Here is a 144,179-nt window from a genome sequence, read left to right on the forward strand (position 1 = left end):
ATAAAAGTGCTTTTATAAAAATAGTTTTATAAAAGTGCTTTCATAAAAGTATTTTTATAAAAGTGTTTTTGTAAAAATACTTTTGTGAATGTTCTTTCGCAAAAGTAAACATATATGACAACAGTTTTATAAGTAGAGTTTCCTCAAAGAATGAAATGAACAACATGACATAATTATTTTTCATGCTGCAAGCTAGTCAATTTTTATACTATGGGACTGATTTTTCATTCTAAAAAAAATATGGCCATTGGCATGAATTTTATAATCAAACACTCTAATGTTATTCATTCTTGCATAAAATGAGCAACGATTAAGAGAATGAGGCCCAGAGCAATGAACCAAACATGACCTTAGCATCAGGTCTCGAATTAGTGCATTGAGGCCGTATTGATAATCCAGCAATGAAATCTTTCATAATGATAGAAGGTCCATTCCATATCCTGATGTAATTACAACGCACCTTTTTTATAAGCCAAACTAAAAACCAATTATAGAACCTAAGCATATGAATTGCCTCAATTATTAGTTTTGATTCTTTATAGAGTTTTATCTTTTTGTTGGTTGACAAGCTTGGGCTCAAATAAAGTTAAGTCCGTAATGTAATCACAGCTCCATGTACAAATAGATGCTACTATGTAAATGGTTCATATATCCTATCCGCACAAGATAAAGTTTATCATCATTATCATCATTTTACACACAAGAATTGTTTAGCAAGATTGCACAGGCATCCTAAATACGTGAGAGTTGAGACCAGGGGCGGAGCTAGCGGGGGGAGAGTGGTGCATGCATCTTCTCCCCTCTTTTATGGTCCATCCATAAATTTTAGCCCTACGGTCCAGAAATTTACACATTCAATGCAGTTTTTACCCAATGGTTGCCCCTCTTCTTTATGGTCCATCCATAAGTTTTGGCCTTCCTCATAAAATATTCCTAACTCCGGCCTTAGTTGAGACTAAGTAAGGAATACAACTAATTGGGTTAAGACAACCGGAATCCAACCTAACCCAAGTCCATGAAAATAGAGAGGAAATTCAAATCAACAATATACGGACTGATGAGAGATATCTCTAATCTTTGGCAATGAATTCATGGAGCAGAGAGTGGTGCAAATGTATAAATGAAAATACGAGCGGGTGATCGTTTAATAGGGATAAAAATGAACTTTGCTTTTGGTTATTAGAATATTAGCAGCCTAACAAAAATCCAGGACAAAAAATCTTGAATTAATAGTTGAGCCATCGCTCTATTGTACTGTTCTCCTTTATTTCTACGACTTTGAGTTATTAGTCTTGGCCAAAGTATTATCAATGGGCAAAATTGGATTTAAAAAAAAAATTGACAACATGTGATAATGGAATTTGAGGATTGTCAACTGTGGAGAGGTTTCGATATTAAAAAAGAAATTTCAAGGGAGCTTTAAGTCTTTTACCATTATCAGAGGCAAGTCTAGTAGGATTTTTGTTGTTATTATTGTTGCATTTTTATTAGAGGCAAGACTAGTAGGATGTGCCCAAATCAGTTTTCTATTTTCAGAACAAGCCATATCCATACTCTTTGAGTTTAGAAAACCGCTTATTTTTTGCCTTCAAACCAAAAAGACACCTTATTTGAACACACTTTAGATGTAAATTAGGATTGTTCATCAAAAACCAAAAAATCGAATTATATCAAAAAATTTGGTTAACCAAACTAAGATATATATATATATATATATATATATATATATATATGTATATGCATTATATGTGTGTGTGTGTTTATTTATAAATATAAAAAATTGAAAAACCAAATCAGCCAACCATAGTATTGGTTTGGTTTCAAAAGAAAGAATAATTTGGTAATATGGTTCGATTAACCAAACTGTAAACACCCTACACAAAACTACTATAATTAAATAATATAAGATATTGTAATCATTTTAAAATTAGGTTTAATCTTTTTATATTTATTATGATGCACAATATATACAAACATCATCAAGTTAAAATGCAAACTTCGGGGGATTAGCATTTTGTCTAGATGGACCGATCTAATGACAATAAGTTCAACAGGGTGGTTTAACAAGTTGAAATAACTGGTTGGCTTTGGTAACATGCCGGCTGAACCAATTGACTGAAACTAGTTATTCTTGGCAACGGGCTAGTGAACTGGCTGTTGCTAATGTAGGGTGCCATTTAATTTGTTTATTAAAAATAATATGGATAAAAAATATTTTTATCTTAAATTTTGTATTTCATTATTTAATTATGATATCAAAGGTTACGTTGACTCTTTTAACTTGAATAGTTCGTATTATTTATATGCAACTCGTTCGATACATAAAACACAACCCAGCCTAGTGCATTTAAGTTGACCCAATGAGTGACTCGATCCATTAAGGTGGTGTTTGATAATATGATTGGTTTAATCTAATATTTAAAGCATTGATACACCCTAATATGCTAATAGGGGTGTATTGATATTTTTTGTCCCATGCATGCTTTTTATTTTATTTTTTATTTTTTTAATTTCTATTTAATGTTTAAAGCAACATACACCCTGATATGCCAGCAGGGGTGTATTGATACTTTTTATCCCATGCATAAGGGTGTTAATTGGTTTGGATTTGGTTCAATCCAGTCTAGTCCAATGTGAATCCATTATAAATGGACTAGGTCCAATTCAATTCAATAAATGTTTTAGACTAATTTGTACCAGTCCAATTCAATGTTTGGACCATCCAATTTGTTCAAATTCATTTTGATTTAGATTGGTTTCAACCCAAATCCGGTCCATTGACACATATATTCTTATTTAATATCAATGGACCAGATATTGACTTAACCCACCAATTCAATATAAATTTGTTATGGATGGACGAGGTCCAACCCAATCTAGGAACCGTTTAGCAAGTCTTTTTGAGAAATTCTTGTAGTTCTGATAGTCAAAAGACACATTGAGCTTTTGACATAAGATCTGGGCAGCCCGAAGACTGTTTGGCATATACGCATCTTTCCATGTATAGTTTTGGGTCTTTCCACACAAGAAGCTTCATTTGGAGCTTCTTGAAATCAGCCCAAAATGGGCTTTTTGTGTCTTTTTAGCGTCCTGTCTTTTGGCGATTAAATCTTTCGCGTGCCAAACAAAAATAGACCATTTTTTGTCTTCTTGTCTTATATACAGCCAAAAGACCATGTAAAAAGATGTGCCAAACGAGCCCCTAATAAATATTTTGGACCGAATTAGTCCAATCCAATATGTCTTATTAGTCGGTACAAATTGATTTTGGACTGGACGGGGTCCAATCCAAAACCGGTCCATTGACACCCTTACCCATGCATTTTTTTTCAATTTCTGTTTTATGCATATTTTTATATTGTTTAATAAATAAAAGCATCAATTTCCTACAAACACCCTTTGAAAACAGAAAAAAAAGTACCATATCATTATCAGTAAAAGCAATATAATTGTGCTGATGTGTCAGTTGTTTTGTTTTCAAAAACAAAAACAACCATGTTGTTTTTATGTAAATGGATGAGGTTTGGGTGAATTAAATGGGTTGGTTGGGGACTTGGGGTTGAAATTGCCATCCCTACTTTCACATTATCAAGTATCAACTATCTCCTTATATGTCTCTCTGTTCAAGTTTATCTTTTGTGGATTCTTCGAAGTATTTCAGCTAAAAACAACTTAACCGAAGTTTAAACCTACTCAAAGAAGTTAAATCTACTAAATGTGCTTTACGATGGGAACTAGCTAGTAGGGATAGGCTAGGCTAGGTTTAAGCTCAACCTATGTTCAAGCCTAGGAATGGGCCTAAGGCTTGAGCCTGAATCAAGCCCAAGATCAAGTCCAAACTGCTAAACCTAGGCCCAACCTACACTGAAATTTAAGGCATTTGGGTTGGGATTAGGCCCAAGCCAGGCTTAGGTTGGTCAATTAGTTCATACTAAAAAATAATATAGCTATATGTGTGTGTATATATATATATATATATATATATATGTTTAGTTTACCATGGATATATACTTCTATGCATGCAAAATATGTCACTATATATGCTTACATACATGCATGTATATAGTTGGGTCTAGATTGGGTTGGGATAAGGTTGGGCCAAGCTTGAGTTGGGTTTGGGCTACTTAGGGGTTAGGCTCAAGCCCAACTAAAAAAATTTAAAACACACACACACACAACTTGGACCCAAGCCCAACCCAAGGTGTCACACCCCCAACCAAGGTTAGACACATGACAATGCCATATGCTTGCTAGCATGTAGGGCTTTACTTTTTTACTATCAAATCTAAATATATGATAATAGCCTTTTAAATAAAATAAAAAAAAAATCCTAACTTCAATGTAATATCATACATTTCTAATAAACCAAATTCCATCAAAACGAATGAGACTTTAGTGATAATTCTCATCTCCAATAACATAATAAATCCAAAATTCAACTAATAAAGTCTACTACAAAATTTTAATGTAAAGAAATTTGTAATAGTGCTCTCTCTCTCTCTATCTAAGCAATCCCGTAGAAAAGTTATTCTTCTTCAGCATTTGAAAAGTAAAATGGAATTAAGAATATTGAATACAATCCTCAGTAAATAACGTTTAATCCCTTAGTGTGGACCAATCATGCTATAAAAAAATAGTTTATATAACCCACATATTTCCCAAAATTCACAAAATATGTTTCAAAGTAAAATAATTTATTCCAAAGAAGGACAATCACATAACTCCAAAAAAAAAAAATCAAAATTTCCAACAAATCTATCGTTTTGAAGATCTCATTAAGAACTATACTTTAGAACCAATTTTTGGTTATAAATGTTGTCAGAAGGCCAGTTTTTGGTGGCCTAAAATTGGCTCACGTACTATGTTTCAATCCAAATTTTAATATAACTTTCATTTTAAAAATCTAAAAGACACAATGTTGGATTCATTGAAACCCAAATGATGTAGGGTTTCTACATGTATGATGGAAAACCTTAATTCTAAGTGTAATAAGCAAGAAAACAAAAAACAAAAAATTAAATGAGGAAAAGACTTACCTTAAAGAATGACTTCGTGCCAAAGAATCAATGAGATTAAACCCCACCTTGGTTCTTGAAAGTTGGATTGTCTTCACCTAATCTAACGTTTGAAAAGAGAGAAGATAAAAGTAAAAAAAAAAAAAGTTCCTTTGATTAGCTTCCACCCTAGGGTGGACTGAACTATAAAATATTAGGTTTTTTTGTCCCTTATTAACACTTTTTTATTTCTATTAAGGCCATGTTTGATGATTAAGTACTTGTTAAAAGTATTTATACTTCTTAGAAGTACTTGTTTTAACAACCCTTTAGGCTGTTTGGTAACCCACTTTTTCAAATCACTTATTATGTTTTTAATTACTTATTGGGGTGGGAATGTTTGGGAAGCTACTTTTCCCATAAGTGCTTATATATATTCAAATGACAATTTTATCCCTCACTTCTCTTATATATATACAATACTTTTCAATAATAATAATAATAATAATAATACTAATACTAATAATAATAATAATAATAATAATATAAATAATAACTAATATTAACAATAATCATAATCCCTCCCTCCCTCTCTCTCTCTCTCTCTCTCTCTCTCTCTCTCTCTCTCTCTCTCTCTCCTTTTCTTCTTCTTCTCCTCCTTTGTTTTTGTTCTTCTATAACCACTGAACCATGAACAAGACATTGTTCATCTTCCTCTCCAAAAGAGAACCAACAGCGGCTGACGTCTCTCTTTCGGTTCTTCGACACCCGAACGGCGGCAGCAACTAGATCGAGCTCTGTTTCAGAGATCTAAGATCGCGCTACGAGCTATGTTTTAGAGATCTAACTTCATAGAGAAAAGAGGCCAAACGACAGGTCCACCGGCCACGGTTCCTCACTACCGATCGTCGCCGGTGGACCTGCAACTGGTACGCTGCTGCTACTAGGGTTTGAGGATTGAAAGAGTGGAGAAGGGGGAGGTATAACCTCGTGGGGGTATTTTAGTCATTATACAAATTTGTCAAGGACTAGTTTGTCCTAATATTCTAGAGGAGTACTTCTTCAAGAAGTACTTAAAAAAAAGCCAACTTGAAGTCACTTTTTCAAAGAAAAATAAGTACTTTTTCCCCACTTTTTTACCAAACACCCATAAGTACTTAAAAACCACTTAATGTGTGGTCCCATGTCTTAAAAGAAGTACTTATTAACAGTGTTCTCAAACAGGGCCTAAATAGTCCCCTAATAAAACAATTACAAACAACCCCCTCCTATAACCATGTCACTACCCACTTCTCCTATTACTATCCTTGGTTGCTTTTTTTTCTTTTCTATTTTATGGGTATTACAAAGGGATTAGAAATCTAAGCTTAGCCTAAGTAAAAATGTAGGCTAAGTTGGTTCGGGTTTGGGTTGGACTCACCCAAGTTGCACATAGGGGTGTCAATTGACCGATTTTGGGTTGCATCCAATCCAATCCAAACCTTATCAAATCGGATTTGAACGGTCTGTATAATTATTGGGTTGGGCCAATCCAAAATATATTGGTCCATATTCTTATAGGTCTGAATTAGGCCTAAACCAAATTTCTAATAATCCAATCATAAGGCCAAACCCTTGTCCAATTTGAAACCGATCAAAACTGAAGTTGCCATAAAATCACTTTTATGAAAGTACTTTTATAAAAGTAATTTTATGACAAAAGTACTTTTACGAAAGCATTTTCATAAAAGTGCTTTTATAAAAGCACTTTTACAGAAGCAATTTTGTAAAAGCACTTTTGTGGAAGTACTTTTGTAAAAACATTTTGATAAAAGCACTTTTATGAAAGTACTTTTATAAAAGCACTTGTAAAAAAGCACTTTTATAAAAGTACTTTTACAAAAGGCACTTTTATGGAAGAACTTTTATAAAAGCATTTATACAAAAGTACTTTTACGAAAGTATTTTTACAAAAGCACTTCTACTAAGTACTTAAGTACTTTTACAAAAGCACTTATGCAAAAGTATTTTTACAAAAGCACTTATGCGAAAGTACTTTTATAAAAGCATATGAAAGTACTTTTATCAAAGTATTTTTATGAAAGCACTTTTACAAAAGTACTTTTTCAATGCCAAAAGAGTATTTTTGTAATTTTCAAATTTCTTTATTTTAATATATTTTTATAATTTTTATATGTTCTATTTTTTTATATATATAATTTTTTATATTTCATTTGGTTTGGATTGAATTTACATTTTAATGAATTGGATTGGATTTGGTTTATATTAAATTTGGACTGGATTGGATTTGGTTTATATTAAATTTGGACTGGATTGGATCCAACCCATTTGTAAGTGAACTCACATTAGATTGGGTCGGGTTGGACGAAATCCAACCAATTGACACCTCTAGTTGCACATCCCTACTATCTAGCTTTTTTGAACTAGCTAATTGGAAAGGCTTGTTTTAGACAATATAACATATAAGGGATATAGCCAATAGGGATGCTAGTGGGTTAAGTGGTAAATATGCATGGAAAGGGTTAGGCCAGCCTTGATTTGGTTTTAGGTCAAGTTTGAGTTAAAGTGGGCCTATGCTAAACCTAAACCAATGACACTGCAACATTATATTATCTACGTATATAGGCTAATTTTTTACTCTCTATTTAGACAAGTTTAATTTTTTACTCTCTATATAAAAGGTGCTATTGTGGCTACAAAATGTGTGGTGTGTTTTAAATTATTGGGCCCTTTGGTGTATTTGAAATGGTAGGTTTTGAAATTCATCATAATTTTTTATAATATTGTGTATTGTTGTGATGTGGTGTGTTCCATAATATTGTGTATTGAGTGTCTCAAACTGTGCTGTGTTTTGGAACCAATTTTCCAAATATCAATAAATATTTTGACCCACATTTTTTTTTGTTTTTTTTTTCAAAATCTAGTCACAAGGTTGTTTCTAAGTTTTGTCTACCCCTAAAATGGGTCAAACCCCAAAATTTTGCATATCAGTGACCCATCGATATGATACTGGTCGCTAAGTTGCCACATTGCAAAATGGGTCGTCAAACCCCAAAGTTTTGGTTTGTTCCAATATCTATAATATTTTGTGTTCCATAACCAAAGTCAACCAATTTCAGAACATGCCACGACTTAAAAGAATACATATTTGTTGTGATGCATCTTAATACAAGAAATTGGAAAGTAGTTGCAGTACCAAACACCGTCTTAATAGGGTTTTGTTCAAGTTTAGATTTAGCCTGGGTTAAAAATATCAGTACGTATGGGGGCCTTCCCAATACGCCCCTAGAAGAGGTGTATCAGGTCAGGCTATGGTTTAACCAGAACTTAAACTGATTTTGGAAAAAAATAAATAAAACATACAAAAATCACCACTACATGCCGATACCTGTATCTAGGGACTCTTACACCGGTTTTGTTGGGGTTTAGATTAAGTGAATCCTACACCAAACCAAATACATTGACATCCCTATGTATGCTTTGGCTTTTTAAAATAAAAAGCAACTATCACATCATCAAAATCAAATTCTCCTTTTATATTACTGTTGTATAAGCAAAACCATATTATTGTTTTTTTGGTTACGGATAAACCATATTGTTAGTACAAGGTTTTTGCTTTGTAAAAAATTTGTGGAAGATCCTTTCTTAGATGTTAGATAACTTTAATCCAACTATGTTCGATGTTCACGTGGCTATTTTTAGCTGTAAGGTAAACAAGACAGAAAAAGAAATTTGAGTGCTAGACCACATAATCCGGCTCATCCGGTCTGATCCGGGTTTTCGCCTGCAAGAAATAAAAGCATAGTCCACTTGCGGGCTGCGTGAGTTATGGGTGAAAGGAAAGCTCTCAATGATGATGAATCATATCAAGTTTCCACGGTCTTTGGTAAAATATTCCATTATTTTTAGTCTAAAAGAAGCCACGTGTATTTTTTACTGGAGCCCACCTAACACCGAGCCCCAATCTGAAGTAGATCGATCAGACGCTCGACAGTTTTTCACAAATTACCCTGCCTCTGCAAGTGTTACTACGAACATTGCTCGAAAACTTGTACGACCGTTCTCGCCGTTCTTGGTTTAGGGTTCGGGGTATTCTGGCATATGTCCATTTTACACTCCTTCGGTAAATAGATTTGTGACGGACGACAACTGTACTTAAATCCCTGCTTTTGGAATTTTTTATTTCGGTAATGATGCAATACACCAGTAATTACATTTCCTATTGTAGTCCATCGATGTCAAACAAACTGTTGCATCATTATGCATCAGCTTCAATGATCGGACGGTCAAAATATTCCAACCAAGCTGCTTTTCTGGCATGAAACAGAGATGTACCCATTGCTTCGCTCTGCGTGACACGTACAAGAACTTCTTTATACCCGTCAACTATGCGGTGACTCCGGCGCGAGCTTAACCTATAATAAGACTCCGAACTCCTAAACTTATCTGTGAAATGACACCAATGTCCTTTTCCCTTTATCTACAGTCTATCTAAAGATTATAGCTAATTTCGTCAATTCAAATCGGCAGGGCAATTCATGTAAATGGTTATAGAAGAAGGGATTTTATGGTAACTTTATCTCCTATTTATTGCATAGATAAAAAGGATAAACAATTCAAGAAATAATAAATTAACGGAAACCAAATTATCTATTTTAGACGGGGAAATTTTTAACGGCGACCGGATAGTTTTTCCGTCCGGCCAGTTGGGTTCGATATTTCCTATATAAACTCGTCACTAGCCTCCTCTCCTCGCATATTTGCACTCATTCTCTCCGTCCGCTTGCTCCCTCGTCCGCTTGGTCTCTCTAATCTCTCTTTCTAGATCCGGAGCTCCTCAGTGGTAAGATTCCGTCTATTTATTGGAATCTTTTATTTATTTTTTATTTTTTTGTTTCCTTTTTACAAGATATTTCTTGGTTGAGGAGAGCTTTAAGATCGGTAGCGCAGAAACAGATCGAAATAGTATTATTAATTTTTTATTTTCCTTTGCTCATAATTCAACGGATTGGATAACTTGTATATGTGATGAATTCGTTGATTGATTTGAGGATTTGCACTTTTTGAAGAAGGATTAGCGACTGAATAGAGTATTATTACTTAATATTCCCTTCCATGGAACCCTATGAAAATGCTGTTTCACCTTTAGAATGGTCACGGGGAGGTGTTTAGAATCTTTATTTTGTGAGGCCCTCGGGTTTGATCTGTTCGGAATCATTGGATGGCTTTCTTAGGTTAATTGAAGATGCTAGTTTATTTACCGTCAAGTGTTAGTCAGTCCTGCGTCGACGCCAATGAGGACGTCCATACATGATGCAGTTTATCTTTGGGCCTAGTTTGGTGATCCGTTGTTCCTTCTAATCTGAATGCAAATAATACAATGTTGTTTCTGCTGAAGTCATGTGTTTGGGGTTATTTATACATGATTTCTTTTTACGTTATTAGGTTTGTTCATTAGGTAGATTGCATGGGGATGTGAAGTTCTAGGCCGATTCTGTTCCTATTTTAGGTTTGTTAATATGCAATTTTGTTTAATTATCCATTCCCTGTGTTTTGTTAGGGTATTTGCTCCATCTAGGAATGACTTCAAACTTTTCTTATGGGCTGGTTTGGTTCCTTGAGTCTTTGTCATTGAGGCGGTGACACAATTTTGTGATAGGAAATCATCTTCACTGAAGTATAGTATCTAATGGTAAAAGATAGAGTTTGCCATTGTGTCCTGCATCCATATTTTTTTGGCTTAAAATATGCTTTGATCTGCTGGTGTTTATCGGTACCATTGTTCTTTAAGCCTATAACATTGTTATTTTATTCTAAATATTTGTTTTATTCTATAACTTTCCAATCATATAAAATTTTAAATTTAACAATCTCTATGATTAGGCATTTTTTGATTTATTCTCCAATGCTTCTTAATTCATCTGCATGTTGTAGATGAAGGAAGATGCTTGATTTTAGTCTGATAGTATAGCTCTATGTTACAATATTATTTCATATGCATTTGGAATGCTCTGTCATTTATCTGTATACCTTAAGAAGCTATCTACTTATGCAAATACAAGAATATGATGAACTGGCGTGGTTAAATGAACTTTTTACTACTTGTTCCATCCCTTGTAAAAAATAGCGTCTTAACTATGATTATTTCTCACCATTACAGATTTCTAATAAGTTAAAGGCTTTATAGTTCCCTTAAAATGTTGTTTCCTTGGATAAAGGAAATTTGATGAAAGCTATTCGGCTAAGTAACCTATTATGGATGCTGGGTTGTCTTACAAGTATGCACTGGTAATGCTGATTACTGCCATCCGATATGATATAATTTTCTGTAATAGTTTTTGTTGATATCCTTAAGCTTAATTATATATATTTTTTGAATTTAATATGCAGAGTCCATCACACTTCTGGAAGTCATTTGGAGATTTTACAATTCTGAATACTAGTCTTAATTTATCTGCACTTTTGGCATGTCATGTGCATTACTCTCTAAAAGAAAATCTGCAAGAGCACCACATAGCGCTGTTTGGAAATACAGTTTAATTTGTATGCATTTACATATGAGATGGGGTGTCGAGGAAGACCATTCTTTGATCTTAACGAACCCCCTGCTGAAGAGGACGAAGAGAATGATGGTGTCCTCTGCTTACAGCCTCAAAAGGCACTTCCATCTTCAAATCCTAGAAAGCCTGATTTGTTTGCATCATCGGAAGGTTCTCAAAGAATAATAAATAACCATGCGTTCTCGCATGCATCTTCTCTTTCAGGCTTCCAGCCCTTTGTTAGGCCTAAAGATGTGCATAGTACTGAGGAGTGTGTTAAACAGAAGAAAGATGATTTGGAATCCAAAGCTTCTTCATCCTCTAAGGTGTGTCATATTGAGGAAAATAAAGCAGCACCACCACAGCCTCTTGGCCTTCCAGCAGATGCTCCAGCCGTTGAAAGAGAGGAAGGGGAATGGTCGGATGCTGAGGGTTCTGCTGAGGCACTTCGAAGTAATACAAACAGCGGTAAGCATGATCAATCAATTAATGATAATGGATTAGCTGCACAAAAGCAAGAAATGGCTGAGAGAGATGCTTTTTCTACTTCTGCAAAGACTGCTGAAAATATCTCTAATGATGTTAGAGTTGCTGGGGGTACCAAGGATGATGTTGCGGACAATACCAAGGATGGGAGTCGTGGTCAGGCTTCTTTAGGGTTGGAACCAGAGCCATCTGATGGGACGTGCAACAATAGCCGACAGTCTGAGGGCAATTCAAAAGCAGATGTAGCAATGGATGGACAGGAGGAATCTTCAGTTGTGAATAAAAGAGAAGTTAAAGGAGTTGAAGCAAGTCATGCACTAAGATGTGCAAATAATCCTGGAAAGAGAAATAAGCTTGACCAACAAAAGGAGGCAATGCTAGGAAAGAAGCGTAACAGACAGACAGTGTTTCTTAATTTGGAGGATGTCAAACAAGCTGGCCCTATTAAAACTTCCACTCCAAGAAGGCAAACCTTTTCAGCACCCATAACTACTCGGACAGTGAAGGAAATTCGTAATATTCCTTCCCCAGCTGAACGCAGTGGAGATAGACAGGGCCTAGCAAAAGATCCAAAACAGGGAGATACATCATGTAATGAAGGTGGCACTCCAATGGAATACAATGATCATAAATTTGAATCTAATGGTGATATAAATCCAGGACCTAAGTTTAAGAGGTTAAACAGTGGCAATGACACCCCTGCAGATATATACCCACCATCCGTTCCTAGACAGGGTTCATGGAAACAGTCCATGGATTCCAGACTAATCAAGAATCCACAAGTCTCAAGTAGGAAACAGCCAATGGTCAATCAAGTATCAGTGGATCAAAAATTAAGCAACAAGAAACATCTTCCTGTCAAAAAACAAACTACAAACAGTACACAGTATCAAGATACATCTGTTGAACGCCTTTTGCGTGAGGTTACCAATGATAAATTCTGGCATAATCCAGGTTTGATATTTCTAGTCCTTTGCATGTTGAAACTGCTAGCTATTGACTGTTTCACTTATTTTATCCTAGATCTTGCTTGTATCCTTTTTGGTCTCTTTTTTGGATTAACATGCACTTTGGTGTTTGGTTTGTTAATTTGAGAAACAGAATTTTACTCTCCATGCTGATCTTTTTCTTTTGGAGCCTTGTGCAGTTATGTAAAGCTTTAAATTGCAACCACCTCTATGATATTATCCTGCTCTTCTTTTGTCCTGGCTATGTGAGACAACCAAAACTGCCTTATCTGCAATTTTGATAAAAAAAAGCCTTTTTTGCAATTTTGATAAAAAAATGCCTTCTCTGCACGAGTTCTGCCAACTAATTTTGTGAAAGATGGAAAGACAAAAGTGGGGTTCCTTTGGATGAGAGTAAATGTAAAAGTAAATTTTACTTGGAAGTTGAAGATGGTTACACTATCCATTCGTCTTCTTTCTGTATTTTCCTCTTGGCTAATATTCCCTTACTACTCTGGTGAAAAGGTTTAACTCAGTTATTAAAGGGTTGCATGGGTAGATATATTGACATATTGTTAACATCACATCCATCTGCTTCTAGTATAGTTTAAATGATTGAGATGATTTGGGAGCGTCCAAATCCAACAAACAATTTACAAATTCATACCACTTAATGAACTACTGTTGTGATTGCCAAAAGCTGTTAGAGCAGGTCCTGAAATTTATTTTGTATTTTGGATCATAAGTTTGTGAGAAATGAGGTGTGGATAACTCTCCATCATGCATGGCAAAAGGATCTTCTGCAGCTTTATTTGGTGGTAGTCTAATTATTTTCTTTTGATTGTAAACTGTTGACCTTTATTACATGATAAGAAGAATGAATAAATTACAAGCATGCCAAGCATCCCTTAAATAGGCTGGGCTGGCACAAACCATCTAAGCTTTTCTTTACTGTTTACATTTACAGTCTAAAGATGTTACCCAAACAGTTTGCTGATCTGTGGTCCAAAAAGAAACTGGCTCCATTTCCCTAACACTCCTATATCCTTCATAATGTTCCAATGTTGCCACTAACATTGACTGCTGTTTACATTACAGTCTCTAAAGATGTTACCCAAACAGTTTGCTGATCTATGGTCCAAAAAGTAACTGGCTCCATTTCCCCAACACTCTTATATCCTTCATAATGTTCCAATGTTGCCACCAACATTGGTTGCTGTTTACATTACAGTCTCTAAAGATGTTACCCAAACAGTTTGCTGATCTGTGGTCCAAAAAGAAACTGGCTCCATTTCCCTAACACTCTTATATCCTTCATAATGTTCCAACGTTGCAACTAACATTGATTGCTGTTCTTTAGCCAACCAATGACCACTCTAGAATCCTATTCTATCATTATGTTCCCAACATTTAGTGACCTTCCCAACCTTAATCCTAGTAATACTTCTATCAACTTGGTCTTTGTGGGGTCACCATTGGCATGCAGGTCTCTATGAGATTTTAAAATTTCGGGTTTCCCATCCCATGTTTCTATCAATAATATTTAATTAGACTGGTCAACAATTGATGGGCCACCATTCCAATGAGACTGAAGACCTGAATGTTGAGAACGAACCACCTAATTTCTTTAGCCAACCAATGACCACTCTAGAATTCCTATTCTATCATTATGTTTCCAACATTTAGTGACCTTCCCAACCTTAATCCTAGTAATACTTCTATCAACTTGGTGTTTGTAGGGTCACCATTGGCATGCAGGTCTCTATGAGATTTTAAAATTTAGGGTTTCCCATCCCATGTTTCTATCAATAATATTTAATTAGACTGATCAACAATTGATGGGCCACCATTCCAATGAGACTGAAGACTTGAATGTTGAGAACGAACCACCTAATTTCTTCCTTGAAGGATGTCATCCATGGTGAAAGGATCAACCATATTTAATGTTTCGACCAATGCATCACTTTCACTAAGATGTTTTCAATGATTGCTTTAGAGTGTGCCTTTCCATTGAAAATTCATTTATTCTTTTCTTCCCATATTGTCCAATAACTGCTGTCATAATACATCCCAACAAAGAGACCTTAAATAAGGATTCCACATCAGTTGGAGGGCTACAATTGAACTCAAAAGGATACAAGCCATTCCCAAAACTTCATCAGTTGTAGGTGGTCCTCCAATTATTTTAAGTGTCTGCGTTGACTGCTGAATTAAAGGTTTCATATAACTTCTCAGATTTTTTTGATTGTTCATTACTTCTTTAGGATTCCTAAGGAAAAAAGTAACTCAAAAAGCAATAATTCAGTTTCAATAATAACACTTGCAAAATTGCGTTTTTCTGGAATCTTGTTATGAGCATCAGTCACATGTATTTCAAATTTCTATGTGTGTATCTGTTTTGAACTATCCCATTAAAAGAAAAACTTCATGAGGATTTTTTTAGATGATCTATAAATGTGCTTTGACTTGAAGTGCAATGAAATATTGATAACAAGAGGTCCTGCAATAGTGGCATATGAGGCTCCCATATTACACTCTTTAATCCTTATCTGAGATTTCTATTGCTTCCTCTAGATTTCCCCTTTTTATTGGGTTATTGTTTGTTTTCATTTATGGTGTCATTTTATGTTGTCCATCTCTCTCGGTATATAATGACAATGTTGTTTGTTAATCAGAGGAAACAGAACTTCAGTGTGTTCCTGGACGGTTTGAATCTGTAGAAGAGTATGTTCGAGTTTTTGAACCTTTGCTTTTTGAGGAATGTCGAGCACAACTGTACAGCACTTGGGAGGAATTTACTGAAACAGTTTCAAGAGATGCACACATAATGGTCCGCATCAAAAACATGGAAAGGCGTGAAAGAGGTATTTAATGTTTACTGGTATCAGGGCCTTGATCTTTCCATGTTTGCATTACCAATCTATTTTATGGGATTTATATCTTATCTTTGTCATCTCCATCACTTCTGTTGATGTCTTATCTTACTGTCTGAATTAGATCAAATGATAAGTACATGGTAGCTTTTCTTTTACAGGGTATAGTGTTTTGAGAGCACCGTAATTGATTTTTATAAAATTGATTCAATCCATTTCTTCTTTGTTTAACAAGCTTCAAATTTCATTATTGATTATTGACAACTTTGCACAAGCACTCTGTTTTAACAGAACTGGTTTTTAAATTATCTTCTTTATAGGTTGTGGTCAATAAGCCAGGTGATAGTTAAGTGGGCTAAAGTACTCATATAAATCCTGTTTTGAAAACCAAGTCTACTTTTATGATGCTTTATGGATGTACTTGGTTATTAATTATTGGCTTATTGCTATAACTGTCTGTTAAGCTGTTTATAATTGAGATTTTTGAATATCATTCTCCTAGTTTTGTTAAATGTAACTATTATATTTTTGGGTTTTAGGATGGTATGATGTAATAGTTCTTCCTATGCATGAGACAAAGTGGACATTTAAGGAGGGCGATGTTGCTGTTCTTTCATCACCCAGGCCTGGAACAGGTTTGATATGAGTTCTAATCTTTTCCCCTGGCCATATGCTTGCTTTATGTAGTATTTATATTTGATATTTGAATGTTAATTTGGACATCATCAAGCAGCCAGATCTAAGAGAAACAGTTCTGGAGTAAGTGAGGATGATATGGAACCTGAGGTCAATGGGCGTGTTGCTGGTACCGTTAGGCGATATATACCCATTGATACTCGTGATCCTTCAGGAGCCATTCTTCACTTTTATGTTGGGGATACATATGATACTAGCAGGTCACTTTCAGATCCTCAGTTCAAATTGTGTGGTTATTCTTCCTCTGAAATTATTTCTCACTTAATTATCTGAGGACAATATGCCTCCCGTCAATTAGTTGCAAGATTTTGTTTAACATCTTCTAACAGTAGTTCTTTCTCTGGTTTCAGCAAGGTTGATGATGATCATATTCTGAGGAAGTTACAGCCAAAAGGCATCTGGTTTCTTACTGTTCTTGGTCCTCTTGCAACTACCCAGCGTGAATATATTGCTCTACATGCATTTCGGCGTCTCAATTTACAGGTATTTATGAAATCCAATTTACTGCACGATGGGTTTTTATTGTAAGTTTGTAATGTCTTGAGTGAACAATACCCTTTTGAAACTTTATGTTATGGTCTTTGCACAGATGCAAACTGCAATCCTCAAGCCTAGTCCAGAACACTTTCCAAAGTATGAAGAACAGCCACCTGCCATGCCTGACTGCTTCACACAGAACTTTGTAGAATACCTACACAGGACCTTCAATGGTCCTCAATTGGCTGCCATTCAATGGGCTGCAATGCATACAGCTGCTGGTACCAGTAGTGGGATGACAAAGAGGCAAGATCCTTGGCCTTTTACGCTTGTTCAAGGGCCTCCAGGAACAGGGAAAACACACACTGTGTGGGGAATGTTGAATGTTATACATCTTGTTCAGTATCAGCATTATTACACTGCATTGCTCAAGAAACTGGCTCCAGAAAGCTATAAGCAAATTAATGAGAGCAATTCTGAAAGTGTCAGCACGGGATCCATTGATGAAGTTCTTCAAAGCATGGATCAGAACCTACTCCGTACTCTGCCAAAACTCTGTCCAAAACCCAGAATGCTTGTATGTGCTCCTTCAAATGCAGCAACTGATGAATTGCTAGCACGTGTCCTAGACCGTGGATTCATTGATGGTGAGATGAAAGTCTATCGACCCGATGTGGCCCGAGTTGGTGTTGATTCACAGACTCGTGCTGCACAGGCAGTTTCTGTTGAGCGAAGGACTGAACAGCTTTTAGTGAAGGGCCGCGAGGAAATTATTGGATGGATGCACCAGTTGAAGGCTCGTGAAGCTCAATTATCACAGCAGATTGCTTGTCTTCAGAGAGAGCTTAATGTTGCAGCTGCAGCAGGTCGTTCTCAGGGATCTGTTGGTGTTGACCCTGATGTTCTTGTTGCTCGTGACCATAATCGTGATACATTACTCCAAAATCTTGCAGCAGTTGTGGAGGGAAGGGACAAAATTTTGGTTGAGATGTCCCGCCTTCTCATCTTGGAAGGCAGGTTTCGTGCAGGTAGCAGTTTCAACATGGAAGAAGCTCGTGCAAACCTTGAAGCTAGTTTTGCCAATGAAGCCGAGATTGTTTTTACTACAGTCTCAAGTAGTGGTCGCAAGTTGTTCTCTCGTCTCACTCATGGTTTTGATATGGTTGTTATTGATGAAGCAGCCCAGGCTAGTGAAGTAGCAGTTCTTCCTCCTCTTTCTCTTGGTGCAGCTCGCTGTGTTCTTGTAGGAGATCCTCAGCAGCTTCCAGCAACAGTTATAAGCAAGGCTGCTGGGACCTTGTTATACAGTAGAAGTCTCTTTGAAAGGTTCCAGCAAGCTGGTTGTCCAACAATGTTATTATCTGTACAGTACAGGATGCATCCTCAAATCCGTGATTTTCCTTCTAGGTATTTCTACCAAGGCCGTCTGACTGACAGTGAAAGTGTCTCCAATCTACCTGATGAGATTTACTATAAAGATCCTTTATTGAGACCTTACTTGTTCTATGATATTACACATGGACGTGAATCCCATAGAGGTGGATCAGTCTCTTACCAAAACATCCATGAAGCACAGTTCTGTCTCCGCTTATATGAGCATCTTCAGAAGACACTGAAGTCTTTAGGTGTTGGCAAGGTTTCTGTTGGTATAATAACTCCATACAAGCTGCAGCTGAAATGCCTTCAACGCGAGTTTGAAGAGGTTTTGAATTCAGAAGAAGGGAAGGACCTGTATATCAACACCGTGGATGCATTCCAAGGTCAAGAGCGTGATGTCATAATCATGTCTTGTGTCCGTGCCTCAAATCATGGTGTGGGCTTTGTTGCTGATATCCGTCGAATGAATGTTGCCTTAACTCGTGCAAGAAGAGCACTATGGGTATGGCCTTTCTTCTATTTTACTGGCACACACACAAACACAAGCATGAACTATGAATTGGTGTATGTTCACTCTTTAAATTTGCTGTTCTAACAGGTCATGGGCAATGCCAATGCTCTGATGCAATCTGATGATTGGGCTGCGTTGATCACGGATGCGAGGGTGAGGAGCTGTTACGTTGATATGGATTCTCTTCCAAAGGAGTTTCTGGTCACAAAAGGCCCTACATACACTCCATTACCGGGGAAGGCTTCTTCTAACACGAGGAATTTGAGAGCATCTGGACCAAGGCATAGACACATTGACTTGCATCCTGAGTCCAAGTCAGTCACCCCTTCAGAGGAAGATGAGAAGTTGAACAATTTACCAATAACAAGGAATGGTGGTTACCGAAACTTCAAGCTGTCAGTAGAGAATTCCTTAGATGATTTAGATCAATCAGGAGATAAATCTCGAGATGCTTGGCAATATGGCATCCAGAAGAGACAAAGTTCTGCTGGGGTAGTCAGCAAGAGAGATTCGTAATAGGCAGTCAACGATGTCTGCATGTTTTTATGGCGCCCAGGGGAGATTTGAGCGAGGTTAATTGATCTCTATTTTTTGTTAATGCTCCTTCCCAGGGCTGGATGGACAAATTCAGGAGAATAATCTCCTCTTCTGCTTTGTCCAGAAGAAAGCGTGATTAAGTCAAGATCAAGCACAGATCCTGCTAAACTCTGGTGACTTGAGTTACTCAATCAGCTCAGGTGGATCAAATGGAAAGTTGGAGTTTGAGGAATGAGAACTACATTGATGAGTACTTCGGACTAAAAAGGATGCATATATCGCTAATTGGACTGACTCGACATCGAAAATGGTGTTGCAAGAAACTGATTGCTTTCCAAGTTATCATCAGGCTTAGCATGGGGATTTTGTTAAGTTTTTTTTTCGGTCTTCTTTCCTGATGACGTTCATAGAACTTGGGAATATTGTGCATTACACACAGACAAGCAAGTTGGCCTCAGAAGATCAGCAAGCTTCTCATCTTTCGAACAAGAATCAAGCATTTTGTTGGCTCTTGTTCCTGGGAATATGACAGCAAGCTTAGCATGGGGATTTTGATAAGTTTTTTTTTCGCTCTTCTTTCCTGATGACGTTCAGAGAACTTGGGAATATTGTGCATTACACACAGCCAAGCAAGTTGGCCTCAGAAGATCAGCAAGCTTCTCATCTTTCGAACAAGAATCAAGCATTTTGTTGGCTCTTGTTCCTGGGAATATGAGAGCCAGATTTTTTGCTCTCTTGCTTAATAGCCTGTTGACTGCATGGAACACGGTAAACTGGATTTCCGAGTATCCTTTCGATTGCCCATGTCCGGGTGCATGAGGCGATGTTATATTCAAGATTTTATATGGTTATAGGTTTTATGTTTCTTCTGTCTCCAGTTGTTTGAAGAGGAAACTGCGGATGGCAGCCCCAACAGGTATATTGAGGTTAGACAATTCTGTATAGAAGATGGATTACAAGATCTGTCATGTACAAGAAAAATCATACTAGAAGTAGTTGGGATGTCACTTATTAATCATTTAACTGTACATTATCAACTTTTCTAATAACACAATTCTTTCTTTATTTTTCCCCATGGTATCTGTGCGATTTGTCCGTTACGCTTAAATGTGGTTGCTTCTTGCTTTATTAGTCTGAGCTGAGGAAAGCATTGCTGTCACTTCCTTTCAGCCCATGACTTAAGTTTTTCAATTGAAATGCCAAAATCACCCATCAGAGAAAAAAAAAAGAAGTACCAAATCCCATGGATATTTATAAAACCCTGTTTTAGAACATAAAAATGGAAATAGAGATGAGCATGATTCGAAGAGATAAGGAGGACTGTATTTTTTAGCATGAGAAGCTGAGCCAGTGAGCTAGAATGGGGCCATGTAAATCAGAATTTGGTAGAGTTTACTGTTTACCCCCGAAATATAAGATACTAAGGTTGACGATCTGTGAAACACGGGCTATGGAACCAATCAAGAGACGAATGAAAAAAAAAAAGTTGGAGGTAGTCGTTCTAGCCCTTTTCACTTGATTCCGAGATGGAATAACTGATTTGTAGTTTTGCAAGGAACTTAGGCTCAGTTTGGAAGGAGTACAGAGTGCAAAATCTTATGTTTTGTATTATTTTTGTATTTTTTTCATACTGAGCCTTAAAGGCTCGAAGGAGTACAAATATATTGTATTGTTTTGTATAGATTTGCACACATACTTGTATTTGTATTCCTTCCAAACTGAGCTTAAAGTACTGATGGAAGAAAGAAAATGCCGACGATTGAGATTGTGAGAATATGAAGATTGTGTTTCCCACGTAAAATGAACATTTCCTAAATAAAAAAGAGAATTTTTGAGACAGTGGGGTTGGGGGTGGGGGATAGGGATAGGTGATTTCAAAGGGGTCGGGGATCTACTGCACTTGGACACGTGGTGCAGCGTTCTATTCAGTCTGTGACAAGCATCTCATTGCACGTGCATAAATACCCATGTATATCAGACCATACATCATACATGCAATGGGACTCGTGTGTAAATACAGTTGTATACTTATATTAGGTAGGCTAGATTCACGTGACAAGGAGAATCACATAATTCAACCTCTTGTGACATTTACATAATGCCATGAACGAGGTTCATCCTCTCTACATTTCATCTCTTCTCTCCACTACCCTATCCCTATGTGACCAGCAGGCACGGGTGTTGACACTCGACGGTCCAAAACCAGCCCGAAGGTGTATTCCTTCTGCGTACCAGGCCGAAATGGAGCATATATGCATTTGGTAAAAGCCCCCTAGATTAGTTATAGGCTTTACCAGCAAACCAGCTGGTACCTTCTATCCCCATCTCTCAAGTCTCATCTGCCTTAAAATTTCTCCTTGAAGCTCATTCCCCTTTGAAATAAGACCAGATGAGCTGCATTTGATGGCTGTGTCGGAGGCTGTTTTACCAATAATAACGCCCCATAGTGAGCCACTCAGAGAAATTGGAGTGGTTGTGGGGCATGTACACTTACGGCTATGGTGGGACATTATTATGGTTAAACAGTCTCAAAACACAGCCATCAAAGTAGTGCATCTCCTCCGGACTCAGAAGTCAGAAGAGAACAAACTCTCTTACTCCCTCCCCACCTCCCCCTCAGGCACACACGCAGAGCCCAGGTAATAAGAAGAGAACTCAGAGTCACAGTTTCACACTAACACCATGAAAAACGTGACCAGCTATATAGTTCCGCAAGACTCTATCAAATTCTACTTCATCCACTCTTGGTCTGATTTTGTTCGAGATAGAGAGACTTTGGCCTTGGCAAACGGAGATACTTCGATTCAACACAACTTTTTGTACATTCATCAATCATTTTCTTGTCACTAATTGCTTAAAGTTTACCATACAGGACGATCAAATTGACACATGCTGGACAACCTAAAGAATATATATGGTAATGGCAACTTCATCTCTATCTACTGGGAGAATTTGACTTGCTGGAAAAACTACTAATCCTCCGGCCAAAAAGTCTCTCTAGTACAGAATCTGATTTTGTAGATTTGAAAGACTAAAAGTTCCCAGAAACCTATCTTATTTATTAATCTTGAAATCTGGACCCACCAGAAGCAATTCTCTCAGATGTCTTCAGAATTCAGGTCATCTACTGCTCTATCATCTTGATTGTTAACTTTGAGCCATTCTCAAGTATTTTTGCTGCTTCCAGCAAGTTTCTGTTTAAGCTTAATCTCTGACATCTGATGCTTCTTTTCATTTCCATGATGTGCCAGCTCCCCTTGAAAACATGTTCATTTGAGAGGGGCCCGAAATCCAGAAAATTACCAGGCTGTAATTTCTAGGTGTTAAACTACACATTGGAATGCAATCTGCAAACAGAGAGTTCTAGACAATTCAAAGCCTCAGCTGTTCATAGAGGAGATGAGTCCGAAGTTCCAACTCAAGGGATTGCCTCATTCTTAACTAAAGCAAAAGCTATAAGGCTATAAACCCATTGGTCAAGGGTCAGAGCTCCGATACTTGCTCCAATATTTGGAGGCTTAAAATATTGATAGGTAGTGGGGTATCCAGTGGAAGCAACTCTGTTTGAACTTTGAACCATACTCATCAGAAGCAATTCTGAGAGCCATCTGTATGTATCCAATTAAGACTGATAGCATCCAGACATCCGTTTTCCAGTTTGATCAATTAGGTGACCTCTCAAATCTATCCATGCCTCTGTTGTTGGTTCACTGTTAGTTTCAATGAAGCTCAAACCTGGTAGCTTTCTTATTCCCCCCTCTTCCATCTTTCTTCTTATCCTCTCCACATTGTCCCACCTCCCTTGGGAAGCATAAATATTTGAGAGGAGCACATAGTCTCCGCAGTGATCACATTGCAATTTGAAAAGATTCTCAATGGCAACCTCTGCGAACTTGATACTCAAATGCAACCTGCAAGCACTGAGAAGTGCTCTCCAGATGATTGCATTAGGTTGCATCTCCATTCTAAGAATGAGATCATATGCCTCTTCAAGCCGGCCTGCCCGGCCAAGGAGGTCTATCATGCATCCGTAATGCTCAATTTTTGGAGAAATGTGGTACTTGTTTCTCATGGCTTCAAAGTAGTGGATTCCTTGGTCAACCAATCCTGCATGACTACAAGCATATAGAACACCTATGAAGGTGATTCCATCAGGCATTGGACCCGAATCTAACATTAACAAGAAGAGATCAAGTGCGTCCATCGCGTGCCCATGAATAGCAAGCCCCCAAATCATGGACGTCCATGCCATAACATCACGTAGATGCATCCTGTTGAAGACTTCCCGTGCCTTAGTGATGCACCCGCATTTTGAATACATATCAATTAGTGCAGTACCTAAAGTTGTGTTGAACATGAACCGCTTCTCTTTCTCTTTGGCATATGAATGAATCCTCTCCCCGATGTCCAATGCCCCAAGATGCGCACATGCACGCAGTGTGCTAACCAATGTTGGCTCGTCCGGCTCCAATTCTCCGGCTTCTATTTTCTGGAACAGTTTCAAAGCTTCTTCGAAATGGCCATTAAAGACATACCCTCCAATAAGTGCGTTCCACATACCAATGTCTCTCTTTTGTGCCTCATTGAAGACCTGCCTCGCCAAATCAATTTGCCTGCATTTTGCATACATATCTATAAGAGCGGTTCTAATGTTGATACTTGACCGAAATTCGTCCCAGTTCTCATTAACATAAGTATGAAGCCACATCCCCAACTCAAACTCTTTCTTTTGTGCGCATGCGGAGATCACACCAATCAGAGTCACATCATTGGGTCTGACACCCTCCGACCACATCCAACCAAACAGCCTCAATCCATCATCCGGCAGGCCATTCTGCACGTACCCTGAGATCACAGCATTCCAAGAAACAACATTCCGAGTATCCATTTCGTCGAACATCTTCTCCGCGGAATTCAAGTCGCCACATGTAGAGTAGGCGTGGATTGCTGTGGTGGCAACAAAGATATGAGAGACATGCCCACTCTTTGCGGCGAGACCATGGATGGCCTTCCCCGTCTCGAGCGCATGGGAACGGGCGCAGGCCTTCAGCACAAAAGCGTAAGTGAAACTCTGTCGTTGGATGGACTCTCGACACATTTGCACGAAAATGAAAATAGCACGTTGCGGAGTGTTGCTAATGGAGAGACCTCTTATAATGGTATTCCATGTGAACTGGTTCGGCTTGTGAGTATGGGTGAAAATTAGCACGGAATGGGTCATGTTGTTTTGTTGGAACTTGATGGACGCCATCTCTACAAGCTTTCCAATCAAGAACTGGTTGTGTTGGAAACCTGAGGTTATGATGTGGGCATGGACTTGGTTTAATTGTTTGAATGTGGTACACTGATTTAAAAGGAAAAGCAAATTTCGTGCTTTTGGGGTGTAATGGGATTGTGGTGAAGTGCTGAAAAAACAAAAAGACCAGAAGAATGCGGGAGCTAAGCATATAATTTTCAAACGAGCTGTGGTTGGGGAGCGCACGAAAATTGCAAGCTGGGTTTTTCTCATATTTCTTTTTTTGGTATGTTCGGAACTTCAGATATCCTTGTTGTCGCCCAGACTGAATCGAGAGATACCCACCATGAGTCCATGTATGCCCATGAGAGGCCTTAGGATGTCGAGTGTTATAGGAGGGATGTTCGCATCGAGCATCATGATCCACGGCTTCTGGAGTTGGAGCTGAGGCCTTCATTCAGATGCCGAATATTACAGGAGGGATGTTCACATTGAGCATCATGATCCACGGCTTCTAGACTTGGAGCTGAGGCGTCGTGAGAAGATCAGTTATCGTGACCCTTACAGGATTTACAGGAAACCTCCACCTACTCATGATGCAGTATATTCTGCGGACCAGCCTCCAGTATATCCTGCTGCTCCTCTCTGATCGATATTAGAGTTAAATTAGTCGTTAAAGCTGTGTCTTTTATCATTCCCTGATGGGTTTGAATGTTTTTTATTATTTTCTTAGATTTGGCTTGAGGATTCTTGGTTAGATGGATGGAGCAGGATATCTGACCTGATAAAGAACTTTTATCAAGCCCTTTCTAATATTGTGTGTCTTCAGTTCTTAACAATTCTCGGTTCTTGTCTATCCGCCAAACATGTCCTCCATCGTGAGGCTAGATTCTTTTTTTTTTTTTTTCTAATTTTTATGTAAACAAATTCGAATATTCGATATTCCATTTTCTTTTGATACAATCAAATTCGATATTCTTAGGTTAGGAATGAGGTTTCAGATAATCATTTACGCATGCTTTGCCACGTGTACGGCCAAAGACCGAGATCATTGCAAGCATGCAAAATTCAAAGTGGGGTCATCTCAATCCCGTCCGTTTATATTTTATAGCGGAGTTCCAAAGCTAAGAGTGTCAGACATCCCAGAAAAATGTAAAAGAGACCAGTTCGGCAGGAAAAAGAACTTAAAAAATGGTATTTTTTTTCGGAGAAGTACGGAAACATCCGATGCATAATTCTGAATTCCAACCCCTTACCATTAGCCCTATCCCCTTATAAATTACATCTGTCCGTAAATTTAGCATCAATTCACGGTCAGATGCATTCCCTGTACTATGGGATTATAAAATTCTGATCTGGGCTGATTAATCATTCTCCCTTTTTTTGGTACTTTACTTAAAAAATGGTATGGGCTATCCGGCTGTGTGTTTGTGTAGATGGAATCTTCAAACTCAAATTTCTCTCTCCAGAATATCCAATGCTTTGGGCTATACATAAAAATTTACAGGGCTGGGTGATCTCAATTTGTGCTGATGTTTTGAGCTACTTCCAGACGCCATTAATCGTTACCTCACCTCTTTCTCTTGTTGATTTTTTCAACCGATCCAGTTGTTTTTCTTTGCAAACCTATCTCTAAGAACTATTTTCCCGCATACTTTTTTGACGGTTGACCAGATTTCAGTTGCTTTCGGCAGTTGAGATTATTCAGGAGCTGGGAAAGGGTCGATTTTTATTTATTTATTTTTTGCGCCGAGGGGAAGGGAAGGTTTAGTTATTTCGTACCAGGTAAACTTCTTATTTTAACTATTATTCACCATGGATGTATTCTGGTTTCGGGATTTCCTTCCCTATCATGTTCTATAATTGGATTTCTAGTATCTAATTTTCGAGAAATTCTTTTTTCCGTCTCTCACATAGCATTCGAACTTATTAAGTAATCAAAGGATATTTCTCAATAATCCATTAACTATTATTGCAACTTTGCTCCTCTTCTTATTCAACTCTTGTGCAGTTCTTTTACTTCCCCTTAGAGGGGGGGGGGGGGATATGCTATTCTATCTACAATTTGGTTAGGATCGGGGCGCTCTTTTGATCATTGGATAAGATTTTGTTTTTGAAGAGATGGGGTTGTGATTGTAAAAGTTATGAAAGTGCTTTGCCCATCTTGGTACGAATGAACTAATTATGTTTTTCGATAGTTGATAGTTCATTATCTGGCTGAATTGGACTAGATGCCTTTATGGATGGTTTCTGTTGATATTTTAGGTGATTAGTTTGTCCAACGTGCTGACCCCGTATAGTTGGGAAAGGCATGGATGATGATGATGATGAGTCTGTCCAACGTGCTTCTTCTTGACAATTTTGTTCTGGACTTTTACCATCTGAAGAAAGTCTTAGAAGGGTTAATTGATTAATAACATTCTGTCATTCTGATTGGTTTCATTGCTGATGGAGAAAACGTTCGAATATGTACAATGACTTTTACGATCAAAAAGCTTGGGTACAAATTCTCTATCAACTACCCTGTGCATCAGACAGATAATGGCTAGCATGCAAGATGTACATGCTGAAACCTGTTATTTTGAAGATCTCTACATAATTTGAATAAGGCAGATGGGCATAGAGGCCTCTTTGCTAAGATGGTGATGCAGGATGATAGCTAATTTTGAAGCTTAATTTTGAAGCCCACTAAATATTTTGGGTTATATTGGATTCTTTCAATGGCAAGAGACAAATATTTTATGTTTATGTCTTTAGTGCTGGCTACTAGAGTTAAAAAAGGTTTAAGAAGATTTTAGAATCTTTGCAAAGATGAATATGTCTTGGCAATATCATACAGATGTGATCAACTAATATGTGAGCTTTATGGATGGATGGACAAGATACAAGTATCTCTGGTGGGCCATGGTCTCCACATTGCTTAAATTGGGTTTTATCCTTATTTATGGAGCATAAAGTTAGGACCTAGAACCTAATTGAAGTGTCTTCTTATTTGCCGAGGAGGATCTCTGATGGTATAAAGTATAATAATCCACTACAAGAATGTTAATTTGAATGCAGATGTATAAAGATGTAGTGGTGGAGAGTTGTTATTATCAAAATGATTCTAGATATCTTGCCTAGAAGGAATCAAGGAATATAGGAAAGTGCGGAGGGACTAGTTGCATTCCCAGGCTAGGGACTAGTAACTTTTAAGTGGGGAGCATTGTTGAAGCACCTCTTTTTGATACATCTTTTCTTTCTCTTTCTCAGTTTCTCCATTTTGCTAAATTCTCATCTTGCATCTCTTCTCTGATGTCTAGGATCCACTCAATAAATTTTCTTCCCATTAAATAAAGTGATTAAAGACCAAGATCCAGCTATTAAATTGAGACTAAATATGCTGGGTAGGTGTGTATCAAGAAGTATATATTTGACTTTTATAGATAACCAGCATTGAAACATAGAGCACTTAAGAATAGGTGCCCCTCCCTATCATCTGTTGGGGCTTGAGGGGGGGGGGGTCACGAACCATGAGGAGTTGCCAAAACTGGGGGCTTCGTATACATACACGTGTGTAAGACTTGTACACAAGAGATGAACACCTCTTACAATCCAAAAGCCTAAGCTATTGGGTAATGGGCCACTCTTGTATACAAGTCCCTTGCACTTCTTGTGTCTTTTCAATGTAGGACTCTCTTTCATTTCCCATTCCATACACCTACTCACATGTGCATCCCAACAATCTCCCCCTCACATGTGAGTTTCTTTAACCACTCCCCCTCGAACGGAAGTCGATCACCAAGCTTGACATGTACCATACTGCACTGCATGCACAACACCAGGAACCCTTGTTCACGACCATAGGGAGTCTATGACTTCACTACCTATCCGAACACACGTAACCATTCGACCATTGGGAACCGGCAGAGCCATGAGAGCCATTGCATGCTCATCTGTCAACGTTTGCACCCAGCCAAACCTTCGGCTCTGATACCACTTCTTGGGGCTTGAGGGGGGTTTACGAACCATGAGGAGTTGCCAAAACTGGGGGCTTCGTACACATACACGTGCATAAGACTTGTACACAAGAGATGAACACCACTTACAACCCAAAAGCCTAAGCTACTGGGTAATGGGCCACTCTTGTATATAAGTCCCTTGCACTTCTTGTGTCTTTTCAATGTGGGACTCTCATTCCCCATTCCATACACCTACTCACATGTGCATCCCAACATCATCATCATCCCACATTCACATACTCTATCATATGTCCTTTTTCTTGCCTTTTCAACCTCTTTTTGCATTGTTTTCTTACTTCATCTTACATTCTCTCCCTCTCTTTCTGTCATGAGCTCACTCTCCTTCCTCTTTAATTACATGCATAATAAGGTATGAACATACTTTTTAAAAATAATGTGTGAATTATAAAATAAAATTAGCTATTAGAAATAAACAATTTATTTAAAATAATGGCATGTTTCTGGAACTGGCAATTTTATTTATACAGATGCATATAAATATTGCACACTTTATTCATGAAAGATTAAAACTATTGACCTTTTTAAATTTGATGGTCCAGTTGTTTGGACCTGCTCCATACTCTAGATCCACTCTGGATTCTCTGCAATAAGGCCCAACTCTTGAGCCTTAAAATGCAGAACCAATCAGCATATTCTTGGGCCTGTAGCTGCTTGTCACTAGAGATCTGCTTTCTAGTTACATTGGTTATTTGCAGTTTTGATTGCTAAGCAAGATTTGTCTTTAGGGCTGTGTTTGGTAAGAGTGCAAATGCAAATATGTTCAGTTCATGAAAATGCAAACCTGGTTTGGTTATGCATTGATAAATTTTGTATTGTGTTTGGCTGTGATGGTACAAACATGAATGATGGAATCTACATTTTTTACGTTGATCAACTTTGAATGCAAAAGTTTTCTTCAATTTTTTGGAAGCAAATTTTGCTCCCATTTTGAATGAAAAAGCATTAGCAGAAAACAAAGTTACTTTCATTTCCAGAACTAAAACATATTCTTACCAAACACCCGCAAAACTGAACTGAAGTGCAAATTTGCTTAGGTTCAACATTTGCACTCTTACCATACACAGCCTAAGGGTTGTACTTTGGAATTAACAAAGAGATTAGTTAAATACTCAAGAACCCCCTAATGAAAACTTTATAGGTAGAGTGATGATCATGTTCTAATCTTGGGGTTGGCATCTTACCAATCATAGAATGAGAAATATGAAGATAGTCTAACATGTGAATCAATGAGTTCACATAGTCATAACACTTTCTTGTGGCCTCTTAAAAATCCCATACATGCTATAAGTTAAAAGATAAACCAAATCACCCAATGAGTGCATGCCTGGGTGATTTGGTTTTCATGAATTCACATAGTCACAATAATTTCTTGTAACCATCCAATCAAACACAAACATGCTGTTATCAATCAAATGAAATAGAGACTACCTCTAGGATATACTACCCAATTATGACAATTACGTAATACCAATGTAGCTTGACATGTAGATTGATGCTTAGGTGATAAGGTGCTCATGGAGGGTCACCTTAATAGCCAAGATATTGTTTACACGGTGCTCTTGGACTTGGATACTTTTATATTCTTAACTTTCTGATTATAATAACAAAGCAGACGTTATTAAACTAAATTATACAGTTTGAGTGTAAATACTCATTTTTTTTTAATTTTTTCTTATTTGTTAGGGTTCAATCAAGTTGTATACTGTGAACTCTTATACATCTGTTGTGCTGGGTGATATTTTACTAGTTCTGTCTCAGTGGGTTTATAACTATCTTTCATTAAACTGGTGAGTGATTTTTTAGAATGGTTAACAATAAAGTAATATATTAAGATGCATAAGAGGATTCCTACTATCCAAAAACGTGGACAGTAGGGCACAAAGAAAACAGCATATTTCTGACCACCCCTATTTTCTCAGTATGCTGTTCATTACAATTCTCCTATTGGTGGCAGAATACCCCAGATAAGGTTATCCCTTGTAACCCCTGCTCTTGCTAGGGAGTCTGCCAAACTGTTAGCAGCTCTGGAAATCCACCTGAATAAGCAATTCAGGTTCATAGGAAAATCTTTGTTTCTCTAACTGGAAATCTTAGTATCCTTAGTCAAAAGTTCTGCTTTCAAAGAATTTCCATCTCCAACTGACCCTGAGAAACTGAGTAAACTGTTTCCCCTGTCATCTCTAACCATCCCTCCACTACCTGAAGCACCTGTGTTGCCCAACTACATCCGTCAAACCAGTAAATGATGATGCTGCATAAATTATTCAATTTAGTGAATAATTTGAGACTTTGAGTTAAATTTGAAGCTGTAGTACTGATAATGTCCTCTAGGTGCTACTGTTGCCTCTTATTAAGTTGGTGATGATTCCACTTAAATTCTTTCATTCAGTGAATAATTTTGAGAGGCGCATATAACTCTATTGGAGCTAAATTTTGAGGATAGCAACTAGAGAACTAAAGGAGTTTCAAACACTCCTACCAAAAACGGCGTGCCTGACTTGCAGAAGCTATTTCAGACAAGGATGCTAACTTAATATTTTCTAAGTAAGCATACCCTGATTTTGATAAATGGGGTGCAGTCCTCATGTCCTCATGACAAGACAAGAAAAGACTATTTTTTTTTTGTCATATAAAAAACTTGCCTTTTCACTATTAATTGGGATTATTACCCATTTATCAGAAACAGGGTGTGCTTCAAATCACCACCCTATTTTCTCTGGTTAAGGCAGCTACTTTCTGTCTCTGTCTCTTTTGGAAAATATTCTTATTTTTATGCACTTATGTATATTTATATAGCAGTTGGATGATCTGGTACTTGACAATTTGTATGGGGGAGACATATGAATTCTGACAACCTTCATTCTATATCCATGGTCCAAAGACAAGGAGAAAAGGTGGAGTATATTAATTACTTTTCAATTGCAGATTGACAGGAAGGTTTGTTTGAAGTTATGACAACAATTTTGAAGAAGTCCACTTCAAATGGCAAAGAAAAAATGCCAAAATTTGAAGAGCAGCAAGCAAAGGTACTTCTGATTAAGAACAAGTTATGTTCAATATGTTCACAACTTTTACAAGTCAGAGTTCTTGGCACCAAGTAATAGCATATTTATTTGTCTCAATTGACTAGCTTTGTAAATTATGGTGCTTCTTTTTTTTTTTTTTTTTTTTGCAGATTAATGAAGTGCGCAAAATGATAGAGCCGTTGCCAGAGAAGCTGTCTTTTTACTGTTCTGATGCATCAATCTCAAGGTATTTGCGGGCACGAAACTGGAATGTCAAAAAGGCAACTAAAATGCTGAAAGAAACTTTGAAATGGAGGTTTGAGTATAAGCCAGAAGAAATCCATTGGGTATGCCCCTTTTATTTGTCTTTTTGTTTAGTATGTACAGTGTTGACTCATGTTCAACCCTTGTGAGCTAAACTTGATCTGGTTTGAAAATCAAACTTCAATTTTTAAAGACCAAAAGTTGGCTATTGGGAATTTCAAGTTTGAGCAACTTTTGGAAATAGTAATATGAAATCCTGGTAGTCAAAAAGCCAGGAAGTAATAAATTTGACTTCTAGCTTTAACCGTGTTGGAGTTTTGGAATTTTCTAGAACCTAGAGACCAGGGGGGGGTGTCTCATGTGCTAAAAGCTAAAATTCCATATATGTTACAGAATGATCTTTGAAGCTAGAAGTTCAAATTAAAATGCCCCAGAGATGAAGCTTATACAAATGACATCATTTTGTTCTTGTTCCCTTAATACCTGTGAATGGAATTTGGCTTCTTTATCTGACTCATGTTATTTCACTATTGTGTACCTGGAAAACATATTTATCTAGACTTGTTGTCTTCAGCATATAATTTACCTTTCTCTTGTGATGTAGGAAGAAGTTGCCCATGAAGCTGAAACAGGAAAAATTTACAGATTAAATTACACTGATAAGCATGGAAGAATTATTCTTGTCATGAGACCTGGTTGTCAGGTTTGATCTGAACATCTGTTCTGTGTGTTTGTGAGTGTGTGTGTATGTGTGTACATGCACATCCAAGGTTTCGGGGTTGGTAGGTGCACAAAGCTTACATTACATGGATATGTAGATCTTTTACATCTGTCTGACATGGATGCTAGGTGGCAGACATTGTGACATCTTTATGGTTTATTTTGTATCTTTTTAGACTCCTTTAACTGGAATATGCAGATACACAGAAATAAGACAAACGAGAAACTATTGTCTGATAAACATGATTGTGACTTGTCATGGTCAAATTTCAGAAAATGAATATTCTTGTTGACATGTGTTTATGTGTGGCCAGGACGAGATTTGGGAGCAATTGTTCTATTTGTTAACAATGAAGAAATTTTACCATTCAAGTTGTGATGATTATATCATATATATAGTGCATATGCTCAATATGCTCATTCATATGCAACAATACAGGTTCCAAGACCATATAACACATTTTATGTATGATCTTGATTCTCTTTTCCCATTTTAATCATTGCATAGCTGATATTTTCTCAACTTTATCAAAACAGAATTTCTGTGGTCAAGTCACCTTATTATGCCATTGTGGTGATTTTTAGGTGATAAAGTGGGTGTTGTCAATTTGGGAGTTTGGGATGATGTGCATTCTGTTGTATTGAATTCATACGAGGAAATAAATCACTATTTTTAGACGTTTACACAAAACATGTAATCATGTAATATTAGATAACTTCATTACCTTCAAAGTCCAAAGTCCAATTGAAACTTTTTGTGGTATTGGCACTTGTCCTTGCAAACTTTTTGTGGTATTACCTTCATTACCTTCATGTTGAAATGCAGAATACAAAGTCAACAAAAGGACAAATTAGGTACTTGGTGTATTGCATGGAGAATGCAATTTTAAATCTACCACCCGAGCAAGAGCAGATGATTTGGCTCATTGACTTCCACGGTTTCAATATGTCAAGTATTTCAGTGAAGGTAACACGGGAAACAGCCCATGTTTTACAGGACCATTACCCAGAAAGGCTAGGTGTGGCAATTCTGTACAATCCACCCAAGATTTTTGAATCCTTTTGGACGGTATTATCTTTTCTCCTTTTCTTTTCTCTTGATATTTGTTAATGATCATGTTCCTTTCTTTTTCCCCTCAGCTATGGACTTTATAACCCAGTAAAAGTGGGGGAAAGGAAGATTTGAATTTTATACCCATAGGCTTTTGTCAGACCTCAAAACTCAGTATATAAATAAAGTTGGGAGTATTTGGAGTCTTATGAAATTATAAACCTCTATGCTCAAATTATAATTGATAATTATCACCTATAAAAGGATTATCAGGTCAAATGGCCCATGCAGTTGCTCTGGATATGCAGTGTAATCTCCTGGATTAAGATCAGTTTAATTTTACATGTTCCATCCTGCACCTAAGGTTATTTTGCAAAAAGGAAACTTAGAAAAATCCTTGTCATCAGATATTTGTGGTTGTCTGATTTATATCCAGGAGATTTATGTGAAACTACAATCAATTCTAGAAGTGGGTGTTCACCCCTATGCATGTGCTATTTGTTCTGGTAAGCGGTTAACCTTGTTCAATTATGACAATTAACCGATTAGATTCCTATATATTTGTCTTTAGCTCTTTGTGAGTTTATATTGATGTATTCTTGCAGCTGGTGAAACCCTTTTTAGAGCTGAAGACTTACAGGAAAGTAAAGTTTGTTTACTCTGACGACCTTAACTCCAAGGAAATAATGGGAGACCTCTTTGACATGGACAAGCTCGAGACAGCTTTTGGGGGAAATAGCCAGTTGGGTTTCAACTTTAATGACTACGCCGAAAGGATGAGAGAAGATGACAAGAGGATGCCCTCATTTTGGACGAGAGGGAGTTTTCCTGTGGTCCCAGAGCCAATCCCCACTACTGCCCCATGTTTTAGTCCCATCAACTTAGAATCAGACTCTGATGACTCAGGTAAGGAGCAAACGAACAACTCTTCTAATGAAGGAGTTGATTCAGAAGAATGCTCCCCTGATGACTGTCTACCAGTGGCAAATGAGCATATAAACTGTGTTGGAGATGCAAATTCTGGTGAAGGTTCAACCAGCCTTCCAGATCTTGGTAAGGTACAAATATCTTAGGATCTAACTATGCTAACTGTTTGACATTTATTAGATGGTTGCAATTAATATGAAAGTATAATTGCTTTAGACTTTTATCCTTCCTGCTTAGCCATGAGTCCAAAGGAGGCTTCTTTACAGAGCTTCCATGTTTAACATCCTTTATTGCATCTATTTTGCATAATCCTCAATTCAGGATATCATCTAATATCGTGTGTCTTGGAACTTCCTATCAGGGCCAACAGATATGCACATTAATCATGCACGCAAACAATTCATGTAGAATTTTAGATTATAGACAGTAGATCGTGGGGATAAGAAACACTACTGTGGCCCTTTATATATAAATGATATTGGTTACTTTCATGGAATTCCTTTATTATCAGAATGTTACATATTAATCTAATAATATCATACACATTTTTCCTGGGCATATATAGCTTATAAATATGCATACTCAAGGTTCAAAATATTGATCTGTATTGGCCGATACATATTGTATTCGGGGCTTCCCGATACGCCCCTACAGGGGGTGTTTCGGGGTTCGACTGGTTCAGGGGTAGACGGGGTCCTTAAACCAATTCCTCTGAATCAGATTTGAAAAAAAAAAAAAGAAATAGGTACCTGTACACACCGATACACCTCTACTAGTGTATCGGGTGTATCGATATTTTGAACCTTGTGCACACTAGACCTGTCAATTGGATTGGTGGGTCAGGTTCGGGTTTGGTCAAGACTCTTCAGGTTGATTTTGGGTTGGTTGACTTTAGGGTTGGATTGGCAAATGTTAGACCCTAACCCTAAATGTTCGGGTTAGGGTTGAACCATGGGCCAATTTGGGTCATCCCGAAAAATAAATAAAATTTTAAAACATAAAAAAATACATGAAAAGTGCCAACATTAAAAGAATTAACCTTAAAATTCTAAAAATAAAATGAAATAATTGAACATTTAACACTTTAAAGAGTAAAGATTAAATGGTAAAAATACATGAAAAGTCCCAATTAAGCCTAACAATTGGATCAGTGGGTTGACCCATGACCCAACCCAACCCAACCCATTTTCCGGTTGGGTCAGGTCAAAATTTGGATAGCTAAATATGAGACCCTAACCCTGTTTTTTCTAAGTCTAATGCATATGCATTTTTTTTTTTGGTAGAGAAAATATGCATACTCGTTAATGTTTAATAACATACAAAAATTTTCTTGAAACTATGGTAAATGACTGAATGTTAATAGATTCTTGGTTACAAATTCATTCCTCATATTTACTTCATTAGTATATAAAATATACTGAAAACTTAATTCCAAACTGCAGAGTTGAGGACGTTTTATACATTAATGTGTAATGACCGATCTTAGACTGTATTATGTTTGTTTAACTGTTTTTCTTTCTTTCTTTTTCTTTTTCTGGCGTGTTCCTTTTTCTTGTTTTTAAGTAGTACTCTTGTATCTTATATATATATGTATATATATAAGCACCGTGTACATGTCTACTAACGATGCTGAAAATCAACTTAAAATTGTCCTAGCCTAGGAATATCCATGCTCTCGGACTTAAGGCTGTATTTGGTTTGAGAAAATAAGAGAGAAATAGAAAGTTGAGGGAATATACTTAAGGAATTTTGTTGAAGTTTTCTCAATTTCCTGTTTCTTAGGGGTGTTCAAATTCGGTTGATAAATCGAAAATCGAACTGAACCAAATCGAATAAGTTCATTCAGTTTGGTAATTCAGATATTGGACTAGTTCGGTTTTTATTTTTTTATTTTTAAATTGGTTTTCGGTTTTAGTTCGGTTTGATTGAACTTTTCAACCGAACTGAACCAAAAACCAAATTAGTACTGTTAATTAAGTATATTAAATATTTAATGTTTTATTTAATACTTTTTGTTAATTAATTATTATATTTACTGATGAACAATTTGTCAATTCCTCAATGGGTTTTAGTTCATTAAAACCTAGACTCATTATTAATTATTCATTAATCATTAATTATTTTTGAAAATGGGCAATTCACCAATTCCCCATTGTTATAAGGCTTTGGGCCTATTCTAGCTTTTAATTAATAATAGCTTGTTAATTAAAACAATTGGGCTTTTTAATTAGTAATAGTTAATTAATTAAAACCATTTGGTTTTGGGGCCATTTTAACTTTTAATCAATAGCACTTATTAAATGCTTATCATTTATGTGGAATCAGGGCCCAATCAAACAAAAACCGAACCAAACTGAACTGAATTTGGTTAGGGTCGGTTTGGCTCTAAAATATAGTTCAGTTTGATTCGGTTAGAGGAAATAGTAAAACCGAATAGTCGGTTAGGTCTTTCGGTTTGAAATAAATTGAACTGAATCAGTCGATTGTACACTCCTATTATTTCTTATTTTCTATCAAACCAAACATAGCCTAAAGTATGTGTGTATGTAAAACATCATTTTTTTTTTCGTATGTATGAAGGCTTTGAAATCCAAGGGTACCAAGTTTTGGATGCGAGATTAAACCATTGTTTTAAAAACCGACTTAGAGGTTGAACTGTTTTTGCCTGAGTTGTGGGTCACCGTTTTGACCATCTGGGTCGAACGGGTCAGACCGTGTCACATCAGCAATAGATACATACATGAATAGGTATGTATAAGCATGAATTTTATCAATAAATACTACATAATTATGTTTTACATGTAATATATGCATTATTTTATATTTAAATTATGTTTTTTAATTTTGTTTTAAACTTTTATTTATAAAAAATAAAAATTACAATTTAGGGCCAAAAAAGAGGTTTTTTGGTGAAAATAGCCAAGTAAGGTGCCTACGGCTTGATCTCAAAAAGTTATCCAAAATAATAAATATACCTTAATTGGACATCAGAGTGCAAAGTTATGGTTTCTTGAAATTTGCATACACATTTAGTGTGCAACCCATAACCTAGTATTTGGGTTGAACGGGTCAATGGTCCAACTGTCTAGGTTCGATGGTTTTTGACTGTCTATTGGGTTTTATTAAATCGGACTTGAAATCTTGATCGGGTGATGGTTTGATTGGTTCAACCAGATGGGTCAACGACGGGTTGAAAACATTGGATTAAACCTCTTCTCTCTCTCTCTCTCTCTCTCTCTCTCTCTCTCTCTCTCTCTCGGTGCATTGTGCGATACAAAACCCTTTTGCAAGAAAATCGAAAAAAATGAAGAGAAAACTTTTTCAATGATTTGACCTACTGGGTCGCATGACATGATTATGTTCACTCCATTAACCAAGTTTCCATCTTCTCCTCACAAACGCTACTCACACAAAGCTCATAGTCACATCCTACCATGTATTGGGAATATTTTCCATGAATAATAACATACAAGTATGGGAGATGTTTCCGATGTGTGGTTGGAACATGCTGTGAGATCCATGTGAGTGCTCAACATATCCCAATTCCCATGCGCAAATCTGATCATGTGATAAATCATAAGTGAACATGTAGCAAAATTAGATTCAGTCTTTACATCGTGCTCACAGCCACTTGCAACTGTGCATTGGGAATATCCTCTCATGAATAAAACCATACAAATATGGAGATGTTCTTGATGTGTGGCTGCAAAAGGATGTGAGCATGGTCATCGGACATAAGTATGGAGATATTCCCAATACAAGGCTCTAAAGACTGTTGGCACAGGCTTTGCACTGATGGAAGCCGAACTCCTGTTTGATCGTTAAGAGGATTCTTAGATTTGTGCAAACTAACAAAAAAAATTACAATCTAATCCATTGTCGTTAATTGTTGTAGGGTTCAAATTCCTTAATTTTTTTATATGATACCAATTTTTGAGCTTGTTTGTTCTTGTTGCACTATTTGCAATACTTGAGATGATTACAACCCACCATATAGAGAGTAACTGTCATTGAGATTAATTAGGCCAAACTTGTTCATATCTCTGTATTTTCTGGCTCCATGATGATTTCTCTCTCTAAATTGATGTTCAATTTAAAAAAGCAGAGTAATATGTAAACCAATGTTTTCAAAACCGGGAACCGGTCACCTGACTGGTTCCGTTTCACCCTAGAACCATTTTTTGGTCAACTGTTGATTTGGTCGGTGAATTGCTGATTTGGGTGGTCAAACTGTTCGAATTGTCAATTCGGACAATGGTTTTTGGCCGTTTCTTCTTCTTTTTTTTTTTTTTTTGCAGAATAGACCATCCATTTTGAACAGTTGGACCATTCGACACGGGAACCGGACCCTGAATGATTCGATTTTAAAATCCTTGTAACTTACAAGGTGGATTAACGGATTGTTGGCTTAGTCTTCATCTCCTCTACAAGGCTGTGATACGTGCATGCATGCAGCAGCCGAAGACCCGGTCAAAGTGGATAGCAACAGAAGACCCGGTCATGTTAGCTCTTAGTTGGGATAAGCCTTATCCATTCAATTTTAATTCTGTTAGAATAGATAAGTCTTCAATTCTGCTCCTAGATAAGTGCATTCTGTTTCCTAGATAAGTGCATTAGATAAGTCTTCAATTTCTGTTCCTAGATAAGTGTATTCTGTTTTTTTGTTGATAAGCTCCTAAGATTAAGGGGCAGTAGTTCCTATTTCTACTCCCAGTTTGTAGCACCATAAGGCTATAAATATAGCCTGAATGAATGGAGTTGGCATTGGCTTTTCTACAAACAAACTCTTTCTCTCTCTCTTCTCCTTATTCTAGATCCTTCTCCCTCTTGTTAGATAACTTGAGCGTATCATTGGTATCAGAGCCGGTTCGACCATGGACACCCGTGGAAAGACGAATGCGGAGTTCCGCAATGAGGTCAATGAAACCTTAGCACGACATGAGTCGAGCTTCGACCAAATGAACACTGTCTTGCAAGCAGTGTTAACTGAACTCCAAGCCCTTCGAGCCTCACGAACCACTCCCAATACCACTCCCGAGACCAACTCCTTCGCCCATGAAGAATCCTCACAGCCCCATACTTCCCGTTCAAACTCCACCCATGACCACCCTCATCAACACGTCAAGCTGTCATTCCCAAAATTTAATGGGGATGATCCGAGCGGTTGGATTTACAAGGCGGAGCAGTATTTTGAATTTCAAAATATTGTTCCGGACCAACAGGTGCAGCTAGCTTCTTTCCATTTGGAAGGCATCGCCTTACAGTGGCACAGGTGGTTGACCAAGCATCGCGGACCGCTCACATGGGAAGAACTCTCCAAAGCGGTGTTACAACGGTTCGGCCCCACCGACTACGAGGACCCATCAGAGGCATTAACCCGCCTAAAGTAAACCACCACTGTGACGGCTTATCAAGAAGCCTTCGAGAGGCTCTCTCACCAAGTTGACGGCCTGCCCGAGAGCTTTATCATTGGCTGTTTCATTGCAGGACTTCGTGATGACGTTCGTTTAGATGTGAAGATCAAGCAGCCTCGAACTTTGATAGAGGCGATTGGAGTGGCCTGGTTAATTGAGGAACGAAATCACTTACAGCGGAGAGCTAGCCAACCGATTCGATCCCCATCAGCCATGACAACCCAGAAGGCGTCGCCCAACCCCATGGCCGGTGTACTTGGGCCTCCACCAAGCTCGCGCGCGAACCAGGTTTCCAGTGCTCCTTCCTCAACATTCCGGCGACTCACCAACCAGGAGGCGCGAGAACGTCGTGAGAAGGGGCTGTGTTACTACTGTGATGAGAAGTTCACCTCCGGCCACCGTTGTGCACGTCCACAACTGTTCATGATTGAGGATCCGGAACCGGCGGACGCGGAGACTGTCGAATCAGAGGAGGAAAACCAAGAAGCCATCCCTGAAATCTCCTTCCACGCTATTGCAGGAGCTGAGCACCCGCAAACCATACGTGTTCTTGGGAAACTGAAAAACAAGAACGTGACAGTATTAATTGATGGCGGCAGCACCCACAACTTCATTGACCAAGCCATTGTCTCCAAGCTCGGGTTGCCAGTGAACTGAGACAAGAAATTTCAAGTTATGGTGGCCAACCGTGAAAAGATCGAGTGTATGGGGCAGTGCCGATCTCTCACCCTCGCCATTCAAGGACACCCCGTTACCGCTGACTATTATGTTCTTCCCGTCGCAGCATGCCAGTTGGTGTTGGGAGTACAGTGGCTAGAGACGCTTGGACCCGTCAAGATGGATTACAAACAACTAACATTGACGTTCAAAAAGGAGGGACTCTCTTGCACCTTCCAAGGATTGGGACGAGCCAGCATCGAAGCCTTAACCAACAAGGAATGCAATGGGTTACAAGGTACGGGATTTTTTTTTCAAATAGTTCCTTCACATAGCAGCGGCCAACCAGGTTTTCTTCCACCCGAGATGGACCACCTTCTCACCGAATTTTCCCATGTGTTTGAGCCGCCCACAAGCCTGCCTCCTAAACGACCACATGACCACCGGGTTGCACTGCTTCCCGACAAAGGACCGGTGAGTGTGAGGCCATATCGATACCCGTAATACCAGAAGACCGAAATAGAGAAGATGATGAAGGAGCTTTTGCAGACAGGGCTGATAAGACCAAGCAATAGCCCATTCTCATCGCCGGTTTTGCTAGTGAAGAAGGCTAATGGAGCTTGGCGGTTTTGCATGGATTACCGAGCACTAAACGAAATCACTATTAAAAACAAGTATCCCATTCCCGTGATTCATGAATTATTAGATGAGCTCTACGGCACCAAATTTTACTCCAAACTAGATCTACGGTCGGGATACCATCAGATTCGAGTGCAAGAAGAAGACGTTCCTAAAACGGCTTTCCAAACACATGAAGGGCATTACGAGTTCTTAGTGATGCCGTTCGGCTTGACGAATGCACCTGCAACTTTTCAAAGCCTCATGAACGACCTCTTCCGCCCATACCTCCGGAAATTTATTTTGGTCTTCTTCAACGACATTCTGGTTTATTCTAAATCATGGGAAGACCACTTATCTCATTTGAGAGTTGTTCTAACTGTATTATCCTCTAACAAATTATTTGCAAAAATGTCAAAATGTCAATTTGGGGTTTCGCAGGTCGAGTACTTGGGTCATGTGATTTCAGAACAAGGCGTGTCCGTTGATCCAGCCAAAATACAAGCTGTTCTCGCATGGCCTACACCGACATCAGCAAAGGGGGTCCGTGGCTTCCTCGGGTTAGCAGGATATTATCGGAAGTTCATCCGCGACTTCGGAAGCATTGCAGCTCCCTTAACCCAACTGTTGACCAAAGGGGGATTTCAATGGAACGAGGCAGCAGAGCTGGCCTTTCAGCAATTGAAGAAGGCACTCACTTCACCGCCAATCCTACGTCTACTAGATTTCTCCCAACGGTTTGTGATTGAATGCGATGCGAGTGGAACCAGGATTGGCGCCATCCTCATCCAGCAAAACCGACCGGTGGCCTACTTCAGTGAAGCATTGAAAGGTTCAGCCTTGGCATTATCCACCTATGAGAAGGAGATGTTAGCTATTGTCAAAGCCGTTAAGAAATGGCGCCCATATCTGCTTGGGAAACCATTCACAGTCCGCACCGACCAAAAAAGTCTTAAATATTTACTTGAGCAGAGGATAACCACACCGGCACAAACGCGGTGGCTGCCAAAGATACTGGGCTACGACTATGAGATCGAGTATAAAAAAGGGGCTGAGAACCAAGGTGCGGATTCCTTGTCACGTATGGCTGAATTTCAGTTTCTTTCCATCTCTATACCACACGCAGACTGGTGGCCGACGCTACAAGAAGAGGTCAAACAAGACACCTTTTATGGGGAATTGATGAAAAAGCGACCCTCCCACAAGTTGCTTCAACGGGATGGGGTATGGTTCAAGGGGGACAAGATTTATTTGAGCCCCACCTCCACCTTGATTTCAAAGGTGGTGGCGGACTGCCACTCATCCCCTGTAGGGGGACACTTTGGGTTTCATAAGACCCTCTCTCGCATCAAGCACAACTTCCTTTGGCCCCACATGCGTCGGACGGTGAAGGAGTTCTTGCAACAATGTGACGTATGTCAGCGCTTCAAAACAGATTGCATGAGACCAACGGGATTGCTTCAGCCATTACCAATTCCTACTCAAATGTGGACAGACATCTCCATGGACTTCATCGAAGGATTGCCTTCCTCCAATGGGTACACGGTTATCATGGTAATTGTGGATCGGTTGACAAAATATGCCCACTTCATTCCCTTAAAACACCCATTCATTGCCACCATAGTCGCGAAGGCATTTGTTGCCAACGTTGTCCGCCTACACGGAATACCAACATCCATTGTTAGCGACCGTGACAAGGTATTCATCAGCTCATTCTGGCAGACACTTTTTCAGATGCATGGGATGAAATTGTGTATGAGCTCCAGTTACCACCCCCAAACCGATGGGCAAACCGAAGTTGTTAACCGGACGTTGGAGCAATATCTACGGTGCTTTGTAGGTGACCAGCCACGAAAATGGGTAGAGTGGGTTCCTTGGGCAGAATACAGCTACAACACCTCCACTCACTCTTCCACCAAAATGACACCCTTCGAAGCAGTCTACGGAATCCCACCCCCTAGTCTCCTGACCTATGTACCGGGTACAGATCGAGTAGGGGCAGTTGACGAATACTTGCGTGACCGGGACATCATCCTACGCGAGCTACAACATAACTTCCAGGTAGCCCGGAACCGGATGAAATGTCAAGCGGACCAGCATCGACGAGAAGTCTCGTTCGTAGCAGGTGACTTCGTGTATGTGAAGCTACAGCCTTACCGGCAGACCTCGGTGGCGTTTCGGCGTTCCATGAAGCTCGCCCCACGTTATTTTGGGTCGTACCCAATCATTGAGAAGATTGGTCCAGTAGCCTACCGCTTAGCCTTGCCCCCCGGCTCTCAAATCCACAATGTGTTTCATGTCAGTTTGCTGCGGAAGCACTTGGGACCCATCACCCCTACTTCCACTCAGCTTCCTCCAATCTCGGATACTTCGACCATCCTACCCCAACCGGAAGCAATCCTGGATCGCCGTATTATTCACAAGGGCAAATACCACCCAAAATCCGAAGTCTTGGTCAAATGGATTGGGGCGCCAGCTGAGGATGCAACCTGGGAGAATGAATGGCGCTTCAGAAAAGCTTATCCCGACTTCCTTGCGGACAAGGGTCCTTCAGGGGGGGAGGAGAATGATACGTGCATGCATGCAGCAGCCGAAGACCCGGTCAAAGTGGCTAGCAGCAGAAGACCCAGTCATGTTAGCTCTTAGTTGGGATAAGCCTTATCCATTCAGTTTTAATTCTGTTAGAATAGATAAGTCTTCAATTCTGCTCCTAGATAAGTGCATTCTGTTTCCTAGATAAGTGCATTAGATAAGTCTTCAATTTCTGTTCCTAGATAAGTGTATTCTGTTTTTTTGTTGATAAGCTCCTAAGATTAAGGGGCAGTGGTTTCTATTTCTACTCCCAGTTTATAGCACCATAAGGCTATAAATATAACCTGAATGAATGGAGTTGGCATTGACTTTTCTACAAACAAACTCTCTCTCTCTCTCTTCTCCTTATTCTAGATCCTTCTCCCTCTTGTTAGATAACTTGAGCGTATCAGGCTGATGGGCGTTGGGGTTGGTAGGGTCCAGCAAAATGACATAATATCAGTACTGAATGATTTGTGCAATTGTGCCTGTGAGTGTAGTACTCAGATCAAGACGGAGGCTATCTTGATCTAGTTAGAGTCAAGGTTGGCACACAAGTCATAAAGGCAAAATAAGGCATCTGTACGATTTCAATATTTTGCCAATAATACATCATAATATCCATTTAATACAGCTTTAGTCCGTTCTTTTTTCCGAAAGCAAGGAAAATCCTTCACAACTTGAAACTAACGAAAGATCACATTTATAGTTGAATTAATCTTCACACAAATTTATTGATGAAGAAAAGCAACCCAATTCACACTAGTTGATGGCAGAGCATACTCTGCGAATTTCTCCTTGAGTACCAGTCTTCACACCAATGTTACTCATCTTCACCATGGACCGCCCGAACTCAATATTGAATCTCAACCCAAGCAAGCCTCTGATGGGCCCTGAAAATTGTTGGACAAATGTTCTTGTGGAAGGATCCGTCCAAAGCTTCTGATCTGATTCGAGTATTCCCCGTCCATTCCTTAGGTTTGTAAAGAAGGATCCATCGAATCTGTCGGAGCTGCCGGTATCTAATCCTATGCGCCTGGTTCCGTCGCCGTTGGGTGGGCAGAGAGCCTGCAGTTGGGGAAGGAAGTTGGAGTCGATGGTCGGGTCGGCACCGTTTCCAGTTGTGGTGAAGTTATATAGCCTGTATCTGAAAAACTGGCAAGCTGTAGTTCCAATGGTGTGGCCTCCTGTGATCATAAAGACAGCTTTAGTACTGTTAACTTGATAAAAGTAATTGAAACTCTTTGACTAACAAAGACTGATAGGATATATAATTAACACCTTATGAACTGTTTGTTAAATAATAATAATAAAACAGAAAATTGATATATTACCAACAAGGGTGACGAGATCCTGAATGTTTAGGCCTTGATCAGCGAACTTTTGTTTCTGCACGTCAATGGAGTCGGTGAAACCCGGTAAAGTTGTAGTATCAGAAGCCCTTGATACTAGCCCATCCCTGCGCCCAGTGGGCACTTGCCAGCTTGGTCCATTTGCCTGCAGGAAATGATCAATGGTTAAAGTATGTATAGTTCCCTTGTTTGATTTCCCTCTCTGATGGAGTGATGGTACGTTCTTTTTATTAATTAATAATAGGGCTACGTACCAATACAACTGAGTCACGGGCCGCAAGTGCTAGAATATCAGCGCAAGAGACGACACCAGGACAGGCAGCTTCAAGCTGGGTTTTGGCATCATCAATAACATCGTATCCCCTCAACAGTTGGTTGGGTGGTGCCGTTTTCTCGGTGGAAGACCCGTCGATAAGGACGGAAGCATCACAGCCCTGGACAAAGCAGTCATGGAAGTGCATTCGGAGTAATCCAGGAGCAATGGTGGGATCAGATCGGAAATGGGATTGAACAGTGGAGCGTACTGTGGTTTCGACTTGGGGGCAAGATTTGGAATAGAACCCAACACGGGTGCCTTGGCCTTGAACATAGCCATAGGGTGTCGTGGCCAAGTTTATAATAAGCAATAGAAAGAATGCCTGTGGGAGTGTCCGGAATAAGATAGAATGAACCTCCATTAATAGATACGATTGAATTAGATCAGAGAGAAACGGCAAGAAGAACTAACAGTTAGCCTGACGCTCGAAAGGAAGTAGTAGTGTTGTGGGTGAGATGGAGTGAGGTCCTTAATATAGGCATGAGTTGAGTTTGACCATTGCCTGAGTCAAAATTTGAATGCTGTGGCTTGCATTATTGTATTGGGATTTGAGATCAAACAAACAACAATATTTAATGGAGACAGATACTTAAATCCAAATTCAGTGCTGGCGGACACCACCAGCGATGATGAGTCATGAGTCACGACTCATGAGGATGGGCATTTGACTAGATATAGATATATAGCCTAGGAGATCATCAGCCTCCGGGAATCTTCCCTAGTGGAAATTGTATTGGTCCGTGGATCGGTGGATGGCGGTGCTCCCTCTCCCTCTTGCCCATTCGATCGGCTGTATGCAGTGTCTTCTGGCTTCCTCATCTGTTCCTCTCTTCTCCTTCATTTTGGCTAGGTATCGTCCAGTCCAAAATCTACTTGTCCGGCGTCTCTGTCCCAACATCGCTACGCGTACGTGTCCAGAATGCTGACTAAATACTCTTGTCTTTTACGTGGATAAGGACAAAATTTCACAGTGCATACCCTTTTTTTGTCTCTCAATTAGTGAAGCCAACGGTTAGTGGGCGAGAGAGGTTGATAGAGATAAGGGTGGGCTTGGGCCGTGGTCTACTTTGTCTAGCGACCGACTCAACTAGTGGGAGCGAGTGAGTGGGACATTGTCTATGATAGATACATTGATACAGAACAGAAATCCATGTTTTCTAGGTGAATGGGTTCGGGGCAGCGGAAGTCACAGGGGGGGTGGGTTCTTTCGTCCTGGTCAAGGTCAACGCCTCTTGAATTGGTTACGGTAGCGGTTGATTGGTTATATAGTTCTTCAGAATTAAGTGGAACTCATTCACTTAAAAAGTTCTTCAGAGTTAAGTGGATCTACAAGAGATATACCCCACGTTATATTGAGCTTCTTAACTGAGCCATTGGAACCACGCCGTCCAGCACCACATCGACACCACATCAAATATAAAAATACTGTTCATTTTCTTCCTCTTCCTCTTACAATCCATTAATCAGCGCCTCCGCCTATTTCCGCCACCTCCGCCTCTGGAAACGTTGCCAAAGGTGGGCGGAGACAAAGGCAGCACTGATTGTCATTCCTCTGCCCAACGCCGCCATGGAGGCAGAGGTGGCGGCCGTGCTGGTAGGCTGAGGTGGTGGCGTTGGATAGAGGAATGACCACCAACGCCACCGCCTCTGCCTCCACCCACCTCCGGCAACATTATCGGAGGTGGCGGTGGATTACGGTGCTGATGAATGGATTGCAAGAGAAAAAAGATGAATAATGTTACAGTCCTTGATTTTTTTGGAGCATACGAACTGAAATCTCACCACCAAAATGTCATGATTTTTTTGGAGTATACAACTGAGAATGAACTAAACCCATTCCAATCAGCTTATAGTTGTTTAGTTACACTGTTACAGTCCTTGATTGCCATTAAATTATTTTCTTTTTCTTGCAAAGTCAGATGATGAAAGCCATTAAATTACCAAAATACCTTACTAAACTTTTTTTTATTTTCTTTTTCTTGACATTCTCTCTTAAACCTAACTGATCTTGAACCAAGGCATCAACAAAAACTAGCCATCTTAAAAATGCATCTTCTGGAGGTACTATTCTCTGGTGAAGATTTGTTCCGTGGTGAGGTCCATATGTTGAACTTCATGAAACTTTCACCAAAAGAACTAAAGTAGAAAGGGATGGTTTCATGCCCTGAATGAAATGAGATTTTTGAACCACATTAGAGGATTACAGTCTGACGAAAGTAGCAAATGGGTTGCAGAGAATAGATAGTCAAAGCACATGAAAAAGACTACGGTACCTAATGTGTGTGTGTGTGATATGTGTACCTTCGATAGCTAGTTTTCATTATTCTATAGAGAATTATTGACTTCGCTCTATGAGGTACAGAGCTAGTCCAAAATCTCCAACGCTGTGGATTGCCTCCACTGTTTACCAATTGAGTGGCTAATTAATAACCGAAGCTTCTCAATAGGGAGAATCAAGACAAGGTATAACCATTCCATGGAATATCGACCCAATAATCAAGGACACTTGAGAAATGGCAAGGGACATTAACATCTTGGTATTAATACAAGTCATCAATCCAAAGAAGGTAAACAAATTGCAGAGCAGACCTAATATTTAATCATTGACATCAAGAAATTAAGGGAGATGTGGAGGGGTTAAGCTTCACCATATGCAAAGATTTATAGAGCTCTTTTCTCTTGCATTACAAGAAAAGAAAAATCAAGAACCACTTCTATTTGCAACTGGTATTTGTTGATGCCAAAACAGAGCAAGCACCATGTACTGTCATAGGACTTTAATTGGTTCAATTGCAGGCCCATTGTAAGATGACGCCAAAACAGAGGACTATTTTATATGCCAATTATTGAATCTCTCATATATTTCTTATTCATCTCACCTAACTTAAATATTTGTTCACAAAGGATCGTTTACAAGTATATCTTATACATGTCTCTGAAGAATTTGCAACCTGCTTTATGAAACTACGAGGGTGAAGCTGAATCGAATAAGTTCAATCAGGTTGTGCCCACAAGTCCATATATAGCACCAGTGGAATTGACTAGATTGATTTGGAAACTTTGGGACATTTTGATATATATCGTTGGTTTTACTCAAATCGTTCTAGTTGTTGAACACTTGAACTCAAGTACGTACTGAACTAAACTAGCATGGCCCCGTTTCTCAGTTCAGCATCCATGTCTATTTTCATATTTATTGATCATCCGCTTGCCTAATTCCAACTGTAGTCGAATTAACAAATGCAGCTTTCAGGTTCACACAAGTAGTTATCTATGGTTATGAACCAGTTCCATCAAAGGAGCAATTACATGAAACCTTTCTCAATTCTGGACGTAGGATTGTCAGGTTTCAATTGGAAGGTCAAGCCGCTCTTTCTTGTTAGAGGTATCGTCCTCCCTTTCTCTTCTTTCTTCCAGATCATTACTCTCTATTTCTGTGTCCATCGATTCGAATGCTGCATTTTTAGTTATACAGCCAGAATCTCTCAATGGTCGCTGCAGAGAAGTCCGTGATCAATCTATATAATATCCTCTAGAGATTTGCCTTGACAACATTTGCAAGATTGCTTTCGAATTTGACCCAGAATACTTGTCTCCCTCGTTTCCATCCGCCAGAATTCACCACCGCATTTGAAAGTGTTGTTCGTTTGATCAACAAAAGGTTATGTTTTACAATCATGCGTCGCTCTGCAATAGCATGAGACTATACCTGCCTTTTCTTGGGGATGCCAAGGAGGCAACGAGGACGACATATTCCTCGAAGGAATAGTGGTGAAGATGGTTTCATAAATTAAAAAAAAAAAACGTAAATTTAATTATAAAAGGATAATTTGGGCATTTAATACTTTTTATTTTCAACTTCAAACATTGGACCTGATAACATTCATATTTTTTGCTTCAAAAATTCCCTTCACACATTTTATTTGTCATTTAATACTTACTATACTATATTGAAATTTTATAAAGAATAATATTGTTAAAATTATATTTTTATTTTTATTAAAATAAAAATATACTATAAATATATTAATTATTATTTAACTTTTGTGTTATGTTACTAATATTTTATAAATATGCCATTATTTTATATAAATTTTATTAATATTTTAATGTTAATAATTTTAAGATCATATTTTTTAAATTACCCCTATTGTTAGCTAATTGACTAACTATATAGTTACTGTTTAACTATTGTCTTGCACCACTTTTGACAATTGCCTAAAACCTCCCCTAACGTTAATGCTCCGTCATAAACTGTTTATATGTGACATCACATGATTAATATTTTTCAAAAATCTCTAACTTACCCTTTTATGGTCGAAAATACCCTTCTCGATTTAAGAGCCTACAACCAGTGTCCCAATGCAGTGACGGAACACCAGCACCCCCTTCATCCTTTTACCTTTTTTTTCCTCTCTCCCACTCTTTCTCTCCCCTCTATATTTCTCTCTCTTTCTTTTTCTCATTCTTCTTTTATTTCTTCTCCCAACTTGAAACCCCTCCATCCTTACCAAGACCAGCTTCACCTCAAATTACATCGGCAACAGAGGCAGCTATGGCCACCATTTCATCATCTTCACCGCCATTCCTCCCTGGATTCAAACACCAGATTGGTAGATTCCCTTGAAAAATCTCCAAAATTTCAGTCAAAATTGAACGCTAGATGAACCGTTAAAACTCCAAAAAATTTGAGTAAACTGTACAAGTACAGCAAGGCCTCTGTCTGGAAGTCAGGGCTCTTGAATCAATCGCGCAAAATGGCCTTTCTTATTGAAGAATATAGAGTTGATCAAACGAACAGAGTCTATTCCAGATTCGAGTTCACTCACGAATCAAAAATTAAAATCATCTTCATCAAATTCAAGGTAGAGTGACTATCGAGGCCTTGGGGGAAGACTAAGGTACTAAAAACGATTTGATCAGCTTCTACGCTACTGTTTCTAAATCGGCATCTAGAAATCAAAAAAACGATTCAATCAATTTTGGAGGGGACCTTTCTCCAAATCAAAGAAAACTTGGTCTCATAACCAAGAACCTTGATCAGCTTTGGAGCTTGCTCACATGCGCTCAACCCCCGCCACATGAATTCCCTGTCGGTGAAAGAAACAACACTGCATTCAGCACTGATCTATTATTTCCAAAGATATACAATCGGTTGTAGCTCAAAGATCAAAGGCATATGCAGCCAAGAATCATGCAGAGGCAGCTGCACTCCACAAGAGCATTGTTGATGCTACGTAACGATTGGTAAGTGTACACGAATGTTGTTTTTCTTTTTCTGAATTTCGAGGATTGGTTGTTATCCCTAAAACCTAACCGTTCTTCTTCAGTATTTAGATTTCAGGGATTGGTTGGATTAGACTTCAGTAATCTTGTGAAGTATTGAGATTGGTCACAAGGCAAGAGAAGAAATCATCGTGTCAAATCGCATGAACTTCGTACCAAAACTGCAAGAATTCTGGCTTGGGACCGACAATGGTGTTCCCACCGCTATGTTCTACAATTATAGACTACGGTAGTGCTCTCATTTGAATCAGGTTCAGGGCCCATCGGTAATCTTGTGAAGTATGGAGGGTTTTACCGATTTACTTACCCTTGCGTTAAATCCATTATCGCTGCAGCCGTTTTCTCCAGGGTCTAGACTTCTTCAGTTCCTTTTTTGTTTGTTATTTTTCTTATTTTATTAAAATTTGGGTTTTATTTTGAAACTTTAAAAGAATAACGGAGGATAAGTGACATTTCATTTTTTGTCAATTGACACGGTAGGGATGATTTAAAAATTTGTCATAATTTAATTACCACCGATATAAACAAAGGGTCCGAATGTAGTAGGTTGTAGGCACGTTAGATAAGCACAATGAGTGAACACATAATAGTTGTGTGACACATATCTCAGTTAATTTGCTTATTATTTTATTATTTTTATTTTATTATCTTTGTCGAAATAATTAAAAATCAAAAACAATGAAAAAGAAAAACATAAATGAGTCCAAATTCCCAATACGTTTAGGTTTTCCTTTTTCATTATTTATATTTTTAATTATTTTGATAAAGATAATAAAATAATGGATAATTTTTGTCTAACGGAACAACAATGTTATGATGAAAAGCACATTAACTGGGACATGTGTCACACAGCTATTACGTGCTCACTCATTGTGCTTACCTACGTGCCTACTACATTCGGACCCGTAGGAAAAATGGTAAGACGACCATTTTCAGGATTTGACATTTAGATTTCAAAACAACATTTTTTACATCTCGATATCAAGTAAAACAAAAAACACTAATTCCCAAAGTACTTTCTTTTTGAATCTTTTTGTTTTTCAGTCATGTAAGCATTGAAAAACAGTTTATTTGAGCTGATTTGGAATTGCCACCCATCAATCAAAGAAATTGAGGTGATAAAACCTCTGAGAATTACGTTAAATAACCATTTTGTATTTGTAGTGACAACAAGGCCCAAGGCATTGGATAACTAGTAGGGTTAGACTGGATGGGAGAGGGAAGGGGTAGGTACCCCTTGCTCGGGTCCAATAAGTGGGGGCCCACAATTGATTAATCTAATAGATATAATCAATTATTAATTTTGTTTTAATTTAATATTTTTATTATTCTATTTTTTATTATGTTCTTTCCCTTTTCCATTTTATCAGTTATTTTTTATTTTTAATTATTTTTTCTATTTTCTTATGAAACCCTATCTACTTATTAATTTTATGGAAGTTGACATTTTATCTTCTAGTTTTTATTCTTTTTTTTTTTTTTACATTTTTCTATTTATCAAACTAAGAACCTGGGTCCATTGTTTAAACCTGTTATTACACACTTTCAAGCTTTTACTTTTCCGTTTTTTGTTTTTTATTTTATTTCAAATTTGCTTCCCTTTGGGCAACTGGACCCTTCTTCATTCTTATAATCTGTACAATGACCAAATCAGCCTTGATCTATTGTCTTCCCCGATCACCATCCCCTTTCTAATCTTTATCCTATATTTTTTTTTACATCATTATCCTTTTTCATATTTATTCATATTGATTAGCCGTAGGACAAGCCCCTGCTTACAAGAGATGTCAGGTTTGCACTTTCTCTGACTTGGTGTCAAGGACATCTGGCAATGAAGAAATGTATTTTTCACACAATCTCGAGAACAAAATAATCAACAGACTCATGACATTGGAAGAACTAAGTATATATAAAAAAAATACTAACAGATTAACATTCACCAAATTATGAGGCAAACATTACACATCGGTTTTGAATATCAAAAACAGAGTAAATCATTACATTGGTTTTGAATATCAGAGACCGCGTAAATCAACAGAGACAAAGAATAATCCTATACTAGACTTCAAAACTGATCAATCTTCACATCCAATGGAGCCTAATCACCATAGAACGGAAAGAGAAAACATGATAAAATGAGCAGCAAATTACTGATGGAAATCAACAGGGAAGAAACTGATTCACAGAGAAAACAAAACAAAAAAGAAAAAAAAAAGAAAATGGTGACCAACAATGGACAAACATGATAGGATGATTCCATGGAGGCCGGTTCGACGGAATTCTCATTACCGACTCCCACAGTTACCCCAAGTGCCGGTTAATCCATAACACATACAAAAGAAAATGAGTAGAGAAAAAAAGAAAAAGAAAAAAATGAGAAAGATCGGGTGGGAATATAACTTACCTGAGGTGGGATTTCAGACGAAATTTGAATGATTCTACAAATGAATCAGATTATCGAAATGGCTCCTAGTTTTCTCTCTTCAAACAGTGATGCGTACTAATGATTGGGAGGGATGAAACGATCACTTGCATATGGGTTTTCGCCTGAGACTGAGGAGAATATGACTTCAAGGGATGGTTATTGCCGCAGCTATCGTCTGCACCTCTCAACCGACGAAACAAAGCTTCGACGATCGATCATTGGGAGTCCAAGTGTTGAAAGAAATTGATATGAATATTGGGGAAGAAAAGGGTTCTGCGAAAATGGGAAGAAATCACAGGAATTGTGAATGAACTGGGCGTGAATAGGGGTGAAGAACAACCTGGAGCAAACACGGCAAGGATGGGAAGGAGAAGAGAGAAAGAGAGATCTAATAGAAGGAGGATCAGAGCGTTGGAAAACGATTCACTTGGGCTGAAATGGATTGCCACTCATCAATTGTGGAAATAGAGGTGATGGAGACCTCTGAAAATTGCATTAAAAACCTTTTTTTTTTTTTCTAATAAAGACCCAAGACAGTCGCTAACCACTCCAGAATCTGATGGTGATGTCTGATTTGGTCTAAAAGGTCATGATCGTGGGAATTTGAATCAACTAGATGATCCAAAATGTAATCTTGATTCGATAGAGACAAATAGGGAATTTTGAATTGAAGTTTTGTGAGTAGATGTTTCAGTGTGTCTAGGATTCTATGGTGTGGTCTGATTAGCTCAGATCTGTTAAGATCAAAAGGGTCTAAGTTGTAGGTGTTTAAGCCAAAAACGGATTTTTTGTTTGATGAAAGGGTAAAGGGAGGAATTTTGAGTTAAAATTTGATGGATAAGTATTTTGAGAGGTCTTGAATCCAATGGTAATGTTTGATCTAATGGTTAAAGTGTAGATGGGGATTAATCAGGGCCATCAGATTGATTTCGAGCAAATTTAATGGTGAATCCAAGGGTTTTTGAACTAAAATTTGAATTTTTTAGGCTTTTTAATATTTCAGAAAGATTAAAACAATATAATCAAGTGTTTGGGGTGAATTAGGGTTCAGACAGTGGACTAAGTAAAAATCAGATATTGACAAATCATTAAGCTTCAAATCAACAGAACGCGTACCTCAAATTAAAGTAATAACTCAATATTAAGGCTGCAAATCAAGCCGGGTTAATCCAAATTAAGGTCAACCCTAAATCTTGAACCCCCAACCTCCTTCTCTCCCTCAACTTGTGAACAAAAATTGAGTCCAAAAAGATGTACGAGTATCAGTATAAAAAATGCTCTCTATTTACGGTGTGATGCCCATCCTGATGTACGTTTATTAAGACAATCTATCAGGCAAATTTCCGCTGAATGACTGAAACATTTAACCAAAAGAATGATGGAGTTCGATCAATCCAATGGTAGTTGAAGCTGTATTCAATCTTTAAAATTTTCATTAATGCATTATTGATGAAAGAAAAAAAGGGAACTGAACTTACTCCTGAGTCTTGAGTGTTAGCTGTTGGGCAGTTGGGCGGCAATAAGAGGAGAACGGCGGGCCGACGACAACAATTGAACGGGAAACCCAACAAGGCAATAATGTTGACTTGGGGGCGCAGTTAACACTTCGCAGTTGGGATGAAGGGCAAAGCAGAGGTATCATGTATGAAGTATAAATTGATCTAGTGAAGAGTAAAGATACAGCCATGGTTGATTCAATGTCTGAGTTACAGCCTATGCTCAATGCCTCGACGAGTCAAAGTGACAAATGGAAAAGATGGGAGGATGTAATTTCTAAAATAAAAAAAGGTTTAAAGGCTTAAGGAGTTATGGTTATGGTTGAATAACTTGATATTGTGTAGAGGGACTATGGATCCCTAATATATCACACATGAGATCATGACATATGTAACAATTACTAGATCAATATATAATTATATATATATGCACATGTAATGGAGTCTTGTACCCTAACCCAACATGAAGTTAAGTCTGGTTGACACTTTCCAACCCTAAACCCTAACTTGATCGTCAACCCGGCCTAACTTGCAGCACTACTGAATAATTGAAAAGCAGGCCTGGGAGTATCATATGGGCTCCCCCACAAGGCGCGTCTCACAAATCTGAACTCCTAGCCATGCCAATTAGGATGACTTTGGCAAGTAAGTAGCCTTAATAGTATGACTCTCTCTCTCTCTCTCTCTCTGAAAATCCAGCAGTCCAGCCTAGGCCCATGTTAGTACCGAACTGGACCTGGACTAGCCCAATACCATTATACACTGTACTACCCCTGACCTAAGCAGGCGAATTGCCAATTTCTACTAGTTTTCTCTTCTATTCTATCACGCAAGTCTTTCAACAGTTGGGCCTTCATGTACCAGGACATGATTCTGATTGATGATGAGATGCCGGTCACTACGCTTAAGTCTTCAGAGGGAGATACCAAGGTCTACTTTATGGAAACAATTAGTATCCAGGAATTAGTATCCAGGTCTACTTTATGCAGGTATACAGGAGTACTTGGTTCTCTATAGAACTATACAGGAGTAGAACTCTATCTTTTTAGTACTCATAGAAGCTGTGCCTCTGAGGTATTACGTCGTGAAATTCCAATCTCGAAGCGGCCGTCGAGAATCCCTTCCTGAACTTGTTGGTGGGTATGCTTTTCATCTCCACTTCTGCTAGGAAGACTGCACATACTGGCCTATGATCTGAGAGCCTTGATTCCCCACGAATGTATGATAATTGTTCCAAGCCATTGCCGTACCACAGTATCCGATCACACCTGGAATTCAGTTCATACATCAATAAGCCATTCTTATTCACGGTTCTATCTCTTATCCTTATGGCGCTACCAGTATATTTGTGAGTTGTGACTGAGACCAGAAAACAAAAGGGGAAGTGGGAGGTGTACCATGAAGGAGTCCTACGTTTCTTCTTTGATTTAACGCTTTCCCCAGCATAAGAATCCGAGTTGAAGGAGTATTTGTAAGTAGGGGCAAAGAATATCTTTCCCTCGTTCCACCCTGAAAATACTCTCCCTGCTTCTCTCTCAATGTTCAACTGTGCAGAGCATATGGGTTAGAGAAGCACTCTTCAACTATATATTGTGTAGGGCTGTCAACAGAGAAAGTGTTGAAAGAATGCAAACCTGGTCCTTCTCTAAGAGGGCATCCCAATCGTTGCCCTCCATCAGGCTCTTTGTTTCCTCATAGCTTAGGGTCATCCGGTAGTTTAAATCTCCAAGCCAAATTACTCGACTGTTATGTTTGGATCATCATTAAATCAAAATGATGACAGGTTAGAAACTACAAGGACCAATAAGATTAGCTGGATAGTTTGACATCATTTCTAAAGCACATAAACATACTCATGATCAATGATTCTTTCAGGGATTCTACGACTTGGATTCTTGCAAATCTTGGGGAATTGTGTGTTCTTAAGGATCTCATCCACATTAGAGTTCCTTCGGAGTTCGTCTCCCTCCTTCTCTCCTGAAGCCAAGTGACTGCATACGAAGCAAAAGCTCGTTTGGTGCAGTGACAAGCTTATCGAGATACAACCCTGCAATATAAATATACACCCTGTTGATGAGTGAGTGGAACGTAGAGAGTCCTGTTTTCCAGTTTCAGCAACCTTAAATCCTAAGTTCAATCTATTACTTCAGTTCTCATCATAAAGAAAACAAGGGAACAGATCGAAGAAACAGTTGCCATTAGACACATACATGGGGTGAAGAAACCCCATTTATCTCTTTATCCATAATTAAGTTCATCGTGAGAAAACTGAGCACCTCTAGCAAGAGCGAACAGTCAAACTGGTAATAAAATCTTAACCTTGACGAGTTAAGGGTTTTAGGCAAAAAGTATCAATGTTTATGGAATTTTTTGAGTACAAAATTTATCCCTTTATATTTATATTTATTGATAAAAAATGAGAGTAAATAGTGTAATCTAATATTAATATAAAATGAGTTGAAAAGAGGTAATTTTAAGATATTCAATACATTCAATTGTATCTCATTAAATTCTGTTTTAAGGTATTAATTTGCATTCACACCTTCATTGATTCATATATTTAACGCATTTTTCTTTCTTTTCATCATTAAATTCTATAATTAAATCCATACATAATAAATTAATAATTCTAATAACATAAAACTTTTAAAATCTACCTGAAAAAATAGTGTTTTCATCTAGGTAGTGGTAAGAAAATAAACCATTTTTGGTCAAATGGTTCAATCCATGTCGCCACAATTAAATAATAAAAAGAAAAAAATTGGAAACATTTTTAACATCATATATTTGACATATTAAACAATAATAAGTATGATAAACAATGTTTTAAAAAACCAATATGCTTTTGCCTTTGGGTCACAAATCATCGGTTCAATCATCAAGGCCAAACGAGTCTAACCACTCCACATCATCTGTGTGTGTGTGTATAATATGTATTATGTTACATTTATTTATGTTTTTTAATTCAATTTTAAAATTTTTATTTATAAAAATATTAAAAATTGCAATTTGGAACCAAAAAAAAGATTTTTTAGGCAAGGCACCTAAGGCCCTTGTTGAAAAGTTACCTAAAATAAAAAAAAAAATCACCCCAATCGGACACTAGAGTGTAAAGTTATAGCCTCCAAAAATTTGCACATAATTAAGTATGCAACCTACGACCCAATAAGCGGTGACCAGGTTGAAGGGGTCAATAGTTGAACTGCCAGGGTTAGACAATTTTTTATCGAAAGTGCGAGCATCAATAAAACTAGACCCAGAATCAAAGCCAAGTGACGGCTTGAACGATTCAATAAAACTAATGATAAATGAGAATATCTTTATTAATTACGGAATCAAGTGTAAATTTTCAAATCAATTGGAAATAAAACTATTTTCCTATTTCTCTCTTATTAAATCTCATATCTAAGGTATATTCTCTTATTAAATCTTATATTTAAGATATATTTTTTCATCATTTAAATTTACTAATTAAATCCATAATATTAATTTAAATAATATAAAAATAAATATTTTAAAAATAATTTGAAAACAAAATCATTTTCATCCCTCCCAATAATGTGTAAGCAATTTAGCTATTTGGGGTCAAATGGGTTCATAAATAACGATATAATTAAATAATAAAAATTAAAATAAGTAAAATATGTTATACAAAAAAATCAAAAGAATTGGACACGTTTATAATATTATATATTCATTATACTGAACAAAAATAAGTATGAATAAGAAGTATTTTTATTAATGATGAAAATGGAATGCCAAATTTAAAATCAACCTAGAAATGAAATGATGTCATAATCAAATAAAAAAATGTTTAAAAATATAAAATACAAAGAATCACAAAAATTGAAAAAGTAGAGAAAAATTCGAGCAATATCTAATGTTATATATTTATAAAAATTAAAATAGTGGGTACATCTATAATATTATACATTTATTATATTAAAATAAAATAAATATTATACATAACAAATAATTTTATCAATGATGGAAATGCCATAAAAAATTTAATGTCAACCTAAAATTATACTATTTTTCTTTATGGGTGGTGGGATAGTGGTTTGGGTCAAATGGATGAATCGATAGTATGATAGTTAAATAATAAATCTTTAAAAAATAATAAAAAAGTACATGTAATCAAAAGAATATACAAAAATTGGGTTCGACTATGATATTGGAAATATACGATATCTAAATGTTTTACCAATCAAATAGTATAAAAACTTATTTGAAAGCAAAATATTTCTTATTTAAATGGTGGGTCAATGATCCAACTTTTCAAAGAAACCCATGGTGTCATAACTTAAAAATAAATATTTAAAAAAAGATAGAACACAAAAAATGAAAAGTATAAAGTTTTGTCAAAAACATTTCTATGTTATATATTCATCATATTAAATAAAAATAATTATTAAAATAAAATTTATTTTTATTTATGATAGAAATGGAATACAAAATTGAATAATAATAATAATAATTATTATTATTGTAATTTAAAGTTTCCACTGCAATGCATATGCACGTTTACTACAAGTATTTATATTTATTTGTAATCATATAATTAATTTTGTTAATTTTCAATTCATATCTTAAGTATGATATATCTAAAATTAAAAAAAAAAATCTTACGCCTAAAATACGTGCTTAACTACTAAGTGTATAGTATATATATTGAGTTACCTTGTTGCCGAGGCAGCCCATGATCCCTGTTCCTAGACAAGATATTCTGAGATGACCGATATGCCGAACCAGATCGTTCCTCACCCAGATGGAAAGGAAGAGACCCACCATCTGCTTGTTCGCTATAAGTCTATATTTCACCTTGCTTGGTGATGGCGATACACGTGGAACTGAAAGTATGTCATTATCACCTAGGGTGTTGTACCGGATGCGCAAACAATCATCCGTTCCTGTTCTCTGAATTATGTTCTCGCTCATGTCTCTGAACCTCCGTCTTTCCATGAGCGACGACTCCAATGGGCAATTGCACATCTTAAGAAGGCTGCTATCCACTCCATAATTTTTACTCAGAACTTTGAGTGATGGCTTCTGAAAGTTTAGACCTTCATTGGATTTCGATTCCTTCGAGTGGTGGTTGCTGCTGTTTTTGTGGCTCATATCACAAAAGCTAGAATAATCACGTGGTTTGTTAAGTGCTTGACATATAAGGGCAAGCCATTTTACTGCTGGTTCATTATCTTCGATCACTAAAACATTTCCTGCATTTAAAGGAACGATTTCCTGAAACCTGAACAAAATAATACAGAAAGAGGAGGAGAACTGCATTACTCTGATCCATATTTGGCGCTTTGGACTCGTTTAAAGCAACAACAACTATTAGTAATAACAAGTAGTCATCCCAGTTTTTTTTCCTTCTGTTGTTCTCATTTTTCTACTGAAAGAAGAAGTTGTTAGCATACCCCAAAACATATATGTCTGAAGAGCCCTCAACCTGTAAGAAATCTTCAAGGTTTATGCCATTACTAGGACACCTACCTCCTACGTTCCATGTTCCAACGAATATCCTGCAATTCAGAGCATACACGCACACGATTAGTATGGATCACGGCCAGCTCAATTAATTAAGTTTAAAGGAAAAGCCACCATAGCAACAACTTATACCGGAAATATTGAACTTCAGTTGGTTGGGCCATTGGGCGTTCAAAGTTGCAGAGGTTCAGCCCCTCAATTCTCGAATTTGACTGTCTATCTGAAGGTAAAAGAGAAGAACTAAAACCATAATTTACGTACTTTAAGTCTAATGGATTTCACTTTCCAGAGTCAAGAACTAGACGGAACACATATATCTATATTTTTTTATTCTTTCTTTGTATGGTAAATTCAAACCAATAATCAGAGCACAGCTCTAACAAGGTAGGTAAGCTGCCAATTTATCTGGGACAAGCAGATAGGGAATATTTTTGTCTTTTGTACTGAAGGGTACGATGGTTGTTTCTACCACGGACCACGGTCATGGGTTTCAATCTTTAACCGACCCAGGAAATGAATAAAAGAAAAAAATTGTTTTAGGAGATATTCAGAATCTCAGATCCTGCAGGGATCATATAAAGAAACATTTAATTAGTAAAATGTATTTGTTGTAACCCTCACCTGAGAAGCTTTTTCTCATAAAATAAGGAGCCTCCTCCAAGAAGGCTGCCCTCCTGTTTTTAATCCTCTTTCCCATCTCTGTTCATCAGATGAAGATCATCGGAACAAAGATTTAAGAAATCACACCTTAACTTGATGCAAAGATTTACAGATTTCGGATAGAATGAAAGAAAAATTGATAGAATGAAGAGGAAAGCAGTACCAACAACAACTTCCTCTCGTTCAAATATATCGTCATCTGGGTCTCTCCCATTTCGCCACTTCGAACCAAAAATCTTTGGAATGATTGACTTCGACCAGAAAGATTTTATATATTATTAATAAAAAATTGTTAATGACAAGTTAATTCAATCAGAATAAAGTAACAATAAACAAAAAAAAAAGGGAGCAATAAAACTGTGTATATACTGTTAATTAACTATTGGATTAATAAACAATTAATGATTAAATTCTAAAAAGAAATAAAAACTACCTTTTTCTTCTTGTCATTCTTGACAGAATTATCAGGGGAAGTGTTGGTTTTGGTCATTTCAACGTAGGAGGGTCCAGTTCGAATCGGTGAGCTAAGGTAAATTATCATTCATATTTCATTCATTCACTCAAGAGTGAATGGTGAATCTGATTTTGCCGGCGATTGTGACGCCACCGGAACACAAACAGTGCCCGGAGATCGTCTATCAAATGCAGAGAGGGAGAGAGAGGCGACCGTAACCCATCTACTCAAGATTCTCCTTCTGTCCCGCTCTCTCTCCCCCTCGCCTATACTCTTCCACCACCAACTTCGGGGGTTATGGATGATGAGGAGAACTCGTCAACCCAACTCACCACACCACGCGCCCCAACAATTCTTTCCTTAGATTTATAATGGCTTAAAATTACAGAAATGCCCATAACGCGTTTCGGCCTTTCTGGTTAGAAGAACTCGCCATGCAAAGCTAATAATTTCACAGGTGGGCTTTCCGCAATTTTCTTTTTATCCCAGTTGAGTCATGCCACGTACAATTACAAAAATAGCAATCGAAGCAAAAGTGGAAGAAAATTAAATAAAAATCAGAGAAAATTGAAATGTTCATGCATGTCTAGTATTACTTGGATACTTAATTAATTATATTAGATGTGCAAGAAAATGCCATTATTAATTATAAAAGAAAAAAAATACATAGCACAGATACAGTGAAAAAGTTTTTCATGGTTTGAGGCAAAATGAAAATGGTATGTTTTGTGTGTGAAACCCCCCTTAAACTTTCGTAATTGAATCCCCACCCCTGAATTTATGATACAAGTAAACCCTTTATATTAGAATCTTCTAAAAAAGACAAAAATGTTCATAATATCTATGCAGTTATTATTGATGCTGATTTTTAGAGAAAAATAATACAAAATTTATGAAAATTCAAAAAAAGAGAAATGAATGTTTCAACTTTACCTTTGAGCGATTGATATGAAGGACAGTTTGGAAAAATAAATCAATTTCAGAAAAGAGATCAGAAGAGTTGGAGGTAAGGATTTATAGGCAGAGAAAACTTGAAAAATAAACATTTTGGTCAAAGGGTGTCTACTTGCCACTGTGTGAAAGTTCATGGGAGATGATTGCAATTACTCAGAGATGTTTTATCAACAACCAAAAACTTCAGAGGAGGTTTCAATAATTTACCATATAAAATATATTCAAGGCTATGATAATCTATATATTATATAAAATGGATATTTGCCTTAGATTCCACCAAAGTCATAAAAATTAAATTCAAATACAATCTTCATAATCTTTATACCATTTTTGTCCCCATCAGAATCAGATTATTAGATTTTATAAGATGGAAATTTTTTACATATTTAAATTTCAAAGTTTACTATCCTCAAGTAAGTTTTCACATTAAAAGTTGACATAAAACGTACTTTCCCCGAGATTAAAAAAAAAAAAAATTAGGAGTTTCCCTCGCATGAATGCTTTTGGCCTTCGTAATCTACGGCTGCTTTCTCTTCTTCTTCATCAGCTTCTTTTTCTTCTCTCTTTGTTATGCTAGGGCTCTGCAACTTGGGGAGTCAAACCCAAGCCTTTGAATCGGATGGGCTTGAGATTTTATGCTCAGGGATGAGTTTGGGTCTAACTGGGTTGGCCCTTACTCCTTAGGTAGCCTGAGCTCAACTCAAAACCATCCTTCAAAAAATTAAGTAGGTTCTTATTTTTTGGGGTAGGCGGTTTCCTTCAACCAACAAAAGACCGGGATACAGATGGTGAAAATACAAAATCGGGAGGAATATGAGACCAACAGGACTCACAGTGAGCACCAAAAGCATGATAATGTGTCAGTCAACGAATTCGGCTTCAGTCAGGCAAAGACCGTTCGAACAGTCTTTTACAACCTTTCATTGATAATATCTTCCTGCTTATACATTTTATATCAGGAGGAGATATTTTGTAAAAGGCTATTGGAAGTGTATGGGCAACGACTTGCCCTGATGGAGGCCGATGTCAATGTGAACACCTTTTTGTCGATTTCAGCTTGTTGCATCATCAGCATGTCAGGTTATGTGTATTGATAAATGGTATGCCAAATGTTTGGCGAAAACTTCAAAAGAGAATGACAGATGGGCATGCTTTGGATATTAATGTAATATTCTAAGCAAGGTTCAAATTATCGGTATTGCAAATCACAATGGAGAGATTCAATTACATATCTAAATATACAATCTAATTTATCAATTTTGAATAATCATGTTACATTCTATATATGTTTCAACAATGCCTTAGGTCAAAAGCCGACTAAAATGGATTATTTGAATACGTTGTGAGAAATTTAACCTAATTAATTAATTGAAAATAAACAGAAATTATAGTGATAATTCAAATTTACCCAAAGTTAACAGTAAATTAATGTTATTTTATTTTCATTATTTAATGATAAACTATCAATAATTATTCAAATTTATTAGAAATTACCAATAAATTATTGTTATTTTCTTTTAACTATTTAACAATAAATTATCAGTAGTTATTGAAAACTAACAAAAATTGACAATAATTTTATGTTATTTTCTTTTAATTAAAATCAAATAATCAATAATTATTTCAAATTACTGGAAATTATCAGTAATCATTCAGTTTTACCCAAATTTAATAGTTATTTTTATGTTTGAATTATTTAGCAATAAATTATCAGTAATTATTGAAAAATACCAGAAGTTATAACTTGGATAATTTGAATTCCATTTAATTATTCAAAATAAATTCTATTAGAATATGGAAGTAGAATTAATAATAATAATAATAATATTATTATTATTATTATCATTATTTAAGATTAATTAACAAAAATAAATTTAATTAAAATAATTAACACAGTTTAATAAACAATAACAAAGCTTGTACAACTGAAAACTAATGATTGGATTGAACTTGAACCACCTCGGCCCAATTACATATGTTATAGCTAGCTCCTTTTGCTTTAGCTTTACTTGACAAAACCCGTGCATTGCACAGGGACACAGGGTATTTATACTATACATATTTGTATTTATATTATTTCAAAACTGAACCTTATGTATAATCTGAGGGTGTTTAAACTATTCAAAAACACTATAGCTTTGTTCTTTTGCATCATTTTAGGTTTTGGCGCTTTTTTTTCTTTTTTCGAAAAATGAAAGTGTTTGGTTGGACATTTTTCTGAAAAAAAAGGTAAAATACAAAAAGCTCCCCTAGACTTTTAAAGAATTTGACAAAAACTTCTCTTCCATTATTGACCCAAATGGAAAATGTTAAACGGTGCATCATTTTTTTCAAATGTCCATTTTACCCTTTGTAAGTTAGTTTATATACTTTTACTGAAATACCCCCATTTGAAAATCGACCAAAAAACTCCCTTCAACCTATTTATCCTTTTCTTATCCTTGAGCTCAACTATATGTGGAATGCAACTCTTTGATCTTTCATCCAAGCTCTATCAGTTCAAGAAAACAGTAATCCTTGTCATTTTCTTCCTCCTCTTTCAATGTCCCTTCAAACTCCATCGACTCAAAAAGAGACAGTCATTGACTCTTTCACCGTTGAATCTCTCTCTCTCTCTCTCTCTCTCTCTCTCTCTCTTGCTATCTTGGTCTCTCTATTGAACAAAACATGGCGGGAGCTTCATCAAAGTCTACTCCGAGAGTAAGAAAGAGGTTCAAACTAGAGTAAAGTACTCTAAAACATGCAAAGGATGGAAGCGCTTTCCCTAGATGCTAAGGTTCATCTTTTCAATCAATAGTTCATCTATTATTTAGTTATTTTGTTCGTCTAAGATTTTTGGGCTTTCAGAATGTCTATTTGTTAAGCCTTGCGATTTGTTCCTATGCATCTTCATCTGTTGTTTCTTGGATTCTGGGAGGAAGTTTGTATAGTATTTTGATTCCATGTGGATCTGTTTCTAATGTCGCTAAATTGTTACTAGCACTACTCAAGTACTGGGCTTGAAGCAACTTCTTAGTTTTTATTGGTTAATGATGGAAGTTGGGTTTTTGTTTGATTGCAGTGAAGAATGTAATAAGGATGTCTCCATAGTGCTTATTGATATGCATAATTGTAGCCTTGATTCTAAGATCAATATGAATTTGGGTACTTTCGTGCTTATTCTCTTTCCCAATTAACATATAGAATTATTTGTTTCTGATTTTTCTCATTTTGATGTCATAATATTAATAACATTATTGTAAATGCCTGTTTACTTTACCAGGAGCAAGGAAGCTCAGAGAGGGAAGCAGAAGTGGAAGCGGAAGCGGAAGCAGAAGCAGAAGCAGAAGAAGAAGAAGGGTAGATTATAAGATATATTCATAGAGGCCATTTTGAGTAACCTTAATGTATGGATTGACTACCATCATTAAATGCTTAAACCAGTTCTGATCATTGGATTTTGTTAGTGGAATCCATTTCATAATAGCAATCCAATTTCAATTCCACATCCTCTCTCTCTCTCTCTCTTTCTCTCTCTCTAATTGCATGATCAACTATTAATACATGGAATGATATAATTCTTATTCTTGAATAGCCTGAATAGTATTGAGTATAGAGCTAACTAAATTCACTATCAAATCTAATGGACTGCTTCCCTTGGAAAACAAGCAAACAATTAGTGTAATAGTGTATTCAATAAAAAATGAAGGATTTCAGTTATTATGAAATAGAATTGTCTCTTAATCTAATCTAATAGTGTTGATAGGGCATGAAAAATGCCCATTGGCAGTTGGGTCAACATTTCATTGACCCTACTCTTGTAGGCACGGGGAAAATGTTGAATGGCCTCCCTTGTGGTATCCCTCCACGGTTTTTTTGCCATAAAACTTGCATGTTTGAGACTTGTAGGCCTAAAAATCTGTTTGGGATCTTGCCACTGAGAGAATTGATGTCTTGCCACTAAGAGCATTGATGGACAAGTCGAATCATTGCAACTTTGGTAATTGGCCTAAGCTTGCAAGGATGGTGCCCTTAATCTGGTTCCTTGAAACATCAAACCTTTCTAGTTCAATAAAGTTTGAGACTGGATATGGGATTTGACCTGAAATTTTATTGCTTGCCAAGTTCAGCAGTTTCTAACCTGAACCTTCACTGAACTCTGAAATCTCAACTATGATTTGATTGCTTAAGATGTCTACAAGCTCCAGAAATCTGATTTTGTTAGTGTTTAAAAATGTTGATAGTGGCCCATAGAGTTTATTTGAGTAGAGATCAATAGAGGAAAGCACATCTGGTAATACAATATCTGAAATGTTTGACCTCAAATGGTTATTTGCGAGTTTAGTCTTATGTGAACTTGGCATGTTTGTGAAGAAATTCGAGAACCCACCTTGAAGAAAGTTATTAGAGAGGTCAATGGAGTTCAAAGAAACCCCATTGTCCCAAGCATCGGATGTTGCTTCTTTACCTAATTGAAATAAGTTTCAACAATGAAAGAGTCAACGGCTACCTTTTCTTAAGTCGATGGAGTGAAGGGACATTGAAAGAGGAGGAATAAAATGACAAACTTTTTAGGATTACTCTTTCCTGAAACATAGTTTAGAAGAAAAATCAAAAAGTTGCATTTTTTGTACGGTTGAGTTCAGAAATTAGAAAAGGATAAATAAGTTGAAGGGAGTTTTTTAATCAATTTTCAAATGGGGGTATTTTAATAAAAGTATATTAACTAACATACAAAAGGGTAAAATGGATATTTTAAAAAAATAATGCACCGGCTTAACATTTTCCGTAAGAAATGGAGGTTTTGTTTTTTTGTTAAAGTGAAACTAAAGGGGAGGTTCGGGACACGGCGACACCAATGGTCAGGTCCCAGACAAAAGAAAATGGAGAAAAACAGTGGCATGCAGAAAAACAGCACCTGTTGAGCTCCATAATTACCAAATCGCATAATTCATCCCCCAAGGCAATAAGCCATTCAGTTCAGTAACTTCTACCATTATCCCAATAAAAAGGTATCAGACCCCACTTCCCTTTGGCAATGAATCAGGGCAGGTACCCCAGCGCCCCCAAAAGATTGAACCAATCCCCATAGCCCTGACCCTGATGCATCTCCAGCACCCCAACGGTTGCACTCTCAAGCTGGATTACCTGCCCTCACACTTGGTCTAGAACTTAACGGTGCGTGGCACACGTATCATTAAAGAGATTGGACGAATCCAAAATCAATTTGGACGGATTGAACAGACCAACAAAATATATTAGATTGGACCAATCCGATCCAAAATATTTATTAAATTAGATTGGACCTGATCTGTCCGTAACAAATTTATATTGGACTGGATTGGATTAACCCAATATCTGGTCCATTAATAAAAGATAAAAATATATGTGTCAATGAACAAGGTTTGGATTGAAACCAATCTAGATCAAAATGAATTGGACTCACATTATTTCCACGAGATAGATTTCCATCTTCGTGGTACTCGATACACAAAAATAATGCAAGAAATCGAACAGTGACGTTGGATAAATATTCAAACTGCGCCATTCTTTAGCATGAACATTACAATAGATAAACAAATGAACATAAAAATAACAAAAGAATTATATTCTCTTATTTCAAACAAAAAGAAAAAAGCAGTCTCTGTTACAGAACTACAAGTTCTACATCTTAAATCCACAAAATAGCCGGGTACTGTAGCAATCAACCCAAAATGAAAAACGCTAACAATCTAGCTTGCTTATCCACGGCTGAACTGAAACTCTCTAGTCTATCTATATTGTTTAAAAAAATACTCCTATCGACAAGTACAATGATAACTCGATATAACACCAATATGAATGAATGTTGAGGATACAAACACATAATGACCACCTGCATAAATAAACAAATAGGCCTATAAGAGAGAGTCGATGAAACCTGTACAATAAAAAAGGATGAAAACAAACTTGGTTCTACCCTTCATTTGAATCAAGTTAATGAGACACCATTTCATCCAACTTTTGCCTGTAAAGAGCCAAACTCTGCACAGAAGAAACAGTAGCAAATGGCAAGGGTCTCATCAGCTTTTTTTTCCCTTCAGTATAAATATATACAGTAGATACAAGAACAAAATCAATCAGATACAGCCAGGGTCCCTTTATTTCCATGTTGTGAAGTAACACAGCATAGTTTATTTGATTGAGCCACGAGTTCAGAAATTCAACCTATGCGCATTACACTCGTTCTCTAAGGTAATAAATTAACCCATTCTCCATGTGTCACTTCGGCCACAAATAAACATGATATACTATCCGACTAGAGAGAACACCAGCATCTTTAAACGGATCCTCTAGCAGCCAATCCCGAGGCACCCCAAACAGGATTTATTCAAAACATATCCCTTTGTTTCATCTTTTTTTTCTTCATTGCTAAGTTATTACCTTAGCTCTTCTTTCCTATCTTTTTCTTTTTTTTATTACATACGGTATCTTGCATTAATGAAACATTTAAAGGAGAAACAGTGTATAATTATGAACACTGCCCCACTGCTAACCTAGTGCTTCTAGTCTTGTTCCTTTTTCTTTTCTCTTTCTCCCATTTTAGGGGAAGAGAAAAAGGGGGACTGGATTTAATTAGCTTGTTGTACTAATGAGTTCAATTAAATTTTACGAGATGAAACCACTATAAAAAGTCAAAATATTATCTGAATATTGAATAATAATGGGCTTTAAGGAGTCAACTAAGAATTTTCTAGTCCAAAGTAGTTTCATAATTCAAAATATATGGATGAGATAGCAAAGCTTCTTGAAAGCTAAGATACCGAGATTCATAACCAGATATAACTGGAACATAGAAGGGCTCCAGAGATTGATAGAAGCAATCTATAACACAAAGTTCACTGAGAGTCAAATTACAGGACCTCTTCAAGAACAGAACCACGGACTCCAACAAAACACAATTAGGACACACCAAGGAAATCAACAGATTCTAGCATATTCCAGTTTGACCCATTTTACCAATTTCATGTCAATTAACTTGAACAGAAGCACAGGCAAATTGAACCTAGTGGACCAGTTTGACAAGTATTGTAAATCACAGCAAAGATTTCAAGATCTACTCTGGTCAGGAAGGCACATTTTCTACATAATTTTGGGTGTATTACACATATATCAAAGGAACATGCCATACACATATTTTAGGTCCTAACCAAGGTTCAAAGTAGTGATATGATACGAGTGTCGGTCATATCGTATCAGTACTTAGAAACGACCAATACATACTTCATTTTTTAGTTTTTTTTTTTCAAAGTTTAGTTTTTTGGGAAGCTTATATGATATTTTTTATTATTAAAAAAAATTGGGGGTCCAAAACACCTGGAAACAAGCGTTTCGGACCGTATCTTTTTCAAAAGAAACGATACAATACGCCCCATATTGGACGTATCGTATCGATACTTTGAACCATGGTCCTAACCAGGCTCAAAGCCTCTACGGTAACAAAGACATGTATAAAGACAATAATACAAAACCTAAGTTTTGAATTCTTTTTTCTTACCACATACAGAATTTTCCCCTGAACCCTCAAGGCATACTAACAGTACTAAAAAACTAACATCAAAACAATTTCTGGAGTATTTGACTAATCTCTCATAAGAGAGTAAGAAACAGATAATCTGCTGGCCTGTTTAATGGCATATCTCATGGCATGTTCAAGTGCTGTTTAAAATACCTACCAGAATAAATAGCAAATTCAAAATTTAAAACTTGGATAAGTTCATAAAATTGCAAAAACAATGTGGAAGAAGTTGCTTACTCTAGTATAAGCATAAACACCAGCCTCTGTAGGTCCCACTGGACTACCTCTCCTGATAAATTTCCCTTCTTTAAATATGTAGAGCATAGGAATCCCAGTTGATAGTTCTAAGCTAATGACCTGTAGAAGAAACATAGCAGCGTCATAAAAGGGAAAAATAAAATAAAGTATAGGAAATATACGAGCATGGCAATATAGACAATGTTTTCACCTCCTGGGATGTCAGTTTGTCAAGATACATAATAATGGACCTCAGTGAGTTCCCATGTGCAGCAATCATTACATGCTTCCCAGATAGAAGTTGAGGTTCAATCTGCAATAAATCCTCTTAATCTGAGATGGTTTTCCACACAGAAACAAGAGAGAGAGAGAGAGAGAGAGAGAGAGAGAATTGGAAAACTAAAACAGCAGAAGTACAGCCTCCCTTCAACTTTTGGAGATGGATATCCAAACACTAATACCTAGTGATGTTACAAGAACATAAGATAGAAAGAATTTCATAATGATACTTACATTTTCCTTGAAATAGGCAACAGCTCTTTCAGCACACATTTCCAGGCTCTCACCATTGGGAGGAGGAATATCATAACTACGACGCCATTCATGCACTTGCTCTTTTCCATATTTATCTGCAGTTTCCTGCTTATTTAGACCCTGTAACTCTCCATACCTGTAGAGAAAAATGCATAATATACCCTCATGCTAGGATGGGTGAAAATTTGTGTAAAACCAAACACAGGGGGAAGTACTTACATTCTTTCATTTAATTGCCAAGCTGCTATAACTGGAATAGATTGTTTCTTAGTGTCTTCACTGAAGATCTGACTCCATGCTTTTGCCTGTTCACTCTCATTGTGCATGATTATTGGCACCTACAAAATGCGAATTGGGATAAATACACTAATGTATATTTTAATAACTGATGAATATTTAGACTTGCGCTTTTACATGATTACACCAAGATGCATATGGAGATAGTAGGGACACCTTCTCAGTACTATCATCCAAGATATTCAAGTGCCAAGCATAAACCAATTGATGCTTACAAGACAGCTACAGTTGGCAGGTTGGAATTGGAACACCATGTTGGTAATGCCTCATGGAGACAAACATTATAAACTAAGCAACTACTGTTAAATACATTAAGTGTTGTTACTTCTTAAGCCTTTTCTCAGGCCCAATGCCAGACAGAATACACATGCAATTGCCTCAAAATAAAGACCAACATTTGTTGTCTCAATATCATGAATCTATGCAGAAATAAAGTGGATTGAACATCTTGTTGTCTATAAGCCACAGCCTCAAAAAGATGCGGGAAGCCCATTTTGGACTATTTTTGGGAAGTTCCAAATGAAGCTTCTCGCCTTTTTTTCAATTCATCTTTATGCAGAAAGACACTCGAAAAGATGTGCCTTAACCAAAGGGTCTTCAAGCCATGCAAAAGGTCACATCGCCTTTTAACTATCGGAGCTTCCAGAATATCTTTCAAAAAGACTTGCCAAATGTCCCCTCCATCAGTGCAAGTTTGTCTTACACCACAGGTCCCAAGCTGGATATAGGAGGAGGGTTGTGTCAGGTTGAAAGCCAAACTCTCATGGTCAAGGATCAAGTATTGTCTTTTTGTGCTCATAAATAGGAGAAACAGGATTCATGTAGCCAACCCTAAACAAGGCTTAGATGATGATGATGATGATCTATGCAGAAATACCTTCTTGCGGCGATGCTGTGTCATGGCAAGCATAGCAGTCATCTGTGCACGAATCAATGCAGATGTATAGATCATGTCGACAGGTATATTACTAATTCTCTTGCCAGCTTCAATTGCCTCTTCAACACCCTTCTTGGTCAAGGGAACATCAACACAACCTGTAAACAGGTTCTTCTCATTCCACAAAGACTCACCATGCCGAATCAAGATCAAAGCAGTTTCACCTGAAATAGATGCCAAAAAAATGAACTTTAAAGGTTGTGACAAAAGAACCCCATTAATTTCCAGAATACCCAAGTAAATTTAACTAAAGCTAACTTGGCATTGAAAGTATTCCCGTCTTTGAGATGTACAATTTAAAGCATAAATATAGCAAGGCAAGATAAGTGCACATGCCACAGTTTACAAAATTCAAAACCTGCATAGAAAGAATCAACCTACTTGATTTCTTTCGAGAGTCGTTTATATTGTTGTTTGAGGGAGATGAAACTGGATCAGCCACTGAAGTGTTGGATGTTGATGCTTGAATTACATGCAATTTCCAACCACTAGAGCTACAACTTCCTCTTTTCAACAGTCTAACGTCAACCCCAAAGCCTTTTGAAACCAATTTCACTGAAAAATTACCGAATCTCTGCTGAGAACCAGATTCGTTGCAAAACCCGTGGGTCTGAATGGTCCCAAACGCTTGGTGTAAGGAAACAGCAGCCATCCTGAAACTGCAGGTGCAGTTCAAGAAGGAGTTATGTCAGAAAATATATTAGAGAGATGGATTCGGTCCATTTAATGGCAACAGAAAAGAAAACAGAAACGATAAAATCATAAAAACAGGTACCCTCAGAAAAAGATTTGGATAACATACATCAAAGAAAGAAAACATATAAAATTTACTTCACAGAAACGTCAGAAAACATGTTAGATAACAATGCAGAAAATAAAGGATTTAACTTCGACCTCCGGTTTGCAGGAATGCATTAATCAAGCACCTAAAGCCTACGCCAGTTACATAACAATTCCATATTATTATTAGAATTGAAAAGAAATTAGAAATAATTTCGCAATTAAAAAAAATCATCTTTGATCAAGTATAGCCAATAAGGGAAAGAAAGATTTGGGCATGCACCAACAAGGAATTTCAGATGAACCCATTATTTATCAAATCCAACTTAATGTCTCAAAAACTAAAACATAACAAAAGACAAATAAGATAACAATTTTTCCTTAAATAAGCCCCTGCATCTTGTCCAACAACCCAGAAAGAACGAGTTGACAATACAAATTCCGAAGTTGTATTTCCCCCCTAATATAATAATAACAACAACAACAATCAAGTAAAAAGAGTTCTTTTGACCCAAGATTCCAAAGAGAACTATTTAGAACAAAAACCTACAACCACATAATCGTAGAAATTGGAAAACATATATAGAAGAATTAATAATCAAGAGAAGGAAACCCAATAGGAAGGGGAATAGCAGTCTACCAAAGAGGCAATGCAAAGAAAACCAGGTCGTGTAAGGGAAAAGATCGTTAAGAAATCAGAATAAAAGGCTTACCTTGAAAAAATAAAAAGAAAAAGCGCAGGATGGTTCCGATGAAACCGAGGCAAAATAAGGAAGAGAGAAAAACTCCTGGATTTTAGAACAGTGGTTAACGAAGAAGAATGTGCGAACCGGAGAAAAAACTGATACGAATCTGGAAAGAGGGAAGGGAGTAGAAGAGATCAAGAAAAGCAGATGTGAAGAAAGGAAATATGCAGAATGGTGGCGTGCGTTAGGAAGGCGAAGAACAGAGGCTGACACGGCGACCCCCAAGGTGGCGTTTATAAACTCGTCCAAGTCGACAAACTCAAGGGCGCGCGTAGCAGCTAAGTGGGTTGGTGTGTGTATGTTTCAATTGGAATGTGTGTGTATGCGTGTATTAAGACAACTACAACTAGGATTTAGGAAGAAGATTGTTATTGTTCGAACAGCCTTGAACTGACTGAATCCGGTGTCTCTCTAGGTCTAGACTCTAGAGAGACCCAAAGAAAAACAAAACATAAAAAGGGCGGTTAAACTTAAACGTATTACTCACTGTCCGTACTTTGAGTCCCACGGCTAATGCTTGACAAGAACCACGTGGGTCAGGCAGCTGTGAATCCGGACCGTCCAACACCATTTTCTTTTTTATTTAAAGGCCGTCCAATACTATTTTCACTACGCTATAAATCAGGTAGAGGCACATTGCATTATCTCTATGGATGTGGTGCTGAATATACGGAGAAGAGAGTTAGATGGAGGTGGAGGGTTAGCTCGATTTGATGAGGCTGAGGCCCAAAAAGGGTTTTATTTTAGGTCTCTTGACCTTGGACTTGGCCACTTGGGTCTTGGCCTCTTGGAGTCTTAAGGTAAAAGAGAAGAGTGTAATTGTGTAAAAGAGAAAAGAAGAGTGGGCACACACATTTTTGCTAATAAACCGTCTTAACTTAGAGGATTTGCTTATGATTTATGAATTACAGTGGTGTCCTGACGACTCTCTCTCCTTTTTATGCAACCAAAATTATATATATATATATATATAGAAGAATGAGATAAAGAAAAGTCCAACAACCTTTGGGCTTAGGATTTGGTGGAGTTTTAATGTTTTAAAGACCAATACCAACCCACCCAATACATGAATTCCCAAATCAGACCTACCTCAAAATCATGAATTCCTCAACTACAGTGTTGATTGTCAAAAAATAAATAAATAAGATTAGAAACCTACCTCATGGACTGGCTCATGGCTCAGGCATTTGGGTCATTGGGCGATTAGATCACGTGGTAGAGGTGCGTAAGGAAGTTACAATACAGTCAAAGTCACACCCACACACCTACCACCTTGCCCGGACAAACTCAAATTCTAATGCCTAACCCTGACCTTGACTGCTTCAACTTTTTTGTTTAGTGATGAATGTCAGCTCAGCTGGCGTCGTCAATGGTTGAGAGGAGAATGCATCAAAAGTGGATCGCCAGATGCCAACTAACAACCATGAGGTCCATGAGGTCCATGAGGGAGGCTAATCATTTGAGCCGGCCATGTCTCTCTCTCTACAAATTCTATCATTCCACATATATGGCTCTGCATTTGTCTTTCTCCAACATCCAACTCTTCTGGTAGTTACAGCCAATTAGCCATAGAACTCGCACATGGGTTCCAGTTTGAACACATACCGGATGGATCTAGCCATCTAGGGACTAGGGTTGATCATGGGCCTGACCAGGGTGAGCTTCCCTCTCCTGGGGTTTATGCCCACTTTGGGCTTTAACCATGAAACTGAAGTGCAGCAGTGCCCTTAATAATAAAAGTATTAGTTTTGATTTCAAAATATATATTATGAAACTGATACTAAATATGCTTATATAGTTATATTATTTCAATATCTTTTTTTTTATTTTGTTTATTTTCTTAAATCAATTTTTAACTTTTTATTCCATCATTGACTCTACGGAAGGAAGAGTTGGCCATCAACAAATACAAATAAAGGTATAATATAGATTCTTTTGAAAATTTTTGTTTACTTCTTTAAAGGGATTATTATTTAAAATATCCCTCTACTTTTTTAACTTTCTCTTAAAAATTTCCCATGCCTTTTCGATACATCCAAAGCCCTATCTATCGTACATTTGTTGTTAGAAAACTAATTATTTTTGCAACGTTACAATGATACCCTTTTATTCAACTGCATCCTTTGACCCAAAACTAAAAAATAGGTTCACAATTCTCTCAAATTGAACTATTGGTGGGTAAATGGAACCATTGATATGTTGTTAGATGAATCAAAATAAAATAGGAAATGAAATGGAGGAGAGAAATCAACCAAGGTATTTTTATCATATAAAAAAGTTAATTAATAGGGTAGAGTGATTGGTCAAGGTTAGTTTTGTCATTAAAAATTGCACATGTAGATCAATTATGTCATGATCACTAAAATTAAACTGAGTGAACGCATACAATCATTGAGGGCTCTTGGAGGTATTGAAAAATTAGGGTAATTTAGGAGAATGTTAGAAAAGTGAGGGGGACTTATTATCTGATAATAACCCTTTCTTTAAATATCTTAATTCAATGGTATGTGATGCGGCACGATCCAGACACTCCTACCTGTCTGTTGACTGGTTCCTTAGTGGCAACGAATGGCACCTGAAAAGAGGAAGATGAAGGATTTCTGGGGGACTTTTCCGACAGGAATACTCCGAAGCTTAAGTTAGAACGCCAGGGAGGAAGAAAATAGTATAAAAGGCTAAGAGTGTAGGTCGCGCTAGATCACTATATCTCGAGATTAGCTCGTGAGCAAGTAAGAATTCAAGTTCAGATCTAATTCGAAAGAGAGTTCTCTCCTTCGATAAAAGGGCTTTTATAGGGGCGTTCTTGTCAAATCAGGTGTAACCGCCACTGGGTTCCTGCCGCAATCGTTACCTGACAGGGCTGCACAAGTAATCGTTACAATGTACTACCCGCTTGGATGAGTAACATGTTTTAAAGGGACAGGCACGCCACCATCTATCGAAAGACGTGGGTGTAGATTGTCAAATGGGCAGGGACTGTGTCGTCAATCGAGAGACGTGGTGTAGTCTGACGAGTACGGTCTTATCAAATAGAAGCTTTCTGAGAGTGTCGCGTTGCTTAGTCACGAGTTACTTTGTAGCGAGCTACCCTGTCACGTAGTAACCTACTTTGTAGCAAGCTCTTAGGAGTATTTCGAGGTGACCCTCATCAAGGTTCGTCTTTGGGGCAGTTCTTGCTGAAGCAAACTAGTTTCCCTAACTCACGAGTTGAAATAGTCTTGGAGTATTTCCTTCTTCTCGGTAGCTCGGGGGACCTGGAGCTCGCGTTGTAGCGAACTACCCCTATAGCGAGCTATGACGTAGCGAGCTGCTCTACAGGCTCGTTACTTAACCGGGGTCAGGTCGTGATGCTAAGTTGTTGCTCATGCTGAGTTAGATCCACATGTCATGGTCTTAGTAGGTCGGGTCAAATCATCCTCCACCAATATGATTTAAAAAAAAAAATCATTGATTTAAAAATTAAAATATTTGGATAACAACTACTAAGAAACATTAACATTATATAATGATAATATTAAAACATTCAAGTTTAATTTTTATGGTTTTGATGTGAAGCAAAAGCAAGTACTGCATTATATACTATCACATGCTCCATGAGGGTTTATGGGCGGAATACTTGATCGGAGATACACTTCAGGAGGAGGGAGTACGTTTGGAGTTTGGTTTGATAAAAAAATAAATAAATAAGTAACAAAAAGTTGAGGGGATTTTTGTTTTTAAGAAGGGAAATTTCTTAAAATTTGTTAAGAATTTGTTCTCAACACTTTCTATTTCTTTCTTATTTGCTATCAAACCAACGCAGCACACTGAATTATGTGTATTTGAAGTTTCAATGTAAATTCGTATATGTTCATATGGGATCTCCTTCCCCACAAAACCTTTGTGGGAAAGGAATTTGGACCCGTTCATAATTGCATACAATGCTTTTAACCCATTGTTGATCTGGACGGTCTAATTGTTTGAACCATCACCTAATCAATTTAGTGGTGGGCTTTTTCCAATCTCCTCGTCACCCAATTAAATTTCAGTCTCATGATGATCACTAAATTCATGAACAAGGCAGTAACAACAGTCATGGTGGCAGGCCGCTCAAGTTGGCTTAATGATGCCTTTGTTGAATTTGAGAATGCCTTTGGTTGGTTGAAGTAATGCCTTGTGTAAAGGGGTTAGTGAACTAACCTTGGTTCATTGGTACTTGCAGCTTTGTTGTCATGTCTGTGAGTAATTCTCAAATAGAAAAGGTAGAACAGCAGAAGTCACAATGCAGAGATTATTTTGTCCTAAAAATCATTTTTTCCACTAACGTAATTTGGCATTATTTTGTAAAGTTAATGGATTTTGCCAAATTGAGTAAACCTTGTTATCTTTCTTGTAAAAATTCCTTTTTACATTTCTTGGTTTTATCGTAATTTTTGTTATATTTGGTTTAAAACTCTTACTTTATTAAACATATAATCAATTTACTATTTTAGGGGTTTTATTTAAGATTATATTATTAAAAATGAAGTTTTAAGTTGTTATTATCATAGATATAGATGTCAAGTATAAATGGGCCAGACCCAATTATCCTAATTAAAATAATTTGTACAGTTTTGGTCTGTCTTTACTCCTAAGGCTGTCAGCAGTTGGGTCTGATTCACGATAGGGTGTATCAATCCTGAACTGATTATTAATTAGGACAGAATCGTAGACCCATCACCATCCCAATTATTAATTAAGATAATTGGGTCTGACCTGATTAGACCTTATTATACTAACATTTATAATTGTCTATATTAATAACAATTTAAAACTTCATTTCAATAATATAACATCAATAAAAATGATAGTAAATTATTTATATGTTAATAAATCAAGTGTTTTTAATTAAAATTGATCTTCATATATTATGTATCAAATTTATCGTTTTAGACAAAATATAACAAAAATTATAATAAAATTAGAAAACCTTTATATACTATCAGCTCAATAATTGGTTCGGAACAAGCAAGAACCAAAATCAACCTAATTATTAATTGGAATGAAGCCATATAACTGTTTGGTTCGATCAGCTCAATTTGAGAGAGTAGAGCAACCCATTGACAGCCCCTATCTGTCATATATAACTGATTAATAATTGGTATGGGACTAATAGTCCACCTTGTCCCGAACTAGATCCCATCCATTGACAATTTTATCTATAGCAAGATTATTCATATCACCATTGCTCTCCCTTCTCTCTTTCTTATTTCTTCCTCTCTCTTTATACTTTCTAGCTCTCTCCTTAAGCCACTTGCATATCTCCTCCTCTCCCTTTTCATTTATCTAATTAATAAATGTCCACTAATTCACAATTCACAAACGTCAATGGATTGTGATACGTTCCTAAGTCCACCATAGGAAATTTACCAATGATGAAATATATGTTTCATACCACAATTAAAGGATTAGGAAATTTTCCCAACCCCACCTTAGTCTACAATCCAACCTTTTTCACAATTTAGAATTGTGATAGAGAAAGAAATTATCCAAAAACACGCACCTCCCTAATCCCTTCTTCATGGACAAACAAAAGAGACATTGCAAAACACACCCCATCTTTATCTCAAAACAAAGAGAAGATTTAGAGAGAGTACAAAGTTTTGCATCAACGGTTGCACAGCATTGCCCATTTGACATTAGAGGTGCAGAGTGTAAACAGACATTGTCGAACGTTTTTGTTCACCCAAACATATTTGTCGGTTGGAGATGGCCAATGATGCTGCCAACTTTGGAGCTGAGGGCAGCCAAGTAATTTCCAAGGTCGAAAGGTGGATGTCCCATTTGTCAATAGTGAAAAGATGTTAGAGGCCCCAGGAGTATTCCTATGGGCAGGGATTCCGACAATCAAGTTAGCCGAGGATTCAAGGAGAACAGAGATCATCACAAGGGAGAAAGTGATAGCTCAAGTAACTGTGTGTATCTCTGGTTGTAGTGCCCCTTTTATAGTAGGAGTCACCTAACAGGGGAGTAATGCATGACATATAACCATTCCACGTGTCAAGATTACGTAAGGGGATACAAAGGGGCATCGGCCCATCACGACCCCATGCTACTGGCCTAGGAGTAAATGCACCTAGGACGTGCAACCACATTAAGTCCTCGCCAATTGCTATAGGCGAGAATTACTCAAGTGCCCTTAATGAACAGTCACTAGTCAGTAATACCCCTGGCCGATGCCACATGTTAGGATCCGGCAAGACAACCAAATATACCCACATCACTTGCCCCCACTCTTGAGGCTGAGGTAGAGAGTACTGAGTGATTCATGTTGAGGCCGCAGCCAGGGCTGATGAGGGTAGCTGACAGTACCGCGGAGCTTTAATGTTCGTGAATCGCGATCAAAACCGATGATTGTGATTGCGGTTGAGTCACTGTGTCTCGTACCGGTGTTCCTTCCTTGACTTTGACATATGTATCTTGGACGGACACCAAATTAAGTGATTGAAAAATCGTATCTGGGATGAGCCTGGCTGCGGCCTCAACATGAATTTGATACAAATTTTAATGTGATGTGTTCACCAGTTAATCAGCCCCGTTGACTCGAGCATAGGCCTTTGTCAACTCCATCACCTCGGAGCCCCACCACCAAACTTCAAAGCGCCTACTCTCAATACCTATGATGGGAGCACAAACCCAGAAAACCATTTGGAGAGTTTTTGTGCCCTAATGCTTCTCCATGGCTACTCCAACGCACTTATTGCAGGGCCTTTTAGGCCAATTTCAAGGGAGCAGCCCACAAATGGTTCTCCACGTTCCAACCTTGGTCCATTAGCTCTCGGGATCAATTTGTAGATCTCTTTTTGGGGGCACTTCGCGAGTAGCCAATGATGCCAGAAGATCATCATTTTCCTGATGTCCATTAAGAAGAAACACGGGGAAAACCTTCGAGATTACATGAAGATATTCAATCAGGAAGAACTCGAAGTTAAGGACCTAGACCCTTTGGCATCTATGATTGCCGCCATCAGTGGCCTTCACCTAGGGCCCCTCAGTTGGTCCATCTCCAAAATCCCACCCAAGAAAAATGCAAAGTTCATGAAAAAGGTATAAAAGTACATAATGACGGAAGAAGGTAGAGAGTGAGGTTTTGACGAAGAAGGAGTTAAGATCTTCCATTAGCTCATTAGAGCAACAACTCGAGGAATCCTCTTAGTAGGCCATAGCTGCCTATAAGGCCTCGAATGATCACAAGAGAGACTTGGCCCAATTCGCTTCTCTCACCTACCTGGAGGGCTTCAAGGATTGCAAGATCCAAGTGTCGAAGTCTTTCCCAACTTTGACATCAATCAGTTGGACCCTTTCCTTGAGGCTCAGTTGGACCCTTTCCTTGAGGCCCAACAGCTAGTGGAGGTCATGGAGACGGGCGAGGACCAGGGTGGAAACATTGCTCTTCAGGCCAATGGACAAGGGGCGATCGCCGAGGAGAGTACTACGGGCGATGCCTAGTAGTTGGACTTCATTTTCTTTTCGTTGGGACCCATTTCTTGAGGCATTTGTTGGCCTCGACCTCCTCAGCCACTATGTACTTTTGTACCTTTTTTAGGAACTCCGCCTTGTTCTTGAGCGGGGTTTTAGAGATGGACCAGCTGAGGGGCCCTAGGGAAGGCCACTAATGGTGGCAGTCATAGATAGCAAAGGGTCCAAGTCCTTAACTTCGAGTTCTCCCTGATTGAATCTCTTTATGTAATCTCGAAGGCTTTCCTCGTGTTTCTACTTAAATGGACATCAGGGAAATGAAGGTCTTCTAGCATCGTCGGCTACTCGCAAAGTGCCCCAGAAAGAGATCTGCAACTAATCCTAGGAGTTGATGGATTGAGGTGGGAGCATGGAGAACCATGTTACTGGCCCAAGAGTAAATGCACCTAGGACGTGCACCCACATTAAGTGCTCAATGAACCGCTAAGGGCAAGAATTACCCGAGTGCCCTTAATGAACAGTCGCTAGTTGGTAATATCCCTCGCCAATACCACGTGTCAAGATTCGATGAACCGACCAAATAAACCCACATCAACCAATGTAGAAGTTCCAGTTACCTCACCCATTTGACGTTTTTAACAAGTATTAAATTCTAACCCATCATTCTATGAATAGTAGAAATAGCGATACTATTACTTGTTTTTCTTCATGGTACTATGAATTATGATTTGAAAACCGAACCGAACCAGATGGTTAGGTAACCGATTCCATTTCACCCTAAAATCATTTTTTGGCCAAACACTATTAATTGAGTCAGTGACCAATTGAACCAAATGGTTGAACCATCGATCCAAACAATAGTTTTTAACCGTTTTTTATTTTATTTTTTCTTTTTTAAGTCAAAATAGGTTGTCTATTCAAACCATATGATCGGACCGTTTGACCTGGGAACTGATCTCATAACGGTTCCGTGTCCAATCCGGTTTTTAAAACCTTACCATAAACAATGACGGTGACCGAAGGTGGAGGCGAAGGAGGTAGAACAAAGATGTAGGTAGTAAAGATAAATCTTTTAGGTCTTCTTCTTTGCACCTTGATCATGGTAAAAAATAATAAGAAGAAGAATTATCCTTCTAAAATTTCAGCTGCGCAATAGACAAACAAAGCACAAAAGAGAAATGGAGTTTTGTGGGAAAGGGAGTCGGTGAGACAAAAAAAAATGTGGTTGAGGGGTGAGAAATACAAAAAATGTGGTTGAATATAAGAGGAAAGAGACATCGCTGGTTTATGATTTTTTTTTCGTCTTTTTCTTTGGTGGACAAATGCAAAAAAAAAAAAAAAAAAGTATTCACATAACCTGCTCTGAAATTAGGTTGAATCCATCGGCCCTTAAAACCCATGGATTATGTGGGTCCCATGTAACCACATTATTTTATACTGTTATTATTACTTGGGTCCATCAATTTCATAAATGATGAAATTGTTGTAATTATTATTTTTCTGTTAATCACATTATTTTCTACTACATTTATTACTTGGATCACCAATTATTCAGACCCATAAATTTCATAAATGATGGATTGTTGCAATTCTTGTTATTCTGTTAATATTTCATTTTTTAATTACTTAAATTCAATGTTTTTATTATAATTTTAGCATTTTATTAAATTTAGAATTTTCTTAAAATTCTGTCAATGTTTTATTATAATTTTTTGAGCATTGAATTAATACTTTAATATTTTTAAAATTAAATTTCTTAATTTTGGATCCATTTCAAATGCATTAAAAATATTTGCATTAACAAATTTTAAAAATAATTACATAAGAATAAAGTAATGTTCAACTTAAAATAAAATTTTCATTAATTACAAAGTTTAAAATTAATTATTGAATATTAAAAAATAATTAATTTAATTTTGAATTCCATTTAAAATAAACACATAAATAAATTTTAAATGTATTTAATTAAAAATAAAAATTCTAAAATGAATTAAAATTTTATTAACTTTTATTAAATTTTCAATTAATCTAAAACCAATTTCATTTAACAAAGTCCATGCATCACATGGGTCCATGGCGCCCTACGGCTGCTAGTAAATAGCATAAAATGGTATTTTGCTAGAAAAGTAGCATGATGATTCCTTGCAAGATTACTGATGGAGCGCAATACGGCCGGTCTTAGCTGTCAACGAACTCGCCTCTGAGCTGGAGCATCGGGGGCCTGAAATGGGGAAGATGAGAGAGCTCTGGGGGGAACCCGGTGTGATAACTCCGAAGCTCAAGTCAGTAATCTCTCAAAGGCAAATTGAAGACCAGATAGCGCAAAGTTCACATACCTTGTTTGTTGGGGGTAGGGGGTTCTTATAATCACTTCGCGCAATCGCTCCGAGGCCCTTGTCAGGTCGGATATGATCGCCCTTACGTCTGTCAATTCGGCCGCCGTCCTTTCTGCTGGGACAGAACCGTCACTGCCTAACCGTCTTTCTAACTGGAGATGGCGGTGTCGAGTGGCGGTGGCAGGTGGCCGTTTAAAGTGCAGCCATCAAGCGTCAGGCATGGTACGATTTGTTTGGTTTTGGTGCTCAGAAGGTGACGCGGAGTGGTGAGCGAGGCGAAGTCTTAAGTTCGGAGGTATGTATAGGGCGGGCCAGTTCGGCGAGGTGTACCCCGAACTGTTACGAGGTTGGCCAGTTCGGCGAGGTGAATCCCGAACTGTTGCAAGGTTGGTCAGCTCGGTGAAGTGTATCCCGAACTGTTACAAGGTTGGCCAGTTCGGCGAAGTGTATCCCGAACTGTTACAAGGTAGGCCAGTTCGGATTACTTTCTGGTTTGGGGCCAAGGGGGACTTCGGGCCCCCAGTAGGGAGTTCGGTCCGTTGGTGTCTCCTCTTGGTGTTCGCGCCTTAGGCTCTCTTTTGTGTCGAGCTGTTGTTTTTACCACGTGTTGCATAACTGTGAGGTCGGGCCAAATCTTCCTTCATCAATTATTGCCCCCCACTCCTCGTAAAAGGGTCTTGCCCTGCGCACGGGGAGTTTTGCGAGGTAATAGGTGGATTTGTCCTGTCCTTTGAACCTTGAATGCGCGAGTTGCTTTTGCGAGGGTTCTTCGGTTTCCGAGAAGGCGAAAAACGTGCCTAATAAATGTTGAAGGTTGACCGTGCGTGTTCAAAAATTCGCGCTGCTGGGATGTGATAGCGGGTCATTCAAACTTGAAAAAAGCGTGCCACTGCTGGACGTGCGTTGGCATTTGTCAGGGAGACATGAGGCGCGGTCAGTTTCAGAAAGGCGTGCATCAACGCGACGCCGGTTTCAAAAAGACGTGCGCCGATGTTTTGCTTTTTTTAGAAGGACGTGCACCAATCATGTCTTGACCTTAGGAGACGTGCGGTCAGCGCGAATGTGGGCCATCGGATCGTCTTTGATCTGTACGATCGGTTCTTGGTTACTGTAGCTATAAATAGTGGGGGACCCCAGTCGATTTGTCACTTCTGTGGTTTGCCTATTGAGCTCGCGTCCAACTTTTCAGCTTGCATCCAAGTTTTTTCAGCTCGCGCCTAGGTTCGTTACATAGCCTCCAAGGTTTCTTTGGCTTGTTCCCGTCTCCAGAGCCTTCAAAACTTTCTTCCGATGAGTACTTTCCTGAATCCACCTCTTTTCCTCAATGTCTAGCTTTGATAACTCAGATGACTCTTCAAGTAGGACTGACGTAGGTTCTACAAACCGAGTCGTATCCCCCGACTGCGTAGGTGATACTGAGGTGGAACTCGAGGACTATGAACCAGTAGGCCAAGCCGCTTCGGCAGTTTGGCGTCTACCTCTCGCCGAGGTCAGATGCTAGACATGTTTGGTCCCTCGACCATGACGCCCGAGGGGCTTCAATCTATACTTATGTCTTACAATCTGCCTGGGGGGTATACATATTTTATTCCGTCGGGTAGCTTTCCTTGGGAACACAGACCTGATGAGATCGTGATTTTTCGAGAGCAGCTCGCTGCGGGGTTGCGACTTCCTTTCCACCCCCTTCTCGTCGAAGTCATAAACCATTTCGGTGTCACCTTTGGCTAACTTCATCCGAACTCTATTCGGAACCTGGTGGGGACAGTCTCCCTTTTTTGCGAGTAGAATTTCCCTTTAGATTTAGAGATATTCTTCTCCATCTTGATGCTCAAGAGACAGGCGGGTTCTCTTCCTGGGGGAAGACGGGCATATTACCCTTCTCCTCACCTGGGCTTTAAGCTTTTGCATGATCTTCCTAATAAGGTCCCGGCGTGGAAGCGGGACTACTTCGGTGTGCGAAGTGCACAAGGATGGCCCTTTCAGACCGGGTGGGGTGAGGCCGCTCCTGATTCAGGTGTTACTCTCGACAAAGAAACGGTGAAGGGCGCCCGACAATGGGCACAACAAGGTTTAAAGTGCCATCACTACTTAATGGAGGCCAATTTTATTGCGGCCGGCCTGAGTTCGGGTAGGTTTCTAGTACTGCGGTTTCTTGTTGCTTTGTTCCTTTATTTTTTCTGATGTCGAACTCCTTTCTGCATGTGTGATGGACGCAGAGAGAACTCGTGGGGGGCGTCTGTTCCAAGGTATGAAGAGGAGGAAGTGGGTCGCCAAGCAAACTCGTACCGAGCTGCCCCCGGAAGAGGAGCCTCAAGTTCCAGACAACATGCTGGAGGATCTGCCCAGGGAGCCCGAGGTGACTTTGATTCATGAAGCTGTTGGGGCGCCTTAAGCTGAGACCACCTATACGGGCGCTCCGGCAAACTCAAGCGCTCCTGCTCACTCTGGGTCTGCTTATACACGGGCTGGGCCCTCGGGTTCGGGAGCTCAAGGGGAGGTCAGGATCGTGTTGACGCCGAACTACGCTCTTCAGAAGAGTAGGGAGGCTACTTTCCCTGAGGAGATCACGGCGTGGACCGATCTTCCTTTGAACCAGGTCGCCTGCCGCGTCGTAACACATGCCATGGTGGTAAGTCAGATTTCGTTTGCCTTTTTCATTTTCTGTCACTTTTGTTGTCATTGCTCACTTGTTTCTTTTGGTAGGTGAATTATTCAATTCATGCCTTAGCAGCCCAAGTGGAGAGGAGCTCGCGACAGGCGCGAGCTGCTGAGGCTGCCGCTCATGCTGCTGAAGAGGCTTTCCGTGCTGTAGAGGCGAATACCCGAGCTGCTGAGGCGACCGCTTATGCTGCCGAAGAGGCTGCTCGCGTCGCAATGGCCAGGCAGGCAAGGTCTCAGCGTGATGCCGAGGCCATGGGGGTCGTTGTCAAGCACATGGCAGACTTGAAGTTGGATTTGCAGCATCAAATCGAGTATCTTCAAGAGGACATTAGGGAGAAAACGCAGATTTTTTCCCAAGGCATTGAAGACGCCAAGAAGAAGGCCATTGAAGACTACATTGCCTCTCCGCGTTTTGATGATCTGATGGTGGATTCTTACAGAAGGGGGTTCAAACTGAGCCGGTGAATGATCCGGAACACGTACCCCGACCTCGATGTTAGTGCCATATCCACCTCGCACATAACTCAAGAGATGGCCAATGCTGCTGATGGCGAGCCAGACTCTGAAGGAGAGGTAGGGCCTTCGAGTGTTGTTGAAGTGCCTTTTGATGGTGAAGAAGTAGCCCCGGGCATGTAAAGATAATCTTCTTTTTTTTTTGCAAGTGCCTTCTGATGGCCAATGTACTCCTGTTTCTTGCAACAGAATAGATAATCTTTTTGCCCAAGTGTTCCTTTGTCCCGAACTGATTCTTTGTCTAACTGATAATATGCCACTTTTCTTCTCCGGGTTATTATACTTCCGCAACCTGTTTTGTCGCGGAGGCTTTTGCAGCGAGCTATTTTTTTGTTTTTTTTTGCCGAGCTGATAATATGCCCTTTTCTTTGCTTGTTTACGTCGAGGTTCTTGGCTTGCACCGTGTCCCATAGGACCTGGTTTCGTCCACCTCGCTTGGCGATTTATAGGTAGTATCGCCTTAGGTTCACGATGTTCCACACTCGAGGTACTTGTTTGCCTTTCAAAGTTTCAAGTTCGTATGCCCCCCCCCCCCGAGCACTCTCTTTACTTTATAGGGCTCTTCTCAGTTTGGTCCAAGTTTGCCCTTGCCGGGTTCGGACACCATAATCTTACGAAGGACCAAGTCACCGACTCGAAAGCTTCATTGCTTTACTCTGGCATTGTAGTAGCGAGCTACCTACTGCTGGTAAGCCACTGTCCGGATGTGCGCGAGGTCCCTTACTTCGTCCAGTAGGTCAAGGTTGGTGCGTAACTCATCTCCGTTTGTTCGATCGTCATATGTTTCTAGTCGCAATGTTGGTACTTCAATTTCCGCCGGGATCACTGCTTCAGTGCCGTAGGTGAGGTTGAAGGGGGTTTCTCTCGTGGCGGTTTTTTTTGTAGTTCGGTGAGCCCACAAGACACTTGGTAACTCTTCGGCCCACAATCTCTTAGCTCGATCCAGACGTGCTTTTAGTCCGCACAGGATGGCTCTGTTCATTACTTCCATCTGACCATTTGCATGCGGGTGCGTGACTGATGTGAAGTTTTGCCGAATCCCCATGTTCTGGCACCACTCTTGGAACTTGATGTCCTCGAACTGCTTGCCGTTGTCGAAAATTAGTACCCGAGGTAACCCGAAATGACATACTATATTCTTCCAAAAGAAGTTCTGTATGTTTCGGGCCGTAACAGTTGCCAGAGGTTCAGCTTCTATCCACTTCGTAAAGTAGTCTACTGCAACAAATAGGAATTTTCTTCCGCCTGTTGCTGGTGGGAAGGCCCCAAGAGGTCGATGCCCCATTGTGCAAAGGGCCACGGGCTGGCGAGGTATTTGAGGTCGGAGGCAGGCTGATGGTGGAGATTGGCGTGCTTCTAACACTTGTCGCATTTTCTCATGAGCTCGACAGCTTCTGCCTTCATCGTTGGCCAGTAGTATCCTTGTCGGAGTGCTTTTTGAGCGAGTGCTCTACCCCCCAAGTGTCCGCCGCACAGGCCTTCATGAGTGTCGCGGAGTATGAACTCGGCTTCGGCAGGTCACAGGCAACGCAAGTAGGGGAGCGTGTAGGACCGTCGGTATAACCGTTCGTCTATTATGACGTATTTGGCTGCCTAGCGCTGCACCCTCTTGGTCGCATTGCGTTCTGCAGGGAGGGTTCCGTCTATCAAGAAGCTCGCGAGTGGGTCAATCCAGCTCGGCTCTGTTTCCAGGACGGGAGCGACCTCCTCTGCCCCCCCCCGAGAAAACTAGGCTGAGGTAAGTCCTCTATGTACACGATTCTCATGTTGTGACTTGTGCTGGCTAACCGGGACAGAGCGTCGGCCTTAGTGACTGGAAGTTGAGTAGGGCCTCTTTTACTTTCGCCAAATATGCGATCATGGAGAGCTCGCGTGCTTCATACTTGCCCATAACTTGGTTGACCACGAGCTGGGAATCACTGCAGATGACCAGGTGCTTTGCCTTCACCTTTCGCGCTAGGTCCAACCCAGCTATCAGTGCTTCATACTCTGCCTCGTTGCTGGATGCCGCGAACTCAAAGCATAGTGCGTACTCTAATTTTGTGCCGCCCGGGCCACATAAGACTATTCCAGCCCCGCTGCCTTGCTGGTTCGAGGAACCATCCACGTGAAGGATCCAGGGCTCCTCATCCCAGTTCGCGTTTCGCCTGACTAGGAGAGATGCCACACTTGCTGCTACTTCACGGGGTTCAGACTCTATTGGCTCGGGAGCTCCGGGTTCACCCAAACTGGGGACCTCGGGCTCGACATGTAGGGCTTCGCGGCTGAAAGTGCACTCGGCGATAAAATCTGTCAAAGCTTGGGCCTTAATTGCGGTCTGGGGTTTGTACTGGAGATCGTACTCGCTGAGTTCGATGGCCCATTTCATCAACCTACCGGAGACCTCGGGCTTCATCAAAACTTGTCTTAGGGGTTTGTCGGTTAAGACAACGACGGTGTGAGCTTGGAAGTATGGGCGGAGTTTCCGAGCTGATATCACCAGTGCGTAGGAAATTTTTTCAATCTGCGGGTACCTTGTTTCTGCTCCCTGCAAAATTTTACTAACATAATAGACGGGCCGCTGGACCCGATCCACTTGTTTTACTAATACCGAACTGACTGCTTCGTCGCTCGCCGAGAGGTACAGTTCTAGGACCTTGCCCTCCTCGGGTATGGCTAAGGTTGGTACGGTGGCGAGGTAAGTCTTTAGCTCATCGAATGCGAGCTGGCAATATCGGGTCCATTCGAACCCTTTGCCTTTCATTGCCTTGAAGAAAGGCAGGCAGCGGTCTGCCGACTTGGACATGAAGCGGCTCAGAGCGGCTATGCGGCCGTTTAGCCTTTGAACTTCTTTTACTTTTCGAGGTGGTCTCATATCAAGGATGGCCTTTATTTTGTCCGGGTTGGCCTCAATGCCGCGCCGGTTGACAATGTACCCTAGGAACTTACTCGAGGTGACACCGAATAGACACTTGTTTGGGTTTAGTCTCATGTTATACTGACGCAGAATTTGGAAGACAGAATCCAAGTCTTTTATTAATTCCCGCGAAAACTATGTTTTGACGACCATGTCGTCTACATAACATTCGATTTTCGTGCCAATTAAAGGCCGAAAAAGTTTATTTGCAAGTCTTTGAAAGGTTGCGCCAGCATTCTTTAGCCCAAAGGGCATGACCTTGTAACAGTACAGGCCAAAATCGGTAATGAAGCTGGTTTTTTCTTGGTCGGACTAGTCCATCTTAATCTGGTTGTAGCCTGAGTAGGCATCTAGGAAGCTTAGCAGCTTGTGTCCCGAGGTCGCGTCCACCAGGCGGTCAATTCGGGGTAGGGGGAAGCAGTCTTTTGGGCAAGCTCGGTTCAGATCAGTGTAGTCAACGCACATGCGCCACTTGCTGTTGGCTTTTTTCACCAGCACTGGGTTGGCTACCCAGCTCGGGTAATGAACTTCCCTTATGAAGTCCGCTGCGAGGAGCTTTTTGTCTTCTTCGTCGATCGCCCTCCAGCGCTCCGGGGCTAAGTTGCGTTTCTTCTATCTAATGGGTCTAATTACAGGGCCAGTGTTAAGCTTGTGAGTTATAAGGCCAGGGTCAATACCGGACATATCTTCCGCGGACTATGCAAAAATATCTATATTTTGGAGTAAGAAGCTCACCAGTTCAGTTCGCAAAGGCTCCTTGACGGAGGCGCCGATCTGTAGAGTTCGCATCGGATCTGTAGCCGAGGTCGGGACAACGACTGTTTCCTTAGTGGGCGAAGCTCGTTCCTCGCCCTGCTCCGCCGGTCGCTCTAGTTTGAGGTCATCGACTGCCTTGTTTTTTCCCTTCAGGGCGGCAACATAGCACTTGCGGGACTCGAGTTGGTCGCCCCGCGCTACCCCCACACCGAAGTCCGTGGGGAACTTCATTGCCAGATAATAGGTGGAGACCACTGCACGCAGAATATGCGTAATTGGTCGTCCTATTATGGCGTTGTATGGGGAGGGGGTCGCGACCACCAGGAAATCGTGGTTGAGTCTTACCGCGCACGGCCATGTGTCGACTTCCACAGGTACTGTTATTTTTCTCAATGGCCTGACTTCCTCTCCGCTGAAGCCTACCAGAGGAGTGTGAGCGGGTTTCAAATCGCTTTTCTGCAACTGCAATTGGTCGAACGCTGATTTGAATAGTATGTCCGCCGAACTGCCTGAGTCTACCAGTACGCGCCAGACTTCGAAGTCGTTGATCCTTAGCTTTATGACGAGCGTGTCGTCGTGGGGGTATTGAACACCTCGCGCGTTGTCTTCTATAAGAAAGATCTGGTCTTCCTTCTTTGGCCTCTTGGGAGGGTTCTGCTCCTCTCGGGCTGCTTCGTGAACTGACGTCCTTGCTGCCGCCGAAGTGCATCCTACCACCACCGAACCGCCCACTATCACGTAGATGGTTCCCCGGACTGGCCTTTCTTCTGGGGGAGGTCGCTGCAAGGCTTCGGTCGGTCTGTTGCTCAGCTCGGGGACATCCTTCCCGTGTTCCCCTTGCCGACCTGCTTTATTACTATTGTCATAATGTACAAAATTTCTTAAGTACCCACGACGGATGAGTCCTTCTATCTCGTCGCGGAGATTATTACATTGCTCGGTGCTATGACCGTGATCTTTATGGAAACTACAATATAAATTTTTGTTCCGCTCGTTGGGGTTGCTCTTCAGGCGAGGAGGCCACTTTACGTAAGGGGCGTCCTTGATCGTCATCAGGATCTCGGTCCGCCTTGTGTTCAATGGCAAGTAATCCGTCCGAACTGCTAGGGGAGCTCGGGACGGCTGACTCGGCTTTGTATCTCGGTTGTGGTCTCTTCTGTCGCCCTGGTTGGAGGGCTTGCTTTCTCTTTTTCTTTTTTCAACACCGATTTCGTTTCTCTGGTTGATCTCTTCCTCTGTTCTCATAAACTTTTCCGCGAGCTTGAGGAAGTCGGCCACGGTTGCTGGCTGGCTGGCCACCATGTGCCATTTAAATTCTTTGTGCGTCACACCCCTTTTGGCCGCGGCGAGCTGTACCGCGGGGTCTAACCGAGGGATTTGCAGACATTCCTCATTGAACCGTTTGATGTAGCTCCGAATGGGTTCTCCCTCTCTTTGGATTACCCCGAAGATACTTTCCTTGGTTCTGGGACACCTTTTGCTGATGACAAAGTGCGCAGTGAAGATCTGCACGAACTAGGGCCAGCTTTTTATTGACCCGAAAGCTAGGTTCCGGTACCAGGTGTGGACCACCCCTCTGAAGGTGGTGGTGAAGGCTACGCACATGCACGACTCGCTTGCCCTAGCAAGGTACATTTGCGACTGAAACGCGTCGACGTGGTCGTTGGGGTCAAAGGACCCATCATACTTGTCCAGAGAAGGGAGTTTGAAATCTCTAGGCAAGGGGACTGCCAACAGTTCCGCTGAAAGGGGGGAAGGAACTGAGAGAATGGGGACGGTTTTTACCTCACCCGAGCTCGTTTCTTCCTTTCCTCTGAGCTCAGGTAGCACGCGGGTAGCAGTTCGGCGACTTCGTCGGTGCCTTCTTTGAGTGGGCCTGGTGCTGGCGCTGCTTGCCTCTGTGTTGCCGAGTTCGATGGGCCCGGATTACTGGCCTGCTGCCAAGGCGCTGAAGCGGTTCTCTGTAAGTGGGAACTCGGGCTTGGAGCGCCGAGGTGACTTTGTTGGCGAGGTTCTTGACCCACCCACAAGCTGCGAGGCGGGAGTGATCTTTCTTTGTTTTCGGCCCGGGGATGAGGCCTGACTGTTAGGGGGGTTCTGCGGTCGGGAAGCCTCTCCTTGGTGAGGTCGTCCACCTTGAGGGGAGGCCTTGACCGGCTTTGAAATAGGGTGTCGGGGGGGAAGTGGCTGGTTCAAGGGTAGCTGAGGGAATTGTTGTTGATAATGGTGTTGGGAGAGGTGGTGCAACACCTGGTGTTGTTGGAGTTGGTGCTGCTGGAATTGCTGCATTTGGGCTTGTATTGCCTGCATGCACTGCATCAGATCATCTATCTGGTTTTGGCGGGCTGCCAGTGGGACAGCAGTCGGTTCTGCGAAGTTCGTTTTGACGGGGAGTGGGAGAGGGATGTTCAGCGAGGGAGTGTTCAGAGGTGCCACCGCATGTGGCACATTCAAACTTGGGATCCCATCCTCTGAAAGGGGGATGGTGAACTACCCAATGCACACCGTCGGGGCATTAAGTTGCTCTCCGGTAGTGGCTGTTTCGGTTCCACGTCCAACACTGCTGGAGGAGGCCATTTCGGTGTTGGAGTGGGTGTTGGGAGTTTTTGAAAGAAGGGTAGGTAAAAGATATTTAGAGGGAGGCTTTTAGAAGCGTTCCCACAGACGGCGCCAATTGATGGAGCGCAATCCGGCCAGTCTTAGCTGTCAACGAACTCGCCTATGAGCTGGAGCGTCGGGGGGCCTGAAACGGGGAAGATGAGAGAAATCCGGGGGGAACCCGGTGTGATAACTCCGAAGCTCAAGTCAGTAATCTCTCAAAGACAAATTGAAGACCAGGTAGCGCAAAGTTCACATACCTTGTTTGTTGGGGGCAGGGGGTTCTTATAATCACTTCGCGCACTCACTCCGAGGCCCTTGTCAGGTCGGATATGATCGCCCTTGCGTCTGTCAATTCGGTCGCCGTCCTTTCTGCTGGGACAGAACCGTCACTGCCTAACCGTCTCTCTAACTGGAGATGGCGGTGTCGGTTGGCGGTGGCAGGTGGCCGTTTAGAGTGCGGCCGTCGAGCGTCAGATCCCAAGTCAGTCCGGTGTGGCGCCCTCGGGTACGGACTTCCTCAGTGTTAGGCATGGTACGATTTGTTTGGTTTTGGTGCTCGGAAGGTGACGCGGAGTGGTAAGCGAGGCGAAGTCTTGAGTTCGGAGGTATGTATAGAGCGGGCCAGTTCGGCGAGGTGTACCCCAAACTGTGACAAGGTTGGCCAGTTCGGCGAGGTGTACCCCGAACTGTTACAAGGTTGACCAGTTAGGCGAGGTGAATCCCGAACTGTTGCAAGGTTGGCCAGCTCGGTGAAGTGTATCCCCAATTGTTACAAGGTTGGCCAATTCGGCGAAGTGTATCCCGAACTGTTACAAGGTAGGCTAATTCGGATTACTTTCTAGTTTGGGGCCAAGGGTGACTTCGGGCCCCCAGTAGGGAGTTTGGTCCGCTGGTGTCTCCTCTTGGTGTTTGCGCCTTAGGCTCGCTTTTGTGTCGAGCTGTTGTTTTTGCCACGTGTCGCATAACTGTGAGGTCGGGTTAAATCTTCCATTATCAATTACCGTGGCAAAGAGTTTGGATTAGCTACACGTAATACACTATTTAGTGGATTTCGTGTCCAATTAAAATATTCCATGTCAGTTTTGTGCGTGAGGGATCATTTGAGAGTGTAACAATCTCTCTTTCTTCTTTCTCCCTCCCTCCCTCTCCATCTCTTTATGGGTATCAACTATAATTAGCATGGGATATGCTACAACTAGAGGTGTATCATATCAATCATGCGTATTAGATGGAAACAAGTGTGTATCATATTGTATCATTCAATACACACCAACATGGAACGATATAGAATGAACACATCACGCCTCCCTTTCTATTTTAAAAATGAAAATAGTATGAATCAAACCCAGATCACCTAGCACCTGTGTCCAAACCCCAAATACAACCTTAAACCATTAGGCTATTTTACCTCTTGTGATATTAAATGAAATAAAATAGCTTTTATTAACTTTGGTCTCCACATGCAATTCAAATAAACGAGACATATTTATATTTAACAATTCTAGTCGAAAGTTAAAAAACAATATTCAAAATCAGTATTTTATAAACTAATGAAATAAATGACCTATCAAGTTCACATTAAAATCAAAAGATGATATTGATATTAAGAAATTTATATAAATAAAATATTAATAACAGAATAATTATTTTAATACAGAAAATTTATAAATTTGTACATAATATGTATGTATATGTATTATTAATTATTTTTTATATACATTAAATAATAACATATTTATCACTTACAAAAACAAGAATTTTTTTACTCAACATTCAAGAATATAATATTATATTGAATGTATCAAATCTATTAATCTATATTTATATCATAAAATGATTTTTAATTTCATAAAAATTATAAAAACACATTATGAATTTGCATATGATATACATCTTAGAAATTTTAATATATTTGATACATTTTAAGTTAAGATTATATATTTTTATAAATTATTAATTGGTAGTTTAATTTACATTTGAGAATTTAATATTTTGTTGACTTTTTATTAATATAAAAAATAATAAAATAGAAAATAATTGATATAATAATTAAGGTATAATAGATGCATATGTTTTACGTCTTGGATTATTGATTTGTGCATTATTAATAAAGTTATACTTATGATATCAAAGCATCCTATTACATTAATTGTAATATATTTTTTATATACATCTTAAAATACACATTTCTTATTTATTTATACATTATTTGTGTCTATTTAACGTTAGTATTATTAATGTGTTTATAAAATTTATATTTGTTTCCCTAACATATCCAACCATTTTCATATTTTTCATCTTATGTAATCCCAAAGCATATCTGTATGACTTGTCTAATATAATACCCAATATCAATAATTTAATATTTGATCTCGGACCATGAGTTCTCTAACTCTATTTCGGGCCTATCAGTGTCTTTTAATATCCAATTCATCCCTCAGGTTACTACTTGTCAATAACTTGTGGAACCATTTTTATTAGAGTCCCAAACTCCCAGTGGAGATGGAGCAAAGACTGATTTGAAAGCTCAAAAAACATGAAGTGATGCTATTGAGAGTTTAAATCTGCGCCCAACCGGTTCTCGCCCCACAAACGCTCCACACGTCGAGCGTCCGCCATCTGTCCCTTCGCACGCAATTAACTTGTCCCGTTAAGCCCCAAAACAAACCCAAAACCGAGTCAAACATTCCCGCGTGCTTGATTTGCGGGTCCCCTGACCTCCATTCTTCTCCCCTCACCCGAGTTCTCCTTCTCCGGCATTGGCGACCGCTCCAGTGAGTTCACTCTGTCCAAGTATTCTTGAACATATATTATTCTTATCTGTATGATATTTGGCTACACTTCATTCAGTTACCCAACGGATCCCGGGTGATGCCTAGGCATTTGACCGATCTTATGTGTATGTCATTTTCTGGAGCCTCTGGATTGAGAGGAAAACAGTATTTGACAGAAAATTCAAACCCAGGGAAAAGATAATTGCTAAAACAAAGATTTCAGGGATCATCAGGCGCAGATTGTTTTTGATTCAGACATTTGATTTCTACTGTCCTTTTGCAGAAGCTTCCTTCATTCATTGTTCTCCTGGAAATTATATTTTTGTTATGGGCAGGGCAAAAAGATAACATATGCACTGTGCTCTTCTGATTCTGATTATTCAAAGAATAACAAAAAAAGAAAAGAAAAGAAAAAATTCACTGAAGTGTTGGATCTCTTTCTTCTTTTCTTTTTTATCCAATCGGCGAGACCACGATCACTGAAACTTCGTTTTAGTGTACTATCAGGTGCAGCTGGTATTGGAGATGTAAAGATGGCACCAAGACCACGATCACTGGAACGTCCAAACCCAAGTTCTTGTCCATAGATGACTGGGCGAATCCAATATAGGTAAGACTTAAGAGAAAGAATGGCACAGAGGAATGTCTTGTGGAAGAGTGGTTTCTATGAGAGTTGGAGAGTACCTGTGACAGTGAAATGGCCGGATGATCGCCGGTGCCGGAGAAAAAACCACTGTTGCCAGTGGTTTCTCTGATTTCTGAAAAACCAAAATATCAGAAAAATAAAGAAAAAAAAAAAGAAGATGTATGAAGAGTGATAATATGAGAGTTGGAGAGTACGTGAAATGGCAGAATGATCGCCGGTGGTCGTTGTAGATGGTTGGTGGTTTGACTGGTTTCTCTGATTTGAAATGAGAAAATAAAATATCAGGAAATTGGGGTTTTTCTGATTTGAAATGAAAAAATAAAATAACATTGTGTTCCAATTTTAACAAAATAGTGTTGGAGAATACCTGGTCAAGGTGAATTCACCGGAGCGGTCACCGATGCCGGAGAAGGAGAACTTGGGTAAGGGAAGAAGAACGGGGTCAGGGGACCGGCAGCTCAAGCACGCAGGAATGTTTGACTCGGTTTTGGGCTAGTTTTGGGGTTAACTGGACGAATTAACGGCCGTCCTGTTAGCCCCACAAGCTAATTGCATGCGAAGGGATAGATGGCGGACGCTCAGCGTGTGGGGCGAGAGCCAGTGGGGCACAGATTTGAACTTGATGCTATTACCTTTTTTTTCTTTTCGATATAAAAGGTGATGCTATTATGTTTGTGCCAATTAATGGTAGGGGTGCAACTTCAACCCATGCCCAATCCTAAAAGTTGAGCCTTAAGCCCTAAGCCCAAACTATCCAATCTGAGTCTAGTTCACACTAAAATTTGATATATTAGGATTGGGTTGGGCTCAGGTTAGTTAATCAACCCACATAAAAATTTTATATACATGTGTATATGCATATATGTGTATATATATGGTTTATTAAAAAGTATGTATATATGCATGTATGTATGAAAATATATTTATATATATATATATAATGAGGTTGAACTCAGGTTAGACTTAGGCTACCCTGAACTTTTAGGACTAGGTGGGGCTCCCCCAAGTTAACGGTCTCAAGGCTAAGGGTAATGCCTTTTTGTAGACTTTGAAAGCAGTAGTTCAGACTTCAGATGTTTTATATGCCATATGATGTCCACTCTGCTTTCTAAAACCAGAAACCAGCAATTTAAATTACATTCTGCACTATTTTGTTTTTACCCTAACGCAGTGTTTGGTTTGAAGGAAAAAATAGGACAAGGAAAGAAAAGATAGGGAAACCTTTACAAATCATTTATGGGATTCCTTACTTTTCCCTTTCTTTCTGTACCTTTTCCTACTAATCAAAGGGTTTGGGGGTGGAATGTGGCATGCTTTAATCTTTTGAAGATGGTAAACCAAAATCAATTTAGACAGATGGGATGGATGAGAACCAGAGGGTTTGGGGGGTGAAATGTAGAATGATTTAATCTTTTGGAGATGGTATGGCAGGCTAGGGATGTTAATGGACTAGTTTTAGATTGGACCCATCTAAACTAAAATCAATTTAGACAGATTGGACGGACCAACAAGACATATTGAATTGAACCAGTCCAGACTTAGTGGTCCAAAGTATTTATTAGATTGGATTGGGCCTGATTCATTAATAATGAATTTATATTGAATTGGGTTGAATTGAACGAATATCTGGTCCATTGATGGAAAGATAAAAATATAGGTTTAAGTGCCACTGGACCAAGTTAGAATTACAATTAATTTAAATTAAAACAAATTTGAACATATAGGATGGTCCATACATTGAACTGGATTGGATACGGGATATGAGATACGCCCCATATTTTGATCCGGAAAAAAGCCACAAGTAAGGAAAAAAAGAAATGAAGCCATCGGCACCAGCCCAACATTCGGCCAACCTCCCATCGTTCCATACATGGGCTGAACGGCAGAGGATCGGTCGAGATACCTCTGTGGGGCACGAACTCATCTTATAGCAATAGGCTAGAGCCTAGAAGGATCTACTATGCCCAATTATATACAATAAGGAGTAGACTATCTGTAAGAAAACTTAAATGTATAAGGCATAAATCCTAGTATCCTACACATGACATTGTTGTTGCTAAGCCACAACAAGTGACTCTCTAATGGATTTATAAGTTAAAAGAAGAGTTCAGTTCAGTAAGACATGAAAGAAATCATCTCATCTCAATGACTCGAACAATTATTAAAGATATATTGATAAAATAACGAGAGCATCATCAACCAAATTGTTGAGGGGGGGCTACCATTCTACCGAGTAGTAGAAGAAGCTCTAGTTTTGGTACTCCTCACTCTGGTACTGCTTAAGAATCTCGGCACATCCAGCCAGGGGCTGATCTTTGACGAAGCCCATGTTGTTGGCGAAACGCTTGTCCGACAAAACCCCGTTGTTGCGGGTTAGAACCACATTTGCTCGCTCACGTCCTGACTCAATCTTTCCACAGTCTTCTTGAGAGCTTCTCACAAGGACTGCTTCACAGAGTTGATCCCCGTGGTCTTCTGCGACCTGGATATTGTACGTTCCAGTCGCATCCGTTACACCTTCAACACTGAAGAGCAGATTCAGGTTGTCTCGGTCTCGGCATTCCACCCTAACCCTTGCACCTGTCCATTACAAACTAATTCATTCAATCTTCATTTCAGCTCAACCATTTATCATTTACCACGAACTGGCTTCAATTGCAGTAGTGCAAGTTAATGGGTCATGGGTATCGACGGGCAACCGCAAAGCAAAACACTAATTAGTAAACCCAGAATCCCGCCCTCCCCACCAGGTGTTTGATCAAACCCGAAATTTGATGAAACTTTGGAAACCTCTAGGTAACCAAGGTGTTCGACCCAATCTTTTCAAGGCCTAAACCGATCAACTGGATAAATAGTTCAGAAGGGTCTGAAGATGAGGCATAAATCTGGTCAAGTCGTCCCTGATGGGTCGAGATTTAGCTACCAAGACCAGCAATCCAGCATTTGCTCATGCCATAGAATGAATGTAGCAAATCGCTGCCATGACTTTGTTTGCATGTGACATCAACAGAAGAATTTGCCTAGGATCTTCCCCAGTTCCCCATCCCGACCAAACCTCACTTTTTCTCTGTGAAGCTTTGGCCAATATGAGCCGAAAGCTTAGAGGGTTAATGGTTGAACTGCCGTCACCCGTCGGAGATCGTGGCCGAAGTCATCGTCACAGTGCAAATAAACACTTCCAGATTAGCACAGTAAAGACTAACACCATATACCCTAGAAGAGTGGCACAGGATGCACCTCACATAATAAGAAGTTTATGTATACTGATGGATCCCATGGAACCAGTCAACAAGAAGCTTCCTTTTCTAATAAATTCTTTAGATCTGATGATAGACATGGTCTACCTTCGGGTCAGGGGATACATAGCAAGCACCCAAAACTACACAGACAAAGATCTAGAAAAAAATAGGCACTTGATAAACGGTTGTGATCCTTGAGGAGGAAATTGAGACCACGAAAGTAGAGGCAGTGGAGAATTTAGAAGGTGTACGTACCGGGAATGTAAGTGGTGGCTGGGGTCTCAAAACCAGCGCGGCAGGTGTCGCAATAAACGCGGCCGACGACGTTGAAAGGGTTTTTGGCGGGACGGGCTGCGGTGACGAGCGCCGGAAGAACGCAAAGAGCGAAGAAGACTACCAGCCTGGCCATGGACATCTGTCGTCGCTGATAACCAGAGAAGGAGAAAGAGTGTTGCTTCTGAGAAAGATTGATGAAGACAATAAAGGATAAAAGAGTGAAGACGAGCGACTGAGAAAGAGAGTGGGAGTACAATATTGTCGGTGGTCACATGGGATGGAGTTGGGAATTGGGATTACAGCACAGAGAGGCAAGGAGCATCGTGGGTCATTAATTGAGGAGGTGGGGTTTCCCTGGAAACAAAGAAAATAACAAAATACAGAAATGGGAATAATATCGAGGAGTGGTGCAGTAAAATATTTGGATGTATGGTTTCTACATTTCAACCATGGATCGTGGTTAATGTTCTCCTTTTTTTTTTTTTTGGTATAGAGAAGTCAATACTCAATAGAGGCATTTCCTTTATTATGGACAAAGATTAAAGCCTAGGAACAATAAACTTTGGCTGAATCGTGATTAATGATTAATAAGTATGGTTCCATTCTCAATGCATAGTAGGATTTGGTGTGAGAGGCATGTAAGGCATCAGGTGTGAGGAGCGGATCCCTTGTTTTCTTCAGATTATGTAAGGCATCAGGTGTAAGGCATCATGTATAAATATAAATTCATAAAGTGTAAAACCTTATATTTTGTATTATTTTATATGTATTTATGCTATACATCCTCCTGATTATGTTAAAGCTGTAGGATTGCTTGTTTTCTTCAGATTACAAAAACATTTATTATAGTCATTGTTATATCCCCCCACTGTTTTTTCTCTATTTTAAAATTTAAAGAAAGCAATAAAAATAGCATCTTCTCTCTCACAATTAAAAGATTTTCATACAAATAAAAATGAATATAAACAAAAATAAATAAATTATTATTTTAGTTGATTAACATGAAAAGATAGGTCCCGTTTGGTTTGCAGGAATAGGGGTTTGGATTTGGAATCAATATGAATTATTTTGATTCCAACTGTTTTGTTGAACAGAATTAGAATCCCATTTTCATTAATGTTGAACGCCATTATAACCATTCCGATTCCAATTCCAATTGTAAGCAAATGGACTCGCATTTTTTTTCTTACCTTTTGCACTCATCTATAAATTGGAAAGAGAAATTCATGCAATTTATAAACAGATTCTCAAACAGGTCAAAACGATGAAATATGCATTCCCTTTGCTGAAAAAAAACTCAAAATAAAAAAAAAAGAAAAGAAAAGAAAAAGAATCTTTTAGGCTTCAGAAAAACAAAGACGAAAGTTTTGAAAGCCTGCAGTTTGATAATTTTGCTCTTTGAACGCTTGCCTTTGTCTCATGACAGTAAAAAATGATCGAACGATGTTTAAAATTGCCTTAAATAATGATTAGATGAGTTAAAAAAAAAAAAAAAAAGACTTGCAGATTTTAAAATGAAAGCACGAAGCAAAATATTGGAAAAGACTTCTATCGAAGTTTTGTAAGCTTCGTTTTATTTTGAGACTTAGGCTGTATTTGGTTGTAATACAATTTTATTTGCACTAGTATAAGTCTATGGGAGTGCAAATGAAAAAGAATGTAAATCAATTGCACTGTCATAGTTTTGCATCAGTGCAAATTTATTTGCATTGCAATCAAACACAGCCTTAAGCTCAGTTTGGAAGGAGCACAAATACAAATATGTAGGGTGCATAACCTTGTATTTTATATGTATTTATACTGTATATATTTGGATTTATGCTCCTTCCAAACTGAGCCTTATGCTGTGTTTGGTTGCAGTACAAATTTATTTGCACTAATACAAATGTATGAGAATGTAAATATAAAAAATGCAAACTCTTGTTTAATTTTATTTTGAATTTTACTTTATTCTGCTTAATGTCTTAATTTATTTCATTTGTACTACAATCAAACAAAATAAGATAAAATTTAAAATAAATAATAAGTGAGAATTTACACTCAAATCTTTTGCACTATTATGATTTTGTATTAATACAAATTTATTGCTTTGCAACCAAACAAGAAGGGAGGACATGTACATATATATATTGAAATAATACCAGCCAAGCAAGCTAAGGAGATGAGGTAGTATTTCATTGGTAACCCAAATACAAGTATAACAGCAAATTAAGATGATCAAATCTGAATACCAAAGATGATAGAGAAGGGATCAATGATGATGATATGGCAAGTTTGAGAAACTGAATCTTCAACTCCTATGATTTGGCTCAATGTTTAGGGAATCCTGGGTATAGAATGAAAGGAGATTGGAGAAAGAAGAACGAACAAGCAGGAAGAGTCGAGGATGATTCCCTTGCCCAGACGTCAAGGTCACCATCCCAAAATTTTATTGCACAGTCTGGATCTACAGACTACAGATAAAAACAATTGTAGGCACATGTGTTGTCCGGACTCTTTTCACAAATGCACTTGCTGCAGTAGCACGCCTTGTATTTTGCTGGATAAAATATGTATAACTTAAATATAAATTAGAAAGCAATTGTTTATTAAGATTTTTATTCATTTATTTATTGCACTGATCCTACAAAACAAATACATTGCGTGCATCCATGTGAAAGATGGGCCAACATCCACTACCACATTTTTTCTGTCCGTTTCCCCAGTTGCAGAATTTAGTTCTTCTATTTCTACTTATGTGGGGTCTGACCCAGTGTGGATGCAGACTACCCGACCAAACCAAGCTAGCTTTTGTATGGGTTAGACTTGGTTTCTAAATTGCACCCTAGCCTTGACCTAAAAGACATGCACACATATATCCAGTACCCATAGAAGTAGGGGTGTCACTGGACAAGTCCAGTTTTAAGTTGGATTCCATCCAAATCAAGATTAATTTGGATGGATTGGACAGACAATATTAAATTAAATTAATCCAAAATGTCCAAATTCTAAAATATTCATTGAATTGGATTGGACCTAGTCATTTGTGATGAATTCTGGATTAAATCGGATCGGACCAAATTTGATTAATAAGAGAAGCATATATATTTCTTACGCAGGGATAAATATAAACTTTAGCGATGAACAAACTCACCCAACCCACTGAACAATTTATTTATTCTCCAATGGTTTAGAAAAAGAAGCGATCTCAAATGCATTATTCAACTAGTAGGAGGTGGAACCTCGTTCATCTCGAACCATCCACTTTGTGAATACACGATAGATCGAGTGAAAGATGCAACATATTTTCCTTTATGCATGTCTCCTGGCGTGATGGCAAAGCATGTTTAGGGAGGAAGCTTCGGCGGCAAGAATGAAGATGGATTTGTACACGCATGGAAGAAGGTGGGATCACGGAGTCAATGATCGTCAATGATCGAAGGTGCCCTACTTCCACTTCCATTGGACAAAATCATTGGTTCTATCACTCATTTCATTTCCTTAGCTAGGGTAGGAGGCACCCTAACTACCCTAGCTAAGGGTAGGTCTGCCTTAGCAACTAGGGTTGGGAGCTGAAGAAATCAGGGCTCCAAATATCATCTCTTTGTCCAAATTTAATTTAAGGTGATACAAGTTCAACTCAAATAACCTATATTTATATTTATGATTATATCTGATGAAGTAAGATTTGGCCTGACCTCACTGTTACGTGATACGTGGTAGAAACAACAGTTCGGCAAAAGGGGCCAAGCCTAAGGCGTGAATAAGGGGATACCAGCGGACCGAACTCCCTACGGGGGGCTCGAATTCACCCTTGGCCCAAAACTAGGGTAATCCGAACTGGTCAACTTTGTAACAGCTCGGGATATACCTCACCGAACTGGCCACCTTTTAACAGTTCGGGATACACCTCGCCGAACTGGCCAACCTTGTAACAGTTCGGGATACACCTCGTTGAACTGGCCACCTTGTAACAGTTCGGGATACACCTCGTCGAACTGTCCAACCTTGTAACAGTTCGGGATACACCTCGCCGAACTGACCTGCCCTATAGATACCTCCGAGCTCAAGACTTCGCCTCGCTCCGCACTCCGCATCACCTTTTGGGCACCAAAACCAAACAAGTCGTACCATGCCTGACACTAAGGAAGTCCGTGCCCGAGGGCGCCGCACCTGACTGACTTGGGATATGACGTTTGGCGGCCGCACTCTAAACAGCCACCTGCCACCGCCACTGACACCGCCATCTCCAGTTAGAGAGACGGTTAGGCAGTGACGGTTCTGTCCCAGCAAAAAGGACAACAACCGAATTGACAAGCACAAGGGTAGTCATACCCGACCTAACAAGGGCCTTGGAGCGAGTGCACGAAGTGATTATAAGAGCCCCCCGCCCCCAACGAACAAGTATGCAAACTTTGCGCTATCTGGTATTATCTTGCTTTTGAAGGATTCTAACTTGAGCTTTGGAGCCGCTACACCGGGTTCCCCCCCGGAGCTTCCTCATCTCCTCCGTTTTAGGTTCCCTGCTACCCCGTTCAGAAGCAAGGTTGTGGACAGCTAAGACCGCCCGGATCGCGCTCCATCAATATCTAAATAATATATCAAAATAATCCATCTTTTGATTCAGCTGCAACCATATCTGATGAAGCATGATTTGACCTGACCTATGAAATGGCGACACGTGGATATTGGCTTAGCGTAAGCGATAGCTCAGCATTGTGGTCCAGTACAATTAAGTAATGGGTCCATAAAGCAGCTCGCTACATCGTAGTGCACTAAAGGAGGAGGTCACCACAATGCGAGCTCCGGGTTCCCCGAGCTACCTCTAAAGGGATATTTCGAGTCAACTTTAACTTGCAAGCTAAGAAAACCAGCTCGCCCAAGCTCCGAAACAGATAAGTCATCCCGAGGACCAATTCTACTAAGGGTATTCCTGAAGTATTCCAAACTCGCTGCAAAGTAGCTCGTGAATGGGCCGCACGAGCATTCCTCAGGAAGCTTCTATTTAACAGGCCATACCAGTCAGACTGCGCCACGTCCCTAACTGATGGCGCAGTCCCTGTCCTTTCGACAGTCTGCGCCCACGTCTCTCAGTAGGCAGAGGCATGCCGGTCACTTTGGAGACGTGTCACTCACCCGGGCAAGGAATACGTCACAAGAGCGCCCCTATAAAAGCCCTCAGGGCAGAGGAGAAACTTCTTTTGGAAAAAACCTCTAATCTCTTGAATATAGTGATAAAGTGCGACCTCCACTCTTAGCCTTCATTTCTCACTTTACTTCCCGTACACAATACTAACTTAAGCATCAAAGTATTCCCACTGGGTAAATCCCCGGGAATCCCTCCTTTCAACAGTCAGCAGGAGTGCCCAGATCGTGCTACATCATTTGGCGTCGTCTGTGGGAAACGCTTCAAAAAGCCTAAACTCTTTTAATTCCTTCTTCTTCCTTGAAACAATCCAATGCTCATGGCTTTCTCTAGCAACGTCGGATGAAGCACGGAAATGGATATCTCTAGGGAACAACCCCAGCTTCCTATTGTCTGTATCAGACAGTTCACCGTCCCCCTCTCAGCGGACGGAATCCCCAGCTTGAACGTGCCTCTCACAATGGCACCTGTCATCGCCCGACTCTCTGCTATAGTCGGAACGACGTTCACCGAATCTTTGGTCATGCCCCCAGCGGCCAGCCCGAACCAGTTGGAGGACCTGATGCAGTGCATGAGGGCCATGCAGGCTCAAATGCAACAGTTCCAACAACTTCAACTCTATCAACAACACGTACTACACCAGGTCTCCCAATATCAGTATCAGCAATTTCCCCAGCTGCCCCAACCTCAACTTCAGCAGCCTCAGCTCCCGCCTCAACGCCTAGTCTCACAGCAAGCCAAGTCTCGCCGCCAGAGCGAGCACTCCTCCGGCCTAGGAGAGGCCCCCCAAAATCTCCCAAAAAATCAGGCCTCCCCCCATGGCAGACGGGAGAGACCCGCTACACCAATCTCGCCGTGGGGGGATAGGTCGAGAGGACCTCGGCTCGGCAGGTCTATGTCACCTCAACAGTCGAAGTTTGAAACCGCGATCCTTGAAAACTGGTTCAAGATCCTGGCAACAGACTCCAAGCAGAACCCTCTATCCATAACCACCACTAGCAGACTGGGCTACTCCCTGCGCAAACCATTCTGGACAGCGCGAAGGTGAGCAGCACGAACGCCGAGCCCATCAAGAAGCAGAGACGCCACCACCGAGCTCGCCAATCTATCACCCGCGATTTGCCCGAGCTCATGGGCAAAGAAGAGGTAGGCTCGGCCGTAGCCAAAGCTCCCCTCCTCTCGGTTCGGTCCCCCCTGTCTTCCGAACTCCTGGCAGTCCCGATGCCCAAGGATTTCAAGCTCCCCCCTCTTGAGAAGTATGACGGGTCATTCAACCCGAACGATCATGTAGATACCTTTCAGTCACAGATGCACCTGGCGCGAGCCAGCGAGTCGTGCATGTGCGTGGCCTTCTCCACTACTTTTAGGGGAGCAGCCCGCACGTGGTACCGGAACTTGGCACCCGAGTCGATAAGAAGTTGGGCACAGTTCGCACAAGCCTTCACGTCCCACTTTGCCACTAGCAAACGGTGTCTGCGAACTGAAGAAAGCATCTTCAATATAGCACAAAGAGAGGGAGAGTCCATCCGAAGCTATATCAAGCGGTTCAACAACGCTTTTATGCAGATATCGCGCCTAGACCCCGCCATACGCCTTGCAGCAGCCAAGAAGGGCATGAAGCACAAAGAGTTCAAGTGGCACATGGTCGTCAACCAACCCGTGACCATAACTGAGTTTCTGAAACTTGCGGGTAAGTTCATAGCCATCGAAGAGGAGATCAACCAGAAGGGCGAGGGCGCACTCAAAAAAAGAAAGAGAAAAGGAGAGTCTTCCAATCAAGAGGACACCCGAAGGAAAAAAGAAACAGTTCGGGGGGCAAAGCTGGGTCAATTGTTCCGAGCTCCTGCACCGAACCGAGCTGATTACACCCCACTAAACGCGAAGCGGGCCGAAATCCTGATGGCGACCAAGGATGCCCCATACGTGAAGTGGCCACCCCGTCTGAAGGAGAATCCCAATGAAAGAAACAAGAATATGTATTGTAGTTTTCACAAAGACCATGGTCACAGTACCGAGAATTGTAAAAACCTCCGCGGCGAGATAGAGGAGCTCATCCATCGTGGATATTTGAGAAACTTTGTACAAAATAATAATAATAATAACAATAGTAATAGAACAGGTCGACAGGAAGAGCATGGCAGAGATGCTCCCGAGTCTAGCAGCAGGCCGGTCGAACAACCGCAGAGGTAGCCTCCAGAGGAGAGGCCAGTCTGGGGAACCATCCACATAATAGTGGGAGGTTCTATCGTCGCAGGTTGCACTTTAGCAGCAGCTTGGACTTCGGTTTGTGAAGCCACCCGGGAGGAGCAGAACCCCCCGAAGCGGCCGAGGATAGAAGAGCCAATTTTCTTCACAAAAGATGATGTGCGAGGAGTCCACTACCCCCACGACGATGCACTCATAATAAAGCTAAGAATCAACGACTTTGAGGTCAGGCGTGTACTCGTCGACTCAGGCAGCTCAGCCGACATTCTGTTCAAAGCTGTGATTGACCAGCTCTAGTTGCAGAGAAGCGACCTAAAGCCCACAAACACTCCTTTCGTAGGCTTCAGCGGAGAAGAAGTCCGGCCCCTTGGAAAAATAACAGTACTTGTAGAAGTCAGCACGTGGCCTTGTGTGGTCAAGTTCAAGCACGACTTCTTGGTGGTCGCGACTCCCTCCCCCTACAATGCCATAGTAGGTCGACCGATCACCCATGTCCTATGGGTGGTGGTCTCCACTTACCACTTGGCCATGAAGTTCCCAACAGACTTCTGTGTGGGAGTAGCACGGGGCGACCAACTCGAATCTCACAAGTGCTATGTTGCCGCCCTGAAGAGGAAAACCAAGGTGGCCGGCAACCTCGAACTAGAGCAACCCACGGAGCAAAGTGAAGAGCGAACCGTGCCCACAAAAGAAACAATCACGGTCCCGACCTCAGCAGCGGACCCGGCTTGGATGCTTCAGATTGGCACTTCCATCCAGGAGCCCCTACGATCAGAACTGGTAAGTTTCCTACTTCAAAATTTAGATATTTTTGCATGGTCCGCGGCAGAAATGCTCGGTATAGACCCCGAACTCATAACTTACAAGCTGAACACTGATCCTATAGTTAGACTCGTTAGATAGAAGAAATGCAACCGAAACGGTGGAAAGCGGTCGACGAGGAAGTCGAGAAGCTCCTCGCAGCGGACTTCATAAGAGAAGTTCACTACCCAAGCTGGGTAGCCAACCTCGTCATAGTAAAGAAGGCCAACGGGAAGTGGCGCATGTGCGTCGACTACACCGACCTTAACTGGGCTTGCTCGAAAGACTGCTTCTCGCTCCTCAGAATCGACCGTTTGGTGGACGCGACCTCAGAGCATGAGTTGCTAAGTTTCTTGGACACTTATTCGGGCTATAACCATATCAAGATGGACCCAGCGAATGAAGAAAAGACTGCCTTCATCACGGAGTTCGGCCTATACTGTTACAAGGTTATGCCCTTCGGGTTGAAAAATGCAGGGACAACTTTTCAAAGACTTGTAAATAAATTGTTTGCACCGTTAATCGGCAGAAAAGTAGAATGCTATTTTGACGGCATGGTTGTCAAAACTCAAATCTCGCATGAATTAATACAAGACTTGCATTCTGTTTTTGAAGTTTTGCGTAAGTTTAACATGAGATTGAATCCAAACAAGTGTGTGTTCGATGTGACCTTGGGAAAATTCCTGGGATACATCATTAACCGGCATGGCATTGAAGCCACCCCGGATAAGGTTAAGGCCATCTTAGACATGAGACCACCCTATAAGTTGAAGGAGGTTCAGAGATTTAATGGCCGCATAGCCACCCTGAGCCGCTTCATGTCCAAATCGGCAAACTGTTGTCTGTAGTTCTTTAATGCAATCAAGAGCAAAAAGTTTCAGTGGACCCAAGACTGTCAACTCGAGTTTGACAAGCTCAAGAAATACTTCGCTAGTGTGCTGATCTTAACCCGGCCCGAGGAGGGCGACATTTTAGAACTGTACCTCTTGGCGAGCGACGAAGTGGTCAGTTCGGTACTAATAAAGGAAGTAGATCGAGTTCAACGACCCATCTATTATGTTAGTAAAGTATTGCAGGGAGCAGAAACGAGATACCCGGAGATAAAAAAGCTAGCATACACACTGGTAATTGCAGCTCGGAAGCTCCACCCGTACTTCCAAGCTCACACTGTTATCATTCTCACTGACAAACCTCTGAGGCAAGTCTTACTTAAGCCCGAGGTCTCTAGTCGGTTGACGAAGTGGGCCGTTGAGCTCAGCGAGTACGATCTCTAGTACAAGCCGCGAACTGCCATTAAGGCCCAAGCCTTAGCATATTTCATCGTCGAGTGCACATTCAGCTTTGAAACCCCCAAGCCGGTTGAGCACGAGGCTCCCAATTCAGGTGAGCCCAAATCTCCCAGGCCGGTTGAGTCCGAGCCCCGTGAGGTAGTAACCAGTGTGGCCTCTCTCCTAATTCGGCCAAGCCCGAGCTGGGATGAGGAGCCCTGGATCCTTCACGTAGATGGCTCCTCAAACCAGTAGGGCAGCGGAGGCAAAATATTTCTGCACGGCCCAAGTGGCACAAAACTAGAGTACGCACTACGCTTCGAGTTCGCGGCATCTAACAATGAAGCGGAGTATGAAGCGTTGATAGCTGGACTATCTCTAGCCAAAGAAGTAAAAGCCAAGCACATCGTTATCTGAAGTGACTCCCAGCTTGTGGTCAACCAGGTCACCGGCGAGTAGGAAGCTCGCAAGCCAACCATGATCGCCTACTTAGCCAAAGTCAGAGAGGCCCTGCTCAACTTCCAATCACACTTTATCAGACAAATCCCTAGGTCAAAGAACGTTGAGGCCGACGCCCTGTCCAGGTTAGCCAGCACGAGCGACATCACCATGAGAACTGTGTACATAGAGGACCTGTCTCGGCCTAGCATTCTCAGGGGGGCAGAGGAGGTCACTCCCGTCGTTCAAGCAGAGCCAAGCTGGATTGACCCACTCGCAAGCTTCTTGCTACACAAGACCCTCCCTGCAGACCGCAATGCAACTAGAAGGGTGCAGCGCCAAGCAACCAAATATGTCATGATAGACGAATAACTATACTGCAGATCTTACACACTCCCCTACTAACGTTGCTTGCGACCTACCGAAGCCAAGCTCTTCTCCGTGACACCCATGAAGGTCTATGCGGTGGGCACTTGGGGGGTAAGGTCCTCGCCCAAAAGGCACTCCGACAAGGGTATTATTGACCAACAATGAAGGAAGACACTATTGAGCTTGTCAAAAAATGTGACAAATGCCAAAGACATGCCAATATTCACCACCAACTCGCTGCTGACCTCAAGTATCTCACCATCCCGTGGCCCTTTGTGCAGTGGGGCACCGATCTACTCTGGCCATTCATGCCAGCAACGGGTGGAAGAAAGTTCTTAGTAGTGGCAGTGGACTATTTTACCAAGTGGGTAGAAGTCGAGCCCCTCGTGACGATCACAACCCACAATGTCCAAAACTTCTTTTGGAAGAACATTGTGTGCCACTTCGGATTACCTCGGGTGTTGATATCCGACAATGGCAAGCAGTTCGAGGATATCAAATTTCAAGACCGGTGCCGAGACATGGGGATCTAACAGAATTTTACTTCAGTCACGCACCCTCAAGAAAACGGTCAAACAAAAGTCACGAACAGAGTCATCCTCCGCGGACTAAAGGCACGGTTGGACCGAGCTAAAGGATTGTGGGCAGATGAACTGCCCAGTGTCCTATGGGCCTACTGGACCACAGAGAAGACCGCCATGGGAGAAACACCCTTCAATCTCACCTATGGCACCGAAGCAGTGATCCTCGTAGAGATCGAAGTACCTACGTTGCGCCTAGAAGCATACAGTGATCCAACAGACGAAGATGAGCTACGTACCAACCTCGACCTACTCGACGAAGTAAGGGACCTCGCGTACATTAGGACCGCAGTCTACCAGCAGAGAGTAACTTGGTACTATAACGCCAGTGTCAAGAAGCAAAACCTTCGCGTTGGTGACCTGGCCCTTCGTAAAGTTATGGTGCCTGAGCCCGGCGCTGGCAAGCTCGGGTCCAACTGGGAAGGTCCTTACCAAGTGAAACAAGTGCTCGGGGAAGGAACATACGAGCTCGAGACCCTCGAAGGGAAACAAGTATCTCAAGCATGGAATATCGTCAACCTGAGGCAATATTATCTGTAAGAATCGAGTAGGCCATGAGCTACTCCCAAAGCCTAAGGGCCAGAATACCGAGCTAATATGAGCTTGGCACAAGAAGATCCCAGTTGCCACTTCGACCTGGGAGAAATCCAAGAGTGGACTACGGGTCCCTCCCTAAGCCTGAGGGATACAAGAGAACCCAGTCACCTCTATGGCATGGGCAAACTCCGAGAGTGGGCCATGAGACACTCCCAAAGCCTAAGGGCTAAAATACCGAACTAATATGACCTCGGCACAAGAAGACCCTAGTTGCCACTTCGGCTTGGGAGAAATCCAGAAGTGGACTATGGGTCCCTCCCTAAGCTTGAGGGCCACAAGAGGACCCAGTCGGCTCTATGGCATGGGCAAACTCCGAGAGTGGGCCACGAGCCACTCCCAAAGCCTAAGGACTAGAATACCGAGCTAATATGACCTTGGCACAATAGGACTTAGCCGCCTCTATGGCATGGGAAAACTCCGCGAGTGGGCCACGAGCCACTCCTTCAACCCAAGGGCCAAAACACTGAGTTAACAAAGACCTCGGCGTGAAGAAAGACAGCCACTTCAGTGGCGAAGGCAAGGTATGAAATATCAAAGGCGTAAGCAGCTCGGGTTCAAACCCTACGAAGCATAGCTCGTCTCGATACGTTGGTCGAACTGAGGAATAACCGACCAATGCCTAATTTGGACATACGTAGTAACCACTTCGCGGTACACCACAGAGGCCTTAAACATGACAAATCAGGATAACACCTACCGAAGAGCCCTACTTCGGGTATGTAACTTTAATAGCTCAAATGATGAGATCGCTTTGTCAAAAATAAAGGGAGTTCATCATACTCAGAAGAAGGAAGAAACTTCCATTGTCAAAAAAAAAAAAAAGAAAGAGCAGAAAAGGAAAATAACAAGTGCAGTAACCGAGCTAAACAGCTCAGGAAAGGTTTGATCATCACAGGGCACAACCGCCCAACCAAAAACTTGTGAAAGACCGGGTTTACGGCAGCCCGGAAGCCACAGAAGCCCAGAGAAATGCCACCTCAAGGATCCGCCTCCTCATCCTCTAGAGAGTCAGGCTCCTCTTCATCCGCTTGGCCTACTGTCTCAGGGGACAGACCTTTCATAGTAATGCCGTCGAGGTTGAACCTGGAGAACTTCTTCCGAACCAGCCATCGACAGAGCTTAAACCCTGAGCGGTACGAACCCAAACCATACTCCGCCTGGAGGTCATGAAATTCCTAGGAGCCTTTAAAATCCCAAACCGCTTTCTCTTGCTTAGCCTCCACCATTTGATCAAAGTTTCGGGTCCGATTCAGAAGAGTGGACTCCAAGTCCCGCAACTGTTGCTTGAGGAGCTCCCTCTCCCCTGCCATCCTCGATGATTCCTCCCTATAACGTGCACTCTCTTCAGTAAGCCAAGCGATTTGAGCCTCCTATTCGTGGACGAGCAGATCTTGAGACCCGCTCCCCTTGCGGGTGTGATGAAGCTCGCCCCGGATCCAGTCGAGCTCGACCTGGAGCTTCTAGTTGGCAGCCCGCTGAGGGCGTCCACGTGATGGATGCGCGTCTGGAGAGTCATGGCATGGATGGCGGAATTTACCTATGGACGAAAAAGAAGATTAGAAGACAGTGGAAAAGGGCAAAACAAGAGAGAAAGGGAAAAAGGCCACTTACCACCATGCAATGGGTAGAGGCGAATGCAGAGATATCCCCAGGCTCCATGTTTCCCTACTGAGCGATCTCGTCATTAGTGATTGCCTTCCAACTCCTCCGGCGAGCTACCAGATAATCATTTACCCCTTCCCAGTTTCCCACTAGGAACCGAGGGTAAGGACAGGGGTGAAGGGGGTTAAAGGGGGCCTCCCCCGGCTGAGGGAGTAGCCCCTCAGGAGGGGGCATCGGAACCTCGGGCGGAAAAGAGGGTAGGATCGGCTCATCAGACCCAAACTCAGTGCTTCCTGAAGGAGGGGTCCAGTCGAGGCACGTCCTGTTCACCTGGCGTCTCTGGCTGCCCGAGAGAAGGCGGCACGAATCGGCACTAGACATGATGGCTGCCAAAAGACGACAAGATATTAGTCAAACAAGAAACAAAAACATGTGTACACAATAGTCACAAGGCACTACGCGACCTAAAAGGCCGACCTACCCGGGCTCAAGCCTGCCTGCACGAGCTTCTCCTCGGCCAAGTAGTCCGAGCAAAGGAAGCCTACCGACGCCCAGGACAGCATTGTTTTTCGAATCTCAGGGTCCAGCTCGGCCCTGGGGTCTTGGATGGTGCCCCTCCAAGCAGTGGGAAAGGGCCACCCCTCGGGGTACGGACCACAAAGTAGTCCCGCTTCCAGGCGGGAATCTTATTCGGCAGCTCGTACAAGAGCTTATAGCCGTGACAGGGATCGAGGTAATAAAAGCGCCTCTCCAAAGGAACCCCAGGAGCAGTGTTCTTTATACAAAGGATAGAGACAAAAATATCTAGGTCCAAAGGAAGGCAGTACTTGTGACACAGGGATATAGTCCCAACCATGTTTCGAACGGCGTTGGGATGAAGCTAGTCAATAGTGACGTTGAAGTGATTTAACACCTCCACTATCAAGGGGTGCAAGGGGAGATGCAAGCCAGCCTCGAGCTGTTCCTGAAAGATTACTATGTCATTGGGACCGTGCTCCCAAGGGAAGTTGCCAGTAGGGAGGCTGTAAACCAGGTCCCCAGGGAGGCGAAAGTAGCGGATCAGAAACCTAAGTCTCTCCGCTATCATTAAGGAAGGGCCAAAGGTATCACGCTCCCTCCCCATAGAAGTAGACGACATGTCGCCAAAGGCCTCCCGAGCCTCCGGAATCTGCTCCCAGGCCCCTCCCGAGCCCAAGGGAGCATCATCATCCTGGCTATCGCCCCTGTGATAGGTATGGCGTGGGTACCTAGACATGGCTGACGGCGATTGGGACTCACCAGAGTAGACGGAACGGAGCAGACTGAGGAACTCAAGTAGACTAGGCGAAGTACGCGACCTAAGAATCCAAAGACAGCAAGATGGCGTGGAAGAAAATAGGGCCCGAGGGGGCCCCCTATTTATAGTCCTTATCCTTTCAAACTGACGGCCCGGATCAAAGCAGATCCAACGGTCTGCGGGGGCCCTGACCGCACACCTTCTGAAAACCGAAGGCGATTGGCAGCACATCTTCCACGATTAAGGTAGTCGCGGCCGCACGATGTTCGGAAAGTCAGAGAAATAAGAAGATCTCTTGATTCCCGCAAATGCATTTAATGGGGGTAGTCAATCAAGTTTGAATTTCGGTCAAGTCAGTCCATCACGCTTCATAAACTCCCCGCGCTAAGGCGATACTCTTAGCCCGAGGAGTGGGGGCAATTGATGAAGGATGATTTGACCCGACCTATGAAATGGCGACACGTGGACACTGACTCAGCGTAAGTGACAACTCAGCATTGTGGTCTAGTACAATTAAGTAATGGACCCATAAAGCAGCTCGCTACATCGTAGCACGCTGAAGGAACGCGAGCTCCGGGTTCCCCGAGCTACCTCTAAAGGGATATTCCGATGCGACTTTAACTTGCGAGCTAAGAAAACCAGCTCGCCCGAGCTCTCAAACAGACAAGTCATCCCGATGACCAATTCTACTAAGGGTACTCCTGAAGTATTCCAAGCTCGCTGCAAAGTAGCTCACGAATGGGCCGCACGAGCATTCCTCAAGAAGCTTCTATTTAACAGGTCATACCAGTCAGACTGTGCCACGTCCCTAACTGACGGCGCAGTCCATGTCCTTTCGACAGTCTGCCCCCACGTCTCTCAGTAGGCGGAGGCGTGCCTGTCACTTTGGAGACGTGTCACAACGGCCACCTACGCAGCCCTGGTAGGTAACGGTTGTGGCAGGGGCCCAGTGGTGGTTATGCCCGATCTCACAAGAGTGCCCCTATAAATGCCCTTAGGGCAGAGGAGAAACTTCTTCTGAAAAAAAACCTCTAATCTCTCGAATATAGTGATAAAGCGCAACCTCCACTCTTAACCTTCGTTTCTCTCTTTACTTCCCATACACAATACTAACTTAAGCATTGGAGTATTCCCAATAGGTAAATCTCCAGGAATCATTCCTTTCATCTTCTCAGGTGCCGCTCGTTGCCAACAAGGAACCAGTAAGCAGTCAAGTAGGAGTGCCCAGATCGTGCTATATCAATATCCATATTTTATTGGGGAGTTGTTAGGAAATGTTGTAAGCATGGTGCAGCATATGTAAACTTGGTCAATTGGCTAAAATGTTGGGTCGGTCCAGTCTGTCCAGTCGGGCCTCTAATCTAGCCCAATACGGACCCATTATTACCTTTCAGTGCCCCATGATGATTGAGTAAAGAACCAAACAAAATTAATGTTCGACTCCAAATAAGCAAAAAGGTGTTGTGGTTTGCCCAATATGATGAGTGGTGGGTCTGGGCCGGGACCGGACTACCTACTTGGGGCCCTATTACAAATCAAGGCTACCCGACGAGTAAGATCGAAGTGCGAATGCTTTTTTAGTTTTTATATGTTGCGAATAAACCTCATTGTTAATTGAAAACTCTTCGGATATTAGCAGTTCAAACGCTTGTATATCAAACTCATCATCAGAATATAGAAGAGTAATTTAAAAAAAAAAAAACGGTGAACTGCTTTTCTAGCCAGATTTTTTTTTGGGCCATTCTGATCTCTGTGATAATCTTCATTGGTGTAGCTGGGAGCAAATTTGCAAATCTTACAATGAGGGAGGATTGGACATTAAGCTTTTAGAATCAAATTGTGCTTCAAATTAATAAAAAGTGACCCTCTTTGGACCCAATTTTTTACCTGAAGATACCTAGGCTATCTTCCTTTGGCTCTCTTTTCTTTGAACACAAGCTAGCTCAAGATTTTGGAAGGAGATCATTGAGGTAAGGGACCTAACTATTAATCACAGCAGATGGCTGGTGGGACATGGTGAAATCTCTTTCTGGTACCACAATTGGTTAGGTCATGGTTTACTTATCCATAGAACTAGCAATGTCGAAGTCTCAAATTTTAGTTTAAATGAGGTCCTTAACATGGATGAGACCTGGTTCTTTTCAGATAACATAAATGTTGATGTTGAGATTAAACTTTTTGCCACCAGCTCAGATGTGAAGCTAAGTAATTCTATAGACAAGTTAGTGTGGGCAGGTAACACTTTGGAAATTTCTCTATTTCTTCTACCTGGAACTTTGTAAGACCTACAGAAGCTACTATTATCTGGTAAGGGCATTAATGGACCGGTTTTGGATTGGACCCCATCCAGTCCGAAATCAATTTGGACAGATTTGATGGACCAACAAGACATATTGGATTGGACCAATCCAGTCCAAAATATTTATTAGATTGGATTGGATCTGGTCCATCCGTAACATATTTATATCAGATTGGATTGGATTAAGCCAATATCTGGTCCATTGGTATAGTATAAGAATATATGTGCTAATGAATCAGGTTTTGGTTGAAACCAATCTAAATCAAAATGAATTTGAACATATTGGATGATTCAAACATTAAATCCAAATTGGTCCAAAACATTCATTAGATTGGATTGGACCTGGTCCATTTATAATTGACTTGCATTGGACTAATTCAGATTGGACCAAATCCAGTCCAATTGATACCCCTATTAACTGGGCCAAACACATATGGAATGCGGGTTTACCTTCCAAAGTAGCAGTTTTCATGTGGAGGATGTGGAGGTTTATGTATAACTCCCTTGCTGTTGATGAAGCCATTAAGCGCAAAGGTGTCTCTTGCCTCTAAATGCAATTGATGTGTACACTTCGAACAAGAAACCAAGGTTTTTAAAGATAAATCGGACAATAAACTGGTCAGAGGTCTGGCTTTTGGATTGAACAATCCAACCGTTTGAATTGAACAGACGGCCCATTCTGACAAAAAAATTTAAAAAATAAAATGACCAAAACCATTGGATGATTCAAACAGTTCAACTGACAGGGTCAGTGATTTGCTGACCAAATCAATGATTTTGGTGAAATTACGATTATGGGGTAAAACAAAACCAATCGCCTAACCATTTCCCGTTTTTTCCGATCCAACCATCTGATTCGATCAGGTTTTGAAAACCATGCAAGAAACTATAGATCACTTGTTCTCTAATAGTATCCTAACTTCTAAATCTTGGAATTTCTTTTGCTGTTATTTTCGAAATTTATATTAATCAATCCCAACATGTTTGAGACAAGATCACTAATTGTTTCCACCTTCATTCTCTGGAAAATATGGGTGGAAAGATGCAGACGACACTTTGATGGAAAGATTTTGGAAGATTAATACAGATGGAGCGTGTAGGGGAAATCCGGGCTTGTGAGGTGGAGGAGGAGGGTTTTATTTAGGGTTCCCCTTTTTATTTTTGATTGGTACACCTCCCTTCAAGCAGAAATTAACGCTGTTGTGGAGTGTAATTAATAGTAAGATTATAGTCTCTCCTTAATGCAGATAGTGCTCCTTGGAGTATTCATTAAGTGATACTACCTTAGCCAATTCAGGAATTGATAGTACATCGAGTTGCAGGTATACTACCTTTGTTAGCCTTCTTCCTACTCAAGCCAACGGCCCAAGGCTTTGTTTCTTATTGAGCGCATAGGCTTTCCCGTCCCAAGGTATGTTTGATTTATTTGTGCGGGTTGGGTGAATCGTGACTTCAGGGAGAGAATTTTGTATCTCGGGCTTGGTGCAAGCCGGGCTATGTGCTTCCCTGTTGTTATTTTTTATTAGTGGTTTGCTTAATAAAAATTTTAGGTGATTGCCCTTCTATCTTAAAGTAAAGTTTGGGGTTAAAAAGTGTTTCCAATGTATGGCTGTAGGTGTGCGTACATGTGCTAAGCCCGGGCTTGGGTTATAACCCTTATTACAGGTGCTAAGCCCGACCCATTATCATCCCCTACACGCAATAAATAACCTTAGAGATGGTTTGGAGCATAATTACTTATTTAGGTTTGTGAGTAGGGAACCATGGTGTAGTGCATTTAATCATTTTTAGGCCCCGTTCATTTTTTGGCAAGTTACTTATCCGGGTAAATGAATTTATTCAAGTAAGTGTTTCTTAGGAAAGACTTACTTGGATAAGTACATTTACCCATGTTCTTTCATTTTCCATGTAAATAAAGCAATGACCATTTTACCCAAACTTTCTTACAGGTACTAATGTAGGAAATACTGTGTTTATTCCAAGAATGGTTCTCTCATCCATCGATAAATAATGGCCATTTGTGATGAAAAGGCATAATTTCCCTTTATGATTGGCTTTTGCTATGAGCATTAATAAGAGTCAAGTGCAAACAATGCAACATGTAATTATTTATTTGCCAAAACTTGTATTCTCCCATAGGCAATTATATGTTGCAATATCCCGTGCAACCTCTCTATTAAGATTAAAAATCTTAATTCAAAATAAAGATAGTGAACCTAATGACTTTGCCCAGAATATTGTTTATAATGAGATCTTCTAAGATATTTTACAACAAGTATTTTAGTTAGCCTTAATATAAAATGTGATTTCTTGTTTTGTTTTTTTTTGCATTTATTTGTGTTTAATAATAATCAATACTTTACTAAGATATTTCTTTTATGGTGGTATATTATTTATCAATGTTTAGAATAAGGCCTCTCTTACCTAAGCTTTACTAAATATACAACCATCAATTGGTTGTTAGAAGGCGAATGAGAGAATTTGACAAAGAAATTTTTTATGAAGGTACATTGATAAAAAAAAAATCACTTAAAAAAAATTCAAGTTACATCACAATTGCGAGATTATGGTTTCCACATACCACTTAGTTTGTTATAAATGCTATTGTCAACACTCTTAGATCGAAAAGGGATGATGAAATTGTAAATATAATTTCTCAAGAAAATCTAGACGACCCCTTAGAGTTGATAGATCTATTGATGGAGGAAGAACGTGATATCAATAGATTATGAATTGAATTTGAGCAAAAGCCAAAAGAAGAAAGGCATATTTGGAAGATCATACTAAGTCTGTTTCACCAATTAAAGTAACTTGGTTTCTTCAATGTGAAATGCAATTTTTCATCATGCATATGCATTGACATTACCACCACCATTATCAAAAATAGGCTTAAGATACATTGAAAAACTAACATATATGAACTCTCAGAGTTAGTGTATGTCTTGATGAATTATGAGGAAGATGTAATGATGATTGCTACATTAGAACAAGTTGAACATAATCTGAATCTTCCTAATGAGGAAAATGGTCAACATTGATTAACGTTAATTGGTATATAATTATTTTTTTAATATAACATTTATTATCATTTTTAATGTTTGACATATAACTAATCTAATTTTAATATTTAAAATGTTTAGGTGGTCTTACATGGAGTTCGTCTTGTTGTGAAAAATGAAAAGAAAGGCTTGAAAATTTTTTATTTTCGAGATTGAGAAACTAGCAGTCTCTAGTCTGGTAGTCTGGCACTCTAGCAGAGGCAAACTGCTGAACTTTCAATTTTCAAATTGAAACTTTCAAAGAGAAAGTTTGAAAGTCTCTCAGACTGCCAAAATTGTTTACTCGATTTTTCGAAAAAATAAAAAATATAATATATAATATATAATATTATATAAATATATAACTTTTTTAAATGGTTAATCGAAACCGAACCGAAATTATCATTTTTTTAAGAATATCGAATTGAAACCAAACCGACCAGTTTGGTTAACCAATTTTTTTATTCGATTTTAGTCGGTTCGATTTTTTTGCTCACCCCTAAGGTTGATGATGTAGAAATCAAGTTATTTAATATAGAAATTGATAAGTTTTAGCATTTGCTTAGTGAAGGATTTGTATTTTGTATTTCACGGTTAAGGGTTCATTGTGTTGACATTAAATATACTATAAGTAAAAATATTATACAAATGCATTTTACAAATATTACAAAAATTATAACAAGCATGAGAAATTGCACCGAAATCCCATATTATAAGTATAATTTTGTGTCTTTCTATGCTGACAGGAATATAATTATAAGTATGTATAAATTGTTTTTATACTAAATGTCATCAGTTTGTTTAAACATTAATTTATCATAACTATATTATTCATAATAGATGTCATTTAAGTAATTATAAATGTGGGCTGTACTTCCGAGTGCATTCAAATGCAATAAAAAGAGATATCTTTTTATTGGATTATCAATAACTAATTATAATTGTTATTATCTTTATATATAATACTGATAAATTTAATTTATTTAGTTTTAACATTTCTTGTGTAAATAACCATTTAGGTATCAAGAAACCCCATGTACTCTTTCATGATGTCTATTGGATACCCAATCAACCTCCCCCACCCTATATCAATGGCTCCGCACCAAGGTAATTTTTACGGAAGAAGTTATGTAACATGATTATTTTGCATTAAGGTCCTATTAATATTTTTTCTTTTTCTTCTCTTTTTTGCTTTTTTATTTTATTTTCCTCTTTTTAGATTGATATTATGGATTTAAATCAATTAGTAATAATTTTGTTTTGCCTACTATATGTTACAATTATAATGGATTTGATCCTCTATGGCCTGGTGAAATCCTTGATAACGTGAGATTCAAAGAACCTAAACCCATTCACTGCAAATGGGCACTACTTGCGGTGCTAAGTAAGCCATGGACCAATAGCATTCTTTAGGGGTAAGAAATATGTTGAATGGTGATGGAATCCACCCAAACCCTCCCGATGTCTGCCATGTGATTGTAAGATTGTCTCAACCACATCTTGACACCATGCTTTAATCATAATAGCATGGTTTTCAGAATTGGACCGGACGGTTGAATCATAAAATTGGGAACCCGTCACCTGATTGGTTTCGTTTTTTCCAAAAACCGAATTTCCCCCCAAAACTGTTGATTTTGATCAGCAAACCGCTGAACCAGGTGATTAACCATTCGAACAGTTTTGACCATTTCTTTTTTTTTTTTTTTCTATCAGAAACCATTCGACCTGATAATTGGACCCCTGACCGGTTCTGTCACCGGGTTGGTTTTAAAAACCATGCATAATAGTGTAGAAGTGATGGTGACCTATGCTTTGCTTGCTACACTTTCTGCATCTTCTTTATTAGAAAAAACTCTTGCCCAATTGAATGTGGAGGAAGCAAGAGTTGTTGTTTGCTAAGTAGCCAACTAAAAGGTTGGTCTCCAATTTCCTAATGGAATTACCTTCGATGGCCATGGCTAATGGCATTTCCTTCAATGAATAGATTAGAGTTAAAGGTGAAGTTGAAGAAATTAGAGCTTGGAGATGAGAAACCTAGACATGAGTGGGCAGAGACTGGGATTGTAGACAGTTTAGAGTTGAGAGGAAGTTCAGGGGATTGAGCTTTGATACATTGAGGAAGGGCTTGGACCGCATGCCCAATCCCAAAAAGGTTATACAATCTCCACTGAGTTTGAAATTGAAGGAGATTTCTCTGACTCTATTTTGTTTTTTCACATATCTTTTTGGAATTTGGCAACAATCCACCAGAAATTGAAAGGGAAAAGAGTATACAATTTTATGTTTTTATAGCGACTGTTATCATCTTCAATATGATCAATATCTTTGTGAGAATTATTTGTGTACATACGAAAAAAATCTCTAACATCAATTGCAGGTCGCACTTTTGAAACTGTCATGTCATCCAAAATTCAAATTATGTCTTTCGGTGGATGTCATGTGTATGAAATGGAGATTAGTTTTGATTCTTCAAATAAAGCTTTGATGTTTGCCCTAAGGCTTAGATAAGGGCAAGTAGGGACAAATTATATAGTAAAACAACCATTTCTTAGTAGTTACCATGTAAAGGCTTAAACCACTATGATGTAAGCTATAAATCTCAATGAGTTTCCTTCTTTCAATTCTAGTAAATTGTTAAATGAATTGTTGAAGAAATGAGATTTGATTTTTTCTTCTCTAGCACTATATAAATGGGGTCTCTTTTATGGCCTTTAAGATTTTCTTTCACACGGGTTTGTCTTTTCTACTTTTATTGTTGGAGATTGCTCATTTACTACTCTTCAGATTTTTTGAAATCATTCTTCAAATTTCTCATTTATTACTTTTATGGCCAATCAGGTGTTATTTATCAAAATTCATGGGTTGGTTTTAATCGGTCAAAACTCTTTCCCTATCATATCTTTTCTTCATCATAGATTTTTCCTTTTATAGAAAAAATTCAAGTGTTTATTTCTTAAAATTTATTTGTCCTAATTTAAATACACTACTAATAATTTATGTTATTTCTTACATAATTCATACTTGGATATTTAGGCCCCGTTTGGCATCACTCTCCAAGAGTGATTCTATTGATTCTGGTGATTTTCAGGATGAGAATCACGTTTGGTTCAGTTGGTGATTCTCATCCGAAACGGGATGAAAAAATCCCGCCAGAAATGCAGTTCCGTGAAGTGAAAAAAAAGTCACTACGCAGAAACGCGATTCTGGCACCAGTCTAATTCTCACCATGTTCTTTCAAATTAACGAACACGTGTGTGAGTATCACACGTGAAATCCAAGTTAATTCAGTAATTTCACCAATCTTGTAATACCACCCCATCTTCGCCCTTCCTTGAGCATTTCTACCTTGTAAGGCAAGCCTGTATTTCTTGCATAAAGCGGGTTTTCTCCCTTCTGTTCTCTATATTTCTTGCCAAGATGTGTTTTCTGATGCTCGGTTTTCTTCATCCCCTTCCTTACAGCTCTGAATCTCACTATCCAGCGTTCTACATCCATCTCCAGCCATTTTCTATAATTTTTATGAGAAAAAAAAAACGGAACAGGAACAATTGCTACCAGCCAAGATGGTTGTCAAAGTCGGTTCACCGAGTCAATGAACAGGAAAACTGCTACCAGCCGTTTTCAAGAACTTTTGAAAAACTATCGGTTCACTGTGTCTTTCAGGTTTTTGTTATAATGTTTGATCCAATTGGTTAAAAACCCATCATTCTCCCTATATTATCTTTTCTGAAGACTCTCATGTCAAACAACTGGTTAATAGAGTGATTATGCTAATGAAAAACCTCATTTGATTAGATGCTTTTAACTTGTTCTAAAGCATCTTTGTAATATTTATGATTCATATCCTACATGGGACAATGAACAGATTTACCACCACTCTATACTCCATAACAAGTGGTTGTGTCTATCAAACATTTAGAGAACTGATTCAAGGAAATTTGTTACTTTTGATTTTGTTAATTTCTAAGAAACAAGAATCAAATTATTGTGTCAAATAGTATTAGTGATTTTGAGATGAAATTTCTTAAAATCCCTTCTTTCCTGAAAGAATTCTAAGAATGGCCTTAATGACATGACCAAACGGATTGGATTCCCAGTGCATTGCACGGGTCCCAACTAGTTTGGATCTAAACATCAACGTCCATCCTCCACATTTCAACGTCAAAACAGTTGCAATCCTTCCGCAATAAGTCAGAATTTAAAAAGTACACCACAAACACTACACACTGCTATTACAATAAAAGCTACCAGTTACGTCTCCCAACCACCCCCACTCCATTCAATTCAAGGCGCTAGTACTTTTTCTCATTTTTATCATTTTTTTGGTTGTTTGGAGGATGATGATTTTTTCCGTGGAATGCATTTCCCTTTCATCATGCACCTCTCCTCTGCTTCCTTCTCCACCTCCTCTTCTACTGCTTCTCCCAATCCAACCTTCGAGCTCCTGCCAAAAAAAAAAACATCTGGACTAAGTTCAGCAGCACTTCAATTAGGAGTATTCATTTGACCGGTTCAGTTTAGAAATACAACCTAATGATATTTTGATTAGACCATTTTCATGATTCGAATTAGATTTGAAAATATTAAAATCAAATTGAAATCGATCTGGTCGATTAAAATGTAAATGTATATTCAATTCATATTAATAATTACTATTAATATTTATACTTAATATATTTTGATTAATGCTATTATGGGTTAGGTTTGAATGTATTTTTTTAGGCCAAATCAACCGAAATAACTGAACCGAATTTAAACACCCATTAAATACTCCACTAAAAACAAACAAGATCTAATAATAATTTAAACATGTCAACCAAATATGGCAAATTTAACTTTTCATTGGATGGGCCAACATTGGAGCCAGCGTCACCACAACTTCTATCTATTAACTATTGGCCCACAAAGCATAAAATAGTAAAATAGGCGATCTGGTTAGGTTGAACCTTCGATTGTCTCGTTCTTTTCAATTTGATACAGGAGTCGTCCTGTAGTCTGGACTCTGGGCATGACGCGGCCGAGCTTGCTTTAACATTTTGAGTCAACATAACCAGAGCCAGAGGGAGGGAGGAAAGAGACAAACCTCTCTTCGTTGTACGACGCCGATTTCTTCAAGGCCGGTTCCACCGCAGCCCGGTCCTCTGTCATCGACTCCACGATACTCCCACTGAAGTATTCCTTCTCTTCCGATTGCAGGTTGCCGAACCGCGGGTTCTCTGACATGTAATTGATCTCATCCTCTTCCGCCATCTTTGTTGCTGTTCTGCAGAGAACTCCTTTATGAAGGCTACTACTACTACTACTCTTCCTTGCATTTGTGACTGTGGGAGAAGGAACGTTCACGTTTCTTCCCCTCGTTGCCATTGAGCTTCCGCAGGCGATGAGTTGGAACAAAACGGAGTTACGAGTCATTATGCGCTCAGGGACCGAGTCCGAGTTGCAATCTTGGAACCGTTGAGAATTGCTGTTGGCTTCGTGTGCTTTCTCTGAAACGGTCGAACAGGTCGAAGGAGGAGAACCGTCGTCTAACGTGATCTCCGTGGAATTGTTCTGGATTTTATGGTGGTTCTTGCGCTCTTCGATTTCGTCAGTCGAGACACCCCTTGAGCATCGAGAGTATGTATTTGTTGTGTTGGAGTTGCTGTCTCCTGCTGCTGCTTCCTCTTCCTCTCGTACGTACTCTACTTCTTCTGGTTCTGTGTGTTGTGGACTAACGAGTAGTTTTCTTTTGGAATAAAAAATGGGTTCTGAGCTGTGTTGCCTGTTGCTTACTTGAAGCTGCTGAAACTTCTCTGTTTCAAAGAAGAGAAAATCATGGACAGAGGGGGATGGTCAGGACATGGGGAGGAAAGGGGAGGATGTGATTGGAGACTAACCTGCACATCCTTCTATAAGCTCGGACCCCTTGAGGATATACTCAGCTCCTTCAGCTGGATAGATTACGTCATTCTCTCCTAAGTCGTTCCACACGTAACCGTTCTTGTAGCTCCTAAATCAGTAACCAGACAAACAAACGTCTAAAAGGAGTTAAAAATCTGAGAGGCTAATCAGATATATAACAAGTGAAGTTCAATGAAAATATGAAAGAAAAACGACCGAAAATTAAAGTTATGAAGAACAAAAAACACAACGGTAATAATTTTTGAGTAAACAAAAACTATACCTTTTGCAGGACCAAGAGAACAGAGACGGCATGCCTTTACCTCTGAGAACAGTAAGCCGATCTATAACATCTGATATACGAAGGAAAAGAACAAAGAAATAAAACTGTTACAGAAAATGCCAACAAAAAAAGAAAGGAATAAGAAGAAATTTTACGGTTCTACTTCTACCTTTCAGACGAAGCTGCTGATTCGCCAAGTGAGGAACCTCCATGAAATGGGGATGTTCAAGCTGTCCATTTCTGCAAAGATAATACAAGACTTGAACTTTCTTGAAGGTTTTGGTCTTGGGCTGCACATATACCCTTGCTCTGTCTGGGCTCGTCTCCCTACTTCTCCTTGCTCGGCTATCCATCTTCTCACTTTCTAGTTTCTATTATTCCTCCTCGATGTGTAAAGGTAAGCTAACCTGCAATACCCCACTTATCTTACATTTACTCAGAGTCAGGGAAGAGAGAGAGAGAGAGTGAGGGAGGTACCTCGATAGGCGTAAATCTGGAATGAGAGTGGTTAATTTATCATGCAATTGCGAAGTTTTGAGAGAGGGAGGTGCAAGGCAGAATATAAAGAGTGGTCGCTCTCGGAGTCTCGCTGTAGCACTAGCTTAGCTCAGATCCCTAACGAAGGCAGAAAAGCAATAACCAGATCTCTTGGAACTGACCAAAACCTAAGCTTTTTTACCAGCTCTGCATGTCCCAGCGATCAGTGATTCGTCCATGCACCGCCCCTCTACAACTCAAAGACAAGATGATGGTGCTTACCACAAACAGCGGCGCATGTTAGCTCATCTCATCTGACCTAGATTTGTTGAAAAGACTGAAAACAGAGAAAGGCTGCACTTTTAAAAAGGTAAGTCTCGGGCAGTTGGGTTATTACAGAGGTTTACAGGCCACGCCAACGTTCAACAGCCACGGGGATTTGGATTGTGGCGCAATGGACGCTCATTCTATTAAAGCTGCTCAAACTGACTAATGGGCCTGCAGTACGTTGGCTTCTTGGGAGGGGTGGGGGAAGGAGGAAGGTTGTGGTCCAGTTGACTTTCGAATTGGATGAATCCAAAAAGAGGGGGAGAAAAGGAACAAAAGCAGGGAAAAATAACTCAAAAACTGTCAATGGGTCAGCTTTACCCGACAGATCTGAACCGATCCAACCAATCATTTGGGTTTTGGTTCTGTGGTTTGTGTCCCAATTAAATATTAATAATTGGGTTGGGAATGATTCTTACTGTTCTGAACCCAAACCAATTATATAATTAATAATATATAAAATTTTGGTTTTATTTTCTTGTAATTTTTGTTATATTTTATGTAAAGAAGATGAATGATTTCTCTATCATGAATTGAATGAGTTATAACCTATTTATAGTAGAGCTAGGAATACAATAAAGCAAATAAGGTTGGCGACCTAAATTAGAAACCAACCTATATAGGAAACTATACAAAAAGAAAAAAGTATAATTATGAGATATATTTACAGCTAATTAGAAAAATCTCATCCTAGAATCAAGTGGTAAAATACTAATTATGCTAACATCCCCCCTCAAATTCAAAATGGTAATGTATCAGTCATCTGGAGTTTGCCAATTAGAGCATGAAAGCGAAGAGGAGAGTGAGCTTTGGTAAAGATATATTTGCATATTGATCCTAGGAAGAGACGGGAATAAGACGAACAGTACCCTCAAGCACATGATGACGAATAAAGTGATAATCAATCTCAATATGCTTAGTGCGCTCATGAAAAACATCATTGTGTGCAATCTGTAGGCGCTACGATTGTCACAGTAAAGGGGAGTAGCAAATGAATGAGTATTTCCCATGTCATGGAGTAACCATCATAACCATAACAGCTCAGAGGTAGTGCCAACAAGAGCTCTATATTCAGCTTCAGTACTGGAATGAGAGACAATCGTTTGCTTCTTACTATGCCAAGATATAAGAGAATCTCCAAGAAAGAAGCAATTACCAGTAGTGGAGCGTCTATCAGTAGGATCACCAGCTCAATCAGCATCAAAATATGCAATCAAATAAAGAGATGAAGAACTGGAGTAGTGAAGTCCGTGAAACAAGGTGCCCTTGACATAACGAATGATACGAAGCACAACAGCATAATAAGTAGTGCGAGGAGTAGACATGAACTGACTTACAATATGGACAACATAAGCAATATTAGGGCGAGTAACAGTAAGGTATACAAGACTGCCAACTAGTTGCCGATATAATGTGCAGTCACTAAGAGGAGTACCATCAGTGGCTGATAAATGGACATTAGGCTAAATTCGAATGTTAACAGTCTTAGTATAAGTGAGTCTTGCACGAGAAACAAGATCAGTGGCATACTTGGCCTGAGATAGATAATATTCAGATTGGTCAGAGGAAACCTCAATGCCTAAAAAATAATTCAGTTGACCAACATCTTTCATTTCAAACTGTTTGCTAGGAAATGACTTGAGATCTGAAATGCCCTGCAAATCATCACCAATAATGATCATGTCATCCACATAAAGTAGAAGAAGTACACAACATTGAGAGGTCTTACGAATGAACAAGGCATGATCATAAGTGCTAGGTTGAAAACCAAACTGACAAACAGTAGAGCTGAATTTGAAGAACCATGCTCGAGGCGCCTGCTTAAATCCATATAGAGCCTTACGGAGACGACAAACCTGATTAGGGAGATGATCATAACCAGGAGGGGGCTACATATAAACCTCTTCAGAAAGATCTCCATTGAGAAAAGCATTCTTAACATCCATCTGAAATAGCTGCCAATGCTTAGCAGCAGCAATTGCAATAACACTACGAACAGAAGTGAGACGAGCTACTGGGGCAAAAGTCTCCTAATAATCAATGCCATATTCCTGTATGAACCCTTTAGCTACCAATCTAGCTTTATACCTTTCAACTGAACCATCTGCCCGAGTCTTGATTTTGTAGACTCATTTACAACCAATCACAAATTTATCTAGAGGTAGATCAACTAAATCCCAAGTATGAGTGCTTGTAAGAGCTTGAATTTCTTTTGCCATTGCTTTCTGTCATAGAGGGTCAGTACAAGGCTCATATAAAGATACAATAGTAGAATAACAGTGAAAATCACGAAGAAGAATGGAAGGTTTAGTGACCCTACCAGAACAACGTAGTGAAGTATCAGAATGATCAGGATCTAATTCATCAGGAGGAATCAAGGGCTCAGAAGAAGGCAGAATTGGAGGATCCATAGCCAAGGTAGATGCATCGGGAGAGGTTGCAAGTTGTACAGTACTATGAGAGCTATCAGATGAAGGATTAGTAGGACCTGTAGGTAAATCATCAGAAAAAAGTGAAATAATAGGATCAGTAAAAAAAAAATGTGAAGATGTCGTGGTAACTCGAAATGGGGAGAGACTTGAGAACATTTTGTGTTCCCAAAAGATAACATGATGAGATATGTGAAGTCGTTGGGAAAGAGGATCCCAACACCGATATCTTTATGTTTAATATTATACCTGAGAAAACATAAACGTGCTTTTGGTTTCAATTTGGTATGTTCATGAGGTTGTAATAGAACAAAACAGGCACAACCAAATACAAGAAAAGACTGGTAATCAGGACAATGGTCATACAACCGTTTATAAGGAGAAATGTTACCAATAACAGGAGAAGGAATGCGATTGATGGTATAAACAGCAATGAGGGCTGCTTCCCCCCAAAAACATTCAGGACAAGAGGAAGATATTAAAAGAGCTCGAACAATATCAAGAATATGCCTATATTTTCGTTCTGCACACCCATTTTGTTGAGAGGTATCGGGACAAGATCTATAAATAATAGTTCCATTTTGTGAAAGAAATTGAGTAAGGATAGAATCTCTATATTCCATGGCATTATCAGTGCGAAAATTTTGATGGTAGAGGAAAACTGAGTTTTGATCATTGTGGCAAATTGAATATAAATTGCAGGTAATTCAAATTTATTACGCATAAGATAAATCCATGTATATCGAGAGAAATCATCAATGAAGATCACAAAATAACGTGAACCATCCATGGTATTATGAGGTGAAGGGCCCCAAATATCAGAATGAAAAAGATCAAAAGGTGCTAAGGAAATAGAATCATTTATATTAAAAGACAAATCATGATGTTTTGAAAGATGACATGAAACACAATCAAAGAGTGTTGTTTTAACAGTACCCAAGCATCCATTAAAAATTAAAGATCCTAATCTAGAGGTAGAAATGTGACCAAGGCAAGAATGCCATACACTAGAGGTGACACCAGCAGCAAGAGATGGTAATTGAAGAGATGATAGCTCAAACAATCTCCCAACCTTATGGCCTGTCCCAATGATCTTCCCTGTCTATGGATCCTGCACAGTACAACCACGACTTGAAAAATGTAATTAAAAACCAAGTTCACATAATTGTCCAATAGATATAAGATTTAGAGATAATTTAGGTACCAAAAAAGTATTAGGTAGTGACAAATAAGGTGTTGAAATAGTTCTTACACTATTGACAGTTAAGGTTGAACTATCGGCAGTATGAACGATTGGTGCAATAGAAGGATGTGCCTTGGAAATAAACAGAGATGAATTGGAGGTCATATGATTGCAACAAGCAGAATCAAAATACCATGATGAGGAAGTACCTGGAGTGATAGACAATACTAGATTAGAAGGAATACCAGAATCAGGTTGGAGCTGGTGAAGAAGAGCTTGGAGTTCTCTAAGAGAAAATTTTGGAGAGGTGTTATCAGAAGAACCCTTTGTGGCAGCAGCTACAGTAGAATTCAAAGCCTGAGAACCCATGGATGAGGAGTTCTGTCCAGACGCCTTTTTGGCTTACAAGCGGCGACACTCAGAAATAGTACGAACAATCTTCTTGCAGTAATTGCAAAAACTTCTTTTTGAAGATTTAAAGGAATTTGAAGAAGTACTAGACGTAACCGGGGTGACTGGAGTAGCAAGAATAACATCAGTAGATAATAAGGATCGCTCATCTCGAAGTGTTTTTAGATGAGTTTCTTCAGAAAACAAATATTTGATCACAACTTCAAGAAAAGGCAATGGGCTACGATGAAGTAGAGTACCACTAATAGGTTCATACTCATCCCTGAGAGTCATCAGAAGATGCCAAACATGTTGACGATCGCGAAGCTTGGAATAAGTAGTAGTTGTAGAGATACTATCCCATTCAGGTTCACACTATGCTAACTGATCCCAAAGAACTTATAATTCATAGACATAACTGTGAATGGTCTGTTCAGGTTGCTGCTTCATACGGTGAAGACGCCTATAGAGCTGAAACTGATGCACATCATCAAAAATAGAATAGCAAGCTTGTAAGAAATCCCATACCTCTTTAGGAGAGTCATATCTGCGAAATACCAACTTGATGCTTGCAATACAAGTATTACGAAACCAAGTCAATATTTGGTGATTTTTCCCGTCCCATTTTTCTACTCGTTCAACAAATTTATCTTCTGTTTCATCAACAATTTTAGTAGGTTTAGGAATCTCACTAGTCACATATTGCTATAGAAGGTGTCCCTTGAGAAAACTGCACATCTCTTGGGACCATAAATCATGATTTGAGCCATCGAAGGTAACAATGATGGGATGAGAGACATGTTGAGCAGCTTCAGATGAATCCATGAGGAGAAACACATAACTTCGCAGCAACACAAATCAAGGGAATATCTTAATACTGAGTTAAAAAAAGCAAAAATTTAAAAGAAATTTGAACACAAGTATTGAACTCAAGAGGATCAAACGGGTCTAAGTGGTGATTAAACGTAGAAAAAAAAATCACAAAGCTTTTGTAGAGAGCTTTGATACCATGATACGAAAATAAAGAAGATGAATGGAGAAAATAATATTTCTCTATCTTGAATTCAATGGGTTACAACCTATTTATAATAGAGCTAGGAATACACTAAAGAAAATATGGTTGGCGACCTAAATTAGAAACCAACCTATATAGGAAACTATAAAAAAAGAAAAAAGTACAATTAGGAGATATATGTACAACTAATTAGAAAAATCTCATCTTTAGAATCAATGAGCTAATAATGGTAAAATACTAATTATACTAACACACTTAAACAGTATATATATAATTCCAGTGAAATACGATGCACTCCACCACAGAAATCTGAAATTACAGCTCCCATAGCTCCCTATAAACCGCATCTTACTCGTGGATTTGACAACGATGTAAAGATTCATCCCACCTATATAGTATTATATAGGGCTAAGAATTATGAGGTGTGCTAAACAGTCATTCTCCCAAATAATTTTGGTTAAAATCACTTGTTTTATCAACATACAAACAATTTACTATTTTACTTTGCATTTTTTTATTAAGATTATTATATTATAAAAAAAAATGAAAGTCTGCATTAATTGTTATTATCATATGTAATTATACATGTCAAGTATAATAGGATTACATCCAATTATCCCAATTAATAATTGGTTCATCAATACTTTTGGGTCTTATCTTATAGAACAGATTATTAATCAGTTCAAAACTGGTCCACCTTGTCCCAAATCAGACCCGACCCATAAACAATTGACTTTTTCATCCATTTTGGAGGTTTATACTTTATACATGAAAGTTTTATTTTCCATATGTCCCTAGAAGTTTACTAAGCAATATTATGTGCCAAAACATTGCTTTTTCCTGCTTATGTACATACATTTGAAAAAATCCAAAAAAAAAATAGTATGCCAAAAAAATGGTTGTACCTTATGTTTATTAGGCGCCTGCTAGATCCATTCATTTATTTAGAAGTTGATTGGCTTTTATCTTTGAAACCATGTCCTGTGCATCCGTAAAAAGTTGTAGCTTCTTTTATGTTACAAAAAAAGTTGCCACACAAATGAAAATATCCTTGTTCTTCCAAGTGTAAAATTATTGATTCTTGTCAATATTTTTGCCCTTCATGGAAATAGCTAGGCCACACAAATGAAAAATAATAATAATAATAATAATACTAACTTGCATTGTCTTATTCTACTTATTAAGCCAAGCAACCTTCCTCTATTATCAGGCATATCGGTTGTCCCATCCAAGAGGCCAAATCAACTTTCACTCGTTTCCTATTTTCTTTCACCATTCTTCTTTATATTGCTCCTTACAAAATAAATGGTTCAGAATAATAAAATATGTAATTCTAAAGAAGATATATCTCTCTTCTCCATTGCTCAAAGTAAGTGTTTAATTTAAAGATATTAGATGCTATTTTTTTTTCTATATCTCTTTTCTCTTTAGTTTCAAAACTCCACTTCTTAGCTACATCTCTCATACTGGATAACTATGAATAAATGTATGAATTTATCAGAAAATAATGAGATTATGAGGCCCACCATGTGTCTTGCATTTAGAGGTCATAAGAAAGACTGAATCAAAAAAGAAAATGTTGGAGTACTGGATCGATGCATGTGAAAATTCATAGATATTATTAAGCAAAGCATTGTGAACCCCAAAATTACATACTGTCATATTACCAAAACAAATTACATACTGTCAGTTTTGTCTTTTCATTGGAATTAGATTATTCATTAATTCTTTTTTTTTTTTTTGAAAAGCCTTACCCGCGGAAAAATGTTGAGTACATAGACCAGGAAAAAAGGTCAACACAAACAAAATAGAGTACTACAGACCTTAATTTCCAGGTTCGTGGTCAATGTGACTTGAAATGCTCAGTTCATGAATTATATTGTTGGTATTTTTTGGTATTATTATAAAACACATATGATAGGAAAACTCAGGGGTGTACGTGAGGTACCACGAATAACCTGCAGCTGCAGTTATGAGAGTTTTGCCGTTTGATGGATGCCACCAAGCTCTCATTCATGTATCCAATATTTAGCTTCCTTCTCTATCGTCCTTCTATTATATATGGGATTTAATAATTCTTTATAAGGAGCGATTTTATCATTTGTTCAGATATTTTCTGCGGTAGTTGTTATACAAAACCCGATAAACATGAAAGATGAGAAAAACACCTCAGATTTAATGTGGTATGGTGCCTTCTTGTACCTACATTCAGGTTTATGAGGGGGCCAAAGGCAGAAGGGAAAAAATATATGAGGGATTTAAATAATTATCATGGGAATTTTTAAGACATAGGGGGCCATGGCTCCCCTCTGCCTTCGCCCCTAGCTACCTACATTCATGACAGGTCCTTGCAAAGTTCAATATTTTCAATAAATATTCATTTTAACAAGTTGCAAAGTTTAGTTTTTAAGATAAAGAAAGTTAAAAGGGGTATTTTATAACGTGAATGAAAATTTGGTGAGTCTAGATTATTAGGGATCAATTCACATCACATAATATTTTATAATTGTTTTGAAATTTGAATCAACTGTGTAGGCTAAAATAGTTCACACTTAGAGGGGCATTTTGTCCACACCACATCTTTTAATTCAATGTATTTTACAATGTAGTTTGTAGGATGATCTATATAGGCGGTGTTTCGCATCCATGTAGTTGCTTCAGAAAATGGCTCCATGTCTGCGCCACACTCGAAAAAATGGTGCACCAAGAAACACATTATTTAGAACCATTGTTCTATAAAACAGCTACGCCTTGTAATTCGGGAAAGTGTAGTTTGAGAAAATATTGAATTTGGCATTTTCTCACTTTCATAACTGTTGTTGCCAACACTGCCATGATGTGGCATCACGTAAACGATTAGATATATAGGCTAATATTGAAAACAATTATAAAGCATTGATACCAAATAAAATTTGTGCCTCCCTAGAAACATCCTATGTGGCAACATCAATGCCAAACAAAAAAAAAAAGAAGCCGTTTTCTTAGAAAATGGTGCAACATATACAACATCGTTTTCTTAGAAAATGACTCTGTAGCAATACATCATTACCAACCACTTAGTTTATCATAAATGAATAATTCTTACACTTTATACCCAAAATAAATTGGAAAAAGCATTGATAATTTCACATTGATCAATAAAAATTTAGTTTAACAAAAATGATAATAAAAATAATTTAAACAATAATATAAAAAAATAAATTTATTTGATATATTTTTTAAATTCATCAATATATACATACCTATTCAAAAAATAACAAGTTGCAAGTAATACATACCTGTTTTAGAGAGAAAGTCAGCAAATAGTGAATGGTGGAGGATTAGAGCTCACTAGTTATTATAGAATGGTAGAGGAAAACATCCCTTATATCTTTCTCTAATGGGAAAAAAGAGTTAGGGGTGTCAATCATATTCGAAAATCCGATTCCGAATTTGAGATTGACATAATCGAATTGAATTCAAATAATTTGAATATTATAATCAGTCGAATTTGAATATCCTATTCATATCGATTAACAAATCGAATTCAAATTTGGATATGACTTGATTCGATTTGATAAATATCCAAATTCGACCGATTATTCAATTATTATATATAATATATAAAATATTTAAATGTTTTATGTAAAATAATTTATATACTTATATACTTTATATAAAATAAAATATTTATTTTATATATTTATTAATTACCTAAAATAATTAATTGGTCAAATTTGAATTGAATTGAATATACGAATATTTAACTGAATTCGAATTCAAATATTAATTTTCAATATCGATCGAATATTGAATCAGATTTGAATATCGAATTTTTTCATCGAATTTAAATTCAAATATTACCTTATTCGATTCAAATTAGGAATAGAATTAAGAGATACACAATATTACTTACCTGTTTTTGTCTACTTGTGGATAATTCCCCTTTAAACGGTCCTTGTCCACGAGCTTTGGGGGACAAGGATCGTCCCTTGTGAACTGAATGACAACAACCATTTTGTCATGGTCTGACACAGGCTTAGCCTTGTCTATGCTTGACGGGGTTGCGTTAAGTGGCATTATCGTAAGTTTTGCATGTATGATTTTTGGGAGAAATAATTTATTGGTGGATCTCCAAAAGCTTAGTGTACTCTTTGAAGAGGGATAGTCAAACTCCTTTAATGATTAACCTTGGCACTTCTAAACCAACATTCTCTTGCGAGGCGGCCTTGGTTACTGGCTAGCATGACTACCAAGGTTCTTTATAGGCACACACTCGCTCATGAGGACAATGCATAAACCGGCATTACACCATGCACATTTAAGGGAGGTTTGGTATGTGGGTTTGGCCCAATCATGAGCCTTCTCCATGCCAACCTCGTGTCTAAGCTAATTGAGCTATTCCATTGCCCACAGTACACGGGTGTGCTTCGCCCTAATGGTTGCCTTACATTATCAACACAACATGTGACTCACATTATCGGCGCCACAGTCGCCTCACATCATAGTTTTCTCCCTTTGACACGTACACAACGCTTCCAATGGACCGATCAGAGCCACAAATAGTCCCAACTGTATATAGCTTGTCTTGGCCGTATATAGCTTAAACGCCACAATCAATTTTGTTTTTCTTTTCCTCTTTCTATTAGGATTAAGTTCGATCGTTACTATGATCAATTTTGTTGATCTGTCATGATGCTGTCCTCCTAAAACACCAAAAGGAAAAATAATATAATGATTTTAGTTTACCAAATTTGGACTTTGAATAGACGATGGTGCTGCTGGGCTGTTGTTTTGTGCTGGTTGTAAAGCCTTTATTGGACGCGTTAATCGAGAGTTATTACTATTGTCTATCTGTGGTCTGGGAGGAGAGATATTGAGCTGATGTGGGGAATAAGCGGTAGCACCAACCACCAGTAGCCTTCGCCAATTTTTTGTATCAGAAAAAGATGAAATGATGCGATGTTGGAGAGTCTGATCATTTTATCAGGGAAATAAAGTATGGCCAAAATCAAGAAAGTAAGTACTATTTCCCGTTAGTAGAAAAAAACAACTACTATTTCCCACGTGAGTGTGTTGTCCAATATTCACAACAACTTTTTAAAATGTCTAATATTCATCATAAGTTTTTATTTTCTAAAATCGCTATTAATGCTTCTTAATAGCGATAGAAGTGTTCATGTTAGTATAAATAACAATTTCATCATCAAATTATCTTTGAATGGTGACTTAGAGGAAAAATATTCTTTTTCAGTTTTCAGTTTTCAGTTTTCCTTTTTTTCTTTTGCATTTTTAGTGTTTTGCTATAATTTTTTTTTTACATTTTTTATTTTCTACAATCTATAAATTTTCTATATTTTTTTTGTTATTTATTTGTAATTTCTGTGTTTTTCTATAATGTTTGGTGTTTTTTCTACATTTTTTATTTTCTGATTTTATTTTTCAATTTCTATAGTTTCTATAATTTGAAAAAGATTTATTTATTTTGTTTGCAATTTCTATAGTTTTTAATATTTTTTAATTTCTATGTTTTTATGTATTTTATATTAGAAAATATTTTTTGAACGTTTTCCTTTTTGTCATGTGTAAATATTAAAATTGTAATATATTAACACCTGTTGATTTATTTTGTATATATTTTATATTTTTCTATGAAGGTTAAAATGGTAATATATTAACACTTGTTAGTTTGTTTAACGTCAAGTTAGTGACATGACATGATGAGTTTTAGACATCTTGAAAAGTTGTGGTGAGTTTAAGAGAAATACTAAAAACACATGGTGAGTTTTATACAATATCTCCCTTTTTAAAACATTGGTTAGATATAAAATTAAGGTTTCATTTGGTTTACGGGAATAGAGATGGATTATTTCGATTCCAACTGTCTGATTGGACGGAATAAAAATCACATTACCATTCCTTATAGAAATAGATCATTCTAATTCCAATTCTGAAGGATTTTGATTCTGATTACCATAAACCAAGCGGGCCCTAAAAATTAATTGTTAATCACCTACACCCCTCACGCCACCATTTTGTAAGAGTAATTAATCCACCATCTGGAGGCCCATGTTCAAGATTCTAAACCATAAATTAAACAAATGAAGGAGATGTGAAAGGATTTGCATTGATTATCAATTTACAAGAAGGCATGTAAAGTCATGTCACACCCACGTTTATATATTTGTCACCCCACCTTTATATGGTAGAGGAAAAGTCCTTCATTTTTGTAGGAGTGTCTTGGTTTCATGAATTTGGGTTTTCCCATACGCACTTTAGGTTGAATCTTACAAGTACGACTGAACCCAATTAATGAACGAATTCATTAACCAGCTATGAGCTAGCTAACTCGATCGACTCATTTACTCTTTCTATATATATTTATGGGTCGGTATATCCACACTCCTCCAATAGGCCTCTAACTGAGAATGGATTATATTGCCACCTTTGCATCAAAACTCTACTTGCCTTCTACTTATCGTCATGTGCTCTCTCCCTGTCATTTGCTCAAAGCCTGAGTGATAATTTTCCGTTCAAAGCTGTAAACCTCGGAGGTTGGCTTGTTGCAGAAAGGGTGGATCAAACCATCTCTGTTTGATGGAATTCCCAACAAAGATCTCTTGGTATGAATTTTTCTTTCTTTCTTTGACTTCATTGATGTGTTAGAGGGCAATAATATGTTTGGGGTTGAAATCGATCCTTGGGTTTCAAGAGGGATAATCTGTTCATAATCTATTGTTCTTAGGGGTCGTGAGACCACATAGGTTGGATCCGTTAATCGTACTTGTGCTGTTGTTCGTCCGTATGTATATGCATGTATATAAAACTTACCAATATTTTTCCAGGACTAATAACCCAGATTTCTCTGCAATTGCCATCTTTGCTTTATGTCTGCCAAGTTACACAAGTATATTTCTGCCAAGAATGGTGGTGGAACATGTTGGAGAAGATGGGATTACTGTAATTTTGGAGGAGAAACTTTGAGGCGCGTCTGAAGACACTATCTTTAGAACGTTATTTGCCCTCATTCAGTTTTACTGAGTTTGCTGTTGGGTTACAGGCAAATTCGTTCTAAGGATACAATAGAGTCTTGGGCAAGAATCTGCAACCAGCAAAGTTGAAGAGTCTCCAAAGAAACCTTCTGTGAGACTGTAGCAGACTGGATTGAGAGAGAGAGAGAGAGTGAATTTCGAAATTGTGTATTAACATTGTGACTGTTTAAAAAAGTAGTTAACAGTTAGTGACTGTTAACTTTGAATTGTGCCTCTTGATCACACCCGATCGAATCATGACCATTGATCTCATCAACGGTGATCAACGGTCAGCAACGCATCAAAACCAAAGCCACCCATCGCGAGCCACGCGGGTGCGCGTGAAAGCGCCTCGTTGCGCCACACACACGCATGCGCACGCGTTGCACGATATCGAATCTCCATACTTTCCTCTACTAATTCTAAGGAGTGCAACTCCTATTGAAATACTAAAAACAAAACTTATAATTATCCAATATGGGATAAATTCAAAACTAGGTTTTGTAAGAGAAAAACTAATTTTTCCAATCAAGTGCGCAGGTGCAATTTCTCATATAATTGACCAATAAAACCCATTAGATTTAATCTCTTATGAGATTAAAATCCAATAGAACAACCCTGATTGTAAATCGGCCGGATGCCTCTGGCTGGGAAACTTTTAGGATAAGTTCTTACCAATTAATTATATATATAATATCAAACGTTGATGAAAGCCAAAATCTGGTTAACCTTATTGTGGTTGTTCTTTTTAAATCCAGGCTTCTTTCTTTCTAATATATATATTCATGCACCATGTCGATCGTCATCCTTTCATTTCTACGCAGAAGCCAGCAGCTATGGAGGATCAATGAGTCGACTTTTAAGTTTTAATTTAAGAGTACTGTTCAATAAGCAGTTGGTGGGATTGAATAAACCAAGGACAAGGAAACAACGAGGTGGCAATTTCAGACACAGCTGGTTCCTATGAAACCTTCCAGATTGTGAGGAAGGATGACGATCCAAATAGAGTTCGTAGCAGAGCACCAAACGGGTTCTTCTTGCGGGTACTATATCCAATTTTATCTCCAATTATATCCAACTTTATCTCTTAACACTACTTTTAGCCATTAAACCATTTCGTCTTTTATGCTATTTAATGAAATAAAGTAGATTTTATTAATTTTTGTGTTCATTAAAACAATCAATATATGTATATGCATGATTAATAATTCTAACTAAAATTTAAAATAAATAATATTTAAAATTAACATTTTATAACTAAATGAAATAAACAATCTATCAAATCCAAATTTACATCAAATGATGATTTTAATCTCAAAAAAATTATATAAATAAAATATTAATAATAGAATAATTATCTTAGTACTTAAAATTTATAAATTTGTGCATGATATATAATATAATAGGTTCATATTTATGCATCCCGGGTATCAAGTATCGGGTATTGGATACCCTAAAGTCAAAATCCAAATCCGTCCCAAACCTTATAAGATTTTAATCTAAAATCCCAAACCTTAAACAGTTTTGATAAATGGATTCTATTAAAATCGAAACGGGTCAGATACCTGAAAATTTCCACGAAATTGCCATCCCTACTCCTACTATGAGATCGATCTTGGGGGGAACATGCATGTTAGAAACTAGAAAATCACCCCTTGGATCGCTGTAATTAAAATTGTACATATATGACTATTAATCTTAATTAGCTTCATCATCATCAAAAGAGAATTTGCACATATAACTAAAGGTTTTATATATGCATTGATCAATATTAGGATCAGTACTGGAGCACCTACATCACGGAAGAGGATTTTATGTTCATGTGAAAGAATGGTCTAACTGCTGTGAGGATTCCAGTTGGGTGGTGGATAGCAAGTGATCCAACACCACCTAAGCCTTTTGTTGGGGGTTCTTTACAAGCTTTGGACAATGCTTTTACATGGCACTGTAAGTATCTGCAAAACCCATACATGCATATATACTTTTTATCTTCAAGCTAGTACTTCTAGCTATATATATTGATTAATAATCTCTCTCTCACACTGTCTAACTATCAGTGTGTTTTAATTTGCATGCAGGAAATACAATATGAAGGCGATAGTGGATTTGCATGCAGTTCCAGGTTCACAGAACGATAATGATCACAGCGGAACAAGAGATGGATTTCAGGAGTGGGGAGATTCTAACATGCATACAGGAGACTGTTGCAGTCATAGACTTCCTAGCTAGTTAACTGGCTTCCTCCTGTATCTATATAGTTAAGTCACTGGAAAGCAGCTAACTTGTTATATGTTTTCTATTTCTACTAGTTTAATAATGGCACCGATAAAGATTTTAACTTTCAGCTTTAATTTGTCACTCATGCATTCTCGCTCCTGCCTAGTTAATTTATTGGGGTGCAGGTTTAATTTGTCCCTTATACGTATACCCCTAGACTAGAGGTGTCAATGGACTGGTTTTAGGTTGGAACCATCCCAATCAAACCCAATTTAGATGGATTGGACAGATCAATAACACATATTGAATTGGACCGCTGGTCTATCTATAATAAATTTATATCGGATTAGATCGTATTGAATCAATATCAAGTCCGTTAAGATATAGGTGTTATAATGGATTAAATTTGGGTTGGAATCAATCTAAATTTAAACCAATTTGAACAAATTAGACGGTCCTTATATTGAATTAGACCGGTCCCAACATGATTAAAAATATTTATCAGATTGGATTGGACTTGGTCCATTTGTAATGGACTCATATTGGATCAGATTGGATTAAACCAAATCCAATACAGTTGACGCCCCCTACCCCTAATTAGGAGTAAGGAGTTAGGGTAAGGGCCTAAGTAGGGATGTAAACGGGTCAGGATCAGAACAGTTTTGCCTCAACCCGAACCCGCCCTGCACTATAGAGCCTAACCTGAACCCGACCTGACAATTTAGCATTTCAAATATTTTTTTAACATGTTTTGAAGACCTAAAGTCCATTAATTTAAGTTATGAAATTGTTTTATAGATCCTAAGATATCACCTTTCCCATTTAAGAAAAGAAGAAACTCAAAGCCCTATCAATCTGGGTTAGAAGTAAAAAAATTACAAGAATACTTTGTATGTATGCAGGTGTCATGACTCATGACCCTATGGAGTTGGTCAGTATGTCAAAACATAAACCCAACTCAGGTTGAAGAATCAAAACCCTATCAATCTGAGTTTACCATTCAACCCGACCCATTGACATCCCTAGGCCTAAGGGGCATAATTTGAATCGGGTTGACATGATCGAACCTGTAATAAAGCCGACCTATTGCCATCTGCTCACCCGACCCGGCTGCTCTGATTTCCTGCCCTTGTTTGGTATGTGTCAAGGTGCACTTCCAATGAGATTGGAACACGTAGTTTGCATGCATGCACTAGCTCACTTGTGCGACAAAACTAAACGGCATGCTTGCCCTATTACATTTTCATTAATTTTTGAAATTTAAAAGCGTAAAAAGAAAAATGTTTTATTTCTTCTTCCCTCTCCTTTATTCCTCCCCTCCCTCCTTTGTAGTCTTAGAACCAACGAACCGTAACTCTCTCTCTCCCTTTCTTGTTCTTGTTCTCTCTTATTTCCCCTTGTTTATTAACACTGCAATTAGTCGGAAATAAGCAATGACCTCCCAACTGAAGAGAGCACTAGTCCCGTGACTTCCCATCTCTCTCTCTCGTTCTCCTTCTTGCAAGAAGACTGAATCAGTCTGCCATGCTCTATTTTTTTTTTTTCTTCATCCTCTCCCAAATCTGTAAGATGCCACGACTTGTACTCCTATTCAAGCTTGATTGAAGTAAAGTTGAAATATATTAGCATTCAACTCTTTCATTACCGAAGTCATTGAAGCGCATTGAAACCATCCCAGTTATCAAGTTTTCTTCTCAATGTTAGATGATCTCATAGGTTCTGAATTAGGTGTGCCATGTTCAATAATCGGCTTCATAAAAAGCTCAAACCCTTAAATTAAGTAAGCTCATGGTTGACGATTTCAGCTGTGGTGAAGAAGTCAGAGGACCTTGATTCCCCCAAATCTTGTGGTGAAGCCAAGAGGACCCATACCAGGATTTTATTTGATATTTGATTCATTAGAGAAGAATTCGTTGAAAATAAGGATTTAGAGATGTTTCCTATCTCTAAACTGGTGATAAATCCATAATGTCATCATAGATTCCTTCTTTGAGATTTGAGAGTTCATTTTATAAATCCCCAGTGTGTAGAGACTCTGAAATCCAAATATTATCCACTTTTATTTTATAATCTTGAGTTTGAAATATTAACAAATGAAATAACAGTGTGTATTTGGCTTGCTTCTATTCGATGTGCTCAACAGATCATCCATCTCCCACGAAAACCAATGGTTAGTGATCAGCCTAGTGGGCTTCATTGGCAATACTTGTATGACTACCGATATCACAAGCAAAGACCTCCACCTCAATAGCAGCCTTCCTTTCAACATCACCAGCACAACAACATTATGTACCTCAATTGCTCTTACATTTTGTTGTGATCACCATTGGATTGTTCGTCCACAAGCCTATGCAACACTTACATTAAAAATACCATCGAGGCAACGTTGTGTGAAAATTCTTCCAATCTGCTCAAGACTGGTGGGTTCACCACCTCTTATATGATCAGGGTTTGGGAATTGGGATGCAGAGCTTACACTTTCTTTTTTTTTAGTTTTTTAAATTTTAAAAATTTATGAAAATATAATGGGGCAAACACGTCATTTGCTTTTATGGGAAAATTCTTGATTAGTACCCTGTACTTTTAAAACGTGACAATTCAATACATGTCGTTAACTAGCTGCTAACCAGCCGTTAAGTGGCATTTGAAAAAGACACAAATGTCCTTCAAGTGTTATTTAATTTTCTTTATTAACCATCTAAATGTTGACAAAAAATTAATAGTTCCAAATCCTTACCTTTTCCATTCAAGAAAGTTGGGGTCACGTTTGACTGGACATTTTGGTAACCCCAACTTTTTTGAATAGAAGAGGCAAGGATTTGATACTGTTAATTTTTGTCAATGTTTGGATGGTTGATAAAGAAAATTAGATGACCCTCGAAGGGCATTTGTGTCTTTTTCAAATGCCACTTAACGGTTGGTTAACAGTTAATTAACTGTAAGTATTGGATTGTCATATTTTGAAAATTCGAGTACAAATTGTCAATTTTAAAGTTCGAGATCAAAGTGGCACTAGGCCCAAAATTTTTCCCTATTTTATCGCACTAGAGAAGCATTGGAAGTGTACCTCGGCACATACCAAATGAGTATAGAAAATCCAGTCTCTCGTTAGTGTCGCCCTCGCTTGAACTTAATAAACTACACTCTACACTTAGTCCCTGTTTGCTTTTCTAAGTTACTTACGTGAGTAAATATAGTTACTTGGGTAATTTTTTCGTAGGAAACACTTACCTAGGTAAGTGCATTTACCCATGTATTTTTATTTCTCATGTAGATAAGGCAATACCCATTTCAGCCATAAAAATCCATTATTAAAAATGGCATTTTTGTCCCATTCAAGTGTTGGTAGGAATGGCAATGGGTAGGGTACCGGTGCAAATTGTCCTACCCATTCTTAAACCCATTTATGTACCCCTAATTCCAAATTCATCTAACTTTTCCTCTCAATTTCTCAAACCCGTCCCATCCCAAAACCGTTAAACCCATCATGTCCTGTCCCACCCGTTAAACCCCTTGACAAAACGTTTTCTACTAAAAAAAGTTTCCTAATGCTTATGGTGTGACATGAACCCGAGTTAATTAATGATAACACCAAATCTCTTAACGCTACTTTAATACACTAAGCCATTTCACTTTTTGTATTATTTAATAGAATAAAATAGATTTTATTAACTTTTGTGTTCATCAAAACAATCAATACATATATTTGGTTAACAATTACAACTAAAAATTAAAAGAAATAATATTTAAAATTAGAATTTTATAACTAAATGAAATAAACAATCTATCAAATCCATATTTACATCAAATG

General features: G+C 39.2%; 7 protein-coding genes, 2 long non-coding RNA genes and 1 pseudogene across 15 annotated transcripts; 2 read left to right on the top strand and 8 right to left on the bottom strand.

Moving 5' to 3' along the window:
* Positions 1 to 9,651: 9,651 nt before the first annotated feature.
* On the top strand, positions 9,652 to 20,512 carry LOC148851343 (putative helicase MAGATAMA 3). 5 transcript variants are annotated; one of them, XM_088947668.1, is made up of 9 exons: positions 9,652 to 9,837; positions 11,155 to 11,282; positions 11,385 to 12,973; positions 15,642 to 15,830; positions 16,379 to 16,474; positions 16,570 to 16,735; positions 16,886 to 17,018; positions 17,125 to 18,891; positions 18,988 to 20,512. In XM_088947668.1, exons 3-9 carry the CDS (start codon positions 11,557 to 11,559, stop codon positions 19,414 to 19,416), a joined length of 4,197 nt encoding a protein of 1,398 aa, XP_088803794.1. In that variant the 5' UTR covers positions 9,652 to 9,837; positions 11,155 to 11,282; positions 11,385 to 11,556; the 3' UTR covers positions 19,417 to 20,512. The 5 variants fall into 5 exon arrangements, with proteins under 5 accessions (XP_088803794.1, XP_088803796.1, XP_088803795.1 ...); XM_088947670.1 differs by having other exon boundaries at positions 16,573 to 16,735; XM_088947669.1 differs by lacking the exon at positions 11,155 to 11,282 and having other exon boundaries at positions 9,726 to 9,837.
* Positions 20,513 to 22,211: 1,699 nt separating this feature from the next.
* On the bottom strand, positions 22,212 to 25,621 carry LOC148851344 (putative pentatricopeptide repeat-containing protein At3g05240 pseudogene; annotated as a pseudogene). The gene has a single exon (XR_016099266.1). The product of XR_016099266.1 is annotated as a putative pentatricopeptide repeat-containing protein At3g05240 pseudogene (transcript).
* Positions 25,622 to 25,975: 354 nt separating this feature from the next.
* Positions 25,976 to 34,885, top strand: LOC148851345 (uncharacterized). Of its 2 annotated transcripts, XM_088944784.1 has the most exons (7): positions 26,055 to 26,458; positions 30,379 to 30,482; positions 31,621 to 31,721; positions 31,871 to 32,047; positions 32,569 to 32,667; positions 33,511 to 33,753; positions 34,341 to 34,885. In XM_088944784.1, exons 3-7 carry the CDS (start codon positions 31,647 to 31,649, stop codon positions 34,806 to 34,808), a joined length of 1,062 nt encoding a protein of 353 aa, XP_088800910.1. In that variant the 5' UTR covers positions 26,055 to 26,458; positions 30,379 to 30,482; positions 31,621 to 31,646; the 3' UTR covers positions 34,809 to 34,885. The 2 variants fall into 2 exon arrangements, with proteins under 2 accessions (XP_088800909.1, XP_088800910.1); XM_088944783.1 differs by lacking the exon at positions 30,379 to 30,482 and having other exon boundaries at positions 25,976 to 26,458.
* Positions 34,886 to 44,483: 9,598 nt separating this feature from the next.
* Positions 44,484 to 46,407, bottom strand: LOC148851346 (peroxidase N1-like). The gene is made up of 3 exons (XM_088944785.1): positions 45,529 to 46,407; positions 45,257 to 45,419; positions 44,484 to 45,109 (listed from the first exon to the last, which is right to left on the bottom strand). Exons 1-3 carry the CDS (start codon positions 45,949 to 45,951, stop codon positions 44,685 to 44,687), a joined length of 1,011 nt encoding a protein of 336 aa, XP_088800911.1. The 5' UTR covers positions 45,952 to 46,407; the 3' UTR covers positions 44,484 to 44,684.
* Positions 46,408 to 52,766: 6,359 nt separating this feature from the next.
* LOC148851347 (uncharacterized) lies at positions 52,767 to 53,740 on the bottom strand. Its single transcript, XR_016099828.1, has 2 exons — positions 53,281 to 53,740; positions 52,767 to 52,974 (listed from the first exon to the last, which is right to left on the bottom strand). It is a non-coding gene; the product is annotated as an uncharacterized LOC148851347 (long non-coding RNA).
* A 1,968-nt stretch (positions 53,741 to 55,708) lies between these two features.
* LOC148851348 (type I inositol polyphosphate 5-phosphatase 5-like) lies at positions 55,709 to 61,754 on the bottom strand. Its single transcript, XM_088947517.1, has 10 exons — positions 61,381 to 61,754; positions 61,111 to 61,198; positions 60,909 to 60,986; positions 60,420 to 60,507; positions 60,218 to 60,322; positions 59,478 to 60,045; positions 56,651 to 56,844; positions 56,432 to 56,540; positions 56,195 to 56,343; positions 55,709 to 56,065 (listed from the first exon to the last, which is right to left on the bottom strand). Exons 1-10 carry the CDS (start codon positions 61,486 to 61,488, stop codon positions 55,843 to 55,845), a joined length of 1,710 nt encoding a protein of 569 aa, XP_088803643.1. The 5' UTR covers positions 61,489 to 61,754; the 3' UTR covers positions 55,709 to 55,842.
* Positions 61,755 to 67,921: 6,167 nt separating this feature from the next.
* Positions 67,922 to 73,874, bottom strand: LOC148851349 (2,3-bisphosphoglycerate-dependent phosphoglycerate mutase 1-like). Its single transcript, XM_088947005.1, has 9 exons — positions 73,391 to 73,874; positions 72,279 to 72,556; positions 71,838 to 72,061; positions 70,883 to 71,001; positions 70,643 to 70,799; positions 70,341 to 70,442; positions 70,130 to 70,249; positions 68,294 to 68,358; positions 67,922 to 68,209 (listed from the first exon to the last, which is right to left on the bottom strand). The coding sequence occupies exons 2-8, from the start codon at positions 72,547 to 72,549 to the stop codon at positions 68,311 to 68,313; spliced, it is 1,041 nt and encodes a 346-aa protein (XP_088803131.1). The 5' UTR covers positions 72,550 to 72,556; positions 73,391 to 73,874; the 3' UTR covers positions 67,922 to 68,209; positions 68,294 to 68,310.
* A 21,896-nt stretch (positions 73,875 to 95,770) lies between these two features.
* LOC148851350 (uncharacterized) lies at positions 95,771 to 96,757 on the bottom strand. The gene is made up of 4 exons (XR_016099314.1): positions 96,411 to 96,757; positions 96,238 to 96,298; positions 96,082 to 96,155; positions 95,771 to 95,988 (listed from the first exon to the last, which is right to left on the bottom strand). It is a non-coding gene; the product is annotated as an uncharacterized LOC148851350 (long non-coding RNA).
* A 1,282-nt stretch (positions 96,758 to 98,039) lies between these two features.
* Positions 98,040 to 99,740, bottom strand: LOC148851351 (pollen-specific protein C13-like). Its single transcript, XM_088945061.1, has 2 exons — positions 99,538 to 99,740; positions 98,040 to 98,623 (listed from the first exon to the last, which is right to left on the bottom strand). The coding sequence occupies exons 1-2, from the start codon at positions 99,695 to 99,697 to the stop codon at positions 98,292 to 98,294; spliced, it is 492 nt and encodes a 163-aa protein (XP_088801187.1). The 5' UTR covers positions 99,698 to 99,740; the 3' UTR covers positions 98,040 to 98,291.
* A 23,424-nt stretch (positions 99,741 to 123,164) lies between these two features.
* On the bottom strand, positions 123,165 to 126,136 carry LOC148851352 (protein SOSEKI 2-like). The gene is made up of 6 exons (XM_088946646.1): positions 125,798 to 126,136; positions 125,490 to 125,727; positions 125,321 to 125,390; positions 125,034 to 125,146; positions 124,241 to 124,949; positions 123,165 to 123,601 (listed from the first exon to the last, which is right to left on the bottom strand). Exons 2-6 carry the CDS (start codon positions 125,671 to 125,673, stop codon positions 123,472 to 123,474), a joined length of 1,206 nt encoding a protein of 401 aa, XP_088802772.1. The 5' UTR covers positions 125,674 to 125,727; positions 125,798 to 126,136; the 3' UTR covers positions 123,165 to 123,471.
* Positions 126,137 to 144,179: the final 18,043 nt, after the last annotated feature.

Source organism: Nelumbo lutea, chromosome 5 (genome assembly GCF_056320005.1).
Source record: "Nelumbo lutea isolate HS-2025 chromosome 5, American lotus-T2T, whole genome shotgun sequence".
NCBI classification, from domain to species: Eukaryota; Viridiplantae; Streptophyta; class Magnoliopsida; order Proteales; family Nelumbonaceae; genus Nelumbo; species Nelumbo lutea.

Coding starts and splice junctions, on each gene's coding strand:
- LOC148851343 (XM_088947668.1), top strand. CDS start 11,557: ATGGGGTGTCGAGGAAGACCATTCTTTGATCTTAACGAACCCCCTGCT. Junction 16,475..16,569: donor ATCACCCAGGCCTGGAACAG/GTTTGATATGAG, acceptor GACATCATCAAG/CAGCCAGATCTAAGAGAAAC. Junction 18,892..18,987: donor GTGCAAGAAGAGCACTATGG/GTATGGCCTTTC, acceptor CTGTTCTAACAG/GTCATGGGCAATGCCAATGC.
- LOC148851345 (XM_088944783.1), top strand. CDS start 31,647: ATGACAACAATTTTGAAGAAGTCCACTTCAAATGGCAAAGAAAAAATG. Junction 32,048..32,568: donor AGCCAGAAGAAATCCATTGG/GTATGCCCCTTT, acceptor CTTGTGATGTAG/GAAGAAGTTGCCCATGAAGC. Junction 33,754..34,340: donor TTTTTGAATCCTTTTGGACG/GTATTATCTTTT, acceptor GTATTCTTGCAG/CTGGTGAAACCCTTTTTAGA.
- LOC148851346 (XM_088944785.1), bottom strand. CDS start 45,951: ATGGAGGTTCATTCTATCTTATTCCGGACACTCCCACAGGCATTCTTT. Junction 45,420..45,528: donor CCCGTGACTCAGTTGTATTG/GTACGTAGCCCT, acceptor CATTTCCTGCAG/GCAAATGGACCAAGCTGGCA. Junction 45,110..45,256: donor GGATCTCGTCACCCTTGTTG/GTAATATATCAA, acceptor TTATGATCACAG/GAGGCCACACCATTGGAACT.
- LOC148851348 (XM_088947517.1), bottom strand. CDS start 61,488: ATGATAATTTACCTTAGCTCACCGATTCGAACTGGACCCTCCTACGTT. Junction 60,508..60,908: donor TATGAGAAAAAGCTTCTCAG/GTGAGGGTTACA, acceptor TTTTACCTTCAG/ATAGACAGTCAAATTCGAGA. Junction 60,046..60,217: donor TCAGACATATATGTTTTGGG/GTATGCTAACAA, acceptor TATTTTGTTCAG/GTTTCAGGAAATCGTTCCTT.
- LOC148851349 (XM_088947005.1), bottom strand. CDS start 72,549: ATGGCTGCTGTTTCCTTACACCAAGCGTTTGGGACCATTCAGACCCAC. Junction 71,002..71,837: donor CACAGCATCGCCGCAAGAAG/GTATTTCTGCAT, acceptor CGCATTTTGTAG/GTGCCAATAATCATGCACAA. Junction 70,250..70,340: donor ACAAACTGACATCCCAGGAG/GTGAAAACATTG, acceptor TTTCTTCTACAG/GTCATTAGCTTAGAACTATC.
- LOC148851351 (XM_088945061.1), bottom strand. CDS start 99,697: ATGTCCATGGCCAGGCTGGTAGTCTTCTTCGCTCTTTGCGTTCTTCCG. Junction 98,624..99,537: donor AGCCACCACTTACATTCCCG/GTACGTACACCT, acceptor TGTAATGGACAG/GTGCAAGGGTTAGGGTGGAA.
- LOC148851352 (XM_088946646.1), bottom strand. CDS start 125,673: ATGGATAGCCGAGCAAGGAGAAGTAGGGAGACGAGCCCAGACAGAGCA. Junction 125,391..125,489: donor TCAGCAGCTTCGTCTGAAAG/GTAGAAGTAGAA, acceptor TTCGTATATCAG/ATGTTATAGATCGGCTTACT. Junction 124,950..125,033: donor GCTTATAGAAGGATGTGCAG/GTTAGTCTCCAA, acceptor TCTTTGAAACAG/AGAAGTTTCAGCAGCTTCAA.